The 144179-nt window shown below is 39.8% G+C and overlaps 2 protein-coding genes across 2 annotated transcripts; one reads left to right on the top strand and one right to left on the bottom strand.

Annotated features, from left to right (window-relative positions):
• Positions 1-32875: 32875 nt before the first annotated feature.
• HTR7 (5-hydroxytryptamine receptor 7) lies at positions 32876-101475 on the bottom strand (the record flags this gene model as incomplete). Its single annotated transcript, XM_084244897.1, has 3 exons — positions 32876-32918; positions 40299-41057; positions 100931-101475. The coding sequence occupies 3 exons, from the start codon at positions 101473-101475 to the stop codon at positions 32876-32878; spliced, it is 1347 nt and encodes a 448-aa protein (XP_084101023.1).
• Positions 101476-116111: 14636 nt separating this feature from the next.
• On the top strand, positions 116112-142262 carry RPP30 (ribonuclease P/MRP subunit p30; the record flags this gene model as incomplete). The annotated part of the gene is made up of 11 exons (XM_084245656.1): positions 116112-116193; positions 117502-117557; positions 118486-118542; positions 118944-119018; positions 121395-121466; positions 129959-130048; positions 139315-139431; positions 139832-139861; positions 140261-140298; positions 140695-140774; positions 142153-142262. 11 exons carry the CDS (start codon positions 116112-116114, stop codon positions 142260-142262), a joined length of 807 nt encoding a protein of 268 aa, XP_084101782.1.
• Positions 142263-144179: the final 1917 nt, after the last annotated feature.

Raw genomic sequence — 144179 nt, 5'->3', positions numbered from 1 at the left:
AATCACTTATATAATTGAAATGAATTTTCTAAGTCATATCCTTCCCTATTTATTCATAATTATCCAATCAATTGAAGTACTTTCCTGTAACTCCAGCCATAATATAATAAGTGTTTTAATCAGATAAGTTTAAAGTTTAATCAACTCAAACTTCTATGTCTATGGAAATGTTTGAGCAATCTAAATTAAAATCACCAATAATTCACCCTCTCCTCTCAGTGTTTGGTAGTTCAAGGAGGGGCCATGTCAGGGGGTTAGTATTCAATGGCTTTGTATTGTACTAAGCAAAGTCATTTTCTTTAAGCACAGCATAAATTGCATTTTTATCTCTATAGATTTCCATATTGACACAAGGAAAGCATAGCAAACTTACTAAGTAAATTTGAACAGAATTGCCCAGCGTAATTAATCATTTCATCTCCATATTTTAAGAATATAAATTTTCTTGCTTAAAAGCCATCTGATGAAATTCAACTGCTTCTATTCTAAAGGACAGGTAAGCTTAATTTTATTAGAGTCCACATAGTCATGGTAAGCATATGTAAACTGTCTGTCCTTTGGGATTAATCCACTGTTGTAAAAATCCATTAGAAGAAACACACATTACTGAGGTTTACAGAGCTAGTGGAGGCAAAAGCCAACTAATTTAGGAAGCCATTTCTGGAGTTTCTCAGTACACAATGATATCAAATATACTGTGAATTGATTTTTTTTCAATTATATAATCTATTAAAATTTGGGAAATGCAGAAAATTATAAGAAAAAGGATAAGAATAACCTGTAAGCCCCACTTACTATTTAAAATATACTGACAGGCCTCCCTGGTGGCTCAGGCAGTTGAGTGCCACACTGTGAAGCTGTCTGCAGCCTCTGCAGGGCGGATTTGATCCCGGCCAGCTGGCGAGAATCTCACATGGTGCAGCAGACCTCTCCTGTCTTGCCCGCTACTCCCCTCAGCAGTGTATTTCCTCAGTCTGCCTGTTCTGTTCCCCACTCTGTCTCTGGTGAATCCTCTCACCCTCCCATGCATCTGGCCCCCGTTCTTGTATAAATAAATAAATCTTTAAAAAAGTAAAAAATAAAAATATTCTTATTGCTAACATTTTGAAAATACACAGAACTATGAAAAAGGAAATAAAAATCACCTATATGTCAACATCTAACATCAACTTTTAAGTTTGATCTGCGTACATACATATGTATGTGCAGATACAGCAGTATACAGGGACTTACATATATAAAGTAGTTTCATTGGGATTTTACTACTATGTATGCTGTTTCTTACTAGAGCTTTTCAATAAAAATTATGTCAGTTTCCATTTTAAATTATTGATTACAGTTCCAAAACATGCTCAAAATTATTATTATTAACTTTTATTAATGACTATAAAATATTCTCTTTAGACTATAAGCTCCATGAGTTTAGGGAAGAAATCTATCTTGTTCATCTAATCAGTACCAAGTCTGCCATAATATTTAACCTATGATTTTATATGTAGGTGGTTTCCAAATTTTTACTGCTATAAATGTTACAATATTATTAATATATTAATTTTCCCATACATTCCCCTTTGCTGAGAGCTATTTAGTTTCTCTCTCTCTCCCATCCTCTGAAAGGACTTCTTCTTTGCCTGAAGAGTCTGAGATTTTGTGATGTAGATTTGGTAAAAAAGAGAAGTGTGAAAAAGAAGAAATGGGTGCCTGGGCAAGTGCTAGATAAACAGTTTTCAGAGAATTTTAGAGAACAAGATATGGGAGCAGCTGTGAGGGAAGGAGAAAAAAAGAAAAAGTATTGCCGGGATCTGCATAATCCCCTGTGTTTTCTTTCCTTTTCTTTTTAAATATTTATTTATTTATGCATACAAGAACTGGGGTACAGGCCAGAGGTGTGGAGGTTGAGAGGATTCACCAGAGACAGAGAGAGGAACAGAACAGGCAGACTGAGTGAAATACACTGCTGAGGGGAGCAGCGGGCTAGTCAGGAGAGGTCTGCTGCACCTTGTGGGTAGCTTCCTGGCTGGGGATTGAACTGGTGGCTGCGGACAGCTTCATAGGTTGCGTCTTAACCCCTTGCACCACCAGGGAGGCCCCCTGGTGTTTTCTAAAGGCAAGTAAAGAAATTGAAGTGGATTCAATTTGGGGTGGAGGAAGACTGCCAAAATTCATCCTTGAGTAGTAGAGGAACCAAACTTTAAAAAAAATATCCCTCAAATTTCAGTGGTTTAGCATCATTAAAGTTAACTCCTTGCTCATGTTACTGTCCAGTGGGGATGCTCAGTGCATAGCCTTCACGCAATAATGTAGGCACTCACTCCTTCCCTGGGGTAGACTGGACATCCCCCATGGTGTCTGCATCCTGTGCTGGCCCTTCTACCTCCTGGGAGATGAGAAAGCAGAGAAAATCTTGGACTCTGCAGGAGTTTAATGGGCCAGGGCTGGAGACATCCATCTCTTTTGCTCTCTTCTACTGCAGAATTCAGTCAGCTCCCTGTGAACTGCAAGGGGAATTAAAAAGTAATTTATCATGTTCCTGAACTGGCCAGTCTCTGCTCTCCCTGTTCTATAGAGCCACAGTAAAACTTTTCTCTAGAAAATATCTGTGCTCCCATACCAAGCAGTGACACACAACCTAAGGCAGGCATTCAGAATCTCCTACCCAGATGGTTGAAGCTCCAGTAAAGTGACAATGGGTTGGAAAACGTTTGGGGCTGGTTCATCCTGATAATGGTAACCATTCATTCGTTCTCACAAGAGGAACTCCACCATGGCCTGGGACCCATTTTTTTGAAAACTAGATATTCAACTGTCTTTCACAGCCATTCCTTTGTTGCCTAAATGAATCACAGTTTTTTGTTACTTATAATCAAAGGACACTAACTAATACAGAACTTGAATTACTTGGGAATTATGTTCAGTTATTGTTATTAATCTGTGTTTCTTTGCTCATCTCACCAATTTTGGATGATGGCTTTATAAAGATTACAGAAATAATGTTGATTCATATATAAATCTTTATCTAATTTCTGATTATTTTCCTAAGCCAAATGTCTAGATTCAATATAGCTTTCAAAGCATTTTATTACTAATTATGTATTTCAGTCACATAAATATCACACAAAATCTTCTCAGATGGTAAATATTTCAACTTTAGAAAATCATTTTTGCATCATTATAAGTACAAGCAAACACCGCATAGTCCAGTGTTGCAGTTATATTGATAAAATTAACCAAGAGGGGAGAAAGTCTTCCAGAAACTCTAGCTCCAGTCTGAGCTTTCTGAGAGCTGTGCCCTCAGTTGCAATAGGAAGCGGGGGTGGGGTGTGTGTGATTATTTTATTAGCACAGCCTTGTGCAGTTTATTCGGTTTTGGTTGTAGTAAATTTTGACTTTCAATGGAAGACATTCCATGTCCCTCTCTCTATTATTTTGATCTCTTCCTCTGCACTATGAGGTCTCTTAGTGTCCATAAAGCACAGACCACTACAGGTTCTGCCCCCATAGGTCAGCCAAGTCTTTATGTAATTGGCCATGAAGTACTGCTATCGCTTAAAGACAAATTCTTTTGGAGAAATTGGTTTACCGTCTTGGTTTAGGGAAGGAAATGGAAAACATGGGCATGTAGATATTCATGTATTCCAAAAAGGGAAATGGAGAAAAAGTCTTTTGAGCCCTGCATACCGAGGGCAATTCTGATACAATGATATTCAACTATGAAACCGGAGAAGATGCCATCAGTTAAAATTTAGCTCAAGTGTGACTAACTCAGTTAAGTATTTGTTGTTGTTGTCCAACTTCTTGTGCTGTTTGAAAAAATACATCCTTGCACTTAGGCATGTTGGGTTTATCCCATGCAAACAGGAGGTAGACGTGTTATTATTAAACTTCTATATGGTGCTTTCTCCTTTCATTCTAGTGATGCTTGTTTGATAATTTGCCAGCCAAGAAGAACCCAGAATGGTACAGGATGATTTCCTTTGATCCCAAAAAGCAAAACAAAAAAAGGACATTTGTCATTGCACCACTAAACACAACTTTCCCAAGCATATTCAAAGATAGAGGTCAGTAAGTTCTCAGTAAACAGGAAGGAAATGGCTGTAGCACAGTGAATTGTATAAGTCACAGTCACCTGACCAGACCATCATCATGAAAAATGTTGAGCTCCTAGAAAATAACAGCACCTCTTGGGCTTCCATGTCATGTCTTTCAAGTTAACCATTAAGAATGAAAACCCCACAGTCATCATTAGGGTGTCAAAGAGAATGATGACTCCTAGGGCTTCGTGAAACCCAACCAAAGTGAAGCAACAGCCAAGAGATGTGCAGAAGGAACAGCACTGCCAGATGAACCACACACACCCCCCCCTTCTCCCTGCATTTTCTAAGTCCTTTGATCAATAAGTTTCTGCTCCACTATTCAAAAGAAAAAATAAAAGCATCCTTTATCGAAATACTAGTATAAAACATTCATTAATATTTAACCCAAAATAGAATACAAATTTTAAAAGTACAAGAACAAGTTTTGGTAATGTTTAGATTAGAAAAGTCTTTCTTAACATGAAACCAAAGCCAGACAAAAATGAAAAAACTTTTAAAAAGTTACCTCTTGGAAAAATTGCTAGGATTATTTTGTGAGCAAATATGTAAAATATCTGTGGAGAAAATTTTTCTACTGAGCCCTGGGGCAGTTTAAAGAAAAAGGTAATATAGCAAATAAATGGCATAAACAACATGACATTATTACAAAATCTTGCTAAACTCAAATAAAACTGCTAACCAATCTTATTAATATTAACCAAAAATTCCTCAACAAATACCCTCCCAAATATTAGGAAATAGAACTGAATTAGACAGTGAATGGATAGATTATTAATAAATGCAATTCATTCTAGACCTTACATCTGTTAGAATGGCTATTATTAAAATGACAAGAAATAACAAGTGTTGGCAAAGATGCAGAAAAAAGGGAACCATTGTGTACAGTGGGAATATAAATTAGTGAAGCTACTATGGAAAGCATTATGAAGGTTACTCAAAAAATTAAAAATATAATGGAACTACCATATGATCTTGCATTTCTACTTCTAGGTATTTAGCCAAAGAAAAGCAAAGCACTAACTCAAAAAGATATGTGCACCCATATTCACCGTATCACTGGTTAAAATAACCAAGAGATGGCTAAGTGTCCAGTGAAGGATGAATAAGAAATTGTATGCACATAATACACAATGGGATATTACTCAGCCATAAAAAATAATGAAATTTTACCATCTGTGACAACATGGATGGACCTCAAGGAAATAATGTAAAATGAAATCTGTCCTGAGGAGAAAGACAAATACCATCTGATCTCACTTACATAAGAACTCTAGAAACAAGCAGAAAAGAATAAGCTCAGAGGTATGAGTAAAGATTGGCAGCTGCCACTCCCACAAGGGAGCTTAATTATGAGGGTTGTCTTAGCAAGCTGCAAACCTTTATCTTAAAAATATACAGAGAGGCCTATACCTCTAACATCCACACAATGTTGTAAAACAATGTTACCTCAAAAAATAAATTTTAGAGGGCCTCCCTGGTGGAACAAAGGGTTAAGATGCAACCTATGAAGCTAACTGCAGCCACCACAGCAAGAGTTCGATCCCCAGCCAGGGGGCTACTCATATGGCGCAGCAGACCCCTCCTGACTCGCCCACTGCTCCCCTCAGCAGTATATTTCAGTCAATCTGCCCATTCTGTTCCCCACTCTGTCTCTGGTGGATCCTCTTACTGCCCGCACTTCTGGCTTGTACCCCCGTTCTTGTATGCATAAATAAATAAATCTTTTTTAAAAAATAAAAATAAATAAACCTTAGAAAAGCCTTAACTGGGTTGAGTCACATATAGCGGGCAGATGGCAAGACAGAGTCCTTGAAGGGCTTCTATGTGGGAATATGGCAGAACGCACAGTCCAAGGACAAGGAGGGCCAAGGTTCCTCTCAATTCACCCAGGTCCAGCTCGCTGGCCCCCAGGGGGTCACATCCTCTCGATGACCTCCTCCTCCAACTAGTATATGATAATTTAGCATTTCAGGCCACAGGAAGGATTTGTTATTCACTAAATAACTTAGGGGAGCTGGATAGTCAGTCTAGAAGAAAAATTAAGTTTCATAAATAATTCCAGTTAGACTGAAAATTTTATAATGCAAAAAGTGAAATAAAAGTATGAGTAAACATTTTTAATGATAATAGAGTAAACAAGTCTTTTTTGGCACCAAACCCAGGAATAAAATAAATTAACATAGAAATTAAATATTTCCTGGCAGCATAATCAAAAACAAAATACCACAACTATAGAGGTTTAAATGTCTTAGCACAATTATTTAGAAGCACACGTGATAGACAAAGAACTACTACTGCACTATATGAAGAGCTCTTGCAAATCAACTACAAAAAGAAAAATGCTCAAAGATGATGAATAGCTAATGCATGAGAAGAAATTAAAACAGACCAAAAAATATAAAGAAGTGTTCATGAAATGCAAATAAAAACAATGAGGAATCTTTTTAAACCATAAAATTGGCCTCAGATGAATGACAAACAAATAAAGGATGGGCAAAATTTTCCTTTTACCCTATTAAGCTTTTTCAGCTGACCCTGAGAATTATATTGACATAAGATAAGCAGGAGGAAAACATGCCTATTTGTGGCAAGTTTTGCATGGCACTGGGGTCCTCATAAGCAATGAAGATACAAAGAATTGGTGGCACCTACATCCTTCTATAGCACTGTAAGTTCAGGAAGGACACAGTGCAGGTTTTCTGATCCAGCAAACCAGGTAAAGGAGGAGTCAGAGTCCTCAGTGGCTTTGCAGGTTTTTATTGGGATTACCAGGTACACAGCAGGAAGGGGTGCTGGGGGGCCGGTAGGCTGGCAGACCTCCCAGCCCCCAGTAGGTCTTCACTCTGGGCTCTCCGGCCTTCTCTCGGCTTCTGCTTCTCTTGCTTCTTTCTCTGCTTCTGCTGGCATCCCCGTGACACCGCCCTTAAAAGCCCAGTCGAATCCCATCTACCCATGCCCACACCCTACCCAAGGGGCCCGCCATCAGGCATGCATTCAGGATCACAGGGTTCCCTCATCTATCCTGATGGCGGGAGGGCAGAAAAGCTTGATACCTTTTACCTTACCCTACAAGCATGTTGAACAAAGTAAGGCAACTGGAAAACTAGCTAAACAAGGTGGGGAGGTTAAAGGAAGATAGGAAATATTTTAACGAGAGCTCTTTGTACAGATTTCTTTCTGTCTCAATCCCCAGTTTCTGGTAATCAGAGTGTCTTCCTTCCTCCTTGTATAAGGCAGGCACCTGTCACATGGGAGTTTTATCTCCTGCTTTCAGGAGGAAAAAGGATGGTCAAAATGCCCTTCTCACACCTGCTATTTCTCAAGAGATTTTAATGCAAAATAATATGCCAAGGTGACAGCTCATTGCCATGGAGAAAGAAAACTGCCATTTTCAAGAACTGTTGACAGGAATATGAATGGATATAATCTTTCTGGGAGCTCTTTATCTCAATCCATATCATCACTATAATTGTGCATTCCATTCAATACAAGGATCTCATACCTAGAAATTCTTCAGAGATAGTTACACAATAGAGAAAACAAATATGCATAAATATGCCTGTAATGTAATTATAAAAGCAATATGGGAAAAATCCAAAATGTTTATCATTAAATAATTAGTCCTATAAATAAGATCCTATGCTACCATTAACAAATAAGGATATAGTTTTTTTTTCTATTGCAATAGAAGATAGAAACATGAAATCAGCAATTTTCAAGTGGAAAAAATCAGCTTGCAATGAAAGATGAACTTCTTTATAAATTATATCTATATATCAATATATGCTCATAAGCTTTCAGAAACTTGTATGTTTCTTTCTGGATGATGAGATTTGGATGATTTTATTGTGTTAAAAGGGTTGTTATTGGGATGTTTTTGGTCTTAGTAGTGTTTTTGTATTTGATTTTCTTTTGTAAATGAGTATATATTATCTTAATTACAAAATATTAAGCTTCTTAAAAATAAGTCATTTTACTAACCAGTTCCCTGATTTTTTTCAGTCTTTTTCTCTCCCTCTACATCATCACTATTAAAGGACATATTTTTGCTTACTAGGATGCTTCTTAAAATAGACATCTCACAGGGCCTCTCCTGGTGGCACAGCGGTTGATTGCTGGGCTGCAAATCTGCCCGCAGCCTTTGCAGCGCTGGTTCGATCCCCGGCCTCCAGCTAGGGTCCAACATGGCGCGACAGACCTCTACTCCTGTGCCCGCTGCTCCCCTCAGCAGTGTATTTCATCAGTCTGCCTGTTCTATTCCCCGCTCTGGCTCTGATGAATTCTCTCACCCTCCCGTGCTTCTGACTATACCCAGTGCTTGTATAAATAAATACATAAATCTTTTTAAAAAATACATTAAAAAAAATAGACATCTCACAATTGTTTTGACCAGCAGGCTGACATTACAGTCATTCTCTGTGCATGTGCAAACCTGGTCCCTCCTATTATCATCACTTCGATCACACACATACATTATTGGTGCTAAAACACACTGAATATAATTGACTGCTAAAATTCCTTTGCTTACCTTTGCTACATAAAGAATCATCTCAAAATTCAGTGACTTAAAACAATTATTTCATTATCACTCAAAGTTTCTGTGGGCTAGGGTTTCAGGAAAGGGTGTTGTTGGGTGGTACTTGTTAAGAAACTGCTATGAAGGGGCCTCCCTGGTGGGGCAGCAGTTGAGCACTGGGTTGCGAAGCTGCCCGCAGCCTCTGCAGCGCCGGTTCGATCCCCGGCTGCTCCCTGGCCACCGGAGGAGGGTCCCACATGGTGCACAGACCTCTCCTGCCACCCGCTGCTCCCCTCAGCAGTGTACCTCGGTTCTTCTGCCTGTTCTGCTCCCCGCTCTGGCTCTGGTGAATTCTCTCACCCTCCCATGCTTCTGACTGTACCCAGTGCTTGTATAAATAAAATAAGTAAATCTTTAAAAAAAAAGAAACTGCTATGAAACTGCAGGCTCAGCAGCTGGAACAAGAACAACAGAGGTGGAGGGTCAGGAGCATCTGGAAAATGGCAAAGCATCTTTCTCTCTCAATGTAGTCTCAGGGCTTCTCCATGTGCTCTCTCTGGAGTGGATCTAGTTTGGACTTGCTCACAACAAGGCAGCCACAGACCAGTCAGACTGGCGGCTCTGGGTCCAGAGCAAACGTTTCAGCAAGCAAGACAGAATTTGTCTTGTCTTTCTGGACAGAGCCTCAGAAGTCATGCAGCACCCTAAGTGATGCATTCTGTGGTTACAAACAAGTCACAGACTAGCCTAGATTCAAGTGGGAGGATTTAGGCTTCCCCTCTTGATGTGGAAGTAGCAAGGCTTTAGTAACCACATGTAGGATGGGGGCCATTATTGCAGCCACCTTTGGGGGAAAAGCACATGCCACAAAAGGCATTAAAAAAAAGATTTTACTATTCTTTAGCATTGAAATATAGTTCTTTTAAATCCAGAAAGACATTACATAATAGGAGTAAATATCACTCTTTATATGTCTAACAGAGCTCTTCCAATAAGTGTAAAATAAAAATTCTAAGTGATAAGGTAGCAGTTTCTCAAAGTTTAATTGTATAAAAAAATACATACCAATAATGCATGTATTTTTCCAGAAATGTCTTTCATTTGCCCATCCAAGGCCACTTTCCACAAATCTCTCTTTGAGGCTGATCTTCGTGCATATGCTTCTGAGCCTTCTGGCTTCAGGTGGGCAGGATAAACTAAAAGGCCTAGTAGGAGATGGGAAGGAGGGAGGCCGGAGGGCAGAACATCCACTCCCCTCTTCTCTCTGTGAGCTCACCTGACCAGGCAGTCTGCTCTACAATCCTCTCCCCTTTCATGTTTCTGCATCATTCTTTTATAGTAAAGTAGGCAATAGCATCTCAGATTTTAGCCCCAGTTGTACATTTCATTTGTGGGCCCTGTACCCCTTTGTAATTCATGTCTTTGACTAGTCAAGAAGTACACAGAATAATGCTGTGACCTACAACAAATGTCATCTTAGACTAGATTGACAGTTTTAGAATTCACTAATTTTCCTTAACAGTATGTTAGCAGGATAACAGAGACAGACCTGACCAAGGCCTCCCCACTGTGGGAGCTGGGCCAAGGGAAACAATATCAGGAAGATCTGTTCTTACACAGGGGCATGCTCGCTGGACTCTGGGGCAGTGATCCACTGCAGTATTTTCTATGTTATAAATTCCCTGTGCTACACACACATCTTCAGTTACATTTGTTCAGCATGATGACCTGATCTTATACATGAATAAGCAAAACTCAAACCCACCCTAAGCTGTATAACAGAAAGAGAAGAGCAGCAGGAAGGAGAAACTGGTCACCAGAACAAGAAATGTCCTACATAAAGTGAAGGGCGCTTATATAGAAACCAATGACAGAGACTGATAAGTAAAAGTCAAAATATGACACAAATCTAGATGATTTCTTTGTGGAACTGAATGACCTGGGCAAAGAAAATGAAGACAGGATCCCTTACTACCACATGTGACTTGGGTGTCAGAGGAGAGGGGCGATTCCTGAGGGCTAGGGACACCTGCGTTTCATACTGTTTTAGACCTACTTAGGTGACCCTGTTTTTCTAGAATAATCTTGTACATGAGCCCAACCTCAGCCACTTTTTTGCAAGCTGGGTGGGGGGGAAGCAATCCAGAACTTCCCAAATCATCTTGAAATCTGCTTAGCAATTTTAGCAATTTTAATTCTGCCAGACACACCAGAGATAAAGCTGCATTGAAAGCCAGGCCTATTCTTATCATGTGGGAATGGGTAAAGGGACATTTTCTTGCTTTCATTTGATAAATTACTGAGTTTTCTGAAAGTAACCAAAAATGAGTGTGCAGATTCCAACTGGTTGTGAAATTTTGCTTTATATAAGACTTTCGAATAAAATCATTATTTGAAATGACTGCTAATTAATTTCAATGACAATGAATTCTGTTTTCCCAATAATTCTGAATACTGAAATACATTTGATAGAAAAAAAAATGTGTTAAATTACCAAAATAATAGTCAAGAGGAACAGAAGGAAGCCAGCGCTCCAGCACACCATAGTGGGGGGCGCTATACAGGGGGCGCTCTTGCTAGCTCCTTCTCTATTCGCTTCCCTCCTCTGCCCCAGATTATAAAATTTTTCTACATGAAAAGATTTCTGACTCCACAATTGTAGTTGTTGCTTAATTTTCTCTCACCTGGGTATCTGAAGTGTATCCTAAAGACTGGCTGTGACATTGCACCACATATTCTTTAATGTTTCAAAGTTAAAGTGTAACGGAAACAAGGACTCTCTGAAAAATAATCCCATTCTGAGAGTTTTCTACTTTTATTTTTAAACTAAACATTGCTGTTGGAAAGAAAATGGATTGATCTTTACTTTATCTGACCCCCAACTAAAATCATTCATGTTTAGAAAATCCTATGTGCCTGCAGAAGCAATCCTGGGCAGAGTCCCAGAAATACCAATGTTCACACATGCAGTGTTTGATGCACACACTCTATACCACGACAAGTAGGGACAGTAGCGTAAGATGTTATGTGGTGCATTCAGTTGAGGCAAATGTTCACTTTTTAAAACCTGAACATTTAGATACTCAGGACAGAAAGACTGAAAGAGACTTTGCCATTTTCCTTCCCACACAGGATCTGTTAGGCAGGATTCTCTGGTTGCTGGTGCGAGAAAGCCAATTCAAAGGAACCAAAACAAAATTGAAATTTACTGGCTCCAAAAACCAAGGAAGGTCAGGGTAAAGTTCGCCTCCAGAACAAGGATACTCATTTCATTTCCTGAATCTGGACTCTTTACATGGACAGCTGACAATGTCAAAAGACAAAAGTCACCATGGAAGCATCCCCTTTTCTAGCATTGACCACTGATTCTGTAGAAATTCATTAACATCAGATAAGCAGTGATATTGCAGGACCTTAATTTTGAAGACAAATGAAAGCCTTTTGAAGGACACTCCACTCCCACATTGCTGCCAGGAGAATACACTGGTCTAACCTCTCAGTAAAACCATTTGGTGATAATAACTAAAGCTAAATATACATGCACCCTACACCGCAGCAATCCCACTCCTGGGTACACTCACATCAGAACGGAATGCTTATGTTTACACAAAGACATGTATAAGGATTGTCATAGCAGCATTATACATAATTATCCCCAAGTAGAAACAACCCAGTTCTGTCAACAATAGAATGGATAAATAAATTGTGAGCTATCCAAACAATGGAATAAAAAGTGTTGAAGAAGAAAAGCTAGTGCTACACACAGCCATGAAGGACTCTTGGAGAAAGACATTGAGCAAAAAGAAGTCAGGTGTAAGAAGGCACATGCTTTATCATTCCATTTATAAAAATAAAAATAAGAAACAGGCAAAACTTATACATAAATTAAGAGAGTCCATGGGAGAGTAACCCTTGGGGCTTATTAAATAATGGAGGTGTAAGTAATCCATTGTGGACTAGAAATGCTCAGTATTTGAAGCAATTGATAGTTATATAGATAAACACATATGGAAAACTTCATGAAGCTTTCCATAAGATGTAGGCACTTTGTTGAATATCAAATCTACCCAACACAAAGCTTTCAAAAGAAAAGAAGTTTCATGGAGCAGTAAAAGACTTGCAATAAGAGACTTACCAGTGAAAGTTGTCTTTTCTCAGTACAGACGGCTTTCATCTTTTAAGAAACTTCTGCCAATTCAATCATTAAAAAAAAAAATTCCCAAGAGCTTATACTTAGAAATATTTCACTTCATATGCCTAATAAATGGTTGAAATTTCTTATAGTTACTTTATTATATTTTATTTCTTTAAAACATATCTTAAAATTGGCAGGAGGGGCGGAGCAACATGGCGGCGAGGAGACGCTGCGAGTAAGATCTCCCATTAAAAAAAGTTAATAGGGAGGAAAAGCGGCAGGTCCCAGTGAGAACTGGGACACGGAAGATAAACGGACGACTCCAGCAAACTGCCCGAAGAAGAAAGTTGCCATAAAAGAGGACCAGAAGGGAGGGAAGCGCAGAACCCTGCTCCCCTCCCCCGCCCACAGAGGCGGCACTCTCCGACCGGCAGAGACGAGGGAAACAACAAACCAAAACGCCCAACAAGAAAAACGGATGCAGCAAGTGGGACTGTGAGTGGAAAGGAACTATTTCAGCCACCACACCCCGTGAACGGGAGCTGAGGCGAACCCTGCAGGATCCGCCCCGGAGGTGAGCTCCAGGCGCCATTAAAGAGAGCCCCGCCCCCCAGGAGGAGACCAGCACCAGCACACAGCCCCGGCCGCCCGGTAAGCTTGCGCGAAAGCGGCGCTCGGATTGCAGCTGCCCAGGGCCCTGCGCCTGCGACCTAGGCTTGCGGGGAGACGGCGAGGCCCTCCCTGAGTGAGCAGGAACAAGGTGCCCAGGCAGGGGAGCGGGATTCAAAAGGCGCCATTCCCGCGCCACTGATCTGGGCTACAGCCCGCGTCCTGGAACTGAGGGCTTTGGAACTGAGACCCGGGGCACGAAATTAGGGGAGTGGGTTCCCCACGACGGTGGGGCACAAGGCAGACACAGTACCCCAAAGCCGTTGAGGTTTACCCTACCATCCCCGCTCTGCTCCCTGTCCCACGGGGTGGAAAATCAGCTCCCCAAGGGCTCTAGGAGAGATCTCTGGTGCCACCTAGCGACTTGACCCCAGCACAGGCTACTGAAGGAGCTAGTGGCCAGCTGGGGAGTTAGCCCACACCGGGCCCCTTCTGAACAAGTAGTCTGAGCCCACAGGGAGAGCGAGCACCCACAGCCGGGGCAGACCAGGCGCGCAGAATAGTGTGCCTGAGACCAGAAGCGCAGGGAGTGTGTCCCACATCACCATTTTAGAACAGGGACATTTCTTCAGTAAAGACTACCTGCAGAAGGCTTCCTCAGGAGCCAGAGGTGAGGGGGGGAAGTTCGCCCACGCCAGACCCCCTCTGGCCTGCAGTCCAAGCCCAGAGGGGAGCAGGAACCCACCGCCGGGGCAGACCAGGCGCACAGGGGAGTGTGTCCCCACATCGGCATTTTAGAACAGGGACCTTTCTCCAGTAAAGGCTGCTTGAAACTGACAGATGACTCCTGGAAGAACCAGAGGGGAACAGAGAAGCCCACCCAAGATGCCGGCAAGTCCCAACAACACAGTGTCCCAACGCATACGGCAAATTAGAAAACAGACAGTAGGGAGGAGAAGAACCACACGCAACCTAGCAACTCTCCAGAGAAAAAGCACACCACAAAAAGAAAGCCAGCCCCCAGATTGCAACGACAATAACTTGGAAGAATTTCTGAGCCTTCCAGAAAGAGAATTTAAAATTGCCGTGATTAAAAAACTGACAGAAGTCATAAAGGAAAACAATGATAAGGGAAAAATAATCAACGATCAGAAGAATGCAATTGAGTCCCTAGAGAGGGAAAACAATGGTCAGAAGAAAGAAATTGAGTCCCTAAAGAGGGAAGTAAAAGAAATGCAGGAGATCAAAGAATTAATGGAAGAACTAAAGAACTCTGGGAAAAGCAATGAAAGCAGAATAGATGAAATGGAAGAACGAATAAGTAATCTTGAAGACACAGAAATAAAAAGAACCAAAACAGAAAAGGAAAGAGAAGTACGAAGGAAAAAGAACGAAGAAAGACTTCGGGAACTATCTGACTCCATGAGGAAAGGAAATATAAGAGTTATAGGAATACCAGAAGGAGAGGAGAGAGATGTAGGAACAGAGAAAATATTCAAAGAGATAATTGAAGAGAACTTCCCAAATGTGAAGAAGGAGCTGAAAATTGATATACAAGAAGCAAGAAGAACACCAAACTTCCACGACGAAAGGAAAAATACAGCAAGACACATAATAGTAAAGCTCCCAAGAATCCAGGACAAGGAAAAAATAATGAAGCTGGCAAGAGGGAAGAAACAGATAACATTCAAAGGAAAACCAATCAGGCTGACATCAGACTTCTCCGAAGAAACACTACGGGCAAGGAGAGAGTGGAGGGACATAGTCAACAGACTCCAAGAAAACAGATGCCAACCAAGAATACTCTATCCCGCAAAGCTCTCCTTCCTCTTTGAAGAAAGAATATGGACCTTCCCAGACAAACAGAAACTCCGGAATTTCATTGCAACTAAACCCCCACTCCAAAAAATACTACAAGGAGTCCTAAAGCCAGAACCTCAGAGCGACGAATAACAATGAAAGAAGGCCAAAAAAAAAAAAAGTTATTAAAAGAATAAATAAATAAAATCAAAGGAAAGACAAACACAATGGCAAATACAGATGTTAACATATCAATATTAACTCTAAATGTAAATGGACTAAACTCTTCAATAAAAAGACACAGAGTTGCAGCCTGGATTAAGAAACAAAACCCAACCTTTTGCTGTCTCCAGGAAACACATTTAGCTACAAAAGATAAAAATAGGCTCAAAGTTAAAGGATGGAAAACAATCCTACAAGCAAATGGACCAAAAAAGAAAGCAGGAACAGCTATACTTATATCAGATAAAACAGATTTCAAACTCAAAAAGATAAAAAGAGACCCCAATGGTCACTACATTATGATCAAGGGGACAATACTTCAAGAAGAAATAACACTCATTAACATATACTCACCAAATGAAGGAGCACCAAAATATATCAGACAACTGTTGTCCTCTCTGAAAACAGACATCAGAGAAAACACATACGTAGTGGGAGACTTCAACACACCACTATCAACAATGGATAGATCAACAAGACAAAAAATAAGTAAGGAAACCAAAGCTCTAAATAAAGACCTAGAGCAATTGGGCTTAACAGACATCTATAGAACACTAAACCCCAAAAAAACGGAGTACACATTTTTCTCAAGCGCACACGGATCATTCTCCAGGATCGATCACATACTGGGGCACAAGACAAACATCAACAGATACACCAAGATTGAAATCATATCAACCATCTTTTCTGACCATGAAGGCATCAAACTAGAAATAAACCATAAAAAGAAGGCAAGGAACTTTCCTACCTCATGGAGATTAAAAACCACACTACTGGAAGACCATTGGACTAATGAAGAGATCAAAGAAGAAATTAAAAAATTTTTTGAATTGAACGACAAGGAGGACACCAATATCCTAAATGTATGGGATGCAGCAAAAGCAGTAATAAGAGGAAAATGTATAGCAATAGAAGCTCACATCAAGAAACAAGAAAGAACGCAAAGAAACAACCTAATCTCGAAGCTCAAAGATCTAGAAAAAGAACAACAAAAAAACCCCAAAACCAGTAGAAGAAAAGAAATAATAAAAACCAAAGCAGAAATAAATGAAATTGAAACTAAAAAAACAATCCAAAAGATCAATGAAACCAAGAGCTGGTTCTTTGAAAAAATCAATAAAATAGACAAACCCCTAGCCAGGCTCACAAAGGAAAAAAGGGAGAAAGCACAAATAAACAGGATCATCAATGAAAGAGGAGAAATCACAACGGACACAGCAGAAATCAAAAGAATAATCAGTAACTACTATGAACAGTTATATGGAAACAAGTTTAACAATCTAGAGGAGATGGACAAATTCCTACAACTCTACAATCACCCAAAGCTAGATAAAGAAGAAATAGAACACCTAAACAGACCAATTACAATTAGCGAAATTGAAATGGTAATCAAAAACCTCCCGAAAAACAAAAGCCCAGGACCTGATGGATTTACAAATGAATTCTACCAAACATTCAGAGACGAATTAGTGCCTATCCTTCACAAACTCTTCCAAAAAATTGAGAAGGAAGGGACAATACCAAACACGTTCTATGAAGCCAACATTACACTAATACCAAAACCGAACAAGGACAACACAAAAAAGGAAAACTACAGGCCAATCTCCCTAATGAACACTGATGCAAAAATCCTCAATAAAATTTTAGCTATCAGAATCCAACAATGTATCCATAAGATAATTCACCACGACCAAGTTGGATTCATTCCAGGGGCACAAGGATGGTTTAACATCCGAAAATCAATCAACGTTATCCAACACATCAACAAAAAGAAATATAAAAACCATATGATAATATCAATAGATGCTGAGAAAGCTTTCGACAAAGTGCAACACCCATTCATGATAAAAGCCCTTGAAATTCTTGGGATACAAGGAACATACCTCAACATCATAAAGGCCATCTATGACAAGCCAACAGCCAGTATCATTCTCAATGGTGAAAAGCTGAAAGCAATTCCATTAAGATCTGGAACAAGACAAGGATGTCCACTCTCACCATTGCTTTTCAATATAATACTGGAAGTCCTAGCCAGGGCAATAAGACAAGAGAAAGACATCCAAGGAATCCAAATAGGAAAAGAAGAAGTCAAACTATCACTATTTGCAGACGATATGATATTATACATAGAGAACCCCAAAAACTCCACAGAAAAGCTAATTCAACTCATCAATCAGTTCAGTAAAGTGGCAGGATACAAAATCAACACGCAAAAGTCAGTAGCCTTCCTATACACAAACAATAAATCTGAAGAAGAAGAAATCAAAAAGACCATCCCTTTTGTTATTGAAACAAAAAAAATCAAATATTTGGGAATAAATCTAACAAAAGAGGTAAAGGACCTATACAAAGAAAACTATAAAACACTGTTAAAAGAAATAGAAGAAGACACAAAGAAATGGAGAGACATCCCCTGCTCATGGATTGGAAGAATAAACATTATTAAAATGGCCATCCTACCAAAAGCAATATACGGATTCAATGCTATTCCAATCAAAATTTCAATGTCATTCTTCAAAGAAATAGAACAATTATTGATGAAATTCATATGGAATCACAAAAAACCCCGAATAGCCAAAGCTCTCCTGAAAAAAAAAAAAGGGAATGGAGGCATCAGACTCCCAGACTTCAAACTATACTACAAAGCCATAATCATCAAAACTGCATGGTATTGGAACAAGAACAGACATACAGACCAATGGAATCGAATAGAAAATCCAGAAATAAACCCACAGATTTATGGTCAACTAATCTTTGACAAAGGAGCAAAGACTATGCATTGGAGCAAAGAAAGTTTGTTCAATAAATGGTGCTGGGAAAACTGGGTCGCTACATGCAAAAGAATGAAGCTTGACCACCACCTCACACCATACACAAAAATCAACTCAAAATGGATTAAAGAACTAGACATAAGACCTGAAACCATAAAATATATAGAAGGAAATATAGGCGAAACACTACGTGATTTGCACATCAAAGACATCTTTACAGACACATCACCCAAAGCAGTGATAGTGAAGGCAAAGATAAACAGCTGGGACTATATCAAATTAAAGAGCTTTTGCACAGCAAAAGAGACAATAACAAAAACAAAGAGAAACCCCACCAACTGGGAGAACATTTTTGCACCCAACACTAATGATAAAGGACTGATCACAAAAATCTGCAAAGAGCTGATGAGACTCAACAACAACAAAGAAAATAATCCAGTCAAAAAATGGGCAGAAGAGCTTAAAAGAAACTTCTCTGAAGAGGAAATGCAAATGGCCAACAGGCATATGAAAAAATGTTCAACATCACTTGTCATCAGGGAAATGCAAATCAAAACTACCATGAGATACCATCTTACACCAGTGAGAATGGCACATATTAAAAAAACTAGCAACAACAAATGTTGGTGAGGGTGTGGAGAAAAAGGAACTCTTCTGCACTGTTGGTGGGAGTGCAAACTGGTCCAACCACTGTGGAAAGCTGTGTGGAGATTTCTGGACCTACTAAACATAGAGCTTCCATATGACCCAGCAATTCCACTCCTAGGTATTTACCCAAAGGACACAGAAACATCAATTCCAAAGAACACCTGCACCCCTATGTTTATAGCAGCACTGTTTACAATAGCTAAGCTTTGGAAACAACCCAAATGCCCAAAAATAGATGACTGGATCAAGAAGATGTGGTACATATATACCATGGAATATTACTCAGCATTCAAAAAAGATAAACACATGCAATTTGCTGCAACATGGATGGCGCTGGAAGGGATCATGCTCAGCGAAATAAGCCAAAAAGAAAAAGAAAAATACCGGATGGTCTCACTCATAGCAGGAATCTAGAAAACTTAAATAAGGGACCAGGAAAATGAATAACTATAAGAAAGTGAAAATCAAAATCAACAAAAAACTATGAACCAGAGACACTTTTAGGGGGGCGGGGGCGGGAGGGGAGGGATTGGGGTCAGAATGGGGGGCTGCAATTGTATGGGGAATATAACAATAAAATTTATAAAAAAAAATAAATAAAAAAATAAAATAGGCGTGCATAAATATTTTTGTATTAGTATTTTCATATTATATGGGTAAATAAAAGTCTGCACCAAGTTAAAAAAAAAAAAAACATATCTTAAAATTATAGTTGAAATTCTAAGGATTTATTTTTCTACTGGTTTTCATTTTTTTCTTACCTATTGTTTGTTTACTGTATGCAGATCATCATCCTTGAAAAAGCATTAGTGGAATCCTTTGAATACCCTATTTAATATGCCTTCCTCCAGAGACAATTTCCTTTTGATTTTTCCAGGTACCTATAAGCACTATCAGTTCACTCTCAACCACCTCACAACAAATTAAGAAGCATGGAAGCCCACCTAGGTGATGAGAACCGACTATTGTACTAGAAAAGGTTATGGCCTCAACTTGATGGGAAGTTTCCTTCCTCTGCCAGAAACCAAAGAACACCAGCCTTAAGAGGTTGTGGAGTGGCCACTGGAGCAGGACTAGAGATAGTTAGACATTATCCAGAGAGCACAGAACTCAGTGTCCAAACAACCCAAACCATGACCCACAAAGCAACCAGCATCCAGATACCTGCCATACACCAGGACCACAAATGTCATCAGCTAAATAAAAAGACTTTTATCCCTTTTCCCCTGATCTTCCCTTTTCCAAACAAGGGAGAAAAGAGAACAGGTGAAATTGTGAAACCGGGGACCACACCCCTATCACCAGCGACCCATAGGAAGTCCCTGAGTTACAGACCTCTGGTTAAGACTGAGATGGAGGGGAGAAAAGATTTAAACTGATTTTGGGGATTAAAGTTTTCAATTGGATCATATTGACCTTTTAATACTTTAAAAAGTCTTAGGCGGTGGGCATTGTGGTAAGGTACCTCTGAAGAGGTGTGAATCTGTAGCCCCACAACATATACAGTATTGTAAACCAAAGTTATCCCAATAAACCAATCTTACCACAATAAAAAAATACAATTAAGAATATCATGATGATAGATAGACGGATGGATAGGTAGGTAGGGTGATACTTAAGAATGAGTGAATCCTATCACTGAAGGGAAGTTTTCAAAAACTGAAAGCGACTAGAAAGTTTGGGCTTTTTGTTGAGGGTCCTGGGAGAGTTGATCATCAGCACTGAAGAGTGGTGAGAGGAAATTTGAGGCCATTTTCTGTATCCCCAGGAGGTCCTGCCCATCCCATAAATTAGTTATATTTCAACGGCTTAATTGATGCCATTGAGTCATGAGTTAGGGACTGCATGTTTTTCCAATATAACCATTAACTTTCTCAGAAGGAAACGCTTTTGCTAGACAATTCCATGTTTAAAAGAATCAAACCTTATTAACCCAATCAACATGACTCCACATTTTTAATTAGGTGATGAGTTCTTTTTATGTTAAATTTTTTTTTAAGATTTATTTATTTATTTACACAAGAACCGGGGTTTAGGTCAGATGTGCGGGGAGGATAAAAGGATTCATCAGAGACAGAGTTGGGAGCAGAACAGGCAGATCTACTGAAATACACTGTGAGAGGAGAAGAGGGCGAGACAGGAGAGGTCTACCGCACCATGTGGGACCCTCTCTGGCCAGCCAGGACGGAACCCACGCTGCAGTGGCTGCAGACAGCCTCACAACCAGGTGCTCATCCGCCTGCGCCACCAGGGGAGGCCCTGTGTTAAATTTTTTTCACTTGTATCAAGTTACCTGTACATTTTAACCATGTGAAAATATGCAGTTTTTATCAGGTAGTCGGAACTATCCACATGGTTTGGTGGTTTATATTGGAAAGAAAATCAGCAGTTACTTTTCTAGGAAGAAACTCCTAGGACCAGATCAAAAACAAACAGATAAAGAATACTTTGTTAAAGGAAATTTTTTTGTCTAATTAATGGCTAGGTTCAGAAGAAGAAACGTCAAAGAACTTAAAGGTATTTCCCCCAAGCCCAAATAAACTACAAGTCAATGTACTGTAAAAGATGGTTCTCTACATTACAAATATGTACATTAATGACTAAAAAATGGGCAAAAATATGAGCAGGAAATCCACAGAAGACAAAATGCAAGTGGATAACAGCACATGAAAAGAAGTTCAGCCTCACTTGTAATCCAGGAATTGCAAACTTAAAACCAAGTCTTAGCATTTTACACCATTTAGACTGGGCAAACCTTAAACCTTAATACTAAGTGTCTAGAAAATATGAAAAATAATGGCTCCCATACACTGTCAATGGGAGTATAAAATGGAGCAATCATTTAGAATTTGACAAAACCTGTCAATCTCCTATACCTTCCTGCATAACACCCCCACTTTGGGCATCCTGGGGAGCTGCTGAAAATCTACATGTTTTTTGAACATGAACTTTATAAAGTGATATTGAAAAACTATGCAGTTGCTTGCAAAATTTTAGGTAGAATGTAAATTTTTTAATCATAAATGTAAAAAGTGGCAGAAAATGTAATTTTGCAATAGTTATAAAAACTGACATTAAAAAATAAATCTGTGGTCATTCTTTAAAATCTATTCGAAAGTGGTATCAAATAACCATTACCATTTATTTTTAAACATAAACAGCTCTTCCTAAACATTTCATTCCTTATTTTTTTAACTTTTATTTCCATTCTATTTTACATGAAGATGTTTCTCTTAAGGTAATATATTTTTATTCTTGAATGTCTTTGTTGATAATCCTATCATATTCATCACAAATGAATACACAATAATAAATCACCAAAAAAAAACATTTTCTTGTGACATCAAGACTCAGAGTTAAAACTTTTTTGTTTAAAATATTGTTAAATTTTTATCTTAAGTAAAACAACAATCACTAATTCGTGTTACATCTAATTAGTATCACATAAATTACTACTAGTTTACTATAGATCAAAAACTAAAAGTACTAGAAATTTTAATAAGCAATTATTTAAATGTAAAATTTTATCAGAGAAATGCATCTTTCATGAAATGAGTAGCACAAGTTTTGTTGTTTTGTTTTGTTTGTTTGTTTGTTTTTCATTTAGTTCATGACCCCAGTATGGTCATTGTTTATTGCTAAAATAAAACAGGATTCACTTTAAATAAACAATATAAAAGGAGTGAGGCCACTGGTAGCACAAAGCAACCCAACACTGTATTAATGGTTAAATACATTCTTTACAGTAAAATCTATTAAATATATCTAAGTTATATAAATCTAGTAAGTAAATGATGTGAATGAACAAATGAGCCAAGAACTGGTTGGTGGATAACAATGCACAGGAAATAAGTATTCAAATAAAAAGTATATATGGATTTGATAATATCCAATAATATTTTCACAAAGATACTGGACATGCCTCTTCTACTTACAAGCCTGAAAAGAAATGCTCAAGAAAACATAAAACACTAACTTATTTCCAACATGTTTATTTTACTCAAAGCATAATGTTTAGCTAGACCAAATAAACATAAAAGTCTTTACCTGCTTCCCCATAAGTCATGCAATAAAGCAGATGTGCCAAGACCAAGCCTTGGTGCAGAGATGTAGTCTCCAAACTTCCTCCTTTTTTGGAGTGAAACATGCAAGGTTTGTGTCTCAGTCTGGTGCTTCCCAGCACACTGTTTACAACTCCTGAATATTTGTAAGACCAGCACAGATGGATAAAGACCTTAGAGTTGCCACAAATTCAACATCCTAGTAAAATAAGGTACCACTGCCTCCAACCTCTCTTACCTGTTTTGTGCTCTTGAGACTTTCCCTTGGGTGCGAGGTATTCTTTGTTGAGCAGAAGGAATAGGAGAGGTGATTATACAAGAAGTACCCTGCAGCACACCCCCCCCCACCCATAGTATATCTGACTCCTACTCATCCCATCATGATCCATATGCCATTTCCAGCTCTAGGGCTGCCAAATTTAGCAAGCTCACCCTCATGTGCATGCATTTACACAAGCACACAGGGTATGTTCAGTAAAATAAGAATTTCAATGAAAAAAACAAATATCTTTAATATAAGTAGGTTCCCATGTCACATATGGAGACATGCTACTTCAGAAAATACATTCATTAAAATAATTGCTGTAGCTGTTTATCTGAAATTCAAATTTTGTTGGACATCCTATATTTTATGTGGTTTTTAAATTCTAACCAATATTTTGTCTTTAAAAGAAATATGTGCAAGGAAAGCCACATAGCTATGTATCAGCTAACCAAATACTACAGTGAATTAAGATGGATGAACTTGGTATCTCAATAGAAAGGGATCTCAAAATCCAGCATTAAGAAAAAAAGTAAGATGATACACAAATATGCATAACATGTAAAACTCAAACAATGAGGTAAACTTTAAAAAAACATAAATATCATGCATTAAAATTATACAAGCATTGATCAGAAAGGTGGATAGTAACATTAGACAAATGCCTGAGTCTGGGAGAAGGATGGGGTGGAAGCGTTTGGGTGATGACAGTCCATTCACTGGGCATCAGTAATCAGCACTGTCTGCAGTTCTCTACATTGTTATTCATTTAATCTTCTCAACACTCCATGAGTTATTCGATTGTATCATCTCCAATTTACAGATGAAGTAACTGAGACACAGGAACAGAGAGATCAGGAAACTGGCCCAAAGTAACAACTATAGTTTTTGACTATATTTTTAAACTTTTCCTTTATCAAAAAGACTAAGTAAATATGAGAAAATGACATCAGAGCTGAATGGGTGTTTATTACATTTCATCCTTTTCCACTTTTTGTAAATATCCTATTTAAAAGCTTTGTTTTATTCTTCCAAATGCCTGAATTTGTCTAATATCAATCTAAAACACTGGCTATGACTTCTTTGAAAGGGAACATGTTTTTTCCACGTGTTCTCATCAATAGTAGATAAATAGTGTCCTTTTTTTATATTTGCTGTGGTGAAATGCAAATGAAAACATTGTATCTCAGTCTATAATAGTATCACCATGAAACTCTTGCCCTGCTGAAATTCATGTTTAAATATTTAAGGGATAGTTTTCATCCAAAAACTCAGTGCTTTGAATGATCCAGAAGGATGAATGGGAATTAGGCCAAATTTCCCTTTAATTGATTTAATTAAATGAGTCTTTTGATTTTTACAAATAAGTGGAAAACCATTATTTAAAAGCTGTTTCTGCATTGAAATTTCTAAGAACCCAGAGAAAGAGGCATTGTGACCTTTGATGCAGCCACCCAGAAATAGTTTCAGGTGTTAATTTTATTCCCACTTTCAAAATATATTCTAACACTTCATATGCAAAGCCAATGATGAGGATGTTGATGGACGAGGGGGCGATGACTGTCAGCATTTTTCATTGGAATTGCTCTCTCAGGCTGGGAGAGCAGCCCAAGAACCTTTCCACAAAGACCAGAACAGGGCAACTGGCCAAATCTCTCAGACAAATCTCAGCTGATACCTAATTATCCTCATTCATGTTTGCTTTAGAAAGCTAGGGAATTCCTTCAGTTCTCAGCTCCAACGCTGGCAGGAGAGCAGCCTGGCAAAAGTGACGCAGACTCATTTGGTAACAGCAAGCTTTCAGCTGCAGGGCTCCTGGGGTCTGTAAGTAAGGAGACAGCTGTAGGGTTCACGGAATCCTAATCAGTGCAGGAAGCAAGCAAGGTATGATTTGAGGAGCTATCATTACCACCAACTTGTCACTCTGTCTGAAATCTCTATCAGCACTCTCTGGGGTTCAAACATTGATCCAGGGAGTTACTTGTCTCAATATAACTACATACACCTTGTAAGAAGAGACATTGCCCTGGAAAAAAAAAGGACTAGCGTGTATGATTAATTGACTGACAGTTAAGACAAAGCAGAAGATAAGCAAACGGGATACAGAAGAGCTAAGTTTTAATGAGGAGAATACAGAAAGGTATGCATTATAGGGCAATAGCAGGGCAGTGTATTATCTATCTATATACACATTAATATATACTCTCATGTATCATATAATCATATTCATACACGAGTACTTATATATGTATCATACTACATTGTATATAAGTACATGAGTATATGTATAAGTATATAACTATGATCCAGTAATCAGACTTGTAATTTATATATACGCATGTAATACATATGTATCTACATATATATTACATATATACTTATATATATCCCAATCTGTTGGGATGGATGGATGGATAGCTTTGTTGCTCACAAGATGGAGGCTGACAAGTTCCATCATTTGCCACCTGCAAGTAGGAAACCCAGAAAAGACAGTGGTGCTGTTCAGTATGAGTCTAAAGGCCTGAGAAGCAGGGGGCTCTTGGCCAATTAAAAGGCAGAAGACGGATGTCCCAGCTTAAACAATGAGGCAGAGAGAGAATTCTCCAGTCCTCTGCCTTCAGTATATGAAGCCCACCTACACCAAGGAAGGCGATCTGCCTGACTCTGTCCATAGAGTCAAGTGCTTATCTCATCTGGTCATACTCTTACAGATACTCTCACACCCTAAAATAACATTTAGTCAGATAACTGGATACCCTGGGATCCAGTCAAATTGGGATAGAAATTAATCATCACAGGCAGGCTGTGACATAAATGCATAACCAAGAGAAAGCAGTGAGATAGGAGATACCTGGACATGAAGGGATCCAAGGACAGAACTAAGAGGAACAGGTCTCTGGAATTTACCTGCATCTGTCACAGGTATCTGGAATTTAACCATAAACAATGTAAAAGGAGTTATTTGGAGACCTAAGAATAAGTAAGCACTGAGATGCATTTCTGGAGCTTGGCCAAGGTGAACATCTCATTCTCAGTGGCTAATAATCAACATGTATTTTACAAAGATCTAATCTCTGTTTTGTTGACAAGCATCTGATCAGCTCCTTGGCCATGGGGACAGAAATGTTATGCACCAATTCTCAGCTGACCCTGTGCTGATGCCAGCATTATTTAGTTAATGCTAGGAGTTACTCAATAATGCTGGAATTAGCCAACTCTGCACTTAAAACTTAAGCACTCATATGTCTTTTAAATATATTTGAGGGCCTCCCCGGTGGCGCAGCGGTTGAGCACTGGGTTGCGAAGCTGCCCGCAGACTCTGCAGCGCCGGTTCGATCCCCGGCTGCTCCCCGGCCACCGGAGGAGGGTCCCACATGGCACGCAGACCTCTCCTGCTGCCCGCTGCTCCCCTCAGCAGTGTACTTTGGTCCTTCTCCCTGCTCTGCTCCCCGCTCTGGCTCTGGTGAATTCTCTCACCCTCCCGCGCTTCTGACTGTACCCAGTGCATGTATAAATAAAATAAAAAAAAATAAATCTTAAAAAAATATATATATTTGAAAACTATCTAAGGTTATCTGTGGATTATTTACTTTCACAAGCTTACAGAAGTTTTAGTACCAATAGTAAGCAGTCAGTATTAAAGGGAATGTAAGAAAAAGTTTGTAGAAATGCTGTATATTTATTGACAAGATTCTAAAACCATACACAGTGAATTAGATCTAATTTCATATTAATCAAGTTTTTTCACCCTAACAGCTGACAAGATCAGCTCTATGGCTCAGTTTGTCAGCATGTTGGGAAACATCAGTTCTCAACATTTGCAATCCAGATAGGACCAGAATCACAGGGTAGGCTGATAAAAGCCCCTCACACTGTACCCCAGGTCATACTAAATCAATCTCTGGAAATGGGGCCAAGGAGTCTTCACTTTAAACAAGCTGCCTAGATAGACTGTGCTCAGAGCAAAACATTAAAAAAAAAAAAAAAAAAAAAACCACTGGGTTTAAGCTATAGAACCATGAGGTTAACTGATATTAAACTTTCTAATATGATACCTTTCTCGTTCAAATATGGCTGTTGATACTTTGTCATATACAGTCTCTTTGCCTTAAGAACAGTTTAGTCCCTATATTCAGTCTAAAAGTCAAATACCTTTTAGTGCCCTCAGAGCAGCAGTCCAGATTCAATTTCATTGTACATAATTAAAGAGCAGAAACTCAGAGGCAAAAGTCAGGTGTGTACAGGCTGATTGGGGACTGCAGGTAGCATCTCTGCACCATTACTCCTCCAGATGCCCTCAGAAGCACACAGTCCTCACATTCCTCCATCCCCTTCTCATCACCTCCTCCCTTTCCACACTCATCACAGCAGGGCCTTGCATGCTCAGCGTTCTGTACAGGAAGTGACTAAGCTACAGTCATTTCTCAGGTTAACTGCTAGGTTTTCCCTAGCTGTGGAGCTGTACAGCAGAAAACTGTTCCGTGGAAAATAGTGGGGTTCTGTGACTTTTTTCTTCGTATTATCTTTGTTATGACCATAGTTATTGAAATGGATTTAATGTCAATTGATACTCACAAGAAAAAAATTGGACTTATATTGTTTTTTCCACTTCACTTTTCTTCTAATTCGTTGTCAAATGCATAGCTCTGTGAAAGTCTTAAAAAGTTCTTCACTGAAGATAATTTGCAATGCACTGCTCTATATCACATTCCTTCAAACAAATTCAAACAAAACACGGCTCCGGTGTCGTACCCGCCTGCTAAACAGTAAGAAGCTGTTTGTCCAAGATCATCCATGAGATTCTCCAGGTCTGTAATTCCCTGTGGATTAGTTATAACTTGTTTTCTTGAAGGTAGATTTTTCACTAGTGAATTGTCCATAACACTTTTATATTTACAGCTAACTTTCCGCTGCCTCCCCTCAGAGCTCTGATCCATCACTCCCACTGTGAGACTGTGTGGGCTAGAAGAATAAAGAGCATTTTAATAATAGCCCAATCAAAATGTAATTAAAAAAGGTAATTTGTGACAAAAAATATTATCTAATACACATCAAAGATAAATTCTAGATATTTTGTACCATCTGCTTTTTTGGATTACTACTTCTCTACTGAGATTTAAAAAAAAATTTTTTTAAAAGATTTATTTTTATTCATACAAGCACTGGGGTACAGGCCAGAGGCAGGGTAGGGTAAGAGAATTCACCAGAGACAGAGCGGGGAACAGAACAGGCAGACGGACTGAAGACACTGCTGAGGGGAGCAGCATGTGAGGCAGGAGAGGTCTGCTGTGCCATGTGGGTATCTCCCTGGCCAGCCGAGAATAGAGCCTGCATTGCAGAGGCTGCAAACATCTTCACAGCACGGCGCTCCACCCACTGCACCATGAGGGAGGCCCTGAGATTTAAATATTTACATCAATATATTGAAGCATGCATGTCTTTCTGAACCTTCTTGTTTTATAACATTTTGTTCCCCTTCCTTGCTAGACTCTGAACTTCACAAAAATGGAGGTCACTTTTGTCTTACTCGCCTCTGTGTTGCAGTGTTTAGACAGCCTCTGACATACTAAAAGATATTTATTTGAATGAATGAGTGAATGAATGAATTTCTTAAAGGAAGAGTCATGAGCTTCGTTTCTTTATAGTTGCTTAAATATTTCTTGTCCACTACCATCCTCTTGTTCCACAATCTCTGGGCATAAATTTTATAATTTGAATTGAATCAAAGGTCTCCTGTGCTTCTCTTCACAGAGCCTGTTACAAGATGTTTTCATTCCTCCAACTCAGCTGTTTTTAAATGTCAAAGCTCAACAGAACTGTTACCAACAAGTCTATATCTGATAGTGATCAAACCTCTTTCTGCTTGGGATTAGCTGCAGCAAATTTTGTTTTTTCCTTTTTATTGATGATCATAGCACCTCTTGTTGACTGTAGTGCACAAGCAGGTTTGTTTGTTTTGTTTTTCATTTTTATTTAGCCAGCAGGAATTTAAAAAGGAAAGTGTTTTAAGAAATTACTTTCCTTCTCCAGAGAAGTGTAGACAGAGCAAGTATAAAGAAAGATCTAATTGAATAAACTTCTAAGACCTCCATTCCCCAATTGATTCTCCAGGTATATGTGTGTCACACATAATATCTAACAAGATCTTCCTTTTTTGATACACCCTGCCTAGAGCAAGGGAGAAATGACATTAGAATATGCATTTCTCCCAAAGCTTTCGCAATGCACTGACCCTCTCAAAGTTCCCAAATGGCTTCTTCATGTTTTGTTAGGAACCATCTGGCTGGCTATAGATAAACAAGTTTCAACATATGGGCCATAACACATACACGGTTCTGCTCCGCTAGTGCAGAAAATTAAGAAAAGGTCACTCTCCTGATATGAGAATCTCAATGCAAAAGCAGCAGGACCCTGTCTTGGAAGGCCTGCCCCAGGATGCACATGGGAAGCTCAATTGCAGCTTCTTCTCTTCCTTCTCCCAGACTCATTGCATGTGCCATGTGATCACACCAATTCTTCAGTTCCTCATCTGCAAATGTAAAAAGGTGCCAAGTCAACTCTAACCTGCTTCCTTCCCCTACTCTCCTCCCCTCCCATTAAGAAATATTTAGCATATGTCTAGTATGTAGGTCCCCAGCCTGGTGGTAGGTACTGGGGATACTGGTCCCCTGCCTTGAAGAATTACTGAACAATGATGAAGAATGCAGTAAACAAATAATCGGTAATGGGAAGAATATTCCAGATAAGAGGAAAACCTGTGAAGTCCTGACATGGGAAGGACCCCATGGACCATTTTCAAAAAGCAGGATTTATAAACACTTCTATTTACTGAATTGAGGACTCAGTTGACAATCAAAATGCTAAAAGAAAAATGCCCACCATCTGTAGATAGAAATATATTAGCAAAACCTATTTGAAAAATTGTCTGATCTTTCTACCCATATCCTTAATCTCATGCCTGCTGTAAATCTAATAAAATTGCATGACAATATGATTATCAAAAACAGATACAAGTATCTCAAGCATCTGACACCACAGTAAATGCTTTAAGAATTATGAACAGCTCCAGAAAACCTAGAAACCCAGTGGATGCCTCTTGTTTATATTTACAAAATAAAACTTAACCTCAAGGCGACAATCATTAAGTAATCTCTCACAAATACTTTATTTCCCAATCATTTCCCAACACTCAGCCTCGCCAAAAGATGACAGATCATGCCTTAGAGTGAGTGCAGAGACTAGTCATAATTATCATTTTTGCTGAAATACCTACAATATATGTAAAATGCTTATTTCAGTAATCCCCCCAATTCTCAGTTAAAGCAGAAGCTGTAGCATCAGCACAAATTATATCATATGTGAAACAGTATAAATTGATATTTTTTTCATGCTCATTTTCTACCCCTTCCTTTCTTTTGGCTGTATGTAAAACACATGCATGTGCTCAAGAGGTGTGAACCCATTCCCCTAAACACGCCCAGTGCGGTAAACCAATGTTACTTCAATTTTTTAAAAAGTTAAAAAAAAAGAAAACAACCAATTTGTAACCAAAAAGCACATACATATAAAGCACACTAGCCAGAGAGAAGCAGAGTTCAATAATCAGGGATTCAAGTCAGGCAGAATAAAGAGGCAATTGGAATAAGTAAGGTCCTGATAAAACCATTAAACAAGCACATTTGAAAACCCGAATCAATCCAATTAACCAAAATGCCTAGTTTTATACTAACAGGAAAGAAACACATCACTCCCTGCAAATTGCTATGGCACTTAGTATATTGTAGCCATCTGAGAAATGCCTGTCTTCTAGCTGATGACAAAGTCCTTAAAAGGACTGGGCTTCACTGATCTCTGCTGTCCTGATGCCCACGGTGCTGAACATAGCCAGAGTCCAATAAACAACCATTAATCAAATCAAGAAATGAAAGGTCATTCTTAAAAAAAAAAAAAAAAGTTACAAAATGGATGAATCCTCACCATGAAATGCAATGAATTGCAGAACGTCTTAATTAGCTCTTAGGACTTTAGCAAACATATAAACCTTGTCTGTCTGCCATTCTACAGATAGCAACATTTATGACATCAAACCTTCAATTAAAAATCATTGCTTAATTTGCTTTATTACAGCTACAAATAAACTTTATTTGATGTAATGTAATAAAACATTTTCAAATTTAACAACATTTATCTGACAATAATTAATCATTTGAATTATTACTATATGTATATACAGTCACGTTAGCAAATCTGCAGTTCAGGAATTTGTACACACTTTGATAGAACAGTGCCCGCCTCCCAGATCAGGAAGGCTGACTCGTCCCTGTGTCTGGTGAGAAGCAATGTCAGTGAAAAGTTGGAAGAAATCCGTAATCCATGTTGGAATTCCACATTATCCTGTGAAAGAACAGTCACATTCATTGTAGGAAAATAATATTCTCTTTCAGTTCTCATATCAAATGAAGCTTTGCATTCTTTTTTTTCCACTTAAAGGTACTCTCCTTTTCTGAGCTTTCTGTCTCCCTAGCTCAATCATATGATATAGTACCATTTTTTTTAAAATACTACTCATAAAGCAACATTTTCTGTTTCCTAACCTGCCTTTAACATCTACCACTTTGGGGAGGGAGAGGGAAGAAGAACCAAATTTGCCGGGCACATATTTAAGATCCAGAGAACACAAAAATAAATCTTCCAGACAGAACAGAATGCTATTCTGGACCACTTCCCAATAGTGGCGCAGGAGACCTCCGATATAAACGATCCCATTTAATACAATGCTGCTCAGTGAGAATTAACATGTTGATGTTCCCTCTCCAGAAGCACCACAAGCTTTCACGGAAATCCCATTATTCCCACACTTCCTCCCAAAAGACAGTTATGAAAAGGCCTGTGGGCCGCTGGCCCGTGTGTAAATGATGGTCAAAGATTCTGTGCTAATACCAATGTTAATATACAGTGTGGTTAGGTATCACTCCCTCTTCATCCAGGTAACGATCCTCACAAAAAGAATCCCCCTCACTTCTCAGGACCCCTCAAAAGACGTGTGAGCACAAGAAAGAGCTTTATTCGGGTTTGTCATTCTCCCCATCCTGAGATCTGTTCCTGAGTTATACCATAACAGTAAGTGAGTTAACAAAGAAAGTACAGTGGCGGGGTGTCACAGGGACCCTGCAGACAGTCACACTATTAGACAGAAGCTTCACACAGACGCTGCTCTGGGGAATCTTTGTATTAGCTGACGACGGGACTCTGTTTTCTAACGTGGACATGCAACATATTCAACACTATGCTTAACCGCAGTTTGCTTAGAAAAACACCCTTCTGTCCTACAACAAAATACATTCTGTCTCATGAATGATTCCTGAATATTCACCACAATGCCTAGACTCGGAAGCACGGGAAGTATGCACTGGAACTTTCTTCCATTTGCATGGACTTGGTCACACTCAAAGCACCAGAAACTGTTCCCTTTCTGGAACTTGGACCTATCCGTGTGACTGCTGCTGAGCTGATCTGGCTGTCTCAAACTAAGAACTACTTTCATTCGTACACAAATGTGCTGATTCACAGAGCAAAGGAGAGGTCAGCACCTCCCTCATCAAGTATTGTGCACAGCAGACCCCCCTGCTTGTCACGTATGGGCCATCCCAAGAAAGGACAGAAGCCGTGTTCCACTCTGCAGTCTCAGCAAATGATTTCCTTCTGTTTCCACCTCTGTCTTGCCTTGCTTATTTCGTCTCCATTATTCCGCTTTTGATCATGAATCATGACTTTTTTTTCTACAGTAGTCAGAGTTTTGTCTATAAAAAGAGAGAGAGGGGGAGACAAGAAAATGATTTAGCAGAACCGTAAATGTGAGTTTTCATTTTGTGGTGGGTGGATTTAATTTTTGCAGCATTCAGTAATTTGACTCTTTTGTGGCTTCTCAGGGGTTATGCGCATCTCTAAGAGGAAAAAGTGCTGGGGCTCTTTTCATAAATTCCATAACTTCCGCACATCACCAGGGCCTTAATATATTTGCAAATCAGCCCCAGGCAACCCATTTAGAAAATCACTTTTATATAAATTCGCAGCTATAGCCCAAAATGACTATACTCTCAATGATCCTTGCAAAATACTACTTCGGGTCACTGCAGGGGGAGGTGCAGCAGCTTACCCCACTTGAAAAGAATAAGGATGACTACTAATGAGAAGTGTTTACCCCTTCCAATCTAAGAGGATGAATTATAGTAAGCTATGTGTGCAGAGACCAGAGAACCCCACCTCCTCTGCCTTCCTCACAGATTCAGAGAAATCTTGGTCACTGGCTGAGGAAAAGTCTTTCTCCTTAGTTTAAAGCCACCTTTCCCCTCAATCCACATTGCCCTGACTCTGAACCTTCACAGGACTTACCAAAGCATATCCATGTGCATAAGAGACTCATGCAGTTCCAGAGCCTGGTACTGCTCCCCAGCCTCTTCCTCCCCATCCCATTGAGAGTACCCCTCTCGGGGCCTCCCCAATGGCGCAGCGGTTGAGCGCTGGGTTGTGAAGCTGCCCGCAGCCTCTGCAGCGCCAGTTCGATCCCTGGCCGCCGGGCGAGGGCCCCACATGGCACGCAGACCTCTCCTGCAGCCCGCTGCTCCCCTCAGCAGTGTACTTCGTCAGTCTGCCTGCTCTTCTCCCGCTCTGGCTCTGGTGAATTCTCTCACCCTCCCATGCTTCTGACTGTACCCAATTGTATAAATAAATAAATATTTTAAAAAAAAAAAAAAGAAAGAAAGAAAGTACTCCTATTGCTTGGGTATCAAGATTTGACAGATTGGTGTTCCTGGTGACAGGATCAGGTTCTCCATAAGACACCATCTCTCACTTTGTCCCTCAACTTACATGATGAAGACAAGTGCCAGGCTGCTCTCAGGCCCACAGCTCCAACCAAGCTCCTGGGTACATGGGAAAGGGTGCTGGAGCCAGGCCACATCCCCACTGGTGCTCCACGCCTGCTCCCAGGCCAGAGCCTCTGGCTCTCCTCAGCACAAAAGGGGGACTTCACTTCCCCAGCTCTGCTCGTGTCTGCTCATGAACTGCCTCCAGCCATAGCACCATCCTCACCATCTACCTGCTAGCTGCTTACAAACATCCAGACATCCTTGGCCTCTCATCACCCTTCCCTAGCATGACCCTCCTAACAGGGAGCTCACCTTCACACTGGCCGCCTAACCTATCTCTCTTGTCCCTTTGTGACCCTTATTTATACTGCAGTCCTGGTCTCATTCCTGCTCCAAAGCCTTCACCTCCCACACCCACCACACTGACCACCACTGACCCCAATCTACCCAGCCTCCAGGTACTGCTGAATACAAGCCCACGTCCCTTATCTCCCCCACCACATCTGTGCCCCTCTGTCTATAGTGTCCCCTCTGCCTCGAACTTCTCCCACCCCATCTCCACCACTGCCACTTCCCTTGTTGAACTTCTACTCTTCCTTCAAGACCCACACCAAATATCACCGACTTCGTGGTTTCCAGCATGCACAGTTTCTTCCTACGACATTCCACCACGGCTTATTTTTCTTATATACCTACTTGAACTGCCTAGTTTTACTTTGTGCTATGTGTTATTCCATATCTGCTAAGAAAACAGAAAGAAATTCCCGAAAAAGTGTGAAAGTAATTTTAAAATGTAGGCATTTGCAAAGTGACTATACTAGTTGATTTAATAAAAACTAAGTTCTGAATTCCAGCTAGCAAATGATGAAGAAAAAAATATGGTGGGGGGGAAAATTCATGAAATAGTGAATTTTTTATTTGTTTTTCTGTCTTTATGGCAACATCCCTTCACAGATACTTGGGACTTCAGGGGTTTTGGTGCTTCATCCTAGTTTCCACTGCAACCCATTCATTTTTTTTAATCGCTGGTTTCCAAAAAGAAAGTTTGACTTGCCCTAAGCCCCAAAGCTTTAGCACAAATTCTGAAGCAGCATATTGACAGACTCGTGGAAGAAATCTGGGTTCCGCCACCATGACATAACCAATGAAATCATCAGGTATTTATGGACCCTTTGAAGAGAAGGAAAAAGTGAGCACCAAGTAGAAAAAGAGAGGGGGGAAAGAAAAAGCTTCTTCAGAAGATTTTGTGAAGTTCTTTTTTATGGAAGCATTTTAGAAACTACTTTCAATATTGTTGACAATAAGGTTATCAAAGAACCAATGACATCAAAATGTGACACTTAAGAGCAACTTACAGCAATTTAAAGCAAATCCATAAATAAAGTCATTATTAAAGAAAAAATAAGAATTATAATTTTGAGTAGTGAATTAAATTTACCAGTGTAGAAGCGTTTACTAACTTTTCTTTCCAGTCATTTATTCCCTGCCTCCATGGAAGATTCCCTAGTGCCTGCTGGACTCCTAAGTCTCTTCTACTAATCAAGAAAATGGAAAGAAACAGGAAAATATGTGGAAGTACAATACACAGTCTAGTAGATTGTTTATACAGAAAAGGAAGAAAGTATTATGTAGGATTAAAAAAAAAAAAAAAAGGACCAAGAATGCAGAGCAAAGGCAAAGGTAAAACACTACAACTCAAGCAGCTAGAGGGCGAGAGAAGCACTAGAGACAGTAGAGGGAGGGGCCCTGAGTCTCTGGACTGGCCCAGAAGTTGGAGAGCTAGAAATGTATGCAAGCGAACAAAGCTCTGAGAGGGGTTGTGATCTATGATTGGATACCACTTCATTCCTCCAGACACTCCAATAGTTACGAGTTGTTTGGGGGATTATTCAACTGCCGTTTATTTGGATGCAAACGTACAGAGGATGGACTGTGTAGGGTATTCTGTGTAGGGTATTACTAGCCTCTTACTGTGCTCACCACATGAATTGTCATCCTGGCCTAGTGGACAATGAGCTTCCAAAGGCAATAATTGTCTTTTATTCATCTTTATAATCACCTGTCATGTCTGGTACCATATTTTGTGCATAGTAGGTCCTCAAATGTTTCTGGAGAAAACAAACCAGTGAAGACTCTTTACTTCTAGCCTCTACCTTCTGATTCATTCCACACTACACCACTGAATTAGTCTTTATTGTTTGTGCTTTGATGATTCCATTCTCCTCTTTGCAAAGATTTAGTCAATGGTTTACTATAGCTGCACTAGGGTAGGTCCTCCCTTCTCCCCAATCAAAATTATGTCCAGACATTGTCAAATGTACCCTGATGGCAAAATCATCCCTGGTTGAGAAGCACTTCTCTACACTGAAATCCCAAATTCCTGGGGCTAGAATGGAAGACTCTTCATAATTTAATCTCATTCTACCTTTCCATTATGATCTCACAAACTTCCCTCACACCAGTGCTTAGATTCAGTCAGACACTCCTTTGCATAAGATTCCATCCTGATGCCTCTACAGAAAATGTCCCATTCACCTGGAATGTCATTCCTGCTCTCCTTTAGTTATAAATGCTTTGACCACCTTCACAGACATCTCCAACCCATATCCTTCAGAAAGCCTTTCTTCTTCAAGGTTAAACTCTGAATTATTTCCTCTCCTTTGAATCTTATAACTGTTCCTGAAATTCCTTTATTCTCATAACAAAAAGGGTAAATGTGAAACATGTATGCTTGTAGACAGTCTACTCAACCAAAATATATATATACAAGAACAGGAAAGACATCACTTGCTTTCTGTATCCTCCTTAATTCACGACAGTCAAACAAGAATTTCAAGAAAAGTTTTCCAACATTGGAACTGACTAGAAAACCACCTGGCTGAGAATTAGAAAAGTAGGAGCTGTTCCAACTCATTATAAATGTCCTAAAGTTAATGGATATTTAGGCCAGTCATCCCAAGTTATTTTTATATTCTATAAGTATAAATAAAATCAATAATTACAAATACAAACAGAGTGATATAATGAGGGCATAGTCATTTTCTTAGACCAGGAGACAGCAAGTTATGGCCTATGAGAAAAATCCAGTTGGCTGCCTGTTTTGTAAATAAAGTTTTATTGACACACCACCATACTCATTTCATTACTTCTGTCTGTGATTGTTTTCTTATTATAATGTCAGAAATGAGTAGTTTTACTCTCTGGCCCTCTATAACTGAAGTTTGCTGACTCCTGTCTTGGACTAACACTAGGCAAAGACACAATGGCAAATATCTCTGAGTTTATGTTAATTGATAAAAGGCACAGAAGCATAGAAGTTAAAAGCACTTCTGACCACAGATTCCTGAGCTCAAATCCATTTCTACCGTCCTTTACAGGCATGACTTTGGGGAAGTTACTTGACTTCCTCAAGTCCTTGTTTTGTCATCTTTAGAATGGAATGAAGAAAATAACCTCATAAAGTTTTAAGAATTAAGTGATATAATTCACATACAGTGCTCACTACAGTACCCAAAAGTAAATCTTCAGTAAGTGCAGATCATTATTATTATTTTAAACTGGAAAACCTACTTCTGTGACATTTGAAAAATTAACATTTTGTGGCCTCAATGAATTATGTGTGAATTATTCACAAAAATAATCAAAATTATCCTCAAGTTCTTTGACCATGTAGGAAGCATATAAATACACTGGTAACTTCTAGTTCGGGGTCTCTTTTATTTCTCCCTGTTTCTACAATGGCTGCTTAATTGGACCTCCTGCCACCAGTCTTTTTATTTTATCTGCCCTTCTTACTGCTGTCAGAGAGACTTCCTCAAACACCTGTCTCAGCATGTTACTCCTGAGAACTCAAACCAACATGCTTTCTTGTTTCTGTGCTACCAATTCTGAGAGTAGGTAAAATAACCCAGTTACTTGATCCAGGAAATAGTTGCTTTCAAAAGATAAGGCCACAAGCACGCCAACTAAAATAGCTTATCAAAACTAATAATTTGCTCATTCTTGCTTCAAAAACCTCACTCTGCTGTACCCACATCCAAAGCTTATATATAACAAACTCTGTCCAGTCCTCACCAGTTCCCTACCTTAAATTCACCCAACTCAAATCCTGAAATTCTATCAACATCCTTTCCTTATTTCTTCCATCTGAGAAACTACCAAGATTCTGTCAAGGAAGTGTCCTCTCATAAGACAATAAATCCAATAAACTTAACTTACTTGTATTAACAGGTTTGTCTAATGGTTTCCTTAGAGAGGTATTGGCTATAATTCCCAGTGTAAAGCATCCCATAGCTCTTCCCTGCCTGCAGACTAAAATCACTTGACAGACAATGTTGCAAAATGGTTGAGTACATGCATTGATCTGAATGATTCCACATCCACACTTAGGAGCTACGTGATATTAAATGACTTACATTATGTCCTTGAGTCTCAGTCATGCTTCTGAAAATTGAAAAAGTTAGAAACACCCATAGTGCTCACAGAGAAACTGAGGTATATAGCATGTAGTAGGTATTCACCAACTGCTAGCAATTATTACTTATATTTACCATCTCTTATGTCAGGCACTGTATTGGAGTCTACAAAGAGAAATCTAAGACATAGCTCCTTCACTGAAGGAATTTAGACTCTGGTGGGCAAACACCAATAGTCAACTCAGTAAGCATCATGCAGGCTTGGAAAGATCTCTGCAGATACACATTGCTCCCAGTGCATTCTAGAACCTTCAATTATTTTATATTCACTTCAAATTCTTTTTAACTTTTTATTATAAACAATTTCTTATGTACAAAAGACATACATAATAGAAGTTAAAATGAATACCTGTGAGGTTACACGGTGGTCAAGAATTATCCTATCTGTCGTCTTACACCTTTGAGTTCCTAGGACAAGAAATGAAGATCTCCGTTTTATCTCATCCCTTCTAGATGTTTCTGCCTGCTCTTTTCTAGTGACAAGTCAGAGAACAGGTTGAGTTCCTAGAGGTATCCAGGTTCATTTGGGAGTATCCTAGCTTTGGGGCCTCTTATGTCTGTTGTAACCCATGAGGGCACTTGGATCCAGCTGACACCCATGAAGGACTTCTGCCCCATGTCTCCCTTAGACCTTCAGAACTCTCCTTGAACAGAGGTGTTCCCCCAAGCTATTTAGGAGCACTGAAGTCTCCTTAGCTACCTGTATGACATATAAAAGTAGTCTAGTTTATGAAAATCACATAGAAGTAAGATTCAAAGATGTGAGATCTAGAGCAAGCAGTGCTCCAAGCTAACTGTGAAATATCTCCCTTCCCAGGTCTTTGTTACTTCTCTGCCAAATGAAGAGACTGGACAAGAAGACTAGGGAGGCCCCTCTCAGCTACAGTGGCCCCTCTCTGGTCTATTCCCACTATCGGGTTCAGTGAAGACAAATGCCTCCTCTTCCCTCAAGTCCAATGGTGGGCAATGGTGGTATGCCCATTCTCTCTCCCAGCACTACCTGGGAAAGGTTCTTTCCCTCAGCTTTCAAATATAAAGACAGCTCCTCCATCTCAAATTTAAAACAAAATCTTTACTGACCAGCAGATGACTCTATCTATATATTTCTCCACAAAGCCAAATTCATCGCTGTGTGGGTTATATGTGAAACCTCGGCTTCCTTATCACTACTGGCCCTTTGCAATACTTTTTCAGATCCCAACACCTACTACAATTGCTTCCTGGAAAGTCACTCATGGCTCCTAGATAAACTCAGCAAAACTCAGATTAACTATCAGTTCTCAACTCCCAAGAAAGCAGGCAACACTTCCTGAAATGTCTGTAGCTTTCAAGGCTTTGCCCACCCAGGGGTACCACCATGCTAATCATTCCTCTTCATCCCAGGCTGCTTCCTTCTAGCTATGTGGGTGTAACTGCATACTGGAAAGATACTGGATTTTTGCTCCCTTCCTTAAAAGAAGAATTTACCAGTGAAGGATGAGGTTATTGAAAAAAATCTGATGAGATTTTAATAATAATTAAAATGATAATGTTACAAGAACTAGGGGTATAAAGACATAATTTGGATGCTTTATAGAAAAAGAATGGGTAACATCGCCTTCCCTTGACATCAATCGCATCAATTGCAATTCATCAGCAAATCAATCTCCTCTTCCAAACTTTTAAAATTCTATTGAATGCAGGACAGAAATCTATAGTATTCAGAGTGCAAATCAGATGCACTTAGAGGTTCAGCCCGCTACTGATTCAGGAAGCTTTCTGTAACACATGTCGAGCCTTTCATAAGGGTGTGGGGGCGGGGGGCAAAAGGAAAATAGTGATTGATAAATGACCTTACAGCACAAACTCGGGTCTCTCTGGCCTCTCTGCAAGCTTCAGAGCCTCATGCATGCCTGCAGCCGAGAGCTTCCGGTTGATATTCCGGTACTGGCACTGGAGCAGGCTGCGATAGGTGGTCCGCAGGTCCCGGTTGAAGAAGGCATATATAAAAGGGTTAATGAGAGAGTTTGCATATCCCAGCCACAGAAATGTCCTCTCCACCCACAGTGGGATGCAGCTGCAGGCGGTGCCGCAGATGAAGGGTCTGGCTGTCGAGAGGAGGAAGAACGGCAGCCAGCACACGGTGAAGGCCCCGACAATGATCCCCAAGGTGGTGGCTGCTTTCTGCTCCCTCTTAAAGATGGAGATGTTTTTCCTTTCGTGTTTGAGGAGTCTCGAAAGGTTGGCACACTCCTCCACCTCCTTCTGGAGCTTCACCATGCCGTTCAGGGAGATGACGCTGTCCGGTTCCTCCACGCGGGGGAAGCCGGGGAACTTGTGTTTGGCCGCACTCTTCCTGGCGGCCTTGTAAATCTGGTAGTACATGAAAAGCATGACAGACATGGGGATATAAAATGCCACGGCGGTGGAGTAGATCGTGTAGCCAAAATCCTGGCTGATCAAGCACACCTTGTCATCATTTACATTCTGCGCCCACCCGAAGAGCGGGGGTAGAGTGATGGAGGCAGAAAGAAGCCAGACGGAGAGGATCATCTTCGCCATGCATTTCCCGTTCTGCCTCACAGGGTATGTCAGTGGCCTCGTGATCCCCAGGTACCTGAGGGAGAGAAAGAAAGAAGGTGTGAATGCTGTGGTCACCACTGATGAGCTCGGAAGTCCCATCAGCCAGGCGCCAGGCTGTAGATCCAGGAGCTCCATTCTCAAAACTGCCCTTCTAGCAGTCTTTGTTATTCCCACTTTGCAGAAAGGTAAACTAAGGCTCTGAGATCTTAACTATTTATTCCATAATAAATCACATCATCAGTCACATAAGCAGCCAGCGGCACAGCCTAAGAGCCTTGTGCCTATAATACCAGTTTATGCTATTTTTATACCTTAAAGCTTCTTGTATTCCATGTAGTCAATGAAATGATGATTAAACATCTGTCCCTCCCACCCCACCATAGCACTGTCACAGAAATCAACCAGGAATGTTGTGACATGTCCTCACAAATTAACTGAGGTCTACCATACTCTGATATTATACGCCCACTGCTCTCCCTGCTTGTCTTAATTCAGGCCAGCTTTTAATTCACTTTAACTTCCCCTTTGAACTGCAGCAAAAGCATTTCTTTAAGATCACAGCAATCTGTGGATATTTAGGAAATCCTGGGGCTCTGGAATGGAATGTAGCAAAGGATCATTTTTCTACCCCCAGAAAATTATCACATGAGAGTAATGTCAGAGGAACAATCTACAAAATAAAAATCGCCTGCCTGGTCTCTCTCTCAAGAAGGATTTTAAGAAAGGGCCTAATTCTGAAAAATTATTAGGCAAACCCAGCATTTTCTGTTTTTAGTTCTAAAAAGATAATAAATCTTTATCTCTATTATCAAGGATTTATAGTGCAAAAGACACTTAGCCGAGAAAACATATACAGTAAGATATTTTTTTCACCAAATAGTTTTCAGCTTTCCAAATTTGTTTTTTCCTCTGTATTTACTCTGTATTTAATGGCCTTGGTTTCTGTTTGGGGGAAGATACAAAGAGCAATTAAGAAGACAAAAGAGATAAAAGCTGGTCATCTACTGTACTTCATTTATGGGTATAAAAGTGAAGAGTTACAGAAAGTCCCTAATGTACCAACAGGTTATTTTCTCAAAGTCTGTCAGTTGGTAGACTGACATTTAAAAAATAATTTCTGCTAAAAACAATCCCCAAGGTATGCTTAAATTACCCCCCAAAAAGTTGAAAATTATGTTCTCATCATGAAAATTAGTATCACTACAACACTTACTAGGTAAACTGAAATACAGTAAAAGGGAATAAGCCAGATTTGCTTATTCACGGAGAGTAATGATTCATTCCTTTAACAAATATTAAAATAGAGCTCCTTCTATTTTAATATGCCAGATGCTATTTTAAGTGCCAGGGACATGGCAGTGAGGTACAAGAGACAGGTCTTGAATGCATGACCAGGAGTTTAACCACAACACTGAGCCCCAGAGTAACGCTGAAGGAACCCTGCCCTGCCAAGGATGCCCCCACCAATTCTTCATTGCACTGCCACTGCCCAGCCCTGGTACCACATGCGCTTCCCTAGGGTTATGCTTTGGCTCCTACAGAGAATTAGGGACAAGAAAGTGGGAGGTTTTCCTTAGAATGCAAGAATAAAAGCTGAAAGAGAAGGAAACAGAAAAAAGGAGACAGGAAGAAGGCAGGAAGGAAGGGCGGAGGAAGGAAATAGAGAGGGGAAAAGGAAATAGAAAGCCAGAGAAGGGGAGAGTGAAGTAGGCCTGGGTTTATATAGAATGGTCTCAAATATGAGCTTTAAGCTATGGGGAGAAAATGTTCAGATAATTAAAAGATGAATAAATAAATTCTTCCTTTCTTTGCTCAGTTCAGGAGCTCTCTCCAAACGTTTCCGGTTGAAAGTCTGCAGAATTCTCACTGGACATAGGTGCTCTACCAGTTCTGCAAATGTAGTTTTTTGTCTCCTCCCTTGTTTCCCAGTATCTCCAGGTGGACTTTGCCAGGACTTGGAATCTTTATCTGTGTTCTTTGTAACTACAGGCATAAACTGTGTGTTCTCAAACTTGGATTTGGCCTCCAAGACACCAACCCAGGCTGGAGGTTAGTTTATGCAGTTCCGCTGGTGGCCACCAGATGGCTCAGTCAGGCCATCGTACACCTACTTATTGGTGTGTTGGGAAGATCAGTAGTTAGAGCAAAAGATGTATACTGGAGGGTGGTTGCGCAAAAGTTTTTATTTCCTTTCATTTTTCTTACTAAAATAGACCTTTCCAGGCCTAATTAAATCCAGTCTTTCTTCTGCCTGCATATATAATATAGAATTCACAAATGTTAATCATAAGATACTGAGTTCTAAAAGATATTTTAGAATATTTGATAATCTCAGAAGGACAGCATGCCTATTTATTCTAGTATATTTAGTCTGACTTACATTTCAATGAAAGACTGGCCCATACTCAGTCCTCCCTAGATGTACAAATCCATATTTTATTCTATATTATGAAATATAACAAACTCTGCCCTATTATAGGCATCATTATCTAATTATCTCAAATCATGTCCTTAAGAATTGTATTTAGGGCCTCCCTGGTGGCACAAGGTGTTAAGTCTCAGCATTATCAAGCTATCACCAGCCACTGCAGCATGAATTGGATCCCTGGTCAGGGAGGTGACCCACATGGCACAGTACACACCTCCTTTCTCACCCGCTTCTCCCCTTAGCAGTGTATTTCAGCAGACCTGCCTGTTCTGTTCCCCACTCTGTCTCTGCTGAATCCTCTCACCCACCACACCTCTGGCCTATACCCCAGCTCTTGTATACATAAATAAATCTTTGGGGGAAAAAAAGAACTATATTTACTTTTTTAAGTCTCCTGGGTACCACTTGGTGAGATTTTTGAAGGTTAAAATTAATTGAAATGTGATTAGAAAAAAATATGAGTGCTCTTAGATGTGTCCGGAAATAAAATAAATAAATAAGACACAATCACTTTTTAAAAAAAAAAAGACTAGGGCCTCCCGTGGTGGCGCAGCAGTTGAGCGCTGGGCTGTGAAGCTGCCCACAGCCTCTGCAGCGTCGGTTCAATCTCCGGCTGCAGGTGAGGGTCCCACATGGCGCGACAGACCTCTCCTGTCTCACCCACTGCTCCCCTCAGCAGTGGACTTGGTCGGTCTGCCTGTTCTGTTCCCCACTCTGGCTCTGGTGAATTCTCTCACCCTCTCACGCTTCTGACTATACCCAGTGCTTGTATAAATAAATAAATAAATCTTTAAAAAAAAAAAAAAAAAAGACTAGATATTACTATGGGAGGAAATATTTTTTTATAAATCTGACTTCAGAACTGAGGCTGCCAGCAGGTAAGCATGGAAGATGAGGGCTAAGGTTGGAGGGGGCCCAATGGACTATGTGTAGGTTTATTGGTGACCTGGTAGTGGGGGTGGTTAGGTAATACACATCTGAGAAGGTGTGAACCTATACCCTTAAATCATACACGGTATTGTAAATCAACCTTACCACAATACAAAATAATTTAATAACAAAACAAAGAAAAATCCAACACTGGGAATGTGAAAAAAGAGGCAGTCTATCATTTTGCTACTTGGTATTTCAACTGAGAACACTGGAGGACAGCTTGGTAATTAATATATGTCAACATCTGCCTTTTGGCTCAGCAATCAAACTTCTAAGAATCTGTCTTAAGAATATAAATTTTACAAATGCAAAATGATTAATGTATAAAGATGTTAACTGAACACAGAGGGGGAAAATATGCAATCTAAATATCTATCAATAGGAGATTAGATACAGTATAGTGTATATGGGTGCACTATATATTCTGTATATATACATATAAGTAACCATTAAAAATTATATATTGACATGAAAACAAAAGCAAATTAAAAAAAAAAGTCTAGAACCAAAAGACATACATTGTATTTATCTTTTTACGTCTACCTAGCCATTTGTGACCATTTGTATGTATACTGAAATGGCTGGAAAAATACCTATCAAAATATTAATAGCAAATTTATCTGAGTTGTAGAGATGAGTAGATTTTAAATTTTCCTTTGTACTTTTTTATGCTTAATTTATTTTTGACTGTTTTTAAAAAGTGTCATTTTAATTCTAAGAACAAAATAAAAGATTTAAGTAAGAGGTTTCTGTGATTCCTAAGTCACCTAAGTGGATTTGACAATAAAGATAATCAGGTTCATAAAATATTTTAAAAGCTAATAATTAAATCTTAGGTTGTTTTACTTGATTAACTTGTCAAAAATATTTTATTACATTCATAAATTTACACAAAGGAAAAAGAACTCAATTGCATTTAAAATCCATAATTACTATACAAAGTAATATTGTTATTCAGGGAAGTGTTTGTCTAAATTATATATTCTTCCAAATCTTGTATAATATAAAACTTGCCTGTGAGGGAGAAAGACAAAATAAAAAGTAACTTAGATTGATTCTAAATATTCCCTAACGTGCATAGTTAATATTTGTCACACTAACATTTATGCTCACAGTTAATTATAAAGCAGGGTGCTTATAAAGCTTTCAGATTTTAACTTTAAAATGCATACAAAGTGTTAAAATATAGCACATCTCAGAGACAAAGGCACCAAAGTATTATATTATTGAGAAATGTATATAACTCACACTAGAGGCTCCATTACAGTAGCTGTTTGGAGAAAAAGAGGATTAGGGAGTTATAATCTGCATAGAGAGGGATTTGAAAGAAAGCAAATTAACTCTGCCTCCTGTCTTCCATTCTAACTGTACAGAAATTATAGATAATAGTTATTTAATTAAATGGTTTCTCCTGAGTCTTGTTGCTATGGAATATCACTTAGGACGTAAAAGAAACTGGGTAGAATTACTCTGAAATACTGTGGCTTGGGGAGTGTTAAGATGTAAAATAACGTTTGCAGATTTAGAAAAATTCCTTCAGAAGATTTCCTACCTTAAGGTAGGTGAAGCCACCTGCTTCTCTAGCCTGTATCTATGGATCCCAAAATTACCAGATTATCAGCATCACCAAGAAGCTTTTGAAACAAAAAAAATTCTTGGCTTCCCACACACAGATTATCTTTTAACAAAGTCTGGAGATTCAGTTTCGCTTTGGGACTGATTATTATCGTTTTGGGGAGCATTAGGATTTATTTATTTATGCATGGAAGAACTGGCAGAGGTGTGGGGTGGGGGAGGTGAGAAGATTCACCAAAGACAGAGTGGGAAGCAAAATAGACATATCTACTGAAATACACTACTGAGGGGAGCAGCGGGCAAAACAGGAGAGGTCTGCTGCCTCATATGTGGGTCCCTGGCTGGGGATCGAACTCAAACTGTAGTGGTGATAGCACTGAAACTTAACTCCTAGGCCATCAGGGAGGCCCAGATTTTTGCTGTTCCTTATCCAATGTACCATGGTCGGAGTAACCTTCCCCCATTCAATTATAAGGACTTTACTCTTACTTCATATATTTCTTCTTAATGGTCTGGCCTAATAAAATCATCATGAACTATGTTTTCATTATATCAGCTATTAGTTCTATAGTTTTTCTTCTTGCACTGTTAAATGCAAATGAGGTAATAAGCATGCTTTTTATGTCTTAAGTGGTAGACTTTTTAAAGACATAACACAACGACATTTTGTAAACCATTCTGACAATCAGAAATAAAAATAACTATTTCTCACACTATCTTCCACAGTCACTCAAAATAACACATATATATGGAAATAGGAAATTGAGGCACACATATGTGTACATATATAATATGTACTCAAATAAATGCATATATTTACACATATGGAAAAAAAATCAAAAATTCCACAATACCATAATTACCATTACAATTTCCAATTCACTCTCTCCTATTCTGTGCTATTCTACTGCAGATTTTTTAAATGCTAGTCTTAATGTACTAGATTGATTTAATGGGCCCAAAACGGATCATGACCCCAAGTTTGAAAATTACTGGCCTTCAATACACATATGAAAAGGTGTTAAATACGAGCCATCAGGGGATAGCAAACTGAAAACACAATCAGATACCACTCCACACCTACCAGAATGCTTAAAATTAAGTCATGGTAATGCTAATAACTGTAACTATAAGGCCAAGTGTTTTGTGAGGATGGAGCAACTGTAATTCTCACACACTGCTGGTGGGAGTACAAATTGACACAGTAACTTAGGGAAATGATTTCTTAGTACCTATGAAAGTTGAGTATAGGGCCTCCCTGGTGGCGCAGCGGTTGAGTGCTGGGTTGCGAAGCTGCCCGCAGCCTCTGCAGCACCGGTTCGATCCCCGGCTGCTCCCCGGCCACCGGAGGAGGGTCCCACATGGCGCGCAGACCTCTCCTGCCGCCCGCTGCTCCCCTCAGCAGTGTACTTCGGTCCTTCTGCCTGCTCTGCTCCCCTCTCTGGCTCTGGTGAATTCTTTCACCCTCCCACGCTTCTGACTATACCCAGTGCTTGTATAAATAAATAAAAAAAAAAAACTTAAAGAAAAAAGAAAGTTGAGTATAACCCAGCAATTCTTCTATATATATAATGGTCACCAAAATACCAAAACATATGTACAAGAATGTTGACAGCAGCACTTAGGCTAATTGGCCCCCAAAAAACCAACTCATTCTACAAGAATAAAATATACGGGTCTATATAGACTGCCTGCATAAAACTATGGTGTACTTGTGTCATGGTTCATTCTCATGTTATAGAATGAGAATTATCATTCTATAACATGAGAATGAGCCAACTTCTGTGTAATGCATGACATCAGTGATTCTCACAAACATAATATTGAGCTAAAGAACAAAGAAGCCAAAAATAAAAAAGAACACAATGTTCAAAAACAGGCAAAATGAACCTCTGGTGACAGAAGCTGGAATAGTGGTTACTTTGGCAGAAAGAGGGTGTTAATGAGTAAGAAGAGGGCATGTGAGAAAAAAGAGGAGTTCTGGAAATGTATTTTTTTATCAAGGTGTGATACATACATTCTTTGACTTAGTAGAAATTAAGTGAGCTGTGCAGTTATGTTGTATTCTGAAAGGGTATAAAATTTTTATTTTAAAAAATTAAAAGTACACTGATAAAACACACAACAATTTGCCATTAACCTAGATGTTGATCTTTAAATACCACTGTTATAATGAGGTTCCACTGTGCTTTTGAACCATTTTCATCAGTGTTCCCAAGCTGCAATTAAAGTTAGGACCAGTACATAGTCTAAATTCCCCACACTGATGTCAGTAGTGACAATGAGAATACTGGGGGGAATGCCAATAAAATTCAAAAAATATATAAACAGAGTAAGAAATGCCTCCTCTTTGACAAAGGAAATTATAAAACAAGAAATAAGTTTCCTTTGAAGGAGAGACTCCGACTTAAAGTAAATCACTTATATCTTAAAAATTCATACACTGTATTAGCTTACTGTTGCTACATAATCACACCACTTCATTGGTTTAAACTGACTTGAATTCTATTGGTGTTCTTACAGTTCAGTAGGTCAAAAGTATGAACACAGTTTATCTGGGTTCTCTCCTCTGTGTGTTATCAGATTGAAAGAACAGGGGTGGCTCTGCCTGACATGTCACTTCCAAGCACACGTGGCTGTTGGCAGAAAGGCACACGTGGCTGTTGGCAGAAAGGCATGGAGGGCACAGCATCAAGGTCACCTCAAGGATATCTGCTGAGGCTTTCAATCTCTGCTCTTCACAACCTCTTTAAAAGGGGCTCAGAGTCTCCCCGGTGGCACAGCAGGTTGAGACCAGCACTGTGAAGCTATCCACAGCCTCTGCAGTACAAGTTTGATCCCCACCGGCCGCAGAACAACCCACATGGCGGGACAGACCTCTTGTCTCGCCCGCTGCTCCCCTCAGCAGTGTATTTCAGTCAGTCTGCCTGTTCTGTTCCCCACTCTGTCTCTGGTGAATCCTCTCACCCTCCCGCACATCTGACCTTGTATGAATAAATAAATTCTTGTATGAATAAATAAATCTTTAAAAAATAAATAAACAAAAAATAAAAAAATATAAAAGGGGCTCAAACTCAGTAGATCAGGCCCACAGACATCCAAGGGGAAGGAAGTACACAATGGACATACATGCCAGGGGCAGGCCTGGGAGCCATCCTAGAATTCTACCCACCACAGATACTTTGTGGCAACAGAATCTAAATATACAGACATTTTTCCACCCAGAAGCTAACAAAGATCAACTCACTACTCAAGTTGAGACGAGACAGCTAGTGAGACTACTCTGTACTCTGTCATAAGACAGCTGTTTTCTGCTTCATTTTTCTGTCATTCAATGCGAAAACTTAAGGTTTCTCTTTACTGTCAACTTGGTCTTTTATCCACCTAATATGTAAAGCTCTTTAGTGTCCATCATAAAATCAAAGGGTTTTTTAGATAATTGCAGTCATGAAACTGAATAATATAGATTAATAGTAACTCCTCAATTAAACTTGGTAGTAATCATTTTCATTGTATCTAAACTTTTAATAAACAATTTCCCACCAAAGAATTTCATTCCTCAGAGAAAGAGAGAAATAGAAAGCCAAAAATTTGCCGACAACAATGAAACAAAAGAATGGCATAAAACCTTAGCAGAAAATTTCAAAAGCTTATAGGCAGGAAAAAAGAGAAAATACTGTTTTATGACAGTACTAATGTTACTGATTCTGAAGAATCTTTGTCTGTCTTTAGCCACAAAAATTTTGATAGAGTCAGTAACTGGTTTCAAGAGAGGAACATTTGCTGTGGATCACACCAAAAAAGGAAGGGCAGCAACTGCCCTGAGGCAAACCCAGGTTTGAGTGCACTTGGAGGTCCTGGCTTTATGGGTCTAATCACCAGGATGGGTAATGGGGAGCAGGGGATGAGGGCAGGCTTTGTGAACAGTGCATTGGTTAGCTCAGGTTTTAGGACATCTATTCTAAGTGTCTACTAGTACTCTCTCCATTTGGAGAGAAGCAAATTGAAGTGGTGAGAAGCCAATCTAAGGACAAGAAGTTCCAAAATACTATTTCAGCAAAGGAAGGAAAGGCCACCAGCATTTGCTGTCTTTCAGGAAACTGATTTGAACTGGGGACTCCAAGAAGGTCCAGAAGGTAAGCAATCCTTAGCCAATGGGAATGTGTTCTGGTACAGCAATGAGAATTCAGAATAAAGAACTATCCTTCATTAAGGGCTTCTCTTAGCTACAATAGAATCTACGCCCTTCCCTTCCTGAACCCTATACCTTCTGGCTATAAAATATGGATAGAAAAAGCACTGGCCTAAAGGGAGAAAATTGATTTATATAAAATAAGGCAGAATATCAAGGATAGTTCAACCACACTATTTATCACAACAAATGTGAAGACTTAAATAAGCAACCCATAGTAAGAATAAGCAAGATGAATAATTGTTACGTCAACTATACAAAATGCTATAGTAATAACAATGAATGAATAAAACAATATGCATAAGACTGTCAAAGAACCAAATCAAGAAGAAAACACAACACTCTGAATAGAAGAGTATTTCTCAAAACACTTTTCATTGTAAAGGACCTTAACAAGTGATAAAGAAAATAAAGAAGGAAAAACAAACATGGAGCCATCTGGATTCTGGGTAACAACCAAAAGAAGCTAGAAGCTGTTGAGAGTCAGGTCCCAGGCACATCCAGGAGCCCTCCATCCCCATGGTGGGGCCTGTGCTGACAACGTCACAGCTAAGAAGAAAATGAAACCACACCAGCTGCCACAAGGACTGAAATTTGACCAATCACCCCTTGACCAACTTTCCACCAATAAGAGTGTTCCACTGATGAAAAACCTCATTTGTATACAGCAGACATACCGCTGCCCCTTTTGCCTATATAAGTACACTCCCTGTAAAGCTCCTAAGGCATGCAGCTCAAGTAATCCTTGAGTTCATACATCCCGCCCACCCCACCAGACCACAGCCCTGAGGCCAGGAATAAATGTTTACTCTAAACTTGAGCAGCAAAGCAAGAGCTGTAACCCTGTTGCTAACCAATTGTTACGTATTGACCAGAATTCTGTACCATGGTGAATACAAGAATATGCAATCAGGGCCTCCCTGGTGGTGCAAGGGGTTAAGTCTCAGCACATGAAGCTGTCACCAGCCACTGCAGCACAAGTTTGATCCCTGGCAGCAGACCTCTCCTGCCTGCCCTGTTTCTCCCCTCAGCAGTGTATTTCAGTCAGTCTGCCTGTTCTGTTCCCCACTCTGTCTCTGGTAAATCCTCTCACACCCCTGCATTTCTGGCCTACACCCCATTTCTAGTATACATATATCAATAAATCTTTAGGGGCCTCCCTGGTAGCACAAGGGGTTAAGACACAACCTATGAAGCTAGCCACAGCCACTGCAGCACGAGTTCAATCCCCAGCCAGGGAGCAACCCACATTGCGCAGAACTCTCCTGACTCACCCACTGCTCCCTCAGTCGATCTGCCTATTCTATTCCCCGCTCTGTCTCTGGTGAATCCTCTCACCCCCCAAAACTCTGGCCTATACCCCAGTTCTTGTATGCATAAATAAATAAATCTTAAAATATATAAATCTTTAAAAAAATATGCAATTAGTAAAACAATAGCTCATATATGAAATGTTAAAATAGAGACCATAAAGTTATAGAAAAAAATTGAGGCCAAAAGACCACCAGTGCAGCACTAAGAGATAAATTAGAAGCAGCTGGGAATATAATAGACCTAAAAAAGCCAATAATTGGCATGAAGTAAAGGTGTCAGTTAATAATAAACAATGGGGGGTAGTCATTCAAGCCAACAGAAAGAAGATGATAGATAAGGATGACACACAAAGATAATGCAACAAAAGGTTAATTGATGGCCCTAAAGAAAAGAATAACCCAACAAATGCGACAATAGAGATGCAATCTGTAAAAAGTATACAGAAATAGAGGGCATTTTTCTTAAATCAATGAGCAGAGATTATTTTAAGATTAAAAGTGTATATAACAGAGTTTGAAAAAACGACACCAAATTACCATTATAAACAAGACCTATCCAGATAAAGTTACTGGACTTCAAGATATAAAAGACATAGGCAGACATCTGGAATGAACACAGAAATATGCCAGCAGGGGCAAAAATCAGGCTGCTTCTCAGTAGCACCATTCCATTAACAGAGTATAATACAAAAATATCTAGAACATGTGAATCTGCAATGACATTTTACTCATTACATTTCAATGTTATGATGCCAAGACATTCTTGTTGTAGACATTCTCAAACATGAAAGAAATTTGAGGGATCTAGTACCTATAAACCTTTCGGGGGACTGGAAAAACAAAATGTATCCGACCCTAAGATGAGTCAAAATAAAGAATTTAGAACCAGAGAAATCATGACTGTCATTGAGCCTATTTAAGTGCAGATCTAACACTTGTGAGAATTAAATATTAGAAAAACAGGATATAAATATTACAAAGTAAAAATAATGTAAGTTCTAAGTGTAAGGAGCTGTCAAAAGTGGTGGTGGAGATAGTGTTAGGGTACTAATCACTTCAGCGTTCATCGTTGGGAACAATTGATACTGTCCACAATGTTAATATATGGTTGATATCAATCCATCCTCTTGATGGTTTTCATATTTTTCCATTAACCTTCAGAGAATCTTTTAGGACTAACAGTTTTACATTAATAGCTTACTTAAAGCTCTTTTACATTTTCTTCTTTTAAATTCACAGAAACTTAGTTTTGATAAAAATAGTATGTACAGAGTGATCTCATCCTTATAACTTTTTATCTGCCATTTTCTATCTATCTGTGGAGTCAGCCAAGCAGATAGTCAGTTATCCTTCTAAGTGGACATAAGCATAAGGAGATATCTAAAAGGGGACCCAACCAATAACACTTTTTAAAAAATTTATTTATATATATTTTACATCATTGTTCACTTTTGTACAATATTTGCTTTCTCCCCTCAGGTGTCATCCCTGTAAAATTCCTACCACCAGTTCTCCCATGTACCATCTCCATAGTCCCTTGTGCTCTGCCCTCGCCCTCCCCTGCCCCTGCAAAATGTCTCTGATTTATAGCTGCCTGTTAATTTTGGTTTTTCATTTATCATTTTTTTTCCTGATTCCTTATTTGGTTCCCCTAGAGTCCTCCTCCTATTAGTAACACTTTTTTGCTGCATAGGGAGAATTTAGATGACTTATTGCTTTCTTACATGTATTTTTATAATTGCTTGAAATGTTTATAATAAACACATAATTTTCACAACATTAAATTATTTCTCTAAAATACTGCAAGATCTTCTTTTAAATATAGTGACTGAGGGCAGTAATTCCTTTCGTCTGTCAGTTGATCCTTCTTTACAAATCCATGAACTTGGCAAGTTTGGAATTAACTTGTGATTTAACCATATTCTATTCTTAGAAAATTTTGCAAATTATCTTTGTACTCTAAATTCTCATTAACTTCCTGGATTGTGAAATAAATCTTGGAAGAAAGCCAGTTTTATGCACCCTAATGGTATAATCTAATCAGCTGTAATAGACTAAAGACGGTGTTCAATTGCTGAAGGCCCCGTGACCACAGAGCATAGAACTTATGTTCCTTCCCATTAGCCAAGGATGTTCCAATTAACTGGAGCCCCATGCCCACTGCACAAAAACCCTAAGGTTGCTGAGGCGGTATGTCCTTGAGTCATCCTTGCACAAAGACAATCTATCTCCCTGTATCTCACGTTGCTATTCTATTCGAAGAAGGACAGTGGTATTTTATTCCTGCTTTAAGAATAGCAAACACGGGGCCTCCCTGGTGGCGCAAGGGGTTAAGCACCACACTATGAAGCAATTCGAAGCCTCTGCAGCACGAGTTTGATCGCCTGCCAGCCAGGGAGCAACCCACATGGCACAGCAGACCTCTCCTGGCTTGCCCGCTGCTCCCCTCAGCAGTGTACTTCGGTCAATCTGCCTGTTCTGTTCCCCACTCTGTCTCTGGTGATTTCTCTCACCCCCCACACCTCTAGCCTGTACCCCAGCTCTTGTATGCATAAATAAATAAATTTAAAAAAAAAAAGAACAGCAAACATAGCAGTCCAAATTCTTGAATATTTTTAGTTTTTAAAAAGCATATCATATATGCAATATATATTTTTGGGTAAGATGTTAGTCTCTGTAATACTTTGATTACACCATTTTCCTTTTATAAGTGAGTTGTATGGAAAGTTATAGATTAAATTTACTCCATACTCTCTTTTCTATTCATTACTGTTGATAATAATTAATTTGCCCATTTCCATTAATCTCTCCCCAAAGCAGTCAACTAGCAAATATATTTAATCTTGAGATGCATATTGTGTATGCATATATATGCATAATTTCAGTATGTTTTCTTTCCAAACTAAATTGCTTTTCTGATTTAGGCCCATCACAAATGTTCACATATTCCCACTGAAATAGAGTAGAATATAAATCAGCATCTATCAAACATTTTCTGCTTTAAATTTTTAAATATAATAATTTTTAGCTCTTTTAAACTATACTGAAATATATAATTTAAAACACTATGAGAATGAATGAACGAAAAAAAATTAGCATTAAAAAAATCAATGATATATTTCAACATGGAAAATGAACTGTAAAAATTGGAAACTAAAAACAAAAACAAAAATGAAACAGTAACAACTAGTTGGCAAAATGGCAAACACCAGGAGTTAGTTCTCTGGAATAAAATTTGAAAATCCCCTTTGTTGAATGTAAAATGAGAAGAAAGATTAAAAGAAGAAAGAAATGGGGCCTCCCCGGTGGCGCAGCTGTTGAGCGCTGGGTTGCGAAACTGCGCGCGGCCTCTGCGGCGCCGGTTCGATCCCCGGCTGCTCCCCGGCCACCGGAGGAGGGTCCCACATGGCGTGCAGACCTCTCCTGCCGCCCGCTGCTCCCCTCAGCAGTGTACTTCGGTCCTTCTGCCTGCTCTGCTCCCTGCTCTGGCTCTGGTGAATTCTCTCACCCTCCCGCACTTCTGACTGTACCCAGTGCATGTATAAACAAAATAAACACATAAATAAATAAATAAAAACATGCCTCTATAAAAGAAGAAAGAAATGAAAAGAGAAAGAAAACAGCATGCAAAGGTAGCAATAACTTTCAAAGTAAATTAAAACAAAGACATTTCTTAAAACTTTCAGTAGGAACTATAGATCATTATCTGTATAAAACAATATTTTGGAAGGCATATCAATGGAAAATTGATCACCAATTTACCATACAATAATTAATAACCTAAATTCCCAGTATTAAAACAAATTTCTAAAGATAATAACCCACATCATAGAAGTATGTTTATACTCCATTACTTAATGCCTTAAAAAGCATTAATTTGTTTATTCTCTTTTTTCTGTCTAATCATTTTATTCTCAATTTCTTTTAGTATTTCCTTTAAAAGGGCATTATTCTACTAGTTTGAAATAATATTCAGAAGGAGCAGCCTATATGAGCCATTAGTTCTAGAGTCTACTAACTTCCTGTTATTCTAGGAAGCAAAATGTAATGGTAAGAGTTGGAAATGTTTCTCTTCTATCCCTTTTAGTGCACTAGTCATTAAAACACCACCACGGTTTTAGTCCAGAAGCTGTTTCTATTCTTCCCCTCATTCCATTTTGATATGACATAGCTTGACAATAAAACAAAAATCATCCAGAATTAAAAATCATAGCTGAAAAACTTACTTTTTACTTGTATGGGGGAAAAATATATTTCTTTGCTGTGTCTACCAAAAACCCAGCCTGCATTGTGCAAGCTTCGTGAGACATAATGTATCTACTCTCCTTTCATTCTCAGAATGACTATGCTAAAAGAGCAAAGGGGGTGAAAATAATTCTGTCCCCTGTTTTTATAGCATTTAAAAACACTAGTTAACATTTACTGAGTGTGCAACAAGCTAGGTGTTGTGATCCATGATTATATACAATATTGGATTCAATCCTTACAACCCTAAATGGTAGCCATTATCCCCAAATGAGGAAATTGAGATTCAGAGCAGTTAACTTCACCCTCCCTATGTTACACAGCAAATAAAGTTCAAAACTAGGTTTCAAACAAGGGTTTTCTTAACTCCAGAACCTGCATATACAGACATTTCTACTCCATCATTTACAAAGAATGTCCACATATGCACACTTGTATAGTCCATATTTTTCACTTTTGTCAGAGAATCATTGTAAGTCTAGTTGGAAAGAACTAAGAAGACCTGATTTGAACTTAGTAAAGAAATTTTGATTAACAGCATCCCTAAATTTTAGTTAAACTTGTATGTAGACAGATTAAGTAATGACTTTAAGCAATCAGCTATACTGTTGCTGGGTAGTCCCAAGTGTTTAAAGTTCTACATTAAGTCAAGGACAACATGTCTTTTAATGAACTCCTTTCCATAGGTGTCATTCTCTTAAAGCAACTAAGAGTAATTCTCAATCTTTTCCATCTGAAAATTATTCAAATGGCTGCAGACATTTTTGCTCTTTTCACATCATCTGTTCAATTATGGTCTTTCCATGCGAGATAACAGAACTGTGAGCTCAAACAAAAGGCAAAAGGAAAATGTAAACCAAAAAAATGTAAGCAAAAGACCTCTCAATGAAGTTGAGATTATGCTTCAGGCAAGTCTTGATCCAAAGGCTCAAATGATTTCACCAGATTATAGGTTCCCTCTAAATCTCATCTCTACACTTGTCCACATGGCTTCATTCTCAAGCTCAGTATGTGATAACACCACAGCCAACAGTTCCAGAGGTATATTTTTGTAAGGTTCACTCTAATTCAAAAGTGTTTGCCTCTCTCCCAGAAGACCCATAAAAAGTCTTTACTGAATTTTACTGGCTCTGATTAGTTCACATGCCCCTTCATGAACCAATCATGCAGGACAGGGAAACACAACACTATTCCTTACCCAACACTCCAGATGGGCGTGACTACTCCACCCGATATGCAAGGATTAAGACAGGTTAGGGGTAGTTTCCCAGATAAAAATAATAGTGTTACAGACATCTTCCTCGGTTTCAGTAGAACCTGTCTGGTTTCCCAAACAAAAATAATAGTTGGTGCAGACATCTTCCTTGGTTTCAGTAGAACCTGTCAGTCATCATCTTATAATGTCACTACAGAATTGAATTTAGGACTCCAAATGTGTCTGAAACAGCCAGATTACATTAAAAGGGGAAGTTTCTCCACAGTTCTGTTATAGTTATAATTCAAGTTTATGTCATTATATTGGTAATTCAAGGTATTTCTCCTTCTGAGAGTTGTTCTTCCCTTAAGTACTGAGCACTCACTGTTTTGCTAATTGTGTCCCTAGCCTTTTCCTAATGAGATACTTCTCTACAACTGTACCTCTTATTATGACTTCTGCACCTTGACAGCTTTATAATTTGCAGGCTGGTTCCCTTGAATTTTGTTATAACAAGCACAAGCCAGATGCATTTGGCCAGGAAAAATATTTCAGAAAACCCAAATCAGAATGGTGTAAACAATGAGAATGATTGATAATTTCCCAAACAAAAAGTCACAGCGTGAGACAGCTCCAAGGCAGTTCATTTGTCAGCCCAGCAACATCATCATGACCTGGTTCCTTCCATCTTTTTCCTCTCCCATCCTCAGTGTTGAGCCCAGCAGCTCCAGGGATATCATATGCCTCCTGCCATTCCAAAGACCACATACAACTCAGGTCAGCAAACCTCTGACAAACCAAGCCTTCACAAGCATCCCTTCTTAGGCCACAAAACCTTCCCCAGATGGCCTTCCCTTCACAGCAGCGCTCAATTCACAGCTCACCAGCTAAAATTCATCACAGTCATTCCTAAACCAATCTCAGTCAAAATGTTAGATAACCATGAGGAGTAGTGAAACAGGATGACATGAGGAAGAGGGAGGCTCCAACAAAATCTTTCAACAAAGATGGGCTGAGGTTGTGCTGTTGAGAAGGTAACAGGAAAGAAGTAAAATCATCCATACTCTCATCACTCAGAAATAGATCTTATTAACATTTTGGTGTTTTTCCTGCCAAAATTCTTTTTCGTTTTTTGGCTCGTTCACTTAAACATTATTTCATTCATTCATATGTTTAAGGGGCATTTACTGAAGACCAATGATATTCTACCATTGTTCTAGGCAACAGATATGGTGGTGGAAAGGCAAGGAAACAAGTAATTATACATGGTTTTTTTCAGGCCATGTTAGGTACAGAGTAGGTTAATTTAAAAGAGTGAGGAAAGCACAGCGGGGCAAGCAGAGACAGAAAGTTGAGAGAGTGAACCACATGAGGAAATTGAATCTTACACGCAGAGGGCTGAGAACAGCACAAGATCGCGTTCAAAATCAGCCGTGACTGGCAGTGACAGCGAGAGAAGAGGAGATGTAAGTGACAAATTTGCAATGTGGTCAGGAACCAAGCCTTATGGGGCCTGGCAGGCCATTCTGAAGATGTCAGTTTTATTCTGGGTGAGATGAGAAGCCGCTGGCGGGCTGACCAGGGAAGACAGGCTCTGGTTTATATTTTGTGATGCTCACAGGGGCTGCTTGAGATTCTGTGGAGACAAGACTTCAGGAAGCAAATTTTTCAAGAATCTCTGACAGCTTTTTAAGCTCCTTTTTTCCTCATTTACACAAATAATGGTCTCTATTCACTAACTCTCCTGTTATCTGTGAGTCTGTTCTATTACTTGTTTTAGACTACCATTGTCCCAGAGAAACAAAATGTGAGCCATATATGAAATTTAGTTTCTAGTTTAAAAAAAAAGTAAAATTGGGCCTCCCCAGTGGCGCAGCAGTTGAGCGCTGGGTTGCAAAGCTGCCTGCAGCCTCTGCAGCGCCGGTTCGATCCCCGGCTGCTCCCCGGCCACCAGAGGAGGGTCCCACATGGCGCACAGACCTCTCCTGCCGCCCGCTGCTCCCCTCAGCAGTGTACTTCGGTCCTTCTGCTTTCTCTGCTCCCCGCTCTGACTCTGGTGAATTCTCTCACCCTCCCACCCTTCTGACTGTACCCAGTGCTTGTATGTATAAATATATAAATAAATCTTTAAAAAAAAAGTAAAATTAAATTTAATATTTTTATTTAGTCCACATATCCTGAATATTATAATCTCCACATATAATCAACATAAAATTCTAATGAGATATTTTGCCATCCTTTCCTTGTGTTAAATCTTTGAAGTCTAATTTTACTTGTAGAACACTAACCACTTGTCAAGTACTCAGTGGCCATTACCATGTTGGTCCTGGAAGTTAAGACAATAGTTTCCACCTGACCTATATTCCTTCTAATATATTCCTCATGCTATTATATGCCTATAATATCTCAACTGTAGACTTAATTTCATAAATATTTTAATTATAAAAGATCTGGCTAACTTGATTATCCAGTAGATAATTGGTTGGCTCTATTGGTTGGTGATGGTCTTGTTCTATTGTCTCTTTAAATAAACCTTTTTATTTTCAAATATTTTAATTCAAGTCACATTGATACATATATATGCTACATAGCTATAGTTCAGTATCTTTATTTGAAACAGCGGAATGTTGACTGCTTATAGTCTTTATCTAGATAAATTCTATTAACCTTAGAAAAGATGGGAAACTTGACTATTTTTTCATTCTCTTGGATTTATGATCTGAATTTGATTTAGTCATAAATAATTTCATAAACGTCACCCTTCACAAAGGTAAAAAAATACGTTTTCTTTAAATTTTAAAATGAACATTTAACCAGCATAAAATTAAATGATCAAGTAGAAAAATGATTAATCAGACAACTTAGAGAATAAGATAGTTTTGTTAATTGAATTCCAAAGCTAATGCTTGTTCCTTGCTATAAAAAACTTTCTAAAATACATTAAGCAGATTACCTCTTGAATAACTATGGCCAACTGACTATAATAGAACTTTCTTTTATGATTCCTGAAGTTGTAAGTTTCTGCATTATATTTCTAAATAATTACCATCCATGTACAAAGATATAAAGGAAAAAATCCAATTATCCTAGTTAAGATCCTAGTTTAGCTGAGGTCTGGCCTGAATTCCCTATGGCATGACAAATAAGTACAATTACTATTTTATAGAGTAAACAAGGGTGGAGCCCTTAGGAATGCTTTGGGCTGAACAGAAGAACCTCACTAAAGCAGTTTGCCCAAATATGGGTTTGTTTGCCTCTGCAGGTCAGGATTTCTGAACTATCATGTTATGCTACTTGGCACAGGTATGGCGACCCCACAGTACCAGCAAAGACCCCTCCTTGGATATCACCACTAATAACCATTTTTAACAGACTTATCTTGTAGCCTTAAAATGACTCACAAAAAGAAACACGTCATCCATTTCCAGACAAAACAGGAGAAAGGCCAAAAGGCAAAAGATAAAATTAACCAAGCCTTTCCATTTTGAAGAGGTTTTCCAGGGGACATGCCCCAATAACTAGTCTTGGTGTTATTGGCAGGACTGTGTAACCTGACCCCCACAGCACCAAGAGAGGCTGGGAGGTAAGTATTTCGACTAAAAGAGTTACCATCCTAAACAAAACCAGAGTCTTATCAATAGAGAAGAGTGGAACAATGAGGCTAGAGAAGACAAAAAGCAGCTGTGCACAAGGGAGTTAGAGCACAAAACTGGAAGCTGACTCCTGAATCCCTGTCCCCTGACGGCTGAGCAGAGGGTGAGCAGCAGACAGATCAGTAGGAGAGAACACAACATGTGTCAACAGGTAACGAGGCCACCTCCCCACCCACCACCCCAAATCACACATGCCACTTCATCTCTTTCTCCTTGACATTGAAAATTCTCCCATGAACATTTACTTCCAAGGGAACAATTTCTGACTTGTTCTTTCCCTGTTTCCCCTGAAGTTGACTCTAGCCGAACCATGGATCCCAAGGGACAAAGATGATGCCATGACTCAATCCATGCCAGTCATATGTGTAGCAGAGTAGACCCCTGATTATCTTAAAATAGAGACTCTGTAATAAACTGAAAAAGTCTCACTACTTTGGCGGCTCAAACATAGCTCCCTTAAATGAACTGGAGTCTCCACAAAAACACCACACACTCACCCTCCACTTCTGCAGTTAATTCAGGTCACTTCCCACTTGCTGTACCCACTGCCTCTCACACCAGACTCTTCTGTTTCCTCCATCATCCAAACTTGGCCCCATACCTGGACAGCCCTGTGCACAGGAGCCTCCTCTACCTGCTTCTCCAAATCAGATCTGAACTTGACTTTTCAGCTCTGTCTCCAACATCCCCCCAGACTTCAAAATATTCTCCCCTCAAACCCCAGGCACCCTGACCTTTGCTTGTTCCTGGGTGACAACTCCCCCTCTGGTGTCATCCCACCTCTCAGAGAGGGAATTAGGGAACTGTGCACAGTGTGCTGACTGTGGGGACAGAGGGTCTATCTCCTGGAGCAAATCTCTCAGAAGAGAGTTGCTGCCCTGATTCTGGCTGGGAGCACTGGCAGGTGCCCATGGATAGGAGCATTTTAAACAAGCCATTGCTGAGCTCTGTGTACTTAACAGTCCCAAGTGCCTGAAGCCCTCTGTGTGCCTCTTGAAGATTTTTAAATAGAATTCCTGAGCAGGTAAGGGCTCTTCCCCCTTCTCCCCTTTGGAGGAGAGAATGCTAGAACAAAGGAGAATGTAGCACAGATAGAGGCAGAGGGACCAACATCAAAAATCTCCACATTTCTCAGTCTGCTAAGAAATGAGTTAAGATGTGACTGCAGGAAGTGGTCAGTGTTTGATCCAGGAAGGAAAGAGCAGAAGAGACAAGACCTTTCTTAATCTGACTCATGCCTTTTGCTCCATCCTCACCACAGACCACTCCCTATCTGTGCCTGCTTTTTGTTTCTCACAAACTAATGGTTCAAAAAAGCCAGGTTATGTGCTGATCAAAAATAACTGAAAAATCAGAAGACATATTTGTTTTTCTCATGTGGCTTCTTCTAGGAGTCTAGCAGTTCTTCTCCTGATCTAAGAAGCCCATCTCTGTGTAAAACATGCTTCCACAATCCCCACAGTAGTGAGGCATGCTCTGGAGACCCCACACCCACAGGGGAACACTCCCATCCAGCGGGAATACCTGTCGGTTCCACTGCCTGACTCACCAGGGCGCAGGGAGGCCCTGCACCTGTCCAGACTTGTTATCTTCCATCTCCATCTCAGCTCCAAAGAGTAGCCCTTCTTCTTCCGATACCCCAGCCCCTTCCTTTCCTTGGTTAGTGTCTATTTGGCCACTCTTCACATTATAGACCTGCACCCAGGCTAACTTAAAAATCCATCTATACCAGTACACTTGTCACATCATGTTATTATTTGTCTCACAAAACTATATGCTTCTAAAGGTGTACAACTTTTTTTTTTTACTTGAAAACAGTATCTTATTTTTTTATCATTGTTACTTTATTTTTTTTCTTACGCTGTCGTTCATTTTTGTACAATATTTTATTTCTCCCCTCAGGTGTACTCTCCATAAAACTCCCACCACATCATCTGTGAACCATCACCATAGTCCCTTATGCTCTTCCCACACCTGTTTTGGCCCTTCTCCCACTTCCTTCCCTGATGCATGTCTCAGATTTATAATTTATCTGCTAGTTTTTTCTCTTTTTTCTGACCCTAAAGGTGTATAACTTACCTTTTTCTTATTCAAGGTTGGAGTCCAGGTTGTGGCATACTGGTAAAGGACTCATAAATGTGTGATAAATGATTAAGTAAACACACAGCAGCACAGGGAGTCCCAGGAGCAGCCAGAGGCACGGAGCACCCGGCATCAGCCTCATCAGTGCAGCCAGATCAAACTCTCTATGCTGGTAAATCTGCTAAGAAGGAAAATGCAGGGAGCAGTCTAGGTTTTTTGTTTCATTTCATTTAGTTTTTCTTTGCTGCATTTTGACTCAGCAAGAGACAGACAGCCCAGTGCCTGGAACATTATAGGACTATATATATCTTAGTTTCTTACACTTTCAAAGAGACTGACTTACTAGTTTGAGAAAAAAAAAAACACAGACAAACAAAACTCTTTTGCACAAATAAATATTCACATCTATGACATCTGTGGTTTGAAATTTAAATTTTTTATTTACTTTTATATTAGAAACTAATATGACCCACAGCAAAATTGTGAATGAAATAAAATTTTGAATACACTATAGTACGAATTTAAAAATTGAAGTCCTCTACCTTGTCTCCACTCAAAGTCCCTAATTCTCTTAGAAGTAATGACTGCTGGGCTCCCCTGGTGGCGCAGCGGTTGAGCGCTGGCTGCAGCGCCGGTTCGATCCCAGCCGCCAGCGAGGGTCCCACATGGCGCACAGACCTCTCCTGCTGCCCGCTGCTCCCCTCAGCAGTGTACTTCGGTCCTTCTGCCTGTTCTGTTCCCTGCTCTGGCTCTGGTGAATTCTCTCACCCTCCCGCGCTTCTGACTGTACCCAGTCATGTATAAATAAATAAATAAATCTTAAAAAAAAAAAAAAAGCAGTAATGACTGCTAACAGTGTATTCTTCCAGAAACTCTTTAAGCATATTGTATGCATATACATTGATGTAAAATCTTTTCCTAGAAGTGAGATCATACGCCACATATTCTATAACCTGCTTTCTCTTCACCGTATAGCTTGAACATCTATTAGTATATACGGATCTCTCTCATTTTAAAGCTGAATAGTAAGAAAAAGAAATTTAAGTCAAACTCCTAACAAATGAGCCACAACTTGTAGGAGCTTGACTTTTAAATAAGTCTTTCAAAGAGGAAGAGAGTCCTTAAGATATCTCTTCAGGAAACAATGAGAAAACTGAGTTCATATTCCAGAGAAATCCAGAAGACATCAGAAGGGTAACATCCAGTCAACGCGATGCAATCATTCAACTTTTAACTGAAGATAAGACTCTGAGAAAGTAAATATTTTCCCTAGAAAATACTGCATATGATTCTATTAGGGGGAGGAAAATCTGATTTCAAAGGTCCTGAATTCAAATACTTTGTCATGTTATATAAAACGTGTATTCTTTTATTTACTCATAAATGGAGAATCTGAATTAAAGGTCCTCCCCCATCAACTTAGACATATCACATGTCAGGTTTTCTGCCTCAAAATCAGAGCTCACTGGGGAAAGACTTCTCTGCTATTCTTTGACAATCCTGGCCCGGGCCACAGTGAGCACAGGCCAGTCCAGCTGCAACCTGCGCCTCATTCAAGAATGACTCCCCTGCCACAGTCCTTGCTCTGGGCACTTTCCCTTCACTGCAGAGTTGGGGCTCTCTCTCCTCTTGTGAGTTGGATCAGGTTGGACTCCCAAACCATGCACTGACCTCCTCTGGTACCCTCTGGAGAATCTGATTCCTGTCCTTAATGGGGTATCACAAGTATAGGAAGGGATGAGCCAACCCACAACCCAGAGACACACCTCCTGGGAGGGAGCCCAGGTGCAGGGATCCCAGCTCCTAGATACACCCACTGTGGGTCCACAGCACCCCCAACTCCAGCTAGGGGCGAGAGTCAGTGCATCCAAGGCCATAGACTCCTCAGGATACCACCCAGCACTGAGCAGCTTCCAGAGGGAGCAAAGTGCAGAAGCAAAGTGCTCAGCAGTCAGGCTACCTGGGTTTACACTTGACTTTAACTCTGAGGCTAGAATATTTGACCTAAGACTTTGTCACCTCATTTGGAGCACAGGGTTAATAGCAACATTTACATGGTAAGGATACATAAATTAAAACCTTATTTAATAAGGTTAATTAATTTGCATTACGTGTTTAGCACCAGACATGAAACACAGTTCATACTGAAAAATTGTTAATGGGGATGAATAGTGATTATAAGAATAGGAATGACGAAGCTAGATCTTTCCAAAAAGCTTTTGGAATTCCCAACTTCCTTGAACAATTAATCCTCTCCCTCCATCACCTTCACTATGTATCAAAAAATGAGATGGCCTGGATCCTTCCAGAAGAAAAGCACTCTGGGAAAGCTATGGCAGTGCTGTTAAATGACAAACTAGACTCCGCCATGATCTTCCAAAGAAGGCAAAACCAAGCCCATGCCACCCTCCTAAGACTCCCAAGAGGTCATCTGATTGTATTGTTTTATAATACCTATCCAAGAGCCTCTTTTTTTTAATCTACAAATCTGTCTTGTCATTTTTGAGTATTTTTGTTCCTTGCTTGTATTTTTTATTTCATCTTTTATTTCTTTAAATTCAGTAAACATGGGTCTTTAAGTTCATGATACCTAGACCTAAAAAAAAAATGCAAGTCCAATTGTGCAGTATGTAGTTTTGCTACTAGTGCCTGGTTTCTTGGGAAGACTTGTACTTTGATGATTGTCCATGCTTACTGGGACCTCAATTGCTGGAACTGCCTGAGGTCTGCATCAAGGGTGCATTTCTCCAGAGACCATTTTCCTCCATTTCTGCTAGACCAGGCAGTCTCATCAATGCTGGATCCCTTTAAACCTACTTCCAGTTTGGCGTTTTTTTGGTCTGTTTTTCCGAATCTCAGGAGTGGTATTAATTTAACCCTAAACTCTTTGGGTCATGTTTTTAGTTACCAATTCTCGAGAGAGACTGTACTCTCCAGTGTCAGGATTAACAAAGGCACATTTCCCTTCAAATTCCCTTGCAAGTCATTACCCCATAGGTCACCCTTCCAAGGGTCCTGAAATTGGGTGGTGGTTTCAATCTCACTCCCTACTTCTAAAACACCTGGGTTTATTTTTTTATAAAGGCTCCAGAATGCAGTCTTATAGTCAAAGCTCCAGGTCACCAGAAATCAGCAGCCATCCCTGGAATACTCGCACTGGAATACTCTGACAGCTTGCCTTCTCTCCAGTTTAGTCCTCTGAGGCTGCCTCTTACCTTCTTGCTAGTTCAACCATGCAATGAAAATGGTATTTTTTAATTTTAATCCAGCATTTTTAGTGTTTTGAATTAGATGAGTTTTTTTAATTATCTAGTCCATCCATAATGCTATCAGAAATAGCCTGTATTTTAATTCAGTATTAAACTTTACTATTTCTTTCACCTCACTCTTTGAATGGCCAATGTTTGGCTCTCCTTGTCATCTCCTTCAATAATTGTGATGTTCCTCCTTCCTCCTATTCTTTGGAAACCCCTGCCCCCAACAGTCACCTCTGCCTGCGTTTCTCTTCCTTTCTCTTCTCATTTTCCACTAAGCTGTGACTCTTCATGATGAATTTTTCCAACTAGGTCTGTCCATGGGAGAAAGGTTATTATATAATTATTATTTTTATTGTATGACTTCAAGCAAGATTCTTAGAAAATGTAGTTCTTGACAAGTGCAATACAATTACATAAAATAGATGATGTATACAGTCTAGCATTTTATCATTATCTGTCATAAAATACACACAGAACTCTCTAATCATGTTGCCAGCCATTTCAGTAAATATAGTCATTTACTCCCTATAATCCTTTCATTTATATTAAAATTAGTCAAAAAGGACTTTCAAAAGATCCATTAATAACCCTGCATCACGTGCTAGATAACTCCATGTCGTTCTTTCTGTGAGAATCAAGCACTGGGGTTCTGGGGTTCTTTCTGTGAGAATCAAGCACTGGGGTTCTGGGCCTAGCCTCCAAAATAAACAGCCTGGGTCTGCATCCTGCTCTAATCCTTAAGAGGTGAGAGGCCCAGAGCAGTTCATTGCATTTCCAGAAGCCCGAGTCCTCATCTGTGTAGTAACAGCTCCGCCCTTATTGGGTGGTGTTAGGATTTAAATAAGAACATTTGGTAAAGCCTTTGGCACAGAGCCTGGCCATCTTCAGTAAATGATAGCTATTAGAACAAATTCTATTAATATCTGGTTTTATAAAAATATTCACCTAATATTATTGTAAATGGAGCAGTGACCTCGAATGAGCCAATGTTAACTAATATAAGGAGCTCAAGATGCACTAGTGTGAGGAATAGGGATTATTGTGTGCTAACCTGACTACCACTTCTACTTGGTGGAAATTCAGGATAAGGTTGATGGCTCCACCTGATTCCTAATGTGCACGAGCTGCCCTATGACTCACATTGTTAGCTGCAGTGCATATGGTTCTATTACTGCCCAGCTCATTCATCAGCACCAGCCTTTCCTGCTCTCAACCACTCTGGGAAAAATTCAAATTCCTGCCTTTGCACTGGCTACTCCTCTACCTAGAACGGTCCATGCCTTTCAGGCTAATCCTACTCCGTTTTCAGATATCAGCATGGATGCTACTTCCTCCTGTCTCACTGAGTTCCCTGCTCTGACTTCCTAGGGCTTCTCATCAGAGAATCAAATGTCCTGACTCTGGTTAATGGTTTCATGTTTCGATCCCTAGTGATGCAAACATGAGAGCTGAGCCATGATTTTCCTTGTTCAGTCTAGCTCCAAATACTACTACAATGGCTGATATGACGAGCATTAAATAAATATTGTTTGAGTAAATGAATGGGTAAAGTATGCAGACAACGGTGGCAAAAGACTTATTTGTCCAATAGACATCACCTGGAGACATCAGAAATAATTCAGGTGTTTGTTCACTCAGACAGACCTAAAAATCTAATTAGTGGGCCTCCCCGGTGGCGCAGCGGTTGAGCGCTGGGTTGCGAAGCTGCCCGCGGCCTCTGCGGCACCGGTTCAATCCCCAGCTGCTCCCCGGCCACCAGAGGAGGGTCCCACATGGCGCACAGACCTCTCCTGCCGCCCGCTGCTCCCCTCAGGAGTGTACTTCGGTCCTTCTGCCTGCTCTGCTCCCCGCTCTGGCTCTGGTGAATTCTGTCACCCTCCCGTACTTCTGACTGTACCCAGTGCATGTATAAACAAAACAAACAAGCAAACAAACAAATAAATAAATAAAAAATGCCTCTATAAAAAAAAATTTAAAAAAAATCTAATTGGTATAATCGAAGTGAAGAAGTGGCAGAGACACAACACTTTGAACACAATCTCCTCAGTGAAAGCCAAGTAGAGTCTAGGGGATTTTTAAATCCTAGATGCAAATTCTTCTGTTACCTATATAGTGCTTCCCCCAACTCCTGTCTGTCTGCTGGCCCCCACCTCAGAGACACAAACACACACACACACACTTCTCCATATAGCTCGTGACTCAGTACCCAATACTTAGGGACTAAATAAATGTTATCTGAATAACCGAGCCCTTATTTTGCACCCCTCCCCCTATCAATGCTAACACTTTGTGGCCACAGCCACTTCAGCCAAGAACTGGCACTGGACTTCCAGCAAGTGACTGCCAGCTTCCGTTCTGTGATACATTTTAAATAACATGATGGCCCATTCTTATTCCTTACTCCATCCTCAAAATTGTATTGCTTTTGTTCCCCAACATGTCTTAGTGCTGCCGCTGTGCCACCTGCTAACCAAGCGCCTGACCAGGAAGACATAGGCCCCAGAGTGTGCTTTCTCACCTAGGTTCACGTCGGACAGGGAGGCGGCCTTTCTGCAGGGTGCTGCCACACCCCCTGGCTTGCACCGTAAATTCTGCTCATTCCAGGCATTGGGGGGGACACAGCATGCCCAGGTTTATCTCTGACCTGAAACAATCTGGTTTGCATTAAAACACACAGTTGAGGAAAGCGGGCAGGATAGCACCTGGCCCTTGCTCAGTGTGTGCCCACATGGCCAACAAGCAGAGAACCAACAGGACATTAACACTGCAGATGCTGAGCAGCAAGGGCAGGTCTGGCTGAGGATGGGCCATCCCCTTCATCAGCAGGAAAACGCAGTGGTACTTGCCTGCTGCTAGGTATCTCTCTCTCTGTTTCTTATGCAGGTCAGTGCTCTGTTATATTTTTTTTACCACACATGTTCTCCTGGGAACTTTGAAGCCAGTAAAGGTGCCAGAGGTGGTGCCTGGGTTAACACTTCCTCAAATCGAGGCTAAGAAATGCTTCAGTGGATGGATGAGTGAGGAGACAGGAAAAAAATGAGAAAACCTGACAGAGCTTAACTTCCCTTATTCTCATTTATTACCTGAATTTTTATTTTTAAGTCACAAAACCTTGAAATTCATGAATAATACAGGAAATCTGTAAAATGCCACTTTTCTGGAATAAGCAGGACATTAAAATGCAAATTGCAGTTCCACACACAGCTGTACTCGATGTGACAAATTAAGCTCTCCTTCTTCCTAGTCTTGACATTTGCCTTCAAGATGTTTGTTCAATGTGGAGAGAAGGAGCAAGAGCAGCAAGAGGAGAGGCTACCACAACCCCAGGAGTCTCCATCCTGTTCAGCAGAACACATGGGGAAAATGTATCCTTATATTACTGCATTTTCTCAAGAAGCCTTTCTTCTAAAATGGCAGTCTGCAATGATAAAGATACCTCTTTCAAAGGAGCCAGACAGAAATCTAGAAGAAACTTTGTAAACTAGAAGTCCCTGTGGGACCCAAAGGTCCATTTTTGACTCACTCAGCTAGACTCTCAAAGTCCATCCTCTAACCCTCTCTTATTATCCCACATATTAATTCAGGAGGTGTGCCGACTACACACCCGTACCCTTAGAACAAATAAGGCAGGAGAAACCCACTGCCTTCTTTGGACTGATCTGCTGGCAGCTGTGGATGGGGGATGAGGAGCCAACACTTGTATCAGCTGCAATGCTAAGTACTTTACAAATTCAGCTCATGTATTAATAGCCCTATGAGGGACATCCTAGTATTCCTCACATTTTACAGGTTCATAGAAGCCAAGTCACTCAGCAAGCAAGCTAATAACGCCAATGAGCAGAGGAGAGCCCCTGCACTCAGGCTCCAGAATCAGCACACTTAACCTATTCATCAGACTGACTCTCAGTGGCTTCAGTCACTTCCTATCTTGCCATTTGGATGCAATAATGAGTGTACTCTCCCCCAGGCACAGGGTCTGCACCCTGGTTATGTTCGCTACCCATAAATACATCACGTAGAGAGTGTGCTTCATGGGTAGTCACCAAATATTTGCTGAATAAATGATTCAGCATTTATCATTTAAACTGCCTAGAAGTAGAGCTACAACAGCAAATATCAGCACCATCTAGTGGAGAGAGGCATGACACAGGAAAGAATGTGCTATGGAGTGACTGACAGCACAGAGGTAACAGTGACTATCTGGATAATTTGCTAAATGTCTTCATGTGGGCACTATGCCCATCAGTCTACAGACCTCTGCTACATAACCTGATAACCAAAAACTAGTCACCTCGAATGTAAAGTTAACAATAGTCCAAATCCAAAACATATCAATCCTTGGTATTCTTAAGGAATCAACAAAGCAAAACATTTTAAAAAAGAATTATCTGAGCAATCCATGACTATCATCACAACACAAGAGAAGCATTTCAGATTCTTACAGGAAAGGTCCACAGATACTATCTACAAATAACTTCATTAAACTTGTTAAAGCAGATAAAATAAATCATTTGGAAACTAAGAATTAGATTGGGTCAAAAAATAGTCTGAAAGGAAATGTTTGTTCCTGATCTCTATTTATAGAGGAACTCAACCGCTTTTGCACACTTTACTAAATATTAGATAATTGTGGTATCAGTGGATTGGTGTGAGAGAAGAATATGAAGACCCTGTCTATACTTTGTTTAAAGTGAAACAGAACAAATGAATTTATTTCTTTTTTTAAAGACCTCATAAAAAATAATAGGTAAAATCAGAGTATTTTATTTTAATTATTCATTTTCAGTTGCTTTCCCCCAACTATGTGGTACTGAATGGAGACTGGAAATATGAGGTACATCAGGTAGTAGATCCAGATGTTGGTTTAAAAGCCTGTACACCTGTAACCTAAATAAACCAAAACTATTTTAAGAAATATAAAATTAAAGACAGAAGGATGTGAAAAAATATAGGAAAACACATTAAACAAACGTGGAAGAATCAGGAAGTCTGTATTTCTTGTCCCCACTTCCTACACTGACAAATTCCTGTTCATTCCTCAAGACCTTGCTCAGGTGTCACCACCGCTGTGAGATTCTTCCTATGTGTGCCCTGCCACCAGCTACTTACTCTCATTATTGAAATCCAATAGCACTTTGACACATAACACCATGGTATGATATATTATAATTACACGATGAATGTCCTTCTCAGACACCATGAGGCCTTATGAAACTTCTCAGCACATCTGCCAACGAAATGACTGCTGAAACCAGACATAAATAATGATCACTTGAAATAAATATCATTTCCTTCTTCCTAAGCTGTACTTTGTATTGTTATACAACAAATAGCTCTGGGAAGTAGCATAAAGGCCCAGCAATGCTCTAGGCCTTTGCTTTGACTCTTGCTTTTGTGATTTTTTTTTCCCCCTATCTGGTCTTCAAAAGGAGTCCTCCCAAGCTACAGAATCAAAAATCACTGAAATGCAAAGTAGAAAAAGAACCCAGGGCTTTGTTTTCAGTGCTATCTTCCTCAGCGCTGCCTACACAGGGGAAGGTGTCAGAAGGATGCCCCCCACACATCAGTGCCTCCGCCTAATGTGCAAAGGCTCGCTGGGAGCATCAAGCCCACTTTATAAAGCTGAGTGCCCAGACATGTTCTGTGTGTTCAAATGTTGCTGGCAGATGCACTGCTGAAAGTTAACAATTAAGAATCACTGTAGTTCCATGAAAATGATAAATAAAACAGAAAGATCAGCTTTGCAAGGTTACATAAAATCAGACACAATAAAACAAAAATAAATCACAGGAAAGCACTGTGTTTGCTAAATGCATCTTGTTGATATAGTGTAAAGACTAAACATTTGGATTTAGGGAGATAACAGAGCCAGGATTTGAATCCATCCTTTGCAATATACAAACTGGACAACCTTGAACATGTTAATCTCTTTACGCCATAGTTTTCTTACCTGTAAAATGGGAATTATAACAGCACAGCCCTGGGTTTGTTGTAAGCATTTAGCAGAGTGTCTGGTATACAGTAAACATTCAGTAAATATTAACAGTTATCATTCCTTCCCCTTTCACACTTATTCGTGCCTTCAATAAATAGTTGGTGCCTATACGGGATTATGATGATGAAGATTTTCACACATATCATTACAGTTCCCATCTGGAAAAATCAAAGGACTAGACAATGAACCTGTCTGACACCAACATCCTTTCATTCCAGCTGTGTGAGTAGTTCAGCTGTTTTCAGGGTTCTGTGGATATGATTCAAATCTCTTTGTTAAAATAAATTAATCATTCTTAGACTGTAACATAAAGCATCACCCACACTCATGTGTTCTCTATCAAGTTTGAACACAAAAGATCCCCCCAAATGACTTACTTTGTGCAGCCTGGTTAACTCTGCTTTGTTTCTGGAGTCTTCACCCTAAAGCTCCTTTGTGGATCTATTTGAACTTCAAAGGAATGTGATAACTGATTAAGAAGACTGCAGGTCTTTTTTGTCTTGTTGTTTTTTTTATTTCAGACCTGCACAAATCCACTCTAAGAAAAACATACAAGTAAATACACTCCTGCAACATATGTGCACTCCACTCAATTAAATGACAAGATACATTCATATGGTATTTTCTGCCATGTGATAATAAATTAAAATGGCAGAGGAGCCCATTAATTGACTCTTTAAATTGAACACTTAGCAATAATTAACAGCATGCACTCGTTACTTGCTGCAGTGTTAATTTGAAAGAAGTATTTCTACTTTTTTTGAGCTATGGTGTATTTCAATTGGAGAGCAAGCCATTTAAAAATACTACCAATTGCAACTAGTCATCTGTGATTCCCAATACCATAGAGAAATGGAGGGGAGGTGGGGGCAGGGGTGGGCAGGGAGAATTAAATTGGATGCTTAGATTGATGTTACTGGAACTGTTTTCTATAAACACAGATTTCACTGGAAGTTTATTAAATCAGCCTTGTTGTTCTTTTAGAAAACTTCATAATAATCAAATATCACAAATTTGAACTAAAAAATTTATACTAATATAAAACAGCCCCCTAATCTCTTCAACATATTTGAATCCTACATGATATTTCATTTAAGAGGGGGAAGGGGACTGAGAAAACTATTCCAAGTTTTAGTTAGCAGTCAACATAGGCCAGTAACTATTATTGGTTCCTAGGTGGGACACAAAGAAAAATATCATCAAGTTCCTGACCACAAGAAGGTCTAAGTCTAAGGAAGACAGACATCAGACATACATATATTTAGAATAAGGAAATATATGGGAAGTGCCATCATAGGGGGGCAGAGAGATAGCATGAGGCAGAATGAATATGAAAGGAGAGAGGAGGTAGATTGGGAGATGATGAATTTCAACTATGAAGTTAAAAGAAGATTATATAAATACTAAAGTTGCACATTAAATACTGAGTAGCATTCAATAGGATGATTAAATGAAAAATACCATGCAAAGATTCAGAAGTAGAGGAGTCAGGAAATGTTCAAGAAAGGTGAGTGGAAGGTGAGCCAGGTGTACCATCAGCTAAGGCTAGCTGGAATGACAGTGGCATAGATCCTACATTGTACTGAGAATAAAGATGTATATTTTATATATTTATCTTATGTCTAATGAGCTCAAAAAGACCAATGCTTGAAGTGATTTATTGATATTCCCTTCCAGTTTTTTTCATTCAAGATACCATTTTAATTTCCATTAAGTGAAAGCTGGATAATCCTTCATTTTCTTGATCTTCATTATTACAGAATTTGACAGAGATTTTGATTTTTCAGATGTGAAATATCTGGTCACAGCCATTCCTTACAGTTCTTTGATATTTACCTGTGAAATTTCCAAATCTGTTTTCAGTATAAGTTATAAAAATGTCATGATGGAATTAAAGAACTCTAGCAAAAAAGAAATGGAGAAGTCACGTAACTCAAAATTCTCATTTTCAGAGATACTGATGACTTATAAAAATTAGGTGACTCTTTAAATGATGAAATGAAACAAAATATGAAACCATTTTTTAACTCAAAAGTCACTAAAAAACATTAAGTGTAAAAAAAGTTCACATAAGCTCTCAGTGGTAGGAAAATAACCATGACATCATGATTCAAATTTTCAAGTATCTTGAATTCTTACCTCATTGAGGGAACAGTGGGGGTTTAAAAATGAAACACCAAAGCCCTGGTCCCATAGCACACAACATGAAAAAAATTATATACAACAAAATGTACTAAAAAAAAAAAAATATATATATATATATATATAATGAATAGCATGAACTCACCATCCACCCCAAAGGCCAGAATACATGAAATCTTATCTACTCGTGGCTGTCCTCCTTAATGCTCTGCCTACCTTTCCTCACACGGAGAAAGTGTCTACTTCTGGCAACAACAATAATGAAAGACTCAATGAAGTTGTTCAGATTTTAGTCAAGGATGACTGGTAGCATTTGGCTAGATGGAAAATAATATCCAAAAGTGTATAAAAACTTGAAAAGAGATCAAACATGGCAAGTTTGGGAAGGTATAGGGGGAATACAAAGACCGAGCTGGGACAATAATTCATGCAAGGGCTTAATGAGAAACAACACTATGATGGGTCCTTAAAAAGCTAAAAACAGAATTAGCATATGATCCAGCAATGCCAGTTCTGGGTAAATGCAAAAGAACAGAAAGCAGGGTCTCAAGGAAATGTCTGCACACCTATGTTCATAGCAGCATATTCACAGAGCTGAAAGATAAAAGCAACCAGATGAATAGATAAAGAAATGATGGTAGACATGCAAAGTGGAATATTACTCAGCTGTGAAAAATATAATGCCAAACAAGGAAATTCTAACATATGCTGCAACATGGACAAATCTTGAGGACACTGTGCTAAGTGAAATAAGCCAGTCACAGAAAGATAAGTACTGTATGATGTCCATTTATGTGAGTCACCTGAAGTAGTCTAATTTATAGAGAAAGAAAATAGAACAGTGGTTGTCAGAGAGAGTGAGGAGAATTGGGAGTTAGTGTTTAATGGGTACAGAGTTCTAGTTTTGCAAGATGAAAGAGTTCTGCACTTTGGTTGTACAATAATATGAATGTTCTTGGTGCTAATGAACTATGTCTTTAATTATGGTTAAGTTCATGAATTTTACATTATATCTAATACATGTACATTATATGTATTTTGCCATGTATAGTATACAACCAGTTTTGAGAGTCTTTTACATAAAACAAAAAATATCACCTCCCTCTACCACCTCCAAGACCATTGTCTTTAAAGAGAGTGAGAGTGTGTACACAAGTTTAAAAGTTCTCTGAAAAATAATGAATCCATAAGTTTTGGAATAATTAAAAGGAAGAAGACAGGTGAAGCAAGATGGGAATCTACAAAGTCAAGAAAAAGATTCAAAGAGAAATCCAAAACTCCATTCCCAAAGAAAATTTACAATATGTTATAAATAGCTTACAAATACTTTTATGAAAGTGTATTTTTCTGGGGACAGAGAAGAGACTGAGTTATATAAGACATGTCTATGAAAAAAGACTGACGGCATATACCCTAAAATGTCCATGGTGGTTATTTCTGCATCATGGGACTTCTAAAGATTTTCCTTTTCCTTTTCATATGTATTCGCTTACATATTTTCTAAATTTTCTACAATTTAGGGGATTGATGTTTCAGTGATGGTCTTGGAGAGCAATGAAAAACAGGGTAGCAGTGATGGGGGTGGAATGAACGGCAAGAGGAACTGTCTTGTGAAAAACAAAGGACTTACCAATGGGACCACTGAAGAAGTTTATTCTCCTGAGGTTGTACATTCACTGATTCATTGATCCAACACATGTTTACCAAGACCCAAAGGATACCAAAATAAAGAAGACCCATTCTTTGCCCTTAAGAAGATGCTGTCCAACATCAAGGAAATGTCTGTACACCTATGTTCATAGCAGCATATTCACAGAGCTAAAAGATAAAAGCAACCAAGTATCCATCACCACATGAATGGATAAAGAAATGATAGTAGACATGCAGAGTGGAATATTACTCAACCCTGAAAAATATAATGCCAAACAAGGAAATTATGACATATGCTGCAACATGGACAAATCTTGAGGACATTGTGCTAGCCATGAAACCATGTGAGAAGCACTGAAAGTAGACTGCATACAAAGGATACACTATAAGAACTAAAAACCTTATCAAAGTACTAACTGGAATATAGGACGGAAAAATGCTTTGAATTACTATAAAGCAATATTTACTACAAGATACTGTCACAAGCATCTGAAGTATTTTCTCAAGGAATAAAACCCCTCCTAAAACAATGAAGAATGAATCATGGAAGATGTTCCCACCAAGTAAATTTTCCAAACAGCAGATATCTAAGTAGCAGAAAATTTAATAAGCATTTTTGAGTAAATTCTTTCCAAGGTAATTTGTATGCTTTTGGTCGCATTCTGAAATAAATCTACAGCAGAAAATCTAATGTTTTCCTGATGACTCAACATAATTATCAAAAGCATGGAACGCTGGACTATGACACAGTTATGCCCTCAGGAGTTGCCCAGTTCTCTAGGATTACTTCCCCCACGCTGGGTCCAGATTTCTAGGTTTTCCATTCTGGTGTGCTTTCTGCAGCTTTTTATAGCTTTTTTTCTTAAATAAATAGATGAACCATCCAACCCACTTATCTAACAGAAGAAGAAACTATTTTTCTCCTCCCACTGTGAGGCCCTTGCCTCCAAATTTTTGCTATTTAAATGCACCTACTGTGAGCCACTCTTCTTGCTTTTCTAATTTTCTGCTTCTAATCTGACAACTGGGAAACCAGACTAGCCACCCCATTTAACCAAAAATAACCATTATTTAAATGAGAAACTTCTAACAACACCAAGTATGAGTTTAAAATGTTGTTCTCCTATTTGGAGACCTCTTTGCCACTCTTCAGGTTTGGGGAATGTGTTTACAACATATTCTGAAGGCCTCCAGGACTGTCCCACAACGAATGCTGATCCTCTGAGAAGGACCTCATCTGTTTGGCACTACGTGACCTTCAGGAAACCATCATCATTCTGAGCCAGTGTGCTCACATGTGAAGAGGGAATGAAGTTTGCCTGGGTCAACAACTGAGGGATGAAATACTGACACATCCCATAATATAAGCTTCAAAAATCTTAGGCTAAGTAAAAGAAGTCAGATAGAAGACTACATATTGTATGGTCCTATTTACATGAAATTTCCCTAAAAGGCAAATCTATAGAGACAGAAAGCAGAAGAGTGGTTGCTTGGAGGACAGAGATGGATAGATTATTGGATATAGTCTAAAAGACTAAATGAACACAGCAAATCTGGGGGTATTAGAAATGTTCTGAAACTGGATTGTGATAATAAACTATAATTTCACTCAAAATCACTGGTCTATACACATTTATAATGGGTAGATTTGATGGTATATAAATTAATCCTCAGTAGAGATATTAAAAAACAACAAGATGAAATAAAAACTATTATAGAAATATAAATGTAAGTGTCAGTGTCCCTTTCTACCCCTTCACATAAATTCTCTTGCCCTCTCTTATCACTATTAACTGCCTCTTTATGCACTATATTAAGCAGCAATGCCAAGGGTTGGGAGCCCAAAGTCAAAGGAGTCTTCTGGTTTGGGGACCTTATGTTTGAAAAGGTACCTAAGAGTACCCCTTAACTTCTCCCAAATATCCATTACCTTGTGGGTAATCTAATTTTTGAAGATTTATTTATTTATGCATACAAGAATGGGAGTACAGGCCAGAGGTGAGGACGGTGAGAGTATTCACCAGGGATAGAGAGGGGAGCAGAACAGGCAGATTGACTGAAGTACACTGCTGAGGGGAGCAACGGGTGAGACAGGAGAGGTCAGCTGCACCATGTGGGTAGCACCCTGGCCAGGCAGGGATCGAACTCATGCTGCAGTGGCTGCGGATCACTTCATAGGTTGTCTTAACCCCTTGCGCCACCAGGGAGGCTCAACTTGTGAGTAATTTAGAGTTATAATCCCAAATGGTCCCGTGAAGGTATAACCTATAGCTGGTTTCTACTTATAGTGTCTACCCCTCTCAACACTCCCCTTGGTTCTCAAGCTCAATTTTGCCCCAGACACTGGCTTCAGTTCATCCTATTCCTCAGTGTATAAACCCAAACAAAACCCCTAGACACCATCCCAGACCCAGATGGGACCCAGCAAGCTTCCCACTAGTTCTGGGAATGGGTGGAGTTCAGACAGTATCACATAAGCTAAAAAGCTTATCCTGGGGGTTCCCATCATCCCTCAAAAAAAGAGAACCCTTTTAAATGTCAAAACATTTTTCAAAACCATTCTTAGTAGTAATTGTACTTTTAGTATCAGTTGATTGAAAAAAAAATACAGAATGACAAAAAACTACTATGATAGCTTAAATGCTCTTAAGTAAATTTGCATTTTATTAATCATAACCACAGACACATTCATCAGGAAGAGAAATCTGCTTTAAAAAAAAAAGAAGAAGAATACTTATTCCAGCTGCTTCTGTATTCTGGGGAAGTGCAGAATTCATCTCAGGAGGAAAAAGGTGTCACTTTTGCTTAGATGACACAGCCCTTAGCAGGGGTAGGGAAGACTTTAGACTAATCTGATGAGAAAGACAGAAGCTGAAAGGAAATAAATTATTCTGCATAATAAAGTAATAAGATCTTTTAAGTTGTTCCCTGATAGCTTAATGGAGGGATAACCTTCTGGTTTTGGTTTTGTTGGTGGTGGGGAGTAAAGAGGAGCTGAATGAATATATTGAATGTTACATTGAGGTGAATACTTTGAAGGGAAGAGTTGAATGTGATTCCTGAGCACCACCACTGCTTGGCGATCAGCCCTAGAGCTTTTCTGAACATCCCAGGCCACAAAATGAGGATGTCCACTACAGTGAAGTCGTTTCTAATCATTTTCCTTGAGAATTATTGTAGTTTCTTTTTAAAATCATCAGAACTACAAGTGAAATTGACAGTTACTGGGAGAAGATCTTAAGCATCTGAACTAGCACCAAACATGGGTCAAAAGGAGTGACCCAGAAAATGTGTGAACTGAAAGCACAGTTGTAACATCCTAACAAGTCAGTAAAGATAATCATCTCTGTAAGGTACAAAAAAGCACTCTTGCATGTTTATCTCTACTTTTTATGTCACCACAAAAAATATGCCCATGAAAATGTTACTATTATCAACCCAACTCCACGATGCAGAAAGTGAGACTGGAAGAGTGAAGTGATACCTAACAATAGCTAAATAGAAGTCACAGAATCAGAACCTAAAGCAGAGTGCTTTTTCTACTTCATCACAGGTATGAAAAATAGGGGGAAAAAAATCAGGACATCAACAAAACTTCTATTTTATTTTATCAGATTTAGTAGCCAGCAGAGAACACCTCGTAAGTCAAAGAATGAAGCACTGCTCCAGACAGATTACACGCTACAGCTAATTCTAAGCCACCCTTTCCCACTCATTAGTGATATGAATATTTATTCATTCAACAACTATTTATTGACTGCTTATCTTGTGCCAGTGTACCAGCAAAAGCCAAGTTTCAGTAATTCCAACTTGAACCCCATTCAATAACTGTTATCAATAAACAGTGTGATGAGATATTCTTCCCCTGACAGTAGAGACCTAATTCATAGCCATTGGGGTTTGTAGGTGTTATTAAGCTGATGAAAACCCTAAATTTCCTAAAGAACAAAAACTATTTACCCAGAGAGACATTCACTACACTGACACAAAAACCATCTGCCTACAACACTTTTAAATCTGTAACCAAATACACACAGGAGCCCACTCACAGTAGTTTTTTTATTGTGGAGCAACCAAGATAAGGCAAAACAGTCAGAGCTGAGAAGTTGCCTAAGTACAGTTGAGCAATGACCTGGGCCAAAGTCATTACAGGATTATTTGAGCCAGTAAAGTGACCTCACAAAAGAAGGAAGTAAAATAAACAACTGCCTCAACTAATGCTGGACCATTCCCTTCTTTCCTCACTGCGGTGTGTGGGAGAATCACTGGACACTAAATCAGTTCAGTGCACCTTGAAAGTTCTGGTCCTGCGACTTAGCAGTGAGCTGTTCAAGTAGGTTCTTAATGTCTCTGTGCTTAAGTTTTGTCCTTATAGTATATGAAAAGTACACTACATCATCTCTACAATTCTATACCCATCACGGTCCCAGCAAGAAACAGAGAGCATAGTTATATCAGGCTACTTCCCAGAGACTGTGTACAGATGTAAGGGCAGAAGGCGGGGAAACCACAGAGAAGAATGCAACAACAGGAGACAATCAGCACCCCAGGTCCAAAGGAAAGGGGAGTCATGTACCAAGGAAACTTTGAGAAGAGCAGTGACTTCCTGACGGAAGACGCAGCCAGTGCCTGGGGACCTTACAGGAAGGACAGGGTCTCCCTTCCATAGCCTGCCCTGGATTTACCATTGAATGAATCGGAAGTCATCAATTTCCTAGGGGAGAGGATGTAGAGAAGGGTAGAGAGGTAGACCTGGAAATGTGATCTAACATAGGTCCCTTCCAGTTTTAGCAATCTCTAATTCTGTTAGTCTGGTAGTTGTAGGGAACACTTGACCTCTCCTGACTTCTGGCATGCCGAGCCTGGATCTTACGGGCAACTGAGAACAGGTCTGGCACACCACACATAAAGGTCAGCCCCTACTCTATCACTGTATAGAATATTTCAAGGTGCTGATATCATGCCTGTAGTAAACTCCCAAGGTCTAGATATGTTATTTGATTTTCATTTTTCAAAAATAACATGATCTGCCCAGAACAGAACCTGTTTTCCATCCCCTTTTCTGTGACATGTAAGGGATAAGATATCAGCTCTGAAATCAGATACACTCAAGCTTGATTCCAGGTTCTGATCCTGGGTACTTAAATGCTAACTAAGCCTTCCTCATTTGGAAAATGGGGAAAGTAGAACCTACCAGTTCCCAACAACCTAGAGCCGCTGGGAAGATTCAATGAAACAGTTAGCATGTTGCACCAGTCTGCTGATATAGGGCAACATTTATCTAAAAATTTGTTGAGCAGTAAGACTTTGACCTGAGTTACCTTCCTTTTCCTTCATTCACACAACTTTCTAGGGTTCTGAAGGTACACATTAAATGAAGGTACATGTTAAATGAACTTGTTTTGGAGAGTTATCACCTTAAATGAGAGGAAATTAATAACTTTAATGGAAAATTACTCATTTAAAAATATGAATCTTACAAATTAAAAATAAAATCAAATCTAAGTTAAAAAAGCAATCATCACATAAGGCAGTTTGAAAGGTATAATTTAGAAAAAGGAAATTTGGACTCTTAGCAAAGGTTTTATTTTGGCTGGTGTCCTTTATGCCTACATAATAGCATTTGTAAAAACCATGGGGAAAAAAACTTGGGGAACTTTGCTATTATCTATAGATACACTAAGATATTACAATGATGGGTAAAAGACCACCGTAACTATTAAAGAGAATGTAAAAATACAAAATATCAACAGTAAAGCAAACAACAGCTTTTGTATACCACTGGGGAGTGTGCAGAAATAAGAGACCAGGGATGACACAGAAGCCAAGAATCAAAGCCACCGCAACTGAGCAGCACGATCATCTGCCCATGCACATTTCTGGGCTGCATTCTCTGTCCCTGGCACCAGGACTGGCTTAGGTAGGCAAACCATTAATCTTCCAGACATGATCCTGCCCGTGGAACATCCAACGTCTGCTGGAGAGGTAGACTCATAAACAACCATCCAGAGAACATGATGAATATTGTATTTTAACATGAACAAATCGAAATGAGAGTGCAGAATCAGGGGAAAGGAACACTGAGTCCAAAAAAACTTGCTATCAGTTAACTTTTACCATGTAACAAACTACTCCAAAACCCTAAGGTTAATACCAGTCATTGATTCAGCTTACCACTCTGTGGGTCATCTGGGAGCTGTGGTCCAGATTTAGTTCATCTCGAGTTTTCTTTTCTCTGTGGTCTATGAAGCCTGAATAATTTATGTTATTCACCTGACTGGCCACTGGCCACCAGGACATGAGGAGCACTAGGCCAGGAGTCCATCACCCTTTCACATCTGTGTGCATCATGTTTGCTGAGGCCCCACTAGCCAGCGCCAGTTGTAAGGTCAAGAGTGGAATGAACCTGGGAAGAGCTATAAAGGCACAATTAAAAGGGATGGGAAGAATATGTAAATGGGAAGAATTTGAGGTCATTATAATCTATCACTAGGCTACATACAAGCATTTGAAGGGAATGTAATAGTCTCCTAGGAATTTTCCAGGAAGGGAGCTACTCCCTAGAAGCAGAATCAAACAGAACCAGTGTGGAAATACAAAAATGCCTGACTCACCCCACACGCAGCAATGAGCAGTTCTGGAGACAAGGTTAGATTTCATCATGTGATTTCCCATTTTGTACAGGTATATGTTAAGTACTATAGCTGTAGCAGATCCTATCACCCTATTTCCAGTGTTAACTCTTCACCCCAGGGCTTCAAAGCTAACCCAGTTAAGTTTGCTGGGGATGTTCCTGTAATAGCTACAAATCTCTCACTATAGTGACCACCCTCATGAGGAGACCCTAATAACAGAACACAGTGGAAATGAAATCCATAGTGTCTTCATAAATCATGCAAAACAGAACTATGCTTTCAAAGTCACAGAAAAAATGTTCCTGGCAGCTATGACAAAGTCCCCACTCAAGAAGTGGCAGAAACAAGATCCCACCAAAGCAAACTACATCATGAACAGTGCAGCTTCTAGGTCTCTCTTTCATTTTCCCAGCCTTCCCATTCATACCCAAGATCCAATTAAGTCAATCATTGCTTGCTTGCTTGCTTCATTCATTCATTCATTCATTCATTCATTTCTCCAACAAATATTTATTCAGTACCTTCCAACTGCTAATAGAAGCTGAAAACAGAGATAAATAAAATACCCCCGTTCCTAAGAACCTCAGTATTTGGTGTGTGAGGAACCCAGAAATATAAACAACTATATTTCGGCATAATGAAAACAGAAGAACAAGCAGGGTCTAGCAGAGAGCTTGGGAGGGACACCTAACCAACTTGGAAACGTCAGAGATAGCTTCCCAGGGACTGACATGTTAGCTGATCTTGAAAAATGTTTACAAAATAGACAGAAAAGGGAAAGACATTCCAGTCAGAGGACAAAGCACATCCCGGGACACAGAAGCAAGAAAGGACATGCTTTAATTTTGGAAAATGGAAGCAGCCCTTATACTTCCTGTAATATACAGAAAGTATGAGCAGGGGTCATCTGGGACGATATTCTGTACCACAAATCTTCCCCTCCCTATTAGCTAGAACAATATATAAAATACCAATAACTGTGCTGCTTAACTGACCCACACATGAATTCAAGTCCCTAATTTGCCTCAAGCAGCATCTGAACTTAATCATGGAATAAATTGAGTTCCCATTTCTACCATTAATAGACAAGAAAGGCATGGTGGTTTGGGCGCAGGCTGGCAGTACCCCATATAGACTTTTCCTAAAGGTAAACTTGATTTACTTATTCCTTTCAGAGTGAAAAAAGGAAAGGAGACTCAGAGAGAGCACCTGTGATTCCTCCCATATATGTAACTCTCTAACCCCAGAGAGCTATCCTGACTGATTATTAAAACTCAAGTCTCTGGCACAGCTCAATATTGAACAATATTAATAAAAACAGTACTGTTTTCAATCACTAGGTGTTTTATGTGAGACTAAATTCCTATGGATATGCTCTCATTTATTGCTCACATTAACTATAAGGAGCTATTTCTCTCATTATGAGCAATGAGGTTTAGAGATAAGGAAGGAACCTGTGTCCTGTCCCCTGGCTTGTGCCTCAGAGCTCTCTGGCACCTGGACCCCAACGCCCAGTCCTACAAGGACATCAGTGTAAACAACCCCATCTCTAACCTTTCCTAACCTAAGCCTCCCTACTCTACTCCCAAGTTTACCAGACTCATATATTCATTCAGGAATATTTTTGCTTCCAACTAGCATATGTGAACCTGTTGAAGGTGAATCAGACATGATCTTGAGCCTAAAGTGATTCTACTGTAGTAGAATATTTACAAATTTATCTATCCACTCACTCAACTAATGTGACTAAGTACTTACTGCATGCAACTCTGTAATTTCTAGGAAGTAGAAGTGAAAAATGAAGTCATAGTTCTTGCCTACTTTAATAGGATTTAAGTAAGACATGTACATCCATAATTATCATTAGGCTGCAATGCCGCAGATACAGGGCTGGATCTAGGTTTCCTGACTCCCATATGAGTAGCTGTCAGTAAAACTTCTTGAAAGCATCATGGTCACTATACCTACCTTTCTCTCACTGTTTTTTCACCACTTTGTTTGGAATTTCTATTCTAGTGCTCACTGAAAGTGCTCATCTCAAGATCATCAATAATGTCAAGTTAATCAAGGTCATCTTCCTAGCCCTATCTTACAACCGCATCTAACACAGTTGACATTCCATCTCTGTCAAAACATTTTTCCATTAATTTCCATGATAGCACACCCTCCAGCTGTTCCTCACAGCTCACTGACCATCCCTTTTTAAACTTTACTAGCTCTTCTGCTTCTCTTGACCTCTTTCCAAGGTCTGGTATTCAGACCTCTTTTCCTGTCTATTCTTTCCCCAGTGCCCCTTAGTATTAAATACCATTTACAGGCCCTCCCCAGTAGCACAGAGGTGAGCGCTGGGTTGCAAAGCTGCCCGCAGCCTCTGCAGCACCTGTTCGATCCCCCGCCGCTGGGCGAGGGTCCCACATGGTGCGCAGACCTCTCCTGCCGCCCGCTGCTCCCCTCAGCAGTGTGTTTCATCAGTCTGCCTGCTCTGCTCCCCACTCTGGCTCTGGTGAATTCTCTCACCCTCCCGTGCTTCTGACTGTACCCAGTGCTTGTATAAATAAATAAATAAATCTTTTAAAAATAAATACCATTTACAATAACACTCAATGTTGTATCTCTACTCCTGACTTCTCTCTGGAATTCTAGACCCATATATCTAAGTGTCTACTGATATCACTTACAATTCAAAACAGAATTCTTGAATTTTACCACCAGTTCTACTGCCACCCATCCAGTGAACAGCCTCACCATATACTGAGCTGCTCGAGTCAAAGGAGTCACCTTTCATAACTCTCTGTCCCATACCCCCAACATCCAGTTGTTGGGGGTCCTACCAATGCACCTCCAAGACAAATCTGGAATCCCTCCACTTGTCCCCATCTTCATTACTTGTTACAGAGACATCTCCATAAAGGCGGAAGTTACCATGTTCCCTGCCCCTCATAGTGGTAGGTGGAACTGAGCACCCAGTTGAAGCTATATAACACAAAGGCAGGTGGGCTGAGGGAAAAGAAAAATAAAGGAAGAAGAAAGAAGAGCTCTGGTTCCTATAGTCCAGCTTATACCCTGGTGCTTCTGGGAAGGAGACATAGAAGAAGACCATACATGGAGGAGAGGCACTATGGAGACACTCGGAAGAAGCACGTGGGTGAGAGACAATGGGGAGCCTGACAATGGCAGCCATTATCTTGACTGGTACTTTGATTTTGCTCCTTTCATTCCAGACTTGCCTGGTCCCTTTGGCTCCCTTCTTATGGTTCCCCACCAGAAGGGGCCCAAGAATTAGAGAGTGCTAGAACAAATCAGATCATGTCACCCTCAACTTCAAACTCTTCCATGGGTGCTTGCCTACTAATCTGTTTCTTTTATGTTTCTTGACTATTTTTTACTAGAATATAAGATTCAAGAGAGGAAAGATTTTATTTGTTTAGAATATGAAAGAGTAACCAGTGAAAATTATGTTATCAATAAATGTTGAAGTAGTGAATAGATGAACCCCCTCTGATTCTGATTCCCATAATAAAGAAAAGGTGATTCTGATATGTGAAGGAGTTGCTAATAAAGGAACATCACTTTTTGGGAAACAGAAGCAGCCACAGTGGTAGGGGACTGCAGGACCCAAAAAATCAGCAAGTATAAAACTACAATATTTATCAGCACGGAAGACTGTTCAAAGGCTTTTACTGAAAATATCAGAGACTTTTTCACAACAAACATACAAAATATACATTTCCCAAAATAAAATTCGGGCAAGTGGACCAGATGGATTATGGACGGATTGGAGCACGCTGCTGCAGTCTCCCCACGTTTAGCTATAAATATTGATATCCCCCTTTAAGTAAACGGTTCTGCTTGATGTTCCAGGTGAAAGAACCCCTTGGAAGGAAGAAAGCTATCCAGCTGCCTCTCTTTGAAAGAGTGGAAATTAATGCCAGACTGCCCAGAAATACTGAATGCTTAGGAATTTGAATCAGAACAGAGGCCATGATAAAAGTGAGGACTCAAACCAGCTAAATGGGCAGTAACAAAGCTCTCCAAACAGATGCACCAGAAATGGTGCTCCCCCAAAGGCCCATGTCTTCTCAGCCCCCCAGAGTTTGGCATCCTTTCCTTCCACATGTGACATCAGAAGAATGAGCACTTAGGTCTGAACTAGGGGCCATCATCTTGCCGCAGTCCTTAATGGGAAATCTTTCTTCAGCATAAAAAGGCTGTCCAAAAGCAGACCACAGAGTACCTAGTTTTATTGATGAAATGCACAAACTCATTTGCAACCAGAGGCTAAATGACTCAGACTTCTTTAAGAAAGGTAATATCACATAGGGATTGAGTGCAAAGTGATATGTCTAGCCTAACTTTTTTTTTTTAAGATTTATTTACTTATACAAGAACTGGGGTACAGGCCAGATAAGCGGGAGGGTGAGAGGATTCACCAGAGACAGCGGGGAACAGAACAGGCAGACTGACTGAAATATATTGATGAGGAGAGCAGCAGGCGAGACAGGAGAGGTCTGCCGCGCCATGTGGGATTCTCACCGGCTGGCCAGGATCGAACCGGCGCTGCAGAGACTGCGGACAGCTTCACAGTGTGGCGCTCAACCCACTGCACCACCAGGGGAGGCCCTGTGTAGCCTAACTTTTTAAAGCTCCAAATTTTCTGATGGGTGAATAAGATAATCTGAATTTATACTCAGCGAGCTAACATCTTGAAGACAGGGTCGTGGCTTTAGTCACCTCTGTATCCCCACAGTGCTCAAATATCTAGTAGGCAAACGAAAAGGGTTTGCTATTAACTAAATCTCACCTCCACCATTTCTTTTAGCTTCTCCTGAATGCATCCTCTCCCTCTCTCCTCCACTCCCTCTTCCTCCCTCCTTTTCTCTCCCTCCCTCTCTTCCCTCTTTTCCTCTCTCTCTCTCTCTCTCTCTCTCTCTCTTCCTTAAGTAGCCTCACCTTAACCCTAACCCACAAGCACAGAGCTTCAGCATCAGTCAAGCATCCAAGCTTCAAATCCAGGCAACAACAATTGCTAAGAGCCAGTCTAAGACAAAAAGCAGGAACTGTGAGACAAAAACAGCCATAGCTTCAAGTGTCAAATAGTCACTTACTATTCTGTGATCTTAGAAATATTCTTCAACCCCTCTGAAACGCAACCTTTCTTTTTTTTTTTTAATAGAGGCATGTTTTATTTATTTGTTTGTTTGTTTGTTTGTTTGTTTGTTTGTTTGTTTATACAAGCACTGGGTACAGTCAGAAGCGCGGGAGGGTGAGAGAATTCACCAGAGCCAGAGCGGGGAGCAGAGCAGGCAGAAGGACCGAAGTGCACTGCTGAGGGGAGCAGCGGGCAGCAGGAGAGGTCTGCGCGCCATGCGGGACCCTCCTCCGGTGGCCGGGGAGCAGCCGGGGATCGAACCAGCGCTACAGAGGCTGCGGGCAGCTTTGCAACCCAGCGCTCAACTGCTGCGCCACTGGGGAGGCCCTGAACCTCAACCTTTCTTATCTGTAAAATGGGGATAATGATGGTAGCTTCTCATAGGGCTTTTATGAGGAATAAGTGAAATATATGTTGGTAAAATACTTAATACTGTGTCTAATGTGTGAAAAGACCTGATACAGGTCCTCAGCTCCTCATTCAGAAACCTGACATGGAGCTCTGGAATCAGACCTTTCTCTTAAACTGGTTGTTTTAGTTTGCTAAGGCTGCTGCAACAAATGATCACAAATGTGGTAGCTCAAAACAACCCAAATGTGGAATCCCAAGTTCTTAGGTCAGAGACTGAAAGTAGAGCTCCCAAGGTTAAAATAAAGGGCAAGGAGCCCGTGCTCCTTTCTGGAGACTCTAAGGAGAAGTCATTCTGTATCTTTTCCAGCCTTTAGAGGCGGCTGTATTCCTTAGCACGTGGCCCCCTCCATCTTTAAAGGCAGCAAGGGTGACTTGGGTCATTGTCACATCTGTCTTGGTCTCTCTTGCCTCCCTCAGTCACATTTGCAACCCCTGTGATTACACTGGGCTCACCTGGATAATCTCCCAATCATAAAATCACATGACTAGCTGCCACAATTCCACTTGTTACCATAACCCCCCCTTTGCCATATAAGGTAACATATTCACCAGTTCCAAGAACTAGAATGTAGCCTTTGGGGGGATGAGTGTGGGCGAAGGACATTGCTTTACCTATCACACTGGCAGCAAACCCTTACCTGGCAGTAAAACATGACTTGAACTATTGATATGATTAGCTATAGTCTTTAGTTCTCCATGTATGAAATGTGAATAATCACACATTAGATTAGAGGATGCAGCCCCAGACACCTTATGACTGCCCGTTACTATGCTCTGTGCTATGCAACATACCCTATACCTGAATTACACTCCTAAAATTCAAAAACTTGTGAATTCCAAAATACACCTGACCCCAGGGGTTTTAGAAAAAGACTATGAACTTATATTCATATTATGATAGCAATTATCATCATCATCATCATCCTCTCTGAAAGACAGAAGGAAACACTTACTACTTGACATGGTTCTTAGATATTCACAAAGCCAGCCTCAAAAAACCTGGACTCAGACCATTCCTCAGTCAATCCTGATCATATTTTCTTCCTGTGTACTCTTGGGCAAGAAGTAATTAATCTCTAACAGCCTCCCTTCCCTCACCACACAGGGTGGAGAGGATGAGAGTGCCCACTCTATGGGCACGGGGATTAAATTACATGAATCACATAAACCCCTTTGCACTGGATCTGGCACATAGTTCTCATTCAATAAATGGTCTTATGATTGCCAGTTACTATGCTCTTCTTGGGAATGTCTGCATGCCTGACATCTATGGATTTCCTTCAGAGATTTGGTAAAAAAATCTCCTTCAGAGATTTATTCACTGAAAGAAAGAGGCTCTGGGACTGTCACTTAATTTTGCCAGCATTTTCACCCACTCCATGGCATGGCAATGATGATAATAAAGAGCCAATTTCTGGCTCTAAGCTGCCAAGGCCTTCGCACCACTTGGGCTTTGTTAATGTCAATGTTCTGCTTCTGCCCAAGTTGCTGACAGTGACTCACCAGCCTCCCGTGCCCTGAAGGGACAGCCCCTTGAGGACTCTCCCATTGCTTCCATGGTGCTTCTGTTTCATTAATCTCCAGGCCCTAATTTGGTTTCCCAAGTAAACTTCTCTGCTGTCACCAAGAGGAATGTTTCATAGGAAGTTGGAGAGTAAGAAGTCAAGGCCAGACACTTGGGAATCAGAGGCACCCACCCCGTCCCTCTCTTCCTTCCTCAGTCAACTCAGAAAGATTAATTGAACAACCACCCATTGCCAAGTACTATGCTATGGATGCAATATGCAGGACAGGGCCCAGTCTTGCCATGCAGAATATACAAATGATACACAAATCATTAATTCATTATAGTTAATTTCACAAACCACTAATTACAAATTGAGGGGAGTGCTAGGAATAATGCAGGGAGCTATAAGACTATTTAAGATGATCTGGGGATTCCAGGAATGTATCCATGAGACAATAACATCTAATCAAGGAACTGCCTGAAGAGCGGTAAAAATTAACCAGCCAAAAAGAGCGAAAAAGTGTGCTGAGGGTGGGGGGGAGGAGCTAAAGCAGTGGGAGGGAAAGAAATGGAAAGACTTGTGAAGGTTCTGAACATCAGAGTTGCCAGAATATGGGGAGGGGAGAGAAGAGAAGACAAGGGGAAGGAGATGGATGAACGATATAACTACAGATGACAGATAGACAGACAGATCAGTGGGCAGATAGACAGACAGATAGGCAGATAAACACAGTATTGGGTTGAATCAAATTGAAGGCAGAAATGTGCCAACTCCAGCAAGGTCAAATCTGACCCCAGTCTATTTTTGTACAGCTCCCCAGCTAAGAATGGTTCTTATATTCTAAAATCATTGAAAAACAAAAATTGAGGATGTTTAGTGATGTTAAAAATATATGAAATTCAAATATCAGCATCCATAAATAACAATTTATTAAAACACAGTCTCACCTATACATACACATATTGTCTACAGCTTCTTCCAGGCTACAGTGTCAGAGCTGAGTAGCTGCAACAGAGATCAGAGGCCACACAAGCCTAAAAATCATTACTATCTACCTTTTACAGAAAAATTTTTGCCAACCTCAGATCTAGGGAGATAGGCAGAGGTCATGTTACACATATTTTAGGTCAATTAAAGATTTAAGATCTTATTCCAAGAGCAGAGGAACTCATTAACCCATTAAAGAGTTTGATACATGAGAACAACAGAATCCAGGACTAACCTAGGGAGCTTCCAAAATGTGAATACATGAGCCCTACCCACAGAGACTGTGAATTTGTTGGGTTTGCATATGGCTTGGGGATGAGAGACTTTCTGAATTAGCTTGGTTTGCATATGGTCTGGAGATGAGTGCTTGGCTTTTTTAATTAGTTGGGCTTACATATGGCCTGGGGGTGGGTATTTGACTTTGTGAAGGTTCCTAGGTGATTCTAACTTGCAGATAAGTTTGGAAACCATGGATACAGTCATATTTGCAATTTTAAATGATCACCCAAACTCAGGGATTCTCTCCCTGGGTATACATTAGAATCACCAGGGGGATATTTTCAAACATTGATGTCCAGGTCTACCCAAACCAGATAAATCAGAATTTCTAGAGGTGGGGCCCACACATTGGCATTGTTTTAATTGCCCAGGTGATTTTGATGTGGATCTAGGAGTACTCAGTATTAAGGAGAGATAGGAGTAGACATAAGGAATCATAGTAGGAAACTCTGAGTGGTCCAAATGAAAGATAATAGGGACTTTATGTTGAGTTGCTGGTGCTGGGAGGAAAAGTGGAGGAATAAGTAGCAGGACTTGGTGATCATCAGCTGGTGAGAGTAGGGCTGTGTGGGAAGTTTCCAAGATGCAAAGCAAATGGGTGCAGACTAACACTATTTATTGGGGTGGGAGACTGGGAAGAGGATCAAATAAGAGAGATAAGAGCATTAGTCTTGTTCTAACATAATGTTGAAAAGGAGGAGTCTTCAAGAAGGACTCCAATAGTGGAGCCAGTCACATTGAGGCTAGATTCTAATGATAAAGGGGCTTATTGTTATAATAACAGTATCTCCTTGGGTAACAGGCAATAGCTACAGGGATGTAGAGGAATACATATGGACTTTTGATTCAGATGTTGTTCCTGCCACATACAACTTGTGTTTCATCAGCTTCTTTATCTACAGGATAATTAAAAATTTACTGTCTTGCTCACTTTGGCCAGCTGAGACACTCAATGATAGATGTTCCATAACACCCTTCCAAGGACACTACAAAGATAAAGTGAGATAACATGTGTAAAGTCTCTAGAAATTTATGTAGCACAAAAGGCCCCCTCAAAATGGTAACTTAATCCTGAATGGTTTCCAAAGGATACTGACACCGTGATGTTTTAGGAAACATCTGAGACTATCCATGGGAAGAAAGAGTAAGGGAAGAGGAAGAAAACTATAGCAGGTTTAGCAGTTGGGATTGAGTTCAGTTGCACGAAATAGACAATTAGTGGCAACTGTCCATTAATCTGTAAGAATTTAAGCTCCAACAATGCTATGGACTCCCTCATCCAGGACCTTGGCTACCCTTCCAGGACACTGCTCCTCCTTCCTAAGTGTAGCTCTGGTTGTCCATCCTGTTCAAGACAATAGCCAGAACTCTGGCCACCATACTCACATCAGGAGAAGAAGACAGCAGAAACACCAGAGATCTGAGATATCGAACACAATACTTCCACTAAAATCTCTTACCTCAAATGTTAGCTACATGGCTACACCTAGCTGCAGAGACTAGGAAATGTAGTCTTTATTCTGGGTAGCCATATTCCCAGGTAAAACTACTCCCATAACTGAGGAAGGGCAGAATGCGGGATAAACCAGCAGCATCTGCCTCCAGGACAAAGTCTTTTGGACTCTGGCATTTCTACACTCTTGGCATCTGCTGCTCCCCTTCTCTGGAATCCTCGCCTACCTTTTTAGCACCAGTTTAATTCAAGATGCCTTTTAAGACCTAAATCAGGATTTACCTCCTTTATCTGTCCATATCTAAACTTTTTTTTATTTCCTTAAATATACATATACATTAACGCACAGCATTTGAATAGGCTTTGTGTGTGTGTGTATGTGTGTGTGTGTAGTCTGGTAACACTGATTTACAGTATTATGTGATTCAGAGGTAAAGGATCACATCTCCAGAGATGCATCCTCACATCACAGCCACTCAAGGCACCCCTAGTCTTCCACCACAGTCCATGTGTCCTCTCCTCATTGTGTTCTACCCACCCCCATCTTGTAGCCTCAATTCCACAGTCAGTTTCCTAGGGTTTGTTGTTGCTTTGGTTTTATCTGACCCTTTGTTCTGTTTCTCTATTCCACATAGAAGTGAAACCAGCCAGTATTTGTTTCTCCTTCTGACTTAGTTCACTCAGGCACAATCCCCTCCAGTTCCATCCACGTTGTCACAAATGACAAGAGTTCATCTTTTTTGTTTACAGCTGAGAACTATTCCATTGTGTATCCACCCATGCAGTGGTATGACCTTGGACAAATCACTTCCCTCCTCCAGTTCCTCCTACATTGGTGGAAATAAAGGATCACAGGTGACTCCTGGATGTGGAAAGTGACTGTGAACAACAAGCACTAAACACTATTAGCTGCCAGCATTTCTACCTTGAGGTTTTACATCCTATTACTCAACATAAGAAAGCAAAGCAGTTTGTAAGCGCTTTCACTTCCTCATAGCAAAGCTAGAAGAGGATCCTATCAATTCTGCCAGCTGAAAATTCCTGTTAGAGCAGAGCCAGGAAGACTTCCTTTGTAGAGGAAGGCAATCCAGAGAAGTCAGAACCTGCAGCCTGCACTGCTGATCACAGCAAAATCAAAGCCAAGAGCAGAACTCAGACCATGGAAGCCAGTGAGTCATAGTACCTGGCGAGGAGGCCAGGCTTCAGCCAGACACCGTCAGAGTGAGGATGTCAGCTCTGGCAAGAAAGCCAGATGAGTTCCTGTAACCGTGAGCGACCCGAAGATGACCCTGCTCACACCTGAAGTTGAAAGCGAATGGCTGCTGGACCCATCAAGACAATAGCTGCATCTGCTCAGATGAACCACACGTTTGATGTAAATCTGAAAATGCTTCAGCAGATGGCATCGAGGACTTTGTCCCTTTTATTGTAAAACATAATACATATGCAGGAATCTGCCTGCAATACATAAGGACACATTAACAGTAATCTAAAAAAATGAACACTCCTGTATCTGTCACTACAGTGGAGAAACAGACCACTACACCACTTCGGCGTATGCCTCTCTGATCACACCCCCACATACACACCTAGGAGTAATCACTATCCTCATTCTATGGTATTCACTTCCTTTCCTCTATTATATTTCTCTTGTGTATGTCCCTAAACATTAAGTGTTCAAAATACTTGAAGGAATGGAATGTATAAATGAATACTGTGTATGTGTTCTTTTGAATTCTGCTTCTTCCGTGTCCACCATTGTGTTAGTGACTCCAAAGTATTTGAGTGAAATGATATGACATCTGAAATTTTACTTAAAATATTAGGAGGGGGCATCCCTGGTGGTGCAAGGGATTAAGTCTCAGCACTATGAAGCTATCACCAGCCACTGCAGTACGAGTTTGACCCCCAGCTGGCCAGAGAGTTAACCCACATGGCGCAGCAGACCTCTCCCGTCTCACCAGCTGCTCCTCTCAGCAGTGTATTTCAGTCAATTCACCTGTTCTGTTCCCTACTTTGTCTCTGGTGAATTCTCTCACCCCCTCAACCCACATCTCTGGCCTACACTCCAGCTCCTGTATGCATAAATAAATAAATCTTTGAAAAAAATATTAGGAGGAAGGAAGATGTTGCAAAGCACATATTTAATAAACAGGCCACAACTGATTGCTGGTGAAGCTAAGTGATGGGTATACTATGTTCATCATACTATATTCTTGAATTTTAAATGTTTCAAATTTTGTTTAATAAAAATTTGTTTAAATTGCTTTGAAAGATTCATTTTTACTATGGCTTGTTCATTTTTATTGCTGTGCAGCTATAGTGCTCTAAGGTCCCAAAACCAGGAGCATCAGAGTCATCCAGGAATTGTTTGAAATGCAAAATATTGGGGGCCACTTACTGAATCAGAAACTCTTACAGTAGGGCAGAGCAATCTAGGTTTTAATAAGCTCTCCAGACAGTTCTTATGCACACTATTGTGTAAATGTACCATAGTTTATTTATTCATGCTTCTACTGATACACATATATATTATTTCAAGTTTGGGGGGGTTTCAAGTCTTGGCTATTATAAATATTCTTTTACAAGTCTTGGTGATAAGCATCTCCTTGATACATACCTAGCAGCCAAATGAATGATAGGGTCATAGTATATGTTGTTTCAATATATGATAACGGCAAGTCATTATCAAAGTGGTTGACCAACTCACAATCCTACTAATCAAGTATGAAAGCTCTCTTTGCTCTACATTCTTGCCAATATTTTTCAGATATTTTAAATGTTGTCATTCTAGAAGGTTAAACACTTTGAAACTTTCCAAATTCAGATCAAAAAATCACATGATAAGGAACAGAATTTCAGACATGAAATATTAGTTTCACAAATCTTTTCGTTGGTGGTTTGCAAGGAATGGGCCTGATGCAAGAAAGAATTTGTCATGATGGAGAAACTGGAAAAGGTAGATGTAACTACCAGATAGAATATGGTACAAAACGTCATAGGAGAGTAAGGGAGGCATACAGCAGAAAACTTACAGATGTGCTAGAGTTTGAATCTTGTTCAAAGGAAGATGAAAATGAAGGGTTTTCAGCAGTATATTTATATTATTCTATGTCTATATTTGTATATATTTAAAATATTTCAGACACACACCCATTTCTAGCTATGATAGGGTAGCTTGATACTTCAGACCAATGCTTATGCTGGAAACCATTAGAACAGCTGGACAGAGCACAAATACATACAAAGAAACACACACCCTTACTTGACGGCATCACGGAGTTGTTGCAACAACCAGGAGACCGTAAGTGAGAGGACAAACTCCTGGAGAAGAGAGAACCACAGAGAGATGAGCCATACCTGAAGCTACTCCCTCCCTTAGGACCATTGCCCAAACTGGATGAGAATTAAGGAGCTAAGGACCCAGGCAGAGTAGCAGTAACTATAGAGAAGCAAAAATACCAGAAGAACTTTTGACACTATCTTAAGGATAAAAAGACAAAGATTAGAGATTTGAGAGGGCAAGATACAAGTAAGATACTACAAGCATTAAAAACCAACACTCAGCTGGTATTTTCTAGAAGATACTTGCTGAATTCTGAAGCCCTATGGGGCAGGAAGCTAAGATGCCACAGGAAAGCCACAAAAAGTTTTCAGTAGGCGTTTTAACAACCTCATAGTAGTGAGGAGAAAAAAAGTTGGGTTTTGAACTAGCCAAGAGGAGAAGTCCTTGAGAGCATCTCATGCTCTGAGCTGAAATCCAAGAAAGTTACACCCTAAAAAGAGGCATCAGTCAGTACAGACAGAGCTTTGTCAAAACTGAAACACAGCCTGCAGTCAGCTCAACCCCTAAGTGGATTACAGTCCCCAATATGCCTGGTTAGAGGCTATTTTCTCTGGAGGAAAATAACATTATCCATAACATCTACAATTTTTCATATAAAATATTAAATATATAATCAACATTTACTAGTACCAAGACACAGAGCAAAAGCCCAGAGGAAAAAAAATCACACACACACACACACACACACACACACACACACACCAGTGACTCAGGTATTGGGGGTAGCAAAAAAAGAACCACAATACACTTTAAGTTTTAACTACAAAAAGTAGATAAAAAGGTGGAGAATTTTGTCAAAATTATAAGCAAATAAAAGGATCAAATGTGGAATTAAGAACTCAATAGATAAGGCTGAACAATGGATTAGACACAGCAAAAGAGATGATTAATAAATTGGAGTAATAATGTCAACTATTGGCTGATTTTTCAATAGAAATAATAGATACCTGAAGACAATGGAATAACGTTTTAAAATGCCTAAGTATAGAATTCCATACTCAGAAAAAATATCATTCAAAAATGATGATAAATTTAAGATATTTTCAGACCAGTAAAAAGTAAGAATTTGTCACCAGGAAACCCTCACTGAAAATAAAATAAAAGGCTAATAAAAGTCTTACTGGTCATAAGAAAATGATTTTCGATGAAAGCATGGCAATACTGAAAAAATAAAGAACAGTGGAAAAGGTAAACATGTAAGTAAAAAAGAACAGTGATTACTTAAAATAACAAAATAATATCTAATATATTCTTTAACTATCTGGATTAAAGTGCATGACAACAATTACACAAAAGGTTTAAGGAGGTAAATAGAACTAAAGCACAATAAGGCACCCAGTACTATACTACTACCCAGTACCGTATTCATCCAAAAGAAATCAAAACATGTCCATAGAATGACTTGTGCACAAATAAATAGAAACACCATTAAATACATAGAAGCATTATTAAATATATGTTAGTATACTCAATACAGGGATGCACTATTAATAATATCCTGAAATTAGAAACAATTCAAATATTGAGCTACAGGTGAACCAATTAATTATGACATTTATACAATGGAATACTACTCAGTGGGGAAAAAAGGCTAAAAAAATGGATGGATAATACAGACACTATCTTGAGCAAAAGAAGCCAGATTACATGATTCCATCTATATGAGATTCTAACCAAGCAAAATAATTTATGATAGTAAAAGTCAAGTATTAGGAACCGGGAAGCAGCAGCAACCTCCAGAGGTTGATGATGTTCCATTTCCTGATCTTGTTACATGGCAGGTTTTACATGGATGGTCCACAAACAGCCATGGAAATTTATCAAGCTCTACACTTATCTATATGTACTTCAAAAATAAGTCTAAAAGTATATTTCAGACATACAGAAAGTGATATAAACAAAATAAAACCATATCCACCATCAAGATTAAAAGACAAAACATTACTAATATAGTTGATACGTTTATTACTCCCTGATTATACCTCCACCACCCTGGCAGAAATAACCAATCTCAGGAATGGTGCTCCCCATTTTTCTGTACTCTTTAGACAAGCTTCCTTTAATAACATATAGAAGTATTTTCCATTTTTCAAACTATATATAAAAGGCAATTTGATTTATATTTTTATAAGATTGTTTTGAAAGATGAACAAGAGAACTTCCTGTGATGACAAAAATATTCCATATTCATAACCATATCCTGGAATGTTAGTTACATAGGTAATATATACAGTTGCTCAAACTCATCAAATTGCAGTTTTAGTATCTGTGCAGTTCATTATAGGTAAATGTTATCTCAAAATAACTTTTTAAAACAATTTGATCACTCTAGTTTCTTTCTGAGCAATGGGTGGGGGGTGGACAGAAATGAAACTAGGAAGATCTGCTGGAATACTGCAATAGACCTGGTTGGTATCAAACTCATCCATATGCAGGGCAAGGAAGTAGACAGGTTGTAGACCCAGTCCTTTGAGCAGCTGAACTGTGAAGACAAAGAATTGATGAGAGATCAAAAAGGAGTGGAAAGACCTCAAGAAAGTAAGAGGATGGGATAAGAAGGGCAGGTGGTTTGGTCTTTGCTGGGACACAATGTCCTGTTGCTTTTTAATTGGAAGGCAATCAAAATGGTACAGATGCTGGAAAGATTATTTGGTGGTGGAAAGATAGAGGAGTTCCCACTTAGTGACGGCTACTTGTTCAATGACCCTGAGTCATTATATGAAAAGGGTGGGCTTGGGAGTGCTGAAACTGAAAAAGAATGGCATGACATTGCCCTGGGGAGAGATAGAAAAGCATCCCAATATGTTGAAGAGTGGTTAAGAAAAATCAAAGGTTAGGGCCTCCCTGGTGGTGTAAGGGGTTAAGATGCAACATTTGAAGCTATCCACAGCTACTGCAGCACGAGTTCAATCCCCAGCCAGGGAGCTACCCACATGGTGCAGCAGACCTCTCCTGACTCACCCGCTGCTTCCCTCAGCAGTGTATTTCAGTCGATCCACCTGTTCTGTTCCCCACTCTGTCTCTGGTGAATCCTCTCACCCCCACACCTCCGGCCTGCACCCCTGTTCTTGTATGCATAAATAAATAAATCTTTAAAAAAAAAAAGAAAAGAAAAACCAAAGGTTCCATTCTGGACAGGTTGGATGCCCAACTGATATCCAAAGTCTCACAAAAGCAGGAAAATTGTTACTGGATTAAGCTGCACAAAGCAGAGTGGAATCTATAGTAAGTAGAGGAAATGAGTAAATGAATGAAGATTAAATTTTTTCATATTTTCTTAGCACATTTTTAATCACTGATCAGATTCTACAATGGAACTGAAAAAAAACTTCAGAAATAAGTCAAATTAGAAATCAAATGCATTTTCCTTTTTTATTCTTAGTTCTGTGTGTCCTTGGAATAAAAGCAATGTGTATCTTTCAGTGTTATCAATTTTTTGTTTTTTCTAAGATAAATTTATTTTAGAAGATAAAATAAATTTTAAGCAGAATTTGCCAATGGAAAAATTTTCGTGGGAAATGAAGAGATAGTAGCTCTATCTCTGTATTATCACAATTGGTGACATTCACAAAGATATGGTTAACAAAGAAATAAGACACTCTTGCCAAGAAGGATTAACCTCATGTTTACATTCAAAAGATTCCTGCTGCTGCTAAGTCACACAGGCTCAGAGAGAAGAAAATCTTTAGCTCATGTGCAGGATTCTCAGGGTGGTCCAGGCCAAACCTGAATATGCCCAGAAGAAGAACAGAAACACTGGCTGTCTTTGGAAACAAGTAAGCACACTGTGCTGTTTATCACTCACCAATCATGAAATGAAAAGACAGACTGTAAATGCATTACTTGCAGCACAAATTATTATGTGCTTTATTACACCCAGTTCCATTGAAAAGAAGTCCATTCATGCAAGAAGCACTATTATGGTTGGCTAAGCAGCCAGATTTCTGTGCTTATAATTCATGTATATACTTACTATGTATATCAAGTGTACTCTCTTAGTTCCTGTTGCCACAGCCATATTGTAAATGCATATGTTTCTGTCACTCTTAACTACAGAACTTCAGCTGTCAAGTTTGGAGCTGATATTCTCCAATATGCTGATCATGCTCTACTCTTAAAAATAATTCCTTATTTGCTATCAGAAGCTCCTTCCATAATATACAAAATGGCAGAATTCAGTATTTTAAAAACTAATCTGGATCTTCAACCAAGTGTCGCCATGTGATTTTTCCTTGAAAATATCCCCTTTCCTACCCTTCTCTTTATTCATTAATTATAAAGCCTGATCAAGCAGTAACATAGGAGAACATGTTAAGTACCAACAAACATCAAAACCAGTGTTTACAGGGAGGAAAAGAAGGAAAATCTCAGTTTCATGCTAGAACATCCTTTAAGGCACTGTCATTTTCAGCATGGAGACCTCAATTATTTCTCCTGTGCTGAAAGGTCTACACACTTAAAGGTTAGGCAGGTCCACTAAGAAAATAAGCAGGCATTTCTTTGTATCATTAAGCACAACAGGATACCAGTTCTCAGCCAGTTTTAAAACACCAACAGAATTCTGAGTGTGAATATCAAGATTCACTATTTTAGTTTCAAGAGAAGCAGTTAGTTGTCCTATGGCCAAAGAGCTTTGGGACCATACTTCAAGTTGTCAACTGCATAGTATTTCTAGAGCCAACGACCAGCTCCATTGCAAAATCATCCAGTAAACCTAGAGTCTGAAGAAACCCTGGGGGGTCCTTAGTCCAATCTGACACTTTAGCCAGGAATTTTTTTTCTCCAACATCCCTGACAGATGGTCAGCCTCTGCTTCAATTACTCCAGTGGGGGAGTTCTTAAGCGAAAATCCCCAAGGGATATGATGAAAGGCTAGAACCAACCATTCAAACGGGGAGTTAAGGTTCCAGTCAGCAAGTCTGCAGGATACAGACAGCATCGCCAAACAGTGAAACCAGACTTCCAAAAGAATGCCATTCAGAATCTGCAATCATCTTAAGATGCAATGTTAAGACATAGAGAGCCTCAATTCTGGGACATCTAGGTCCATTCACTAGCCTGGGTAGTAGCTCCCACAACTGGGGTAGCAAGTGGCTTTTATTTTATTGGTTTCTTAAGGTAAAATGACTTTTTAGGGCTCACAGCAAGGGCTGTTCTTCATCCTGTAAAACCAAGCCAAGGGTCCCACCCCCTGGTGGAACTGCTAATGCTTCAAACACTCTTACTTTGATCTTTAAACCATCACTCCAGGAAACCAGAACATTCCCAGCTCTTCTTTTTAAGGTGTATATGAGCTGTGCTGTAACTGAAGTTATCTGGCTGGTGTCAGGGGCTGATGTGTGGGGCTGATGATTTAAGAGAGGCCCTTTTTTTATCCACGGGGAAGTCTGGCTTAACCTCCCAGGAAAGGCGAGCGCTCAAGCGCTGAGCTACCAGCACATGCCCTGCCAGACCCAGGGAGGAGCGGCCGGACCCTTACCTGTCGATGCTGATCACGCACAGGGTCATGATCGAGGCTGTGCAGCACATGACGTCCATGGCGATGAAGACGTTGCAGAAAAAGTGGCCAAAGATCCACTTGCCGCCGATGAGGTCGGTGACGCTGACGAAGGGCATGACCGCCACGGCCACGGAGAGGTCGGCCAGCGCCAGGGACACGATCAGGTAGTTGGAGGGCTGGCGGAGCTTCTTGACGAAGCACACGGAGATCACCACCAGGCAGTTGCCAGCGATCGTCAGCAGCGTGATGAGCGTCAGGATGGAGCCGATCACAACTTTCTCCACTCTGCCGTAGTTGATCTGCTCCCCGCAGCCCGAGGCATTGTCCGGGGACGCGTCCCAGGTGGGGAGCGGGCTAGCGGTCACCTCGGGAGCCCCGCCCAGCAGGTGAGGCGTCCAGGAGCCCGCCACCGGGTCGGCGCCGTCGGGGCTCAGGTCGGGCAATGCGCGCCCCACCTCCGGCAAGAGAAAAGAGCGGAGGTGCCCGTAGAAGTCTGGGCGGCCGCTGCTGTTAACGTCCATCATCGTGCCTCGGTGCGCCGCTGCCCATGGAGCCGGCGACCCTGCCTCGCGCTGCGGCTGCCGGCCCGGGGGCTTCACTTGGCCGGTTCCGCTCCGCCCGGCCCAGCCATGGGGCGCGCGCCGGCCGCTGGGGGGCGCCCCGGCTCGGCCTCGCCGCCCCGCACGTCCCGGGTTCCCCGGCGCTGCGGACCGGGCGGGAGCGCGGGGGCGCGGGGACGCCCTGCGGGAGGCGCCTCCCGCACCGGCACCGGCCCCGGCTCCGACGCCGCCCGGGGCGCGCGGGCTCGCGAGCGGCGCCCGGCTCGCGGCTCAGCTGGCGGCCCCGCAGCCCGCAGCCCGCAGCCCGCAGCCCGCGGCAGTGCGCGGCGCGACCCGGAGCGCCGGGCGGCAGCGCAGAAGTTGCGGAGAGCGCCCCGCCCCTCGCGCCCGCCGCCGCCCCCCGCCGCTCCCCTGCGGCAGCCGCGTCCCCGCGCTGCGCCCCTCGGGCGCCCGGGACGGCTCTCGGGCGGGCCGGGCCCGCGCCGCGCCGCGCCTCCCCGCCGGGCTGGGGGCGGCCCCCCTCGCGCCCCCGCACCCCTGACCCGGTAGCCCCGAGGCGTCTCCGCGGCGGGGAGCTCAGGCCCCCCGAGACACCCCGGCCTCCTCACGGTAGCCGCCGAGCCCTGGTGGGGCGCACCCGGGAGCCGGCGGACGCTGCGACTCGCGGCAAAATGAAGAACCTGGAGAGGATTTTTTTTTTTTCCTTCATTAATTAATTTCGAGCACTACACCGCAACAAACAGATACTTCCGTTTCCTATTTTGACCACTTATGGGAGAAAGCGAGGATGGAGGAGATGCAGCCGATGGGGTGGGGGTGGGCGCGCGGGAGAAAGAACTAGGAGGGGGGAGAAATGTCTTCAGATCCAGGCACCCCAGGAGGAGCTGGGGCTCCGGGAGGGGGGCGCGGGAGGGGTTCTGTAAATCCTTTCTCACGCGCCCTCAAGGCCGCTGGAAACAGGCCTCCAGGCTCAGAAAATAGACCCTGGCTGCCTTTTGTATTCAGACTCCAAAGGCTAATAAATTGAAGTGAGGGTTCATTTTCTCGTTGCATCTGGACAGAAGCGGAGAAATGACCGGTTATAATGTTCTGCGGGAGAATCCTGAAAATCCCCTTCGTATTCACACCGTGTCAAAGTGGCTGATTTGTATTATTTGTGAGACTTACTTCACTCCATTTTATTTAAAGGTTTTATTGGAGGCCAGCAGTGGTTTCTTTAGTTTAAGACGCTAAAAATAATCAAATCTGTTTTCTTTTATAGTCAGGCCCCCAGTGGGTTATAAATACGAAGAAAAGGAACAGAAACCTTAAAATATATTGATCTGAGTGCTGAATAATACTCTCATTCTTCAAGGTGGATGTTAGTCCTATTTTTCTAGAGAAGGAAACAGTTATTGCAATCAGCTGGCAATAGGTTTCAAAGACAGGTTTATCTGGTTACTGTGTCCTGATTCTTCCTTCTCCAATTAAAAAAAAAAAAATGCTTTCTAACTAGGAAAAAAGATCCTATGTGGCAGGCCATTGTTTACAGGTCTCACTATAATGAATGTATCAGGGACTCTCTTCTAACTGAACACAAAACAAACCATCCATTCAGGAGATGAGTGGGAGATAATCTCTAGGCATAAAACAATACTATTTAATAGGTAAGCGGATGAATCAGGAAATTTCTACACCCTACAATATTCAACATCATTTCAGACAAAAGCTGGAAGCCTTTTTTTTTTTTTAACCCCTCAATACAGGGGAGGAAACAAAAACTGGTAGAAGTTTAATGACTTCTTCAAGATCATGCATGACGACATGATTCATTTTTTGGGTTTTCAGATTTAGAATTGCCTTAAGGCCTCTTAAAAATTCCCTAAATTTCACAAAATACTTTTGACTTTTCTCATTGAAACTTTTTAAACTAATTTTTTCATTTTTTCCCTTGAATACTCTAGTCAGTTCAGCTTACACATATTCTCTCTGCTCTTTTAAATAAAATTCCATATATTACACATAGAAAGTGAAAAAGCAATAATTCAAATTTTGTGTCTACAGAAATCAATATAATTTGTCACCTATTAAAGCCCTTACCCAGCTACTTATAGCAGATGTTTTTGCTCTAACTTTTTTTAATTGTGGGACATATAAACACACCAAATAATCATTAAAATGCTATTTTCAAAATTACTTCCGCTTCTATTTTCCATATCACATTAGGTCCAAATCCCCCTTGTGATAGAGCCGCCACCTCTATTATATTATCCCTAGTGATGGCTGAGTGTATTTGCTAAGAGTTGCTAGGTTTTTAATTTATAAGCTGTCACAATGCATAAACATAGTTACTAAAAATCAAATCTCAGCTTCTGCATCATTACCTAGCTCATGTTGACTTTTAATTTCATCTATCATTGTATTATTCCAAAATTCTGACAAAACAATCTGGAATTCTTTTACTTTCCCTCTCACCTTGACTAACTAATAATTCTATGTCCATATGTATACTTATGTAAATGCTTTTCCATAATTTGTTCACAAAGAAAAACCAAAAATACAGTTTGATAACATAACTGAACATCTAAATTAATTCATTTTGCCTGGGTTTCCTAGTGTCCTTAAAGTCCTTATCAAGCTGCTCCTTGCTTCAATCTTCTCTTGCCCATCCACTCTTTTGGAGTTATACCAAAAATAATAAGAGAAGTGTTGGCATCTAAATCATACGGCATGTTTAGTTTTTATCCCTTTTATTTCTTTCACTTAAAAAAATAGTTGGCTATATTCTCACTGCCTATAACAACATTCTCATAAAATTGTCAGTGAGGGCACCTGAGAATACAACTTTCTGATATTTCCAACTGGCAACCTCCCACTCTCAGAACTTCTCCTGGGGAGGATGTAGGAGCAGCCAAGTCTTACAACTGGAATTACCATCTTTTTATAAACTCTTCTTCCCTCTAGGTACTCATCTAGCCCATCAGAATGCATCTGCTTAATCATATCTATGCAGAACCACACATTCCCATCCATAGGACACAAGCTTAGAATAGTTTGTTTTCCCATAAACCAGCATCCTCTGGCAATCTGGTTTACTTTAAGAAACACAATTAAAATAAATCTGTGCCATAGGATGTCTTGGAAACTCACAGTTAAGCATACTAACTTCAAGTTGACTGGGATTCCAGTAACTTCTGATGTGTAATGCAACTGACTTCCTCTTTTTCACTTCTCTAAATTTTTTTCAGCTGCTCACTTTTATATCCCATTGCCTTGTTCAACAAAGCTAATTGTCTGAGTGTCCCTTGACCCCAGAAATGAATGAGAAAAGATTAAGAAAACCAGATTGCTTAGAGAGGTATAGTCCTAAAATTGCTGGGTACAAATATGTAAATGCTACCCTGTGGCTACCATGCAGTCATAGAGACAGAAAGCATCCTGGCAATGAGGATTGAATCTGTCAACACAGACATTGAGGAGGCTCAGCTGGGGTAAAAGCAGGTAGACTGGGGCTCATAGATATATCCCTTCTCCATCATCATCCTCTCACCGAAGCTAGTCAACGCTCTTGACTGTTAAAATGCTTTTCATATATTTATTTATTTATTTATTTATAGATTGGTTTATTTATGCATGCAAGATCTGGGTTACAGGCTAGAGGTGTGGGGGTGAGAGGATTCACCAGAGAGAGTTGGGAACAGAACAGGCAGACTGACCGAAGTACACTGCTGAGGGGAGAAGCAGGCGAGACAAGAGAGGTCTGCTGTGCCATGTGGGTAGCTCCCCGGCTGGCTGGGGGATTGAACTGGTGCTGCAGTGGCTGTGGATAGCTTCACAGTGCTGTGCTTAACCCCCTGCACCACCAGCAAGGCCCTTCATATCTTTATTATAGCACTTACCATTGCACGGTGCTCTTCCCGATTACACTGTGTACTCTGCAAAAGAAAGGATATTTTCTTATTTCTGTCACATACTAGGTGTGCAATAAACACTTATCAAATAAATTGAGTGTAGAATAATGCCTATAGCCAAAAGGCATTCATTATTTTAAATAATTCTTCGACTTCAAAATGAATTGTGAGTTTTGTTTTAATTTAGAGGTATGTGCCCTTTAATTATACTACTTTCATTGGCATTGTGTCTTAGTGCTGACTACAAAAATGTATTTTTTTCTTTGGCGCCTTTCATCTAGAAAATGTTCATTACCTTTATGCAATAAATTTAACCTTTAAAAAATTTCTCCCCAAAAAAATGAATGGAAAAATCAGATACCAGATAGATCCAAGAACACTTATTTAATTTTTTAATAACATTTTTTCTTCTACCAGAACCTTGATTGAAAGATAAGCGGTACTTGTACACCCCCTAGCGGGGAATCTGCTTCTCAGTACAAATTCTACAGGAGAGAACTTCAGGAGAAGCTTTATCCAGGAACAAATTACACATTTTCAGCTTCCATGGTCCAAACTCAAGTTTGGAAAAAATTTGGAGAAAAATTAAGTTCTTCAACTTAAAGACAGATTAAAAAACAACACTCACTCATTGATTGAGTCAACACTTACTGAGTAATAATAGATAACCAGGTATTGTTCTAGGAGTTCCTTTTAAAAGGGGTAAGTTACATGGGGCCTCCCCGGTGGCGCGAGGCAGTTGTGCGCTGGGCTGCGGGGCTGCCTGCAGCCTCTGCAGCTCTGGTTCAATACCCGGCCGCTGGGCAAGGGTCCCACATCGCAGACCTCTCCTGCCGCCCGCTGCTCCCCTCAGCAGTGTGCTTCGTTACTCTGCCTGTTCTGCTCTCCGCTCTGGCTCTGGTGACTTCTCTCACCCTCCCGTGCCTTTGACTCTACCCAGTGCTTGTATAAATAAATAAATAAATGTTTAAAAAAATAAATAAAAAAGCAGTCACTACTGTTTCTAATCTTCTAAAAAAATAAAAAAAGGGACAAGTTACATTTGCAATCCTATTGAATACCCATGTGGAGACATCAGCTGGGCAGATGCAAATTCAGGGGAAGAGCCCTCAAGAGGAATAGTACCTAGAGAAGAGGTCTGAAAAATTAACCGTGGAATGACCCAACATCTTGGGGTGAGAAAGAGGAAGAGAACCAAACTGAAAAACAAAGACAGAGAGACCAGTGAGTTGGGAGAGTTAAGAGAGATTGGATGCTTCAAGTCAAGGGAAGAAAATGTTTCAGGGAGAAAGGACTGATGAACTTATTCAGAGGCCAAGAATGATAAAAACTATCAATGGAATCATAGGGATACAAGTGACCTGTAATGGATTTAAGAGGTCAGGAGAAGAAAGAAAATGGCAACTTGGAAGGTAGACACCTTTTCAAAAGGCTAACAGGGAACTGAGACAGAAGCTTGAGGGACACGTGGTATTTAAAGATAATCAAACTAGAAAGAAGCCAGGTATTCACTGAGGAATTGATAGGATGCCATCTTATTCCATCTTTTCTAATGTTCTGTAGAATTTCTGTTGTACTTCTGTATTATTCAAAATAATATCTGTAATGAAAACTGTTCATGTCCTCATTTCCAGGTGTTACTGTGCCTGATCCACTCTTTAATCTCATTAATTTATCCCTTATCTCATTATTCCATCCACTAGTAATCACTGTCATTCAATAAATAAGTGCCAGCTACAAATTAATAGACACTAAGCTAAGTTCTGGTGATGGATAAATAAGGCAGGTCCCCTACTCTGTAGATGTTTACTTCCTGGCAAAGCAGTGCAAGTTACAGTGCAGTGTGAAAAGTCTCATAATGTGGATATGAATCAAAGATACAGGAGCCCAGAGGAAAGAGACATTGGCTTTGCCTGGGAAAACCAAAGAATTCACAGGGCTAACATTTCAGCTGAACTAGAAATTTCATCAGTAGACTAGAAGAATAGGAAGTGCAGTGCTAACAGGGTTCCATAAATATGTAAAACACTGGCCATATTTGTGTTATGGAAAATGATAGTTGTAGACTTGCTGGAGGCAGATTATAAAGAAACATGTGTCATACAAGATAGGTATCATTTTGCTGTATTAAAATATGTCACCTTATGTTCCTAAAATCGAGTTAAATATGACTGATCCCTCATCCTATTTATTTGATGGGAAATTCCACTGAGTCATTTTTGTGGCTTCTCTTGTCTTTCCCCCACCTCCAGGTTGCATGATGGACTAGAATCTTACACCTGAAGAACATTCCTAAAGGTTGCTCCATTTCTCACTGTTGTTCAAGTCCACCTAATTCCATGAAGCAGCACAGTAGCTCTTGTATCTTTCAGTACTATCGGAAGCTGGACTGAAGCAGAACATATAGCGCCTGAGGCCCAGAGGTGGGGCATCCATTAGGTTTACCCACTAGGTTTATCTACTTCCCTCAACATCACTAAGGAAAAACAAGCCAAATCTCCCCCCACCTTATGATCAGGAAATTTATTTCTTCCCCTTTCCCTCTGACTTTCTGGAACTTCCCTCCAAAAAAAAAAATCAGAATTACATGATTTTCTGAAATTATAGTAGCAAGCAAACAAAGTACAATCATCCTTTATTTGTTCAGTGGTTACATCCCTGGGAAATTCTGGGGTGTTGTCCTGTGCCTGTACTGAGTAGGCACCAGTAGCATAACCTCCAGTTATGACAACCAAAGTTGTCTCCAAACATTGCCAAATGGATCTTGTGAAGGGGGCCGAAAATCCCAAGCCAGTAATATTCATTCCAGGTAATTTTGTTTTGTTATAACATTGATGAGAAATGAAAAATCCCACCATTGTTGAATAAAGCAGTGATATTTGAGGACCTGCTGTATAATAAGTGAATATAAGTGAATATAAGTGAAGTCCTTGCTTCACTTATCCTGGAGTTATATCCCAGTAAGCCCTTCATTAAGTTGAAAATGTTGTAAGTCAAAAATGCATTTAATACACCTAACCTATGATGCCTTTTTGTAGACATAATGGGATGTAAAAACACAAAACACAATATCCCCCCCAATGCTGACAACAAAATTCACTGTAGAGTATGAAGTGTCATGATGGAGTGAAAGTATCATACTGCATATCACCAGCCCTGGAAAAGATCACAATTCAAAACCTGTAGACTAATGTCAGTGTTCTGTAGACTAATGTCAGTGTTCTGAGAATGCTTAAGGTAGACTAGGCTAAGCTATGATGCTCTCAAGGGAAACAAAAATCAAAACATTATACGCCCAAACTGGATGGCATGCAGTAAAAGCAATACTGAGAAAGAAGTTCATAGTGATAAACGCCTATATTAAAAAAAGGAGATTTCAAATGAACAATATAACTTTTTATCTCGAGGAACTAGGGAAAGAACTAATTAAGCCCAGAGCTGCCAGAAATGAGGCTATAACAAAGATTAGAGCAGGAATAAATTTAAAAGAAAATAGCAAAACAGTAAGAAAAAAAATCAATGCAACTTAAGAGTTGGTTATTTTTTGAAAGAAACAAAACTAGCAAACATTTAGCTAGGCTAAGAAAAAAGAATCTTCAAATAAATAAGTCAGAAATGAAAGAAAAGACATTATAATTGATGTTACAGAAATAAAAAACAATCATAAGAGGCTACCATTAACAATTATATGCCAATAAATTGGATCACTTAGTGTATGTTGCTATTATTTGTGATTCAAACAACATTGAATGCCTTTACTGAAGTACAGGTTTATTATGTATGCTTGGTTTTGACTTGTAATTTTAGGTTGAATTTACTAACTAACTATGAAGTTTGTAGCAAAATTTATTTCTAAAGTCAGTGATAATTAATTGATAATTGTGGTTGAGAGTGGTGCTTCTCATTTGGAGCAATTCCATCTTCATCCTGAGTTAAAAACTCACAAAGAAAATTTATCACTGGTAAGCCATTGAACTGCTGTGTAGTAGGGAAAATCCAGACTTTCAGCTTCTGTTTCTGACAAAAATTCCAGGAAGAATGAAGTTTATGACTGACACTATTTGTTCAATAACACATTTACATTTTTTCAAATATTTAAAAATGTACAAGTGATTCTTAGCTTGCGAGCCATACAAAAACAGGTGGCAGACTGGATTTGGGATCATGACCCATATTTTCTAATTCCTGATTTATAGTAACTATAACAGGGTGGTCCCCAGGAAAAGGGGAAGTTCCAGGTTCCCTGCCCCACCCAAAGGAGGATGGAGCTGAAGAGAAAAGAAGCGGCAGAGGAGACTGAGAAGGAAGGAAGCAGGATGGAGCCAGGAGACCTGGAGGAGGCGCATGGAGCCGAGAGACATGTGAAGAAACTGCGCTTGTCTTTTGGTCGTGGACTGGGTGACACAGATGTGGGTGACAGACCCATCGAGAGGTTAACAATGGCAACTTTCATCTTGATTTTGATTTTGCTCTTTTCTTCCCACACTTTTCTGGTTGTTTCTGATCCTTTTTTGTGGGTCCTCACTGAAAGGTGCTTTGGACTTGTGGCAGGCTTTGGGGCCTTGTTCTGGGCCATCCTGCTTGGGTGGACTTTCACCCACGAGGGGACGGGTAACTTTGGGTGCTTGATTTAGAAACTAGATTCTTTGCCTTTCCTGTATTGATTCCTAATTGTATTAAAGTTCCTTTTCATTAAAGTCTCATGTGTTTTGTGTTGATGCGGCGCATGGCAGAACCTATTTATTTATTTATTCATTCATTTTTCAAAACTGTTTTTTTTTTTAAAGATTTATTTATTTATTTATACAAGCACTGGGTACAGTCAGAAGTGCGGGAGGGTGAGAGAATTCATCAGAGCCAGAGGTGAGAGCAGAACAGGCAGAAGGACCGAAGCACACTGCTGAGGGAGCAGCGGGTGCGGCAGGAGAGGTCTGCGGCCGGGGATCGAACCGGCGCTGCAGAGGCTGCGGGCAGCTTCGCAACCCAGTGCTCAACCACTGCGCCCCTGGGGAGGCAGGGCAGAACCTATTTAGAGCAGGCAGGTTTGCGGGGTGTGTGGTGCCCCTCCCCCTGCCCTATAACATAACTACATACAAGATATTTGTAAAGCTTCAAAATTCTTATATTACCCTGTTTAGTTCTCAACATAAGGTACTACAGTTAAAACAATTTCCTTTTTTGTGTTTCATTCAGAATAATGTTAGTAACTGAAAAAGGCAACTTAAGCAATTCTTTACAATGTTTGAAGGTTCAGATCTGAGTACCTTTTTTGGACCATTGCCTTCAACTAGGCAATTTGGTGCTGCAACATGAGGTTATACCAAAATTTTCTTCTGTGGAAACCAGCATCTGTTCAGAAAATGAACTAGAGTATTTCCAGTCAGATGAGTTTTCCAAAGACACAATTTTACTACACAATAGACCCTTGAACAGTGTTGGAGGAAGGGTTGTGACCCCCCAGCATAGCTATAAATCTGAGTATAACTTTTGACTCCCTGAAAACAACTATTAACAGCCTGCTATTGATTGGAAGCCTCACATGAAGTCATTTAACACATCTTGTATGTAATATATATTACATATTGTATCCTTACAATAAATTAAGCTAGAAAAAGGTTATTTAGGAAAATACATTTATAACACTGTACAGTATTTCTCCAAACCATAAGTTTACATTGTCTGTTTATAAGAAAATTCATATATAAACGGACCCATGCAATTCCAACCCATATTGTCCAAGGGTCAACTATATATATATATATATATATATGAAGATGTTGACTGAGAAAAGCACAACAAGGGTAAAATAAAATGATGGTGTTTATTTGGAGAGTCTTACATTTGCAAATCTAGGTGCATAGGCAGGTATTGTAAACAACCAAACCATGTCTTTTGCTCACATAACAGAAAGCCCAACTCTGAACCACAAAAATGTCTTTGCACAAAGGAGTTGAATATAAGAGTTGGCCACCAAGGCAATCAGCCAGCAAGGTTAATACTCCAAAAGAAGCTGGCTCTCCCAATGGAGGGGAGGAATGGAATGTGAGGAGGTACAAGATGCTAGGGGAGTGAAAGGCTAGGCATCCTCAGGTCAGAGGAGGTGCTAACTAATTCAGTAGAGTGTTTCTTTGGGGGTAACAGCCCAGCAGAGGCTTTCCCTGGTCTTATCAAGCTGGAGGGGAACAGAGAATTTTGTTAGAGCTGTAACACAATTAGTTCTCAAGGTTCCAGGAAATGAAGTTGGAGAATAAATCAGGTGGGGGGAAGGGCTTGTAAGGGAGAAGGGTAAACAAAGGAAATCTACAAAAATTCAACCCTGGGGTGATGGTGGGGGTGGGGGAAATCTGACTACTGTATCAGCCCAAATTGTTCCCCACTGGGGTCTTTGTTTAAAGAGGGTTTTAAGGAAAAAAGATGGGGTAAGAAGAATAGAATAGCAAAAATTAAGATTGATTGTAGATTATATCTCTTACAGTTCATTGGCTTTTAGTCAGTTGGCCTTGGTTACTATGAAAAGAAGTAAGAGATAGAGATAGATAGATAGATAGATAGATAGATAGATAGATAGATAGATAGATAGATAGACACATACATACTTACACACATACATACATATATAGATGGATGGATAGATTAATATATATACACTCACACACACACACACACACAAACACAGAGTATTGTCAGAGAAGGACATATCTACCTGGAAACCAGTTCTTACTGTTAGGGGCAAAGGATGTCCTGAGCTAATTCCATGCAGGCTTTGTGGACTCCACCCCCACTCCAGACCAAAGCTATCAAGACATTGGGAAAGACAAATCCCGTCACCACCAAAGGGAAGATGGCTGGGACCTGAGGGTGGAGTTGAGCAGCCAGGTTTGGTATAAAAACCAGACACGTGGGCCTTGGGATCTCTCTCCTCTTGGCTTCATGGCTTGTGTCTCGTGGCCAGCTCTCAGAGTGCCATTGGGATTCCAGGGCAGTGGAAAGGGTAGGGCACATTTAAGACTTTATTTCCCTCTTTTCTCCCTGAGTTGTACATTTCCTCATTTCCCCTTCCCTTATAAATAAACCTTCTATTAACCTTTTGTGTGTGCCTGCAGGAGAGTATTGATAAGTCCTTTTCAAGCGTGTGGGTGAGGACCCACAGTCAGGCACCCCATTTTATATCGGGGCTGCCCTGTAACATTACCAGTCAGTGAATTTCTTTTTTAAAGTTAAAAAGTTCAGTAGGATGTAGTTTCAGCCACCACATGGAGTCAGTTTTGTCATGCCATCTTGAGCATCCCTTTTCACCCACAAAAAAAATCAGTTTATATCTTTCAAGAGAGGTGTATGTTGAGATGGGGTAGGAGTAGTCCAGAGAATTTAAAGGGATTGTATCACTGACTAAAAGAGCCAAATCTGGTCCAGTGTTCTATGGTGCACTAAGATAGTTTCTCCTTTATAACATGAATAAAATTTTTTTTCTTTCAGGACTTCAACATTTTCTCAGCATCCTCTTTAGCTACTGGGAGCATGAAGCATATGTGGGCCATGGTTAGTTAGCATGGCTGTTATTTATATTGTATTTAAATGGAGAGCTCAAAGTAGTTTCTATCAGTAGCACAATAAATGGACTAAAATTTTGTCTTGACAAAATCTTGTCACATTGTGCTTGTGTTTCATAAATCTGATGTTAACACTGACCCCTGCAGAAGTTCCATCTGTAGTCATAGTTACCAAGTCTGACAAATCTACTTAAAATTTTCAAAATTCTTCTCCATACACAAAAATAAGCTACTTCCTAACGGTGTGCCTTTTAGGGGACACCATTTCCAAAAGATATTTAGTCATATCAAAATTTCTCAACAACACAATAGCTTTCATATATCTACTTGCTTATCAACTGCAATAGAAAAATGCCAGAAATAGCCTAGTTTTTTTCCCACATAATTTATCCTGCAAATGCCAAGTTGTATTTCTAGCATACAGAACAGGAGAATGTATAGTTATTATGTTTGCAAATGCTAGTTCTGTTTAGGACCTTTTATTTTTTTTTTTTTGCCTTCAATAAACATTTTTTAAAACTTGCCTTCAGTAAATGTTGTCTGAGCAATTTTTCCCCCGCTTAATTTATAACAATTTCAAGGTAACAACACTGTGATGGTGAATTTTATCTGTCAATCAAACAGAGTCATGGGGCACCCAAATATTTGGTCAAACATTATTCTGCCTGTGGGTATGAGGCTTTCTTTGAATGAGAATAGTGTTAGAATAGTAGATGAAGTAAAGCAGATTAACATCTCTAATGTGGCTGGGCTTCATCCAATCAGTTGTACTATCATTCTACATAGTATAAAAAGTACAGACCCTACTTCCAATAAGGGTATTCCCCTGTCTGATTGCCTGTGAGCAGGGACAATGGCTTCTTCCTGTCATTGGACTCATGTGGGTCTGCTACTCCTATGCAGCCTGTTGGCCACCATTTTGTTAAGTCCTAAACAAGGTCAGAATGGCCCAGTCAGTTAGGTACAGGAGCCCAACCCTGCAAGGTGCCCTTCAAATCAAACAAGAGTACAAAGATGGATCACACTGGGAAGGCTATCCATCACCAGGTATGACCAGGAACACCCCGGGGGCTGACGACCGATGTATGACAAAGGACCCCAGAAGCTGATCAGTGGAACACCTTGTTGATAAGATTAAAACCATGGCTGGAACTATAGCATCAGCTCTTCTGGGGTAATAACTTCTGAAGCTGCAGATAGTGGGACTTGCTGGTCTCCATAATCACAAAAGCCAGTTGCATTCTCTCTCTCTCCCCCCCCCAGCCCCCCCCCATGCTCTCTGGGGCGCTCCACTTAATACAATATTTACTTTACTTTTACTTGCATTATAATACCAACCTTGTTGAAATTTTAGTCCTTCTCTTTCCCCTCATTAAGTTTATCATCAAGCATCTGTTTCATAGACCAATTATACTTCTTCCTTTGATTTCATACATAATGGCTTCTTAAATTGTATTATTCGTCACAGTCATATTTTGCATCTTAAAGAGGGAGGAATGTTCTTTATTTTCACAACCAAGTAGGCTCTCTCATGCTAACTTTATTTATTTTTTTAAAGATTTATTTTATTTATGCATACAAGAGCTGGGGTACAGGCCAGAGGTGTGGTAGGTGAGAGGATTCACCAGAGACAGAGCAGGGAACAGAACAGGCAGACTGACTGAAATACACTGCTGAGGGGAGCAGCGGGGCAGGTCAGGAGAGGTCAGCTGCACCATGTGGGAATCTCCCTGGCCGCCTGGGGATGGAACTCAAGCTGCAGAGGCTGCAGATAGCTTCATAGGTTGTGTCTTAACCCCTTGCACCACCAGGGAGGTCCTAAAATAAATAAATCTTAAAAAAAAATCATTTTAAAAAGTGCTAATTGCAGTGTGGTTGGTAGACCAGAGTACTGCTTATGATAAGTGAGTACAGAAATGGAAAATGTTTAAATATGTTTACAGAACTTTGCCCCTGTCTGGATAGCCAAGCCACTAATCAGTGAATCCTTATTCAGCCGAGTATAGATGTAGTCGAATTAATTAGATTTATGACTAACTACAGACAACCAGTACTGGACTTGGAAGAATTGAGGGGGGGGGAGATGGACTGGCTCTTTGTCACAGTTCGAGAAGCATAAAACGAACAATTTTATGTGTCAAATAATTGATTTAATCAATCACCAAGAGTTGATTTATAAGAAGCTCCAAAATGTGGAAACCTCCAACGTGTGGGACATACACCACCTTGTACATTTCTCAGATGAAAGGCGTAAAACATTTTAATTTTGTCGCTCTTCTAACAGAGCCCTCTTTGGCCGAACCAGTGGTGGCGCTGACTGCTCATCCTCGGGACAGCCCTGCCACCTTGTGGTAGAAGAAGTCATTCCCCGAGGACCGCAGGCTTCCACACTGCCAATTCTGATTGGGCAAAAAGACCTTTTTCCCTGGCAGTCCTTTTTCAGGATCTTCCGTTTCCCGTCGTCTTCCCAAGAAGTTCATATTAAACAACGGAAAGGACTTTAGGGGAAGACAACAAAAACAAGTTGTTTAGGTCTCGCCCCTCCAGTTCTTAGTAAAAGTGTCTAGTTCGTGCTGTACAATAAAATACTGTACAAGTGCTTCTCATCTACCCCGCTTTCTACATCGCTTTTGTTTTGTTTTGTTTTAGAATTTTTTATTTTTAAGATTTATTTATTTATACAAGAACTGGGGTACAGGTCAGAGGTGCGGGAGGGTGAGAGAATTCACCAGAGACAGAGAGGGGAGCAGAACAGGCAGACGGACCGAAGACACTGCTGAGGGGAGCAGCAGGCAGGACAGAAGAGGTCTGCCGCTTCATGTGGGTCTCTCCCTGGCCAGCCGGGAATCGAACCCGCGCTGCAGAAGCTGCGTACCGCTTCACAGCATGGTGCTCAACCCGCTGCGCCACCGGGGAGGCCCTCTACATTATTTTGTTGGCGGAATCGTGGAAGATTTGAATCCCTCCCACACAACTGAACACTTTTACTCAGAAGCAGACAAAGGGTCGAAGCAAGCCTCCTAATTTCAGCCGACTGATAATTGCAAATCCCTGTGCATCAACAGGAAGGAGGGAGGGACAGTGCAAGTAAACTACAATTCCCAGCATGCCTAGCGGGGCGGCTGCGCAGACGAGAGCGGACAGGTCATGTGACTTCAGCATGGCGGTGTTTGCGGATTTGGACTTGAGAGCGGGTCCCGACCTGAAGGCGCTTCGGGGGCTAGTGGAGAACGCTGCTCACCGTGAGTTACCCCGGTTTTGGGAGTCGCGGTAGCTGTCCAGCCTCTTTGTTCCCCCGATCTCCAGGCCACGCTCGGGAGGGGCTGGGCATAAAGGGGCTTGGTTCAGGACTCGGCATCTCTGGGATGTCCCCGGAAACTGACGCCCAAGGTACTGTTGCTCTCTTCTCGGGCTCAGGAAACGCTCCGACACAGGGGAGCTGTTACCCTCTCCAGCTCTTCTTTCCTGCACCTTGAGGAATCGGAGGCCCTTAGAGGGTGGAAATTTGCTTAGGACCCCATAGTTGATAAATGGCAGAAGCCAAGGCTTGCAAATGTACACTCTCCTATACCAGTGCTTTTAGCATCACCTTCTTCCGTCCTCTTATGCAAGTGCGGGACGCTGACGCACAAACTAGGAGGTCTGGGGGGATTCAGGAAGTCTGGGGAGAGGGGGAGTCATATGGGATGCTAGTGTTGGAATAATAATATTTAGATAGTAGCATTTAGTTATAGACAGGTAGAAAGATATATAGACAGGCATATAGGCACGTGGACGGGTGGAAAGGGAGCAGCATGGCTCAAATGCTAGAATGTTATTCGTATTTGAATCCAAGGGAAGAGAAAGCCCTGAGCGATAAGATCCCATTTTAATTAATGCACCTAATCATGACTGTTGTCTTCTTCCTTAGGCTGTAAAGTCTGGGGATAGAAAGATTTAAAAATAAAGAGGTTTTTGCAGGGAGATCCATTCCTCGGTTCTTAGTTCTCTAGAGCCAGTATTGATACTTTTCAGAAATGGTGCTAGATAAAAAGGAGTCCTTTTTAATCAAAGTAGATTGCTTATACCATTTTTTTGTCCCTTTTGTGACATTGTTAGTGTGCAGACTAAGGGGTATCCTGGGACCCCAGACTTCCTCACTCTGGAGGGGTTCTGCCATCTGCTGCATAAAGACAAAGCATACTTTTCATGCCAAAGAACTTAATAGGATTAGTATGCCTAGAGAGAAGAGAAAAAAAGATAGAGTTTCCCAATGAACTGACAAAAGTTTCCCATCCTCTTGTGGGTAAGTGTCCAGCCAAACAGGGTTGGCCCAAAGCGAGGCTTCTGGGACCTGAATATGTGCCACAGGTCTAAAGCACATTCTGACATTCTGGCAGGGAACCAAGGAGGGGGCATAAGGGGCCAGGCAGGTCTGGGAGGAAAGGAGCAAAAATCAAAGTACAAATCAAGGGAAGAGCTGGCATTGTTAGCTTCCCCATGTGTCTCTCACTCACCTCTCTTCCAAGTATCTCTAAATGTTTACAAGAATGTTCAATTTTTCTTTTCAGTTGGCTATTCAGTTGTTGCCATCAATCATGTTGTTGAATTTAAGGAAAAGAAACAGGTAAAATATAATTTCTGAAGTTAATAATGACCAGGATTTATAATATTTGTGTTTATGTTGCTAATATGGAAGTTACAGATGACTTAGTTCTTAACTGTACTACTTAGTTCTTAAATGTACTCTGTATTGTTCTTATTCTGTATGTTAACAGTTGAGCTGTTATGTATCTATGCAGTGAAAGGTTTTTTTTGAAGTACTATGGGATTGTATTAGGAGTCTTAAAATTAATTTGGTGTTACATCATTTTCAATAACAAGTTTGTTGTTGATAAAACTGTAATAAAAATATTGAGTTCTTATAATTTTATTGTCATGGACACACTAATTTATTTCCATTTTAAACTTGTTTGTAAATATAATTTTTTCTGTTTAGGTCAAGAACTAAACCTTACAGATTATTCACTCTAAAAACTGTTTTTCATCCCCTTTGGTCACTAATGTTCTCAGCTATTTTTGTGCTCCTTAGCTTTTTTTCTTTTTTTAAAAAAAAAGTTATTTAGTGTTTCCAAATACCAGAAATTAGATTTCTTTTTTTTAAAACTGTCTTTTTAAAATATCTTTTTTCTTTAAAAGATTTATTCACTTATACAAGAGCTGGGGTACAGTCCAGTGACGCAGGAGGGCGAGAGAATTTACTACAGACAGAGTGGGGAGCAGAACAGACAGACTGACCAAAAGCACTGCTGAGGGGAGCAGTGGGCGAGATAGGAGAGGTCTTCTTCGCCACGTGGGTTGCTCCCTGGCCGGCCAGGGATTGAACCTGCACTGCAGAGGCTGTGGACAGCTTCACAGTGCTGCACTCAATCTGCTGCGCCACCAGGGAGGCCCTTTTTAAAATAGCTTAAAAAAAAATCATTGTAGGTTTTCAATTATGCTTCATCTCATTAATGTACAATTTAGGGTGATTTTTTTTTAATTGTGTATTGTAGGAAATTGAGAAACCAGTAGCTATTTCTGAGCTCTTTACAACTTTGCCAATTGTACAGGTACGTGTTGTTTGAGAAGCAAAATAACCTGTTGACTCATTCAAATATGCCCAATTATTTGTGTGTTTCTCTAACCTGCGCTGCCTCTTCCTCTATCTACCAGTCTTTTCATTCCATCAAGACTCCGCTCTTCTTTGAAATATTCACTTCCTATAGATTCAGTACTTCTTTGATGATCTTCTTACTTGGAAGTCCTACAGCCTCTAAATTACCTCATTCTATAGTTTAATATACATACATCTTCTCTAGCTGTCTAATAAATACATTGAGAATCAAGATTAGGTTTTACTGATCTTTCCCATCCTTATTGCTGGTACTGTTTTAATGAATACTTTCCACTGGCAAAGAAGAAAATCAGTCATTTGTATCTTGTTTTTTTGATAGCATGTTTTTCATTGTAGGGGAAATCAAGACCTATAAAAATTTTGACTAGACTGACGATTATTGTTTCGGATCCATCTCACTGCAATGTTTTAGTAAGTTGATTATTTTTCTCTCTTTTTTGACCTTTCAGATTCTAGTCATTGATGTTAAATAGTGTTGTTTTCCACCGTGCTCCATTCTTACATGACCTCTTCCCCCACCTTACTTGACACCTGCTTGCTCTCCTAGTCCTCAGAGTTCACATAGTTTACAGATATCTCTTCTACTCTTGGAACTTGTATCATGCTCCTTTGCCAACCTTTTATTACTCATTGAACTCACACAAACCAGAAAGAAGGTGGGTGACAGTAAGTGTTAATAGGTGCGGAGCCGAGAAGAGTACTCTCATAGACAGGATGAATTATACAAAGATCCTGAAGCCAAAGAAAATACCATGTGCTCTGGGATGAAATAACACCAGTAGGAAGTACCAGGTGAACTGGCCAATCTGCAATGCGGTTAGGGGACCAGGCATGGGTGAGCAGTTAGAAGCCCATGAGAGTTTTAGCGAAGGGAGTAAAATTAGGTTTGCATTATAGAGAATGAATCAGAGGAGGCTAAGTAGGGAATTTGAGAGCTATTCCTGGGGGAGGATTGGTGGGATTTATTGATTGATTGAGCATAGGACTCTTGACTTCTGATGTGGCCTGAGCAACCAGGTAGGCGGTGCCTTTTCCTGAAATGGTACATGATTTTGGGGTGTAACGAGTTTATTGTGAGCAGTAGGAAATAAACATGTGGCCCTCAGAAGAGTGATCCCAATTAAAGATGCTGATTTGGAAGTGGTCACCCTCTGAAGGGTAATTAACATCATAGGGATGGAGGAGACTCCCTGGTCAGTTTGATGTGGAGAGAAAAGGTCTACAACAGATTCCCAAGGAACTTCAGCATTTATTGCTGGAGTTGAGGAGCGTGAGCTGGAAATGGAGACTGACAAGTGCTGAGAAGTAGAATGACAAGGAGAACAGTGAGGAAGGACAGGTAAAGACAGGTCAGGGTCAGCACTGGCATCAGTGTGTCTGAGTAGCCAAGGAGAAGAGCTAGAACATCGCTGTAGAATATTTTGGCAGGGGACTCACTGTTTTTCTTTGCATAACCAGTGTGGAAATAATAGGGATGTAAGGAAATGCAGATGGTATGTCCTCACTTTGCTTGAGAAATTTGACTCCATAGGGACAAAGAAGGCATAGGGAAATTATGAAAGAGAACCTGTTGTCTAGCTCTTGTTAGATAGGAGAGGTTTGTGTTTGCCTGTTGAGAGAACAGATTTAGTTGGGAAGACAGAGAGGACTCTGAGAAGGTGAACTCTTACCTTTAGCTGGAATGGACTCCTATCATAGAACAGGGGTAACAGAGGAAAGGCCAGACTCCTTTTACAGCTGTGTTCTGGTTCTCTGCCCACGTAGACAGGAAGCTGACTTTTAATAGGTCATAAATACCTTCCTTTACTGTTGTTATGAACATCCTGGCAGCCCTTCTCAAGTGGGAGAGGGCAAGCAGAGAGAGAAAATCCTGGGTCCTAGCTTTTTCTAAGACTGGGAGCCCACGCTCAATCAGCACAGGTCTACTCAGCAGGCCCTCTCACCTACTTAAATACAGCACATTTTTCTTCTCTTAAGCACAACTTTAACTTGTGATACCTTTTCCTTTTTGTAAAATAAGAAGCAAAAATTTAAAAGGTTCCGACAGGCGAAGATGAAATATCACATATTACCCTGTTACTCAGAGTTGTTACATTTAGAACATATATATTTTTTCCACTCTTTTCAAATGCACACACATACAGTATATGTTTCAGATTTTCTTTTTGTAAGTAATAACTTACAAAAGTTATTGTAAGTAATAAATTTTTTGTAAGTAATAAATTTTTTGTAAGTAAAAAACTTTTTGTAAGTAATAAATTTTTCTCCTGTCTTAGTACTTTCAGGTATTTTCTTGCACATCTAATTTGTATTTAACAATATTCTTAATGTCAACCTTGTCATGTCATGCTTTCTCATGTGTATTTCTTATCTAACAAAAAGAACAAAAAGAGATAGGGAGTTCCATTGAGGCAGACATATGCCATAAATGACTTTGTATCCTCAATGCCCCTCACACAGCAGGTGCTTAGTAAATATCTGGCAAGGTCCTTCACCTGCTTATAAGAGCAAGGGCTCTCTGATTTGATTTGTGTGTTACAGACACAGTGTTTGGTACACATTAAGCGTAGCCCTGGAGGGAGGGAGATGATTTGTGGCATGGGTGTTGGTATTCACATTCTCAAGCGCTTAGAAAGTCTCTTCTGCCAACGCAAAAGCAAAGTAGAAATGTCATTGGCATATTAGAAATGTAAGGTGCTTCAAATATAAGTGTGGCCAGGCTAGTGGGCCGAACTTCACCTATGTGTTTTTTGCTACTATAAGATAACCTTCTCTTTGTATTCATAGAGAGCAACGTCTTCAAGAGTTCGGCTGTACGATATTGTTGCAGTTTTCCCAAAGACAGAGAAACTTTTTCATGTAAGTAACAGGAAATAGAAGAAAATCGTTTTTACTACTTCTCAGAAGTCTGATTTATGCTTTTGTGGTGACCTGTTTTGCCCCATCTGGAAACTTTAAAAATATTTCATTAATACTGTGAGTTCTGAAATTCCACCAGTGTGTGTGTAGTTGGAGTATATTTTTCGTTTTGTTTTATTCATCCTGCTAGACAGTTAATTGACTCAACTTGTAAGAGTCCATCAGGTTTTCTTCTGTTTCTTGACCTCTGCTTCATTCATTCATTTGTAACTTGTCTTATGTAAATATTGTTCATCTCTTTCTGACTCTAAAGCCACATCAGTTTGTGCCCTTCCTACTATTCACTGCTGCTGGGGAAGGAAGGAAAGTACGGGGTTCTCCTGTGGTGCACACACTCCCATCCATGTTACAACTTCTTTGCATGCTCTGAGGTGTGGTCTATATGTCTGCCTGATCATGGAGCCTTTGGTCTTCCAGAAATTCTTTAAAATCAACCTTCTGCTAATATTACCCCCCTTTTTGTTCCAAGAGCCTTTGTAAATATAAATTTCATTTTGTGCTTTAAAAAATTGCCATTTCCCTGCCTTTTCAGGAGGGAAATCCATTTGACATATACACTCATTTTGTCAACTTGAGACAGAAGCCACTGGGCATTTTTATTATTATTATTATCATTTTCTTTATAGAGGGGATGAGAGGATTTACTAGAGACAGTGAGAGCAGAACAGGCAGATCTACTGAAATACACTGCTGAGAGGAGCAGCAGGCGAGACAGGAGAGGTCTGCTGCACCATGTGGGTTATCTCCTTGGCCGGGGATCAAACTCATGCTGCAGTGGCTGCCAATAGCTTGATGGTGCTGAGACTTTAACCCCTATGCCACCAGCGAGGCCCCACCACTGGGCATTTTTAATGATTATGAAAAAGGAAAAAAAAACAACTGTAATACAGTTTTTCAGGAAAATGTTTTACTGTGTAAAGTGAGGTATAAACACTTTAGAAAGTTCTGAATATTGTCTTTATGGAAAAAGTATCCATCTACTAAGTGTATCTCCATCAAAAGGATATTATAGGAAAAAAAATCCTGGTCATTGATGTTTTAATTTTACAGGCTAGTTTATTTTTAAGCAGAATCTTTTAAAATTGTAGGGAATTTTTCACTAAATTTATCCAGTAGATGGGGCTGTTGTCTAAGGAGGTGGATGTGTGGTAAAGTTAGATTTCTAGGCATGCTGTTAGTTCTTAACTGTTTATATTAATGCAGAGAAACAATACAAATCATCCATGAGTGCCTTTATTTTGGTGACACCCATTGTAAAATGCTCAACTATAGTAATCTCAATAATTTTATTTCAGAAGAACAGATGAGTAAGTTTCAAGTAGTATATAGAGCTAGGAACTTCTGGATTTTAGAATACACTTAATTTCAAATAGTGATGTTTAACTTATTTCTCTTCTAACTGGTTTTTCTCAGACAATTGAAAAGTTTGAATTCTAAAGCACGAACACATGCTTGCTGGTGGTGGGCAGAATAGTAAGTAATAGTCTGAAAGATAGAAGAAAGCTATAAATAACTCACAAAGTATTTATTTGGAATTGACACTGTGGATCTATTCAATGAGTTATGTGAAAACACAGTTTTTAAAATTGGAATGTCTTCCTTTTATCTGTCCAAATCTTACCAAGACTTCATTGAAATTAGTACGCTCTGTCTTGCATAAAAAATCATTTTAAATAAAACTTTTGCTAGTAAATCATGGTTTGGAATCAGGTCAAGTGCAAGCAGTTTTGTTGTTTAACAAACCTATTTTATAAGTGATTTTATTTATTTGACATGCAAGTTGATTATGGAATTTTAACTGATATCCATGTAAATATGATATTCTAAAGCTGTTAGATTTGCTCTCTGAGATGAATCATCAAAGTATATACATACACAGATGTTAACAATTAGAAGTATGAAATCTCACCACCTTAAATAGCATAGTTTCCATGGGCAATGGCATACTGTTTTCCACTGAGAGTATCTGTAAGGTGTCTCATAGATAAACCCTCTCCATAGCTACTCCAGGGGAGAAGGCAAAAATGAAAGTTTGTGAAGGTAGTTCATTGACTTCTTGGGTAAGAGGCAGTGGTGGAATGTGGCAGAGTGAGTGGCATAGTAGCTTCAGGAGCTGCTGAGTCAGCTTTTTCTATTTAGGACTTAATGTGACTGAAGAGGATGAGGGGAATTCAGGTTACCTAGTGGTCTCCAAACTGATTAAATTTCACACCCTACCAAAAAATAAAATCACCTTTGCATTCCCAATATATGTATGCTACTTATAGATTATTTGCATGTCCCATTATGACTAATATGTGCTATAAAATAATATACATACACAAAACAAAATAAATTTGAGAGCGAATTAAAAACTAATGGACATAGAAGTTCTATTTTCTTTCTACTTCCAAAATCCATGTCTTTGAAGAGCACTGCTGTAGAGGATGCTACCAGTACCTGAGGCACGAGGAAAGGGATATCTTTCAAGGCATTGTTTCTCAAGGTGTGATCAAGTTCTACCAGCTTCAGAACTGCCAATGATATTTGTTAAAATGCAGACAATTAGACCCCACTTACTGAATGTATCTCTGAAAGTGGGACGTAGTAGTCTCTATTTTTAATAAATTCTTCAGGGGGGGTTTAATTTACATATAAATAAGAGGCACTGTTTCTGAACTGCTTTTTCCCCCATGGGTAAGCCTGGTTCTCCATTGCATGTTTTTTATAAAATACCAAAATGTATTAACCTGATATCCATGAAGGTGGCTTGGGGGAGACTGTGATCCCTGCCTTCCTGTTCCCCCTGTTCCATAAAGCCAAAGATAAATATATGAGTATGTATATGCATTTTGGTGAAAATAAGCTTTCCTTAAATCCTCATAGGAGTCCTTGGTCAAAAAAAAGGTTAAGCACAACTGATAAGAATTCATACACAACTTACCAAAACTGTTTATAATAAGATTCTTGATTACTAGCTTTATTGGAACATAATTTAATCTTTTTAAAAGATTTAGAAAGCGTTTCATTATAATGTGATCATTAGCTCTTATTTTGTAGTTATCTAAATGTATCAACCAAGCATTTGCAATAATTGAACATTAAATAACAAAAGAAATCAGTTTGAGACATTTTAAGTTTGAGGTGCAAAGGAGAACCATATAGAGCTGTCCTTTGTAACTGAAAATTTATTATAATGCATGTACTTAAATCAACCTAAGGGATATTTTTTAATTAGCCCCTGTTGTATAGGAGAGGGGGAAAGGGAGTCATGCATAAGTAAAAAAGTAACCTAATTTAGCTTTGTTCTGGGGAAAAATATGTAACAGGCTTTTAAAAAATGAATCAGCTTTTCTTAATGAAAATCAACTTATGTTCATGATAATAAATTCAAACAGTACAAAGGAGTAGGCATTGAAAAGCACACCTTCCTCCCACCTAAACCTCCCTCTCCCTTCTCTTCAGAGGCTGCCACTCCTAACAGTTCTTTTCAGACATATCATGTACCTGATCCTTCATATCCCCCCCTTCCTTCCTTTTATTTTATTTTATTTATTTTTTAAAAGATGTATTTTTTTATTTATACAATAGCTGGGGTACAAGTCAGAGGTGTGGGAGGGTGAGAGGATTCACCAGAGACAAGAGTGGGGAGCAGAACAGGCAGACTGACTGAAATACACTGCTGAGGGGAGCAGCGGGCGAGACAGGGGAGGTCTGCCATTCCATGTGGGTCTCTCCACGGCCAGCCAGGAATCGAACCCATGCTGCAGCTTCATAGCGCTGTGCTCAACCGCCTGCGTCACCAGGGAGGTCCTCCCTTCTTCCTTCTTACCTAACCCTGCGTTGCTTTCACCTAATAATATATCTTGTGATGGTTCCATAATTAAGTAGTTGGTGTTTTCCATTGTATAAAGGAACCATGATTCCTTTAAGTAAAATTGAGAAATGTTTAATTGTGTCCTGTCTTTTGTGACTGTCTTTCCCCTGACATCCATGAACACTTGTAGGGTATATAGCTATATAGAACACATCTGTAGATAGATAGCTATATAGAACTCATCTATAGCCTATAGGATACATTCTGGTAGCTGAAAATGCTGGTGTGTGCCTTTGGAATTTTGATACCTATTGCTAAAGTGCTTTGTAAGACTGGCTTCTGATTTAAAGACCCCACAAATGCTTATTTATTCATTATTATGTCAGTGGTATATAACTGAACTCTTTGATCTGTGCCATTGTGATCTTTTTTAAAAAGGCAAACACAAGCTGAGCTTGTTTGATCTACTATTCCTACTTGTTCTTCATTCATTCTTATCAGAGTATCAATAACTCTTTTATGAGTTGGACATCCAGGGCCTTTGGGATGCGATAGATACTTCATGAACCAAATGTTTCTGCCAAAACAGAAAATTACTTCCCTGGCTTACTGTGTTACTATGAGTATGAGTGACTCAAAGCCAGGGAGCCTCTGATCACTACTTACTTTATAAAGCCCTGGGTGGAGCTAGGAGTGGCTGAAGTAGGGTTTCAGAAGAAAAAGGTGAAGATGTGAAATTCCCTTCACTACTAAAACTTGAGCTTACCCTCTTAGCTTTCTTATTCCCTCCTTACTGCTCCTCCTTACATGTAAGTAATTTCCCTTGGTCTGTGCCCCTGAGGCAATTTACTCTGGTGGTTTGAATTTGTTCATCAAGCCTGTATACACCAGCATTGTTAGTAAGGCTTACTTTTAATGCAGTATAAAACAGCTATTTTTTTTATGACTATAAATCAAATATTGGCAAAATCAGAGTCAGATAAGTATCTTCTAGAAGTGTCTTTTAGCTGTAGACTTAGGGTAGTAACTTTTCCCAGCTTGGTTTTATTTTCCTTCCCAGATTTTTCATTTTTCCGCATTTCCTTCTCCATTTATCTTATCTTTATGTAATATTTTTAAAAAGATTTTATCTATGCATACAAGTACTGGGGTGCAGGCCAGAGGTGCGGGGCTTGGGGGTAAGAGGACTCACCACAGACAGAGTGTGGAGCAGAACAGGCAGACTGACTGAAATACACTGCTGAGGGGAGCAGTGGGTGAGACAGGAGAGGTATCTGCTGTACCATGTGGGTCAGCTCCCTGGCTGGGGATTGAACTCACGTTGCAGTTGCTGGCAATAGCTTGATAGTGCTGAGACTAAACCTCTTGTGCCAGTAGGGAGGCCCTTTATGTAATATTCAATAAGACATACTCAAAAAATTGAGAAGGAAGGGACAATACCAAACACGTTTTATGAAGCCAACATTACACTAATACCAAAACCGAACAAGGACAACACAAAAAAGGAAAACTACAGGCCAATCTCCCTAATGAACACTGATGCAAAAATCCTCAATAAAATTTTAGCTATCAGAATCCAACAATGTATCCATAAGATAATTTACCACGACCAAGTTGGATTCATTCCAGGGGCACAAGGATGGTTTAACATCCGAAAATCAATCAACGTTATCCAACACATCAACAAAAAGAAATATAAAAACCATATGATAATATCAATAGATGCTGAGAAAGCTTTCGACAAAGTGCAACACCCATTCATGATAAAAGCCCTTGAAATTCTTGGGATACAAGGAACATACCTCAACATCATAAAGGCCATCTATGACAAGCCAACAGCCAGTATCATTCTCAATGGTGAAAAGCTGAAAGCAATTCCATTAAGATCTGGAACAAGACAAGGATGTCCACTCTCACCATTGCTTTTCAATATAATACTGGAAGTCCTAGCCAGGGCAATAAGACAAGAGAAAGACATCCAAGGAATCCAAATAGGAAAAGAAGAAGTCAAACTATCACTATTTGCAGACGATATGATATTATATATAGAGAACCCCAAAAACTCCACAGAAAAGCTAATTCAACTCATCAATCAGTTCAGTAAAGTGGCAGGATACAAAATCAACACGCAAAAGTCAGTAGCCTTCCTATACACAAACAATAAATCTGAAGAAGAAGAAATCAAAAAGACCATCCCTTTTGTTATTGAAACAAAAAAAATCAAATATTTGGGAATAAATCTAACAAAAGAGGTAAAGGACCTATACAAAGAAAACTATAAAACACTGTTAAAAGAAATAGAAGAAGACACAAAGAAATGGAGAGACATCCCCTGCTCATGGATTGGAAGAATAAACATTATTAAAATGGCCATCCTTCCAAAAGCAATATACAGATTCAATGCTATTCCAATCAAAATTTCAATGTCATTCTTCAAAGAAATAGAACAATTATTGATGAAATTCATATGGAATCACAAAAAACCCCGAATAGCCAAAGCTCTCCTGAAAAAAAAAGAAGGGAATGGAGGCATCAGACTCCCAGACTTCAAACTATACTACAAAGCCATAATCATCAAAACTGCATGGTATTGGAACAAGAACAGACATACAGACCAATGGAATCGAATAGAAAATCCAGAAATAAACCCACAGATTTATGGTCAACTAATCTTTGACAAAGGAGCAAAGAATATGCATTGGAGCAAAGAAAGTTTGTCCAATAAATGGTGCTGGGAAAACTGGGTCGCTACATGCAAAAGAATGAAGCTTGACCACCACCTCACACCATACACAAAAATCAACTCAAAATGGATTAAAGAACTAGACATAAGACCTGAAACCATAAAATATATAGAAGGAAATATAGGCGAAACACTACGTGATTTGCACATCAAAGACATCTTTACAGACACATCACCCAAAGCAGTGATAGTGAAGGCAAAGATAAACAGCTGGGACTACATCAAATTAAAGAGCTTTTGCACAGCAAAAGAGACAATAACAAAAACAAAGAGAAACCCCACCAACTGGGAGAACATTTTTGCACCCAACACTAATGATAAAGGACTGATCACAAAAATCTGCAAAGAGCTGATGAGACTCAACAACAACAAAGAAAATAATCCAGTCAAAAAATGGGCAGAAGAGCTTAAAAGAAACTTCTCTGAAGAGGAAATGCAAATGGCCAACAGGCATATGAAAAAATGTTCAACATCACTTGTCATCAGGGAAATGCAAATCAAAACCACCATGAGATACCATCTTACACCAGTGAGAATGGCACATATTAAAAAAACTAGCAACAACAAATGTTGGCGAGGGTGTGGAGAAAAAGGAACTCTTCTGCACTGTTGGTGGGAGTGCAAACTGGTCCAACCACTGTGGAAAGCTGTGTGGAGATTTCTGGACCTACTAAACATAGAGCTTCCATATGATCCAGCAATTCCACTCCTAGGTATTTACCCAAAGGACACAGAAACATCAATTCCAAAGAACACCTGCACCCCTATGTTTATAGCAGCACTGTTTACAATAGCTAAGCTTTGGAAACAACCCAAATGCCCAAAAATAGATGACTGGATCAAGAAGATGAGGTACATATATACCATGGAATATTACTCAGCATTCAAAAAAGATAAACACATGCAATTTGCAGCAACATGGATGGCGCTGGAAGGGATCATGCTCAGCGAAATAAGCCAAAAAGAAAAAGAAAAATACCGGATGGTCTCACTCATAGCAGGAATCTAGAAAACTTAAATAAGGGACCAGGAAAATGAATAACTATAAGATAGTGAAAATCAAAATCAACAAAAAACTATGAACCAGAGACACTTTTAGGGGGGCGGGAGGGGAGGGATTGGGGTCAGAATGGGGGGGCTGCAATTGTATGGGGAATATAACAATAAAATTTATTTAAAAAAAAAAAAAAAAAGACATACTCAAACCTCTCTTGAAAGTAAATTTAGAGTATTGCTCAACAAATAATAGCAAAAATTAGAACAAAAGATGGGGGAATTAAAAGTTGAAAAAAATGCGTTTGGTATCATTTGATTTGTAGCAGCTCTGCTTTGCCCATCTACGTAGACCATTTGTTTCTGTTAGTGTTTGAGCAAAATTCCACTGATAGCGCCTTGTTAACATTTCTACAGCGATTTAGTAGACTGATAAGAGCCATAGGCCTGGGACAATTCTTGGCACAAAAACAAATAATTTGTGGAATAAATGGACTGTGCCTACATTCCTTTTGACTTATTTTTTTCTTGGATTTCAGAACAGTCCGTTTCCTGTTTCTGGAACAATCTGAAATAACTTTCCAGAAACTGAGCCTTGCTTAGCAACCCATCCTTATTTAGCAGGCATGAGTTAGAGTCTCTAAGCCCTGTCTGTTGAGATGGTCTCTATTCCTCTGCTTCCACTAGATTGTAGTGAAATCATTTAGATGAAACTTGAAGGAATGACCGACCACTGACTTTGTAAAGGGTCAGATGGTCTTCAACACAGAACCACCATATGCCTACAGAAAAAAACGTATCTATTTTTATTTCTTTATAGAAGGTTTGACCCTAGCATCTCCTATTGTTAAGGAGCACCAATTTTCCTTTTGGCTTTACATCTGTTTTTCTTCTTGGCAGGTTGCTTGTACACACTTAGATGTGGATTTAGTGTGCATAACTGTAACAGAGAAACTACCATTTTACTTCAAAAGACCCCCTATTAATGTGGTAAGTATTGCACTTTCTATTTTATACTTAATCTGTAGAAACTTGGCAAAGACTGGAAAAGGAGCCGAAGAAATATCTTAGAAAAACAGGGTAGGTTTTCTTAGAAAAACAGGGTAGGTATTAAAGAGGCAGTTTAGAAAAGAGAGTTTTATTTTTATAGGCTGACTAAAAGAAGAAATGAAACTTAAAACATATCCAGTAAATTATCAACATGTTCTTGAAAGGCCTTAGAAACCAAAACTTATGAAGGTTATTTCTGAAAAAGATAGTAAATAACGATAGAAACTTGTAGCCTGAACTTTGAACATTAAGGGGACACAAGTCAAGAAAGAAGGAACCAAATAAGGAACCTTCTTTCCCCAGGAACCAGTAAGCTAGTGGGCAGGAGGGAACAGGAATGAAATGCACGTGGGCTGAGGGCCATGTAAAGTTAAAGACCTCATTGACAAGCTGGCCCACAGGAAAGCCCAGGGTTACTCTCATAATAACCCTAGAGTGTGGCCATGCATTCAGGGAACTGTTTATTCCTCCCTCTGCTGCAGAACTGTTCTCGTTATTCTTCTACATGATTTCTCTTGATGCCTCTACCCTTCGTCTTCCATCTGTCTCACCTTCTTCAAAGTCTTATTCCGTCATCCAGGTGTTATTATTTCATATCAGTAACTACAGGATCAGCCTATTTGCCTTCGCAGCCAGATCCTAGGAAGGGTTAGAGTGCTAGTTTAGAATAGTGGCTTCCACAGTTTGTTATGAAAAATTAGTGTTGAAGGAGAAAAAGGATTTAACACAGTACAGATTACATACCCAATCTTGTCAGAATTGAAAAATTATAAATATATGTATTCTTTCAAGATCCATAACTCCTTATTTTTTCTCTCTGTAGAATCACAACTTCTTCCATCTTTGTTTACCTGTCTCTGCTGTGCAGAAATGGGCTTGATGCCAAGAGTAAAGGGTGACTATAAGGGAAGAAAATTGATCTATATAGTGTGGAAAAATTGAATCCAGTGTGGAAAAATTTAAATTGACTTACATCCGATCCCCCAAAATAGGCTACTAAAACTGTATTTGAAAAGTGCCCAAGATTTAAAAGTCACATATTTAAAGGGAACAGGGCTCTTTTCTGAAAAAATATTGAAAGTACTAATGAGCTTATCACAATATTGGTTAAGCTCAAATCATTGAAACTCCCACATTCTTGCCAATACTTAACAATTAACAAGCAAATCCTTAATCTCCAAGTCATCACATTTTAGAGCTGGAGATGTCAGTTTAACAGCTTATTTATCAAGTACCGTGAAATGAAAGCTGGCATCCGAAACCTTTTAGCCCTCCAGTCACAGGAGTGGGACAGTTCTGATTGATTCCCTGTCACCTGAGACTCTGATGTGCTCCAGCCATCTCTGATAAAAGGTGCAGACTAAAACAGCATTGAAGGTTATGACAGTCCTATTGGCTTCACATATTTTTCCTCTCCATAGGTAGCTGTCTCTCTCTCTAGAAGTTTGCCAGACTTTTTACCAGCCTCAAACTGCCAACCCAGTTTTTATATAAATGGCCCTCCCTGGAATTAGGCATTGCAATGCCTTGTATGTTGCTTTTAGACTTACAACTTTTTTCCTCTCTCTTCACCTTAATGAACTCAGAAGGCATTTTCTAGATGGCTTTGCTCGAGTAAACCCATGTATGTTACTGTGTCCTTGGCCAAGGATAGCAGTGCACAGCATGTAATTCATGATGTCCCATGATAATGGCAGGCTTCCCCGTGGCTCTTGTGAGTGCTTTCAGTTGGTTTCTTACGAACACACCCTACTGGTCAGCCCAGGTAGTAAGCTTCTAGCGAGCACCAGCTATGCCCCAGTCCTTTTTATCTCCCAGTAGCTTACCTGTAAAGGGTCCTCCCTAAAATCTGTCAATCAAGTTGACATCAGGGCCAGCTTGGGAAACCTGGACAAACTCTGCTTATGGCTAGTCACTGGTGCTTGTGATTGGGTTAAGTGGGGCACCGGGGCGGCCTGAGGAGCAGGGTGTGGCCTTGAGACAGTAGCACCAGGACATCCGGGCCACCAGTTCCATCTGTAAGTTCAGGAAAGCTGCTGTTGTTTGATGGATATTTTTGGCTTCATTCCCACATTTTTCAATTTAAGAATTCTGAAAAGTAAAAATTTGACAAGCCAGAGGGATATGCAGTATTTAACACAGTGTCTGCTTTTTTTAAAATCTGGTGTGAACATTTTACATATGTTGTTTAATAAAAACTAGATGATGGAGTGGAGGGGAGGGCTGTGCGAGATTATTTTTAGTCTTCATCTAGCGTAGAAGTAGGTTGCAGTGTGAGTTGGTCAGAAAGCAGAAAAGTCCCTATTCATTTATTCACCTGTTTTTCATTTAAAAGAGAAAACTAGACACGTACACTAGAATATAGCATACAATACTTGAACTACAGCCCACGGTATAACATAACAGTTTGTTTATTGGGTTAAATAATAGTCCTTTGGATGTGAAGTATCGTTTGTATCTGTTCGGATCTATGGAGCAGAATATTTACACTGACGGATGGAAACAGTCACCATGAAAGCACAGCTCATGTGCTGGGTGTGGGTAACAATTGGATCTTGAGTCTCAGTCCTTGTGCTTCTTTGGCCAAGAGGATAAACTTGTTTTGGGCCATGAAAAGTTGAGGGGCTGTTTTTGTGAGGGGGTACTTCATCGGGCACTTGAGAAAACAAGATCTTAATTTGGATAGTGTTTGTGGCTGGTTTTTGGTGGTGAAAGAAGGAGCATTTAAAAAGGTAATTCATTAATCTTGTATTTAAGTGGCGACATGCCACGTGAGAGTAATTAGCTGAGGCTGGGATTGAAGAAGGCCTGGCTGTAGAGCACACCAGCATGCTCCACTTGTAAGACTTACAGCCCTTGTCCCTTTTGTTGTCTTCAACACATCTTAAGTAATGGTAATTTCAGCTACATAATTCCCTCTCCAATCTCCTATAATCTCTTCTGGAGTTTTGTAAGTAATTTGACAGGAATCATAACATTATCATGTGAAACTTGGTGTAAAGGGCAGGAATGGCCACTGAGCAAGTTTCCTGATCTAGCAGACTGGGTAACGGAGGAGTCAGAGTCCTCAGTGGCTTTGCAGGTCTTTTATTGGGGTTAACCAAGCTTATGGCAGGCTGGGGGGCCGGGAGGCTGGCAGGCCTCCCAGCCCCCAGCAGGTCTTCACTCTGTGGGCTCTCCGGCCTTCTCCCGGCTTCTGCTTCTCTTGCTTCTCTCTGGGCTTCTCTTTCAGCTTCTTCTCAGCTTCTACTAGCATCCCCATGACACTGCCCTTAAAAGCAGTCAGCCCAGGTGAATCCCATCTACCTATGCCCACACCCTACTCCAGGTACCTGCCATCAGGCATGCATTCAGGACCACAAGGATCCATCATCTATCCTGATGGTGGGAGTGCAGAAAAGGCTGACATTTTTTCCTTACCCTACACTTGGGTTTCTAAAAAATTGAATTCAACTCTTAGATAATCAAATAACTTCTGATTATTTAACATTTTATAGCTTATGCACTTGCATACTGGTTATGGCCCAGCAGCTTTAGGGTAGGGTAGAGTAGATGTTAATTACGTGCAAGATAGAAATTTTGCAGAAATGAGATTCAGATAATGGCACAACAAAGATAACACTTCTCTCTTAAAAGTTGGGGTTTGTTTGTTTTTTTGTAATTACATTTTTGTCGTGTTTCTCGAAATTTGTATCATTTCTTTGTCCTTTGGGTAAAATGTGAGTATGAGATAGAGTCAGAGTATGAGATAGAGATGAATTAAAAGATAAAATAACACATTGCAAGTGACTCCAGTTGTCTTTTTAGATATATGGGTAGGTACTCTTGATTAACAACATATATACGTAGTTGGTGTCTTTAGATAAACTCCTTTAAAAATGCTATTTGCTTCTTTTACATCTTTTATCAACCTGCTCACAAGCTTTGATTCTAAATCTGCTGTCATTCCCTACTGGGAAATGCTATTTAAAGTTACTTTAGAGCAGAGATCTTTGTTAAGCACTTCATAGTTTAGGTTCATAAGAATAACTTCATAGTTTAAGACGTGATCTCTATGAATTCAGTGTTTGAAAAGAATTTTTTTTAAGCATCACCTATCTTTACCTTCCCTTTGATTTTTTTTTTTTTCAATGTTAGTGCTATTCAGCAATGACTTCCAAGTTTATGGAGTTATTTCCAGTAATTATGTTTTATGTTCTCTGATGTTTTCTCCTCAACATTTCTTTTAACATTTATCCATTTTTATATTCATGATTTACCAGGTACACAGCAGGCAGGGGTACTGGGGGGCTGGGAGGCTAGCGTTCTCTGCTTCTTTTCTCGGCTTCTCTTCTGCTGGCATCCCCGTGACACCACCCTTAAAAACCCCAGTCTTAGCCCAGGTGAATCCCATCTACCTATGCCCACACCCTATTCCAGGTGCCCACCATCAGGCATGCATTTGGGACCACAGGGTTCTGTCATCTGTCCTGATGGCGGGAGGGCAGAAAAGCCTGATACTTTTAACTTACCCTACACAAAGTAAAAAGACTAATGCCATAAACACAGGGCTAATCTCCTCAATATATAGAGAGCTCCAAGATGTTGAGAAGTTAAAAATAAAAAGGTGAACAATCCAAATAAATGTGAAGAAGACATTTCACAGAAAAGGAAATACAAATGATCCATAAACATGTGAAACATATGTTGCTTAAATTCTTCATAATAAGAGAAAATCACATTAAAATCACCTATCTGATCGGCCCAAACCCAGAAAAGTGATTATACCCTGTGTTGTAAGACTGTGGGAAAGCGGGCATTCTCATACATTGCTTGTAACTGTGTAAATTGGAACAATCCCTATGGAGGAGTGGGTAATTTGGCAACAGCCATCAAAATGATAAATGCTTTACTCTCGGACCTGGTGTGTTCATTTCCTGGAGCTGCCATAACAAAGTCCTGTAAATTAGGTGCCTTAAAACAACAGAAATTTATTATCTCACAGTTTTGGAAGCTAGAAATCCAAAATCAAGGTGTGAGCATTTAGGCACCTTCTGGAACCTGTGGACAGTCCTTCTTTACCTCTTCCTAGCTTTTGGTGGTTTGCCAGCAATCTTTGGCGGTCATTTCTTACAGTTACATAACTTCAGTCTCTGCCTTTAGACAAAACCTTTTCTTTGTGTGTCTTTCTGTCTTCACATGGCCATCATCTTAAAAGATTCAGTCATATTGGATGGGAGCCCACCCTTTCCAGTTGGAGCTCATTTTAACTATTTAAATCTGCAATGACTCCAGTTCCAGATGAGATCACATTTTGAGGTAGTGGGGGTTAGCACTTCAATATACCTTTGGAAATACATTTCTACTCCTAAACCCTAGCAATCCCACTTTAGTGTTTATTCTCCATATATATTGAAATGACCCTAAGTCTGTCAGCAGTCTTGGTTAAATACCTGCCATACCTCTGCAATGAAATATTATGCAGCTTTAGAACAGATTGAGGAAGTTGGACATGGAAAACCCTTCAGGTCAGAACAAGATTGGAGCAGGTTACCTTTTGGGTAAGAAAGAGGAAACACAGTACATATTATTTGCTTATATTTGTATGAAGAAACTCTGGAAAAGGACACAAAAAATTAATGAAAGTGATTATGAGAGGTAGGACTAGGGTAGATGGAAGCAGAGATACAAGTAAAACTTTGTGTTACTTTGATTTCTGAATCATGTGAACAAATTATCTTCAAGAATGATACACCAAAAGAGTATCATACTTTTGAATTCAATAAAGAACTAATTTTTTATGAAATGAACAGAATCCATATATTCTCCCAGTAATCAACTCCCTATTCTTTCTCTCTTCTTTGTCTTAAGCTTTGCTTAGTTCTTTGATTTTCACCACCAATATCGCTTGATTCAAGTACCACACACCTGCCCCTGGTTTGTAGCATCATTAAGACTTATTTCTCATTAGTAAAGAAATCTGATCATCCACCTATTCCAGAACTTTTGGTCAGATATACGAACAAAAGCCAATCAGGCAGGCACTGTTACTCTTTATGAAAAGGCTTTTTATGAACAATCATTTGATGAGTTTAAGGCAATTTTCATTAAAATGGTCTTAGAAGCAGGAGCTCAGGTAATGAATGAGCCTGTATTTTATCTTTCTAAAAATTTCAAATAAGGTGTATGAGAGAAGTGTTCACAACCTTCAGGAGCACATTATCTTTAATTTCCCTGTCTCAGAGTTTTCTTAGCAGTTTTAAAGTGAACTTGATTAACATACCAAGATTAAACCAGAACTTTTTTCTTACAAAATAATGAAGGTGATAATTATGTCATTTTTCCTCCCCTCTTTACCCCATCAAAAAAAAAAAAAAAATGTGGGGGGTGGTGCTGTTATTTTGATCTGGTCAAGGGCACTAAAATTATAATTTCAACTAGTCATACTTTAGGACCTGGTCACCCAGTTCTGTGTATCATCCACATCTTTCATTTCTTCTCTCTTCCATCCTGCTGCCTTGAGTTTTAGTTCAGCAACTAGAAGGATAAGAAAGAGAAATATGTCAGCCTCTTCGGCTAGTTAGTAGTTTAGGTAATTGAAATAGCTGGGGGGGGGGGGTAGTTGAAAATTAGACTGCAGGAGCTATTTTGGTTTATCTTTGAATTTCTTTTTTTAAATTTAACTTAATTTTATATATATTTTACCTCATCCTTCCTTTTTGTACAGTGTGTGCTTTCTCCTTTCAGGTGTAGTCCCCACAAAATTCCCATCACCAATTCATCCTGGTTCCTTTTATGGTGGATAATCCATAGTGAAGTGCATGAACAAATGAGCTCTTCTATATAAGCTGTATATTCACTCAAAACATAAATATATTAAACAATAGTGTATAAAAGGCAGTTGTGTCTTAGATGTATCTTGAGACCAGCTCTCAAATATACCAGATAGGCGGGGAGAATGAGGTATACTTTCCTATGGCATTTAGAATATCATAACCGACATCATCCCCAGAAATAATCAACACAAGCCAAAGCATTCGAGGCGGGAAAAGTATATGAGAAAAAGGGAGAAGGGAAGGTTGCAGTGTGGAAAATAGCATGTTAATTCAGCTAAATTAATATCAGAACAATAGAGAAACCCAACATTAAAATTCTGGGAGCCTCAAGGCAGGAGGAAAAGTTAAGGTAAAGGAAGAGTGAGGCAGGGAGGAAATCTGTGTGCAGAAATGGAAGCCTGACAGGTACACCTGAGTTAAGTCAAGGTGGGTGGCCAGTTCTGGAAGAAAAGTTTTCTATTTCCTGTAAACACTCAGGAGTAGACCTCTAGCAGTCATAGCTGGACCAGTCCCAACTTGCAACTCTTTTGCCAGGCAGAGACTTGGACCAAAATGTCTGGTCTGTGCCTGCCTTCCTTCCTTCGCTGATTCAAAAGCAACAAAGTAGGGGCCTCCCTGGTGGCACAAGGGGTTAAAGCACAGCACTGTGACGCTAAAAGGCAGCATGAGTTCGATCCCCGGCCAGGGTGCTACCCACATGGTAAAACAGACCTCTCCTCTCTCACCCGCTGCTCCCCTCTGCAGTGTATTTCGGTCTGTCTGCCTGTTCTGTTCCCCACTCTGTCTCTGGTGAATCCTCTCACTTCCCACATCTCTGGCCTGTACCCCAGCTCTTATATGCATAAATAAATCTTAAAAAAAAAAAAAAAGCAACCAAATGACTGCCATTTTGAGTCTGATTATCATCTCCACCGCTGCTAAAGTCCTTCAAATGCTTCTCATTGAGGTTAAGATTAATCCTATCATTAGCTCTAAACCCTTCACAGTTGGTTCTTCTCATCCTCTTTCGCCTCCATCCACCAAAGTAACATGTTATGACTTTTATCTCCCCCTTCATCCACTCTTCCCAACCTTTACCTGCTCTGAGTGCAGCCTGCTCCCTCCAACCCAGAGCCTTTCGACATACCCCTCCTTCCTCCAAAAACGCTCCTCTCTCTGCTTTTTATTCCTTCCTCACTCACTCCTAGAATTCTCCTTGAGAGTGACTATCATTGTTAAAGTTTTGTCTTTTTATGTAATTATGTGATTATCTCTCCTAAACTCTAAGCTCTTAAAAGGGAAGAACTATGTTAACTCTTATCTACCATTCCAACACATAGTTGGCTTAAGACATAGCTGTCATGAATGGATGATGATACTGAGTCACTACACTCAGTGTACTGATGGGTTTCCTTCCCATTTCCAACCCATCCAGGCTGCTTTTACCTCTGGCTGCCTCCTATTAAGAATGCCTTAAATAGGGGCCTCTCTGGTTGTGCAAGAGTTTAAGACACAGCACTGTGAAGCTATCCACAGCCACTGCAGCATGAGTTCAATCCCTGGCCAGGGAGCTACCCACATGGCACAGCAGACCTCTCCTGTCTCACCTGCTTCCCCTCAGCATTGTATTTCAGTACATCTGTCTGTTCTGCTCCCCACTCTGTCTGGTAAATTCTCTTAACTCCCATGCCTCTCGCCTGCACCCCAGCTCTTATATGCATAAAATTTTTTTTTTTAAAAGAATGCCTTAAATAAGAAAGATTGTTTTTCTCATGTGAAAAAAAAAATGCCATGCTTTTCTGATAAGCTGGTCCAGACAAGACCTTCAAGGGCTGAGGTTTTTGCCATCTTTTTTTGCAGGGCATCCATGAGCTCAGCTAAAAATTAGGGACTCCATTGCTACAGAAAAAGAAGAGAACAGCTATTGGGGAGCAAAAAGTAGTCTCAGCCCATGCCTTGTAAAGGTATGGTAAGAGTGAAATATGCACAGAACCTCTTAGCATAGTGCCCATCTTAGAGTCAGCACTCGGCCCTCTTCTTGGATATGTTGTAATTATTCACTTCTGTCTTTTTATTCTTAGGTCAGATTGCTTGGTGTACTGTGTTTGAAGTTTGCCCTAAGTGTAGAGAACACATCTCTGTTTTCTTTTGGATAGTTCATGGCTTCTGTGCCTTCTGCCTCCCTCTCCTCAACCACTACAGGATTCCTGTTAATGTAAAACTAAACTCTGTTGATCAAATAGAGCCACAGATCTGATTTCTTCTCCTGTGGATGGTGCTATTCAGGCAAAATCGGTCTTTGTTTAAGACTACCTTACATGCAGGAGGTGGGTGTGGGAGAACTTCAGTAAAAATAAAGCAGGATAGTGTATGTTTATCCTTGACACTTTATTTTCTTTATTTCCTGTGAAGGCAATTGAACGAGGCGTAGGCTTTGAACTTGTCTATAGCCCTGCCATCAAAGACTCCACAATGAGAAGATACACGATTTCCAATGCCCTCAATTTAATGCAGATCTGCAAAGGAAAGGTATAGTTCCATAATTTAAGGATGTTTTTCAAACCTTGCAGTTTATTGTTATTATTACATTGGAATTGTCAAACTGACTCTTAAAGCCACAGTTCTGGGGCACAGAGAGATGAATCATGTAAGGGAGCAAACGATGTGTTGAAAGCCTTTATCTTTCAGAAAGGAATTTGCAATTTACCTACTGTGAAAAGAATAGTCTAAATAACAGTTGTCATCAGTGAGTTGAATTAAGGTTATATGACCTTTTCAACTAGTTTTTTTAACTAACCTTATCTTTAAAAGAAGTTGGTTTTATATAGAGCCTTCAATGTTAAAATGTGATTATAGGTATTTATATAAGTCTCTTCAGTTTTTTTTTACATTTATCTAAGATTAATATTGATTACTTTCTATTTTGTAGAATGTAATTATATCTAGCGCTGCAGAAAGGGTAAGTCTGGCATTAAGTACTTTGTTTTCAACTTTCAAGTTATAAAGCTTTAAAAAGTTTCTAGGGAAGAAATTAAAATGTTAAGTTTTCTGCATGTTTTTACTTTTAACTGCATTTGCTCATTGTTATTGCTTTGAAAATAAAATTTTATCCCATTCCTTTTCAGCTTCAAGTTTTCTTTATATAAATAGCTTTTCCTTTATACTGTTACAAAATGCTGTTCAAGGATCTTACAGTATTTTCAAAAACTTAAGCCCATTGAAATTAGAACTTAAATTTTATGCAATTGACTTCCTTATTTTTGGATCCTAAAGCATCCTATTAATTTACTGCAAGTGAAATCATGAACATGTTATGAATAACTTCTCTCATGTCTATTTTTTGTTCGTTTTATTTTAGCCTTTAGAAATTAGAGGCCCATATGACGTGGCAAACTTGTATCCTTTTCTGATGAAAACTTTCAGTTGAAATTTTCTATTAATAAATTTAGAATTTAATATGTTCCTATACTTTTAAAAAGATATTTTTCTTTACTTTACTGTTTACTGTGTTCAACACTGCATAGCTTCAAAAGCTCCGGGTTGTAGAGGGCTTTATTATTCTGTCTTCTGGATTAAGGAGGAGATAGAAAAAAAGGGGATCAGGAGATGCTGTTTTATAAAAGCTTAGAGTTAAATAAACCCTTCTCAACTACATGTTCCACTTGTACTAACAATTGTTATAGAATTAAAACCTCTCTTGCTGTAACGGGTAAGCTGGCATTTTTAGTGTTATTGATGGTTAGTCTTGTGTTCTTGGCTGCCTCTGGGTTGAGATCTTTAATGAGCCCACAGAGGGTTGCTCTTCGGGCTGTCTGAAGGTGATGCCAAAGCCGCCGTGTCCACCAACTGCCGAGCAGCAATTCTCCATGGAGGTGAGCAAGTTCTTCCAATGAAAACACCAAATGGTCATGGAAGAAGCCAATCATCTTTATCAAACAACTGAGCCATATCTGCTTTTATTATTCTCCACTGCAGAGTTCTTTTAGAGTCATGTTTCTTCAGCCAGTGTTGACCATGCCCATCAAAGCCTTCTCATTCTCTTCAAGCTTTATTTTCTGTTTTTGTAGAATGAATATAGTTTGTATTAAAGAAACACGTATTGAATGCATTCTTTTGAGCTCTGCCTGTGAGTGTCCGCCTGCATTTTGAGTCTTCTAATCTCCTTTTCTCCTCCCTCCTCTCCAGAGGGGGGTGCTTTCCTTACTGTATTAGAGAACTGAAATTTTAAAAACATATGGTAAGCCAAAGGACACAGATACAAAAATATATTTTTAAAACCCAACTAATAACTCAGATTGTGACTTCACCTTCATTGCAACTTGTGATTCTTCTCTGTTTGTTCACATGTTCAAGACTAGACATTTTTGGCTTACATTTCGTTTATATATAATTACTTCCTCACCTTAATTCTACTGGAAGCCACTGAATTTCTCTTTCATCAAATGTTAAAAATTAAAGTATTTGTTAAGACTTTGGAGAATGAAAGTAAGATTTTTTTAAAAGAAAAAATTACATTTTGGATTTGCCACTTTATTGTCATTCTTTTTCTAATTTTTAGCACTAGTGGGGTAGTATTCAAGAATCAGTTCACTTGATACCAGCCAGAAAAATTTTAAACTTCAGTATAGCTTGCTACATACAGACTAAGTTGCTGAACATAGAAATAGTTAGGTTGTTGAAGGTTGATTGTGTACTGTTTACATTTTAATAATGTGATTTCTCCTTGGGAGAACAGGTCACTGCATTGACTAACCATAAATTAAGATGATTTTGCTTTTGTTATTAACATGTTTGAGATCACTGTACTATGTAACTGAGACACAAGATTTCATCACATTAACTCTAGGAATGACAAAGTTGATTAGGCATTTATCAAGTTTTCCTAAAATTAAAGAACAGTTGATTTAGAACCACTTAGATGGTCCTGTCTATATTTTTTGTCCATTTTAAATGAATACAAGGAATCAGCATACAGATTGCAGACCATTAGAGATAACCTACCCTGCAGTCTTACCCTTGGGGCAATCCTCAGGAATAAATTATATTAATATGGATCACTATTTTTGTATGTTGGGAATAAAAAGGTATGGATAATAAATGGCATCACTACTAATAGCGAGCAATTCATTGGAGTTTTCTCATCACTGGTGATGCAAGTTAACATGCAAGTTAATGTTGATCCTTGTTGAGACACCTCTTTTGAAGTCATGTCTTAACTTCAAACACTATGGTTCCCTGCTTGTTTTACAGAAACTAGAAAAACTGCTTTTGGAATTATTTCTACTGTGAAGAAACCTCGGTCATCAGAAGGAGAGGATGATTCTCTTCCAGCTTGCAAGAAAGCCAAGTGTGAGGACTGAAGTGGACCCAGCCACCATCAGCACTTTCTCCTTCCCTGTTACTGACCATCAGCCTCAACAGAAATGGAATCTTTACATGATTTACTGTTTTTTCTTGGAGCTCAAAGTTAGGAGTCTGTGTTCAAACCATTATAATAAAATGTCAGTAAAATCTAGTGAAGCATTAAAAAAAAAAAAAAAAGACTGCCAGCTTAATGAATTTAGATACGTACTTTAAAAACCGAGAAAAGCTTATTTATCTTTCGTGTAAGTGATAAAATAGCAGGTAAAATTGAATAAAGAGATGTCTCAATATTTTATGAGACTTTCTTTAAAAATGTTTTGAGCTTTTCTGCTGTATTTGATGCACATGGCTTAGTTTTTCAATTATACTACTCAAAAAGTGGCTATTTGTGAGGACTATAAAAACATTTATGGGGTGACTCTTGTTCAATCTATTCTTTTTTTAAGCTACTTCCTTTGTGTTCATCAAGTCAAAGTTCTTTGTAAAAGAAATCACTGTAAAATGTGTGGAAGGAGGGAACGTATATGGAAGCCACATGCAGGAGGCTCTGCACTCGCCTCTCCACTGCTGACCTGTGATGTCCTTGAAATAGGATTCCCCCCCCCCCGTAGAATTGAAAACCTGATGTTGATTTTCCTAATAATTAAGTTAAAAATAACAAAGCATTGAGCTCAACCAACTTTGGAAGTAATATTTGAAATAGCAGGTTCATCATATTAAGTTGAGGTAGCCCTCTGCAAATAACTGCACCTGTGTTCTATTGCCATAAAGAAAATCATTTAAATGAGAAAATCATTTAAAATGATCATTTTAAAAAGAGAAAGCTTTACACCAGCCTCCTTTATGAGTGTACATGCTTTAACAAAATATTGGTAAAGTGAAACCATTAAAACAGTGTACCATGACTAGGTAAGAGAGACTGTGTATGGACCACACCTGGAGGGAGAAATCCTATACTGTCAAAATATTAAAAAAGGTGTAAAACAATGACATTTCATTTTTTAAAATTAAAAATGAAAAAAATGACTTGTAAAACACTAGCAAAGATGTAAGTAAATTGTAAAGTTTGGGTTGGAAAAGGCCTAAACATGGTCGTCAAATTCAAAACAAACTTGATTGGTTTATCTCTGTAGAAATTCTTGTTAGCAAAATACAGACAACTTAGAAAGTACATTTATAGTCATATTCCAGAGATTTAGCATCCTTGACTTTAAAGAATTGTTTTGAAAAATCAAATTTGCAACATGACAAATGCAGTTAGTGTTCACCCAGATCCCCTTTGCTGTCTAGTACCCCCACTCCCAGCTGCTTCCATGTTCAGCTCTATTTATCTTCACCCTTGCCCAGAGGATTGTCTTGGGGCAATGGGAGTCATCCAGAGATAACCTGGGAATTTTAACTGCCCGTCCCTCTACCCCCCCACCCCACCCTCAAGCTTGGTCCTTGAGTGGAGTCTGAGGCAGGATATTTGTAGGGACAGGAATGACATGGCAGTTTTTCTGATCCAGCAGATCAGGTAAAGGAGGAGTCAAGAGTCCTCAGTGGCTTTTGCAGGTCTTTTATTTAGATTTACTAGGCATATGGCAGGCAGGGGTACTGGGGGGCCGGGAGGCTGGCAGTCCTCCCGTCCCCCAGCAAATCCTCATTCTATCTGGGCTCTCTGGTGTTCTCTCTGCTTCTCTTCTCTTGGCTTTCGTTTGTTCTTGGCTTCTGCTGGCATCCCCATGACGCCGCCCTTATAAACTCAGTCTCTGAGCCCAGGTGTACCCACTTCAGGTGCCTGCCATCAGGCATGCATTCAGGACCACAGGGTTCCCTCATCTATTCTGATGGCAGGAGGGCAGAAAAGCCTGATACTTTTTCCTTACCCTACAATTTTACAGCCCAGCCTCTGGCCCAGTTGGTGCAATTTA

The sequence above is a fragment of the Talpa europaea genome (genome assembly GCF_964194135.1).
Source record: "Talpa europaea genome assembly, chromosome: 10".
NCBI classification, from domain to species: Eukaryota; Metazoa; Chordata; class Mammalia; order Eulipotyphla; family Talpidae; genus Talpa; species Talpa europaea.
The sequence above is the reverse complement of the archived record's forward strand: the minus strand, read 5'-3'. Positions and strand labels throughout refer to the sequence as shown.